Here is a 144,179-nt window from a genome sequence, read left to right as displayed (position 1 = left end):
AACACTTGCAAATTCTACAAAAGGAGTGTTTCAAAAGAGTTCTATCAAAAGGAAAGTTCAAGTCTGTGAGTTGAATGCACTTATCATACCGAAGTTTCCTGGAATGCTTCTGTCTAGTTTTTATGTGAAGACATTTCCTTTTCCAGCATAGGCCTCAAAGCACTCCAAATATCCACTTGCAGATTCTACAAAAACAGTGTTCCAAAACTGCTCTATCAAAAGCAAGCTTCAACACTGTGAGTAGAATGCACTCATCACAAAGAAGTTTCTGAGAATGCTTCTGTCTAGTTTTTATGTGAAGATATTTCCTTTTCCAACATAGGCCTCAAAGCGCTCCAAATAAACACTTGCAGATTCTACAAAAGGAGTGTTTCGAAACTGCTCTTTCAAGAGGAACGTTCAACTCTGTGAGTTGAATGCCCTCATAACACAGAAGTTTCTGAGAATGCTTCTGTCTAGTTTTTATGTGAAGATATTTCCTTTTCCAGCATAGGCCTCAAAACGCTCCAAATATCCTCTTGCAGATAATACAAAAAGAGTGTTTCAAAACTGTTCTATCAAAAGGAAGGTTCAACTCTGTGAGTTGAATGAATGCATCGTGAAGAACTTTCTGAGAATGCTTCTCTGTAGTATTTAGGTGAAGATATTCCAAAACCCAGCACAGGCCTCGAAGTGCTCCAAATAACCACTTGCAGATTTTACCAAAAGAGTGTTTCAAAACTGCTCTTTCTATAGGTAAGTTCAAGACTGTGAGTTGAATGCACTCAACACAAAGAAGTTTCTGAGAATGCTTCTGTTCAGTTTTTATGTGAAGATATTTCCTTTTCCAGCATAGGCCTCAAACGGCTCCAAATATCCACTTGCAGATTCTACAAAAAGAGTGTTTCCAAACTTCTCTATCAATTGGTAGGTTCAACTCTGTGAGTTGAATGAACTCATCAGAAAGAAGTTTCTGAGAATCCTTCTCTCTAGCTTTTATGTGAAGATATTTCCTTTTCCAACATAGGCCTCAAGGTGCTCCGAATAAACACTTGCAGATTCTACAAACTTAATGTTTCAAAACTGTTCTATCAAAAGGAACGTTGAAGTCTGTGAGTTGAATGCACTCATCACAAAGAAGTTTCTCAGAATGCTTCCGTCTAGTTTTTAGGTGAAGAGATTTCATTTCCCAGCATAGGCCTCAAAGCGCTCCAAATATCCACTTGCAGATTCTATAAGAAGAGTGTTCCCAAACTGCTCTTTCAAAAGGAAGCTTCAAGTCTGTGAGTTGAATGCACTCATCACAAAGAAGTTTCTGAGAATGCTTCCGTCTAGTTTCTATATGAAGATATTTCCTTTTCCAACATAGGCCCCAAAGTGCTCCAAATAAACCCTTGCAGATTCTACAAAAGGAGTGTTTCAAAACTGCTCTTTCTATAGGTAAGTTCAAGTCTGTGAGTTGAATGCACTCAACACAAAGAAGTTTCTGAGAATGCTTCTGTTCAGTTTTTATGTGAAGATATTTCCTTTTCCAGCATAGGCCTCAAACGGCTCCAAATATCCACTTGCAGATTCTACAAAAAGAGTGTTTCCAAACTTCTCTATCAATTGGTAGGTTCAACTCTGTGAGTTGAATGAACTCATCACAAAGAAGTTTCTGAGAATCCTTCTCTCTAGTTTTTATGTGAAGATATTTCCTTTTCCAGCATAGGCCTCAAAGCGCTCCAAATAAACACATGCAGATTCTACAAACGGAGTGTTTCAAAACTGTTCTATCAAAGGGAACGTTCAAGTGTGTGAGTTGAATGTACTCATCACACAGATGTTTCTCAGAATGCTTCTGTCTAGTTTTTAGGTGAAGAGATTTCATTTCCCAGCATAGGCCTCAAAACGCTCCAAATATCCACTTGCAGAATCTACGAAAAGAGTGTTTCAAAGCTGCTCTTTCAAAAGCAAGGTTCAAGTCTGTGTGTTGAATGCACTCATCCGAAAGAAGTTTCTGAGAATGCTTCTGTCTAGTTCTTACGTGAAGATATTTCCTTTTCCAGCTTAGGCCTCAAAGCGCTCCAAATAAACACTTGCAAATTCTACAAAAGGAGTGTTTCAAAAGAGTTCTATCAAAAGGAAAGTTCAAGTCTGTGAGTTGAATGCACTTATCATACCGAAGTTTCCTGGAATGCTTCTGTCTAGTTTTTATGTGAAGACATTTCCTTTTCCAGCATAGGCCTCAAAGCACTCCAAATATCCACTTGCAGATTCTGCAAAAAGAGTGTTTCAAAACTGCTCTATCAAAAGCAAGCTTCAACACTGTGAGTAGAATGCACTCATCACAAAGAAGTTTCTGAGAATGCTTCTGTCTAGTTTTTATGTGAAGATATTTCCTTTTCCAACATAGGCCTCAAAGCGCTCCAAATAAACACTTGCAGATTCTACAAAAGGAGTGTTTCGAAACTGCTCTTTCAAGACGAACGTTCAACTCTGTGAGTTGAATGCCCTCATAACACAGAAGTTTCTGAGAATGCTTCTGTCTAGTTTTTATGTGAAGATATTTCCTTTTCCAGCATAGGCCTCAAAACGCTCCAAATATCCTCTTGCAGATAATACAAAAAGAGTGTTTCAAAACTGTTCTATCAAAAGGAAGGTTCAACTCTGTGAGTTGAATGAATGCATCGTGAAGAAGTTTCTGAGAATGCTTCTCTGTAGTTTTTAGGTGAAGATATTCCAAAACCCAGCACAGGTCTCGAAGTGCTCCAAATAACCACTTGCAGATTTTACCAAAAGGGTGTTTCAAAACTGCTCTTTCTATAGGTAAGTTCAATTCTGTGAGTTGAATGCACTCAACACAAAGAAGTTTCTGAGAATGCTTCTGTTCAGTTTTTATGTGAAGATATTTCCTTTTCCAGCATAGGCCTCAAACGGCTCCAAATATCCACTTGCAGATTCTACAAAAAGAGTGTTTCCAAACTTCTCTATCAATTGGTAGGTTCAACTCTGTGAGTTGAATGAACTCATCACAAAGAAGTTTCTGAGAATCCTTCTCTCTAGCTTTTATGTGAAGATATTTCCTTTTCCAACATAGGCCTCAAGGTGCTCCGAATAAACACTTGCAGATTCTACAAACTTAATGTTTCAAAACTGTTCTATCAAAAGGAACGTTGAAGTCTGTGAGTTGAATGCACTCATCACAAAGAAGTTTCTCAGAATGCTTCCGTCTAGTTTTTAGGTGAAGAGATTTCATTTCCCAGCATAGGCCTCAAAGCGCTCCAAATATCCACTTGCAGATTCTATAAGAAGAGTGTTTCCAAACTGCTCTTTCAAAAGGAAGCTTCAAGTCTGTGAGTTGAATGCACTCATCACAAAGAAGTTTCTGAGAATGCTTCCATCTAGTTTCTATATGAAGATATTTCCTTTTCCAACATAGGCCCCAAAGTGCTCCAAATAAACCCTTGCAGATTCTACAAAAGGAGTGTTTCAAAACTGCTCTTTCTATAGGTAAGTTCAAGTCTGTGAGTTGAATGCACTCAACACAAAGAAGTTTCTGAGAATGCTTCTGTTCAGTTTTTATGTGAAGATATCTCCTTTTCCAGCATAGGCCTTAAACGGCTCCAAATATCCACTTGCAGATTCTACAAAAAGAGTGTTTCCAAACTTCTCTATCAATTGGTAGGTTCAACTCTGTGAGTTGAATGAACTCATCACAAAGAAGTTTCTGAGAATCCTTCTCTCTAGTTTTTATGTGAAGATATTTCCTTTTCCAGCATAGGCCTCAAAGCGCTCCAAATAAACACATGCAGATTCTACAAAAGGAGTGTTTCAAAACTGTTCTATCAAAGGGAACGTTCAAGTGTGTGAGTTGAATGTACTCATCACACAGATGTTTCTCAGAATGCTTCTGCCTCGTTTTTAGGTGAAGAGATTTCATTTCCCAGCATAGGCCTCAAAGCGCTCCAAATATCCACTAGCAGAATCTACGAAAAGAGTGTTTCAAAGCTGCTCTTTCAAAAGCAAGGTTCAAGTCTGTGTGTTGAATGCACTCATCCGAAAGAAGTTTCTGAGAATGCTTCTGTCTAGTTCTTACGTGAAGATATTTCCTTTTCCAGCTTAGGCCTCAAAGCGCTCCAAATAAACACTTGCAAATTCTACAAACGGAGTGTTTCAAAAGAGTTCTATCAAAAGGAAAGTTCAAGTCTGTGAGTTGAATGCACTTATCATACCGAAGTTTCCTGGAATGCTTCTGTCTAGTTTTTATGTGAAGACATTTCCTTTTCCAGCGTAGGCCTCAAAGCACTCCAAATATCCACTTGCAGATTCTACAAAAAGAGTGTTTCAAAACTGCTCTATCAAAAGCAAGCTTCAACACTGTGAGTAGAATGCACTCATCACAAAGAAGTTTCTGAGAATGCTTCTGTCTAGTTTTTATGTGAAGAGATTTCCTTTTCCAACATAGGCCTCAAAGCGCTCCAAATAAACACTTGCAGATTCTACAAAAGGAGTGTTTCGAAACTGCTATTTCAAGACGAACGTTCAAGTCTGTGAGTTGAATGCACTCATCACACAGAAGTTTCTGAGAATGCTTCTGTCTAGTTTTTATTTGAAGATATTTCCTTTTCCAGCATAGGCCTCAAAACGCTCCAAATATCCTCTTGCAGATTCTACAAAAAGAGTGTTTCAAAACTGTTCTATCAAAAGGAAGGTTCAACTCTGTGAGTTGAATGAATGCATCGTGAAGAACTTTCTGAGAATGCTTCTCTGTAGTTTTTAGGTGAAGATATTCCAAAACCCAGCACAGGCCTCGAAGTGCTCCAAATAACCACTTGCAGATTTTACCAAAAGAGTGTTTCAAAACTGCTCTTTCTATAGGTAAGTTCAAGTCTGTGAGTTGAATGCACTCAACACAAAGAAGTTTCTGAGAATGCTTCTGTTCAGTTTTTATGTGAAGATATTTCCTTTTCCAGCATAGGCCTCAAACGGCTCCAAATATCCACTTGCAGATTCTACAAAAAGAGTGTTTCCAAACTTCTCTATCAATTGGTAGGTTCAACTCTGTGAGTTGAATGAACTCATCACAAAGAAGTTTCTGAGAATCCTTCTCTCTAGCTTTTATGTGAAGATATTTCCTTTTCCAACATAGGCCTCAAGGTGCTCCGAATAAACACTTGCAGATTCTACAAACTTAATGTTTCAAAACTGTTCTATCAAAAGGAACGTTGAAGTCTGTGAGTTGAATGCACTCATCACAAAGAAGTTTCTCAGAATGCTTCCGTCTAGTTTTTAGGTGAAGAGATTTCATTTCCCAGCATAGGCCTCAAAGCGCTCCAAATATCCACTTGCAGATTCTATAAGAAGAGTGTTTCCAAACTGCTCTTTCAAAAGGAAGCTTCAAGTCTGTGAGTTGAATGCACTCATCACAAAGAAGTTTCTGAGAATGCTTCCGTCTAGTTTCTATATGAAGATATTTCCTTTTCCAACATAGGCCCCAAAGTGCTCCAAATAAACCCTTGCAGATTCTACAAAAGGAGTGTTTCAAAACTGCTCTTTCTATAGGTAAGTTCAAGTCTGTGAGTTGAATGCACTCAACACAAAGAAGTTTCTGAGAATGCTTCTGTTCAGTTTTTATGTGAAGATATTTCCTTTTCCAGCATAGGCCTCAAACGGCTCCAAATATCCACTTGCAGATTCTACAAAAACAGTGTTTCCAAACTTCTCTATCAATTGGTAGGTTCAACTCTGTGAGTTGAATGAACTCATCACAAAGAAGTTTCTGAGAATCCTTCTCTCTAGTTTTTATGTGAAGATATTTCCTTTTCCAACATAGGCCTCAAAGCGCTCCAAATAAACACATGCAGATTCTACAAACGGAGTGTTTCAAAACTGTTCTATCAAAGGGAACGTTCAAGTCTGTGAGTTGAATGTACTCATCACACAGATGTTTCTCAGAATGCTTCTGTCTAGTTTTTAGGTGAAGAGATTTCATTCCCAGCATAGGCCTCAAAGCGCTCCAAATATCCACTTGCAGAATCTACGAAAAGAGTGTTTCAAAGCTGCTCTTTCAAAAGCAAGGTTCAAGTCTGTGTGTTGAATGCACTCATCTGAAAGAAGTTTCTGAGAATGCTTCTGTCTAGTTCTTACGTGAAGATATTTCCTTTTCCAGCTTAGGCCTCAAAGCGCTCCAAATAAACACTTGCAAATTCTACAAAAGGAGTGTTTCAAAAGAGTTCTATCAAAAGGAACGTTCAAGTCTGTGAGTTGAATGCACTTATCATACCGAAGTTTCCTGGAATGCTTCTGTCTAGTTTTTATGTGAAGACATTTCCTTTTCCAGCATAGGCCTCAAAGCACTCCAAATATCCACTTGCAGATTCTACAAAAAGAGTGTTTCAAAACTGCTTTATCAAAAGCAAGCTTCAACACTGTGAGTAGAATGCACTCATCACAAAGAAGTTTCTGAGAATGCTTCTGTCTAGTTTTTATGTGAAGAGATTTCCTTTTTCAACATAGGCCTCAAAGCGCTCCAAATAAACACTTGCAGATTCTACAAAAGGAGTGTTTCGAAACTGCTCTTTCAAGACGAACGTTCAAGTCTGTGAGTTGAATGCACTCATCACACAGAAGTTTCTGAGAATGCTTCTGTCTAGTTTTTATGTGAAGATATTTCCTTTTCCAGCATAGGCCTCAAAACGCTCCAAATATCCTCTTGCAGATTCTACAAAAAGAGTGTTTCAAAACTGTTCTATCAAAAGGAAGGTTCAACTCTGTGAGTTGAATGAATGCATCGTGAAGAACTTTCTGAGAATGCTTCTCTGTAGTTTTTAGGTGAAGATATTCCAAAACCCAGCACAGGCCTCGAAGTGCTCCAAATAACCACTTGCAGATTTTACCAAAAGAGTGTTTCAAAACTGCTCTTTCTATAGGTAAGTTCAATTCTGTGAGTTGAATGCACTCAACACAAAGAAGTTTCTGAGAATGCTTCTGTTCAGTTTTTATGTGAAGATATTTCCTTTTCCAGCATAGGCCTCAAACGGCTCCAAATATCCACTTGCAGATTCTACAAAAAGAGTGTTTCCAAACTTCTCTATCAATTGGTAGGTTCAACTCTGTGAGTTGAATGAACTCATCACAAAGAAGTTTCTGAGAATCCTTCTCTCTAGCTTTTATGTGAAGATATTTCCTTTTCCAACATAGGCCTCAAGGTGCTCCGAATAAACACTTGCAGATTCTACAAACTTAATGTTTCAAAACTGTTCTATCAAAAGGAACGTTGAAGTCTGTGAGTTGAATGCACTCATCACAAAGGAGTTTCTCAGAATGCTTCCGTCTAGTTTTTAGGTGAAGAGATTTCATTTCCCAGCATAGGCCTCAAAGCGCTCCAAATATCCACTTGCAGATTCTATAAGAAGAGTGTTTCCAAACTGCTCTTTCAAAAGGAAGCTTCAAGTCTGTGAGTTGAATGCACTCATCACAAAGAAGTTTCTGAGAATGCTTCCGTCTAGTTTCTATATGAAGATATTTCCTTTTCCAACATAGGCCCCAAAGTGCTCCAAATAAACCCTTGCAGATTCTACAAAAGGAGTGTTTCAAAACTGCTCTTTCTATAGGTAAGTTCAAGTCTGTGAGTTGAATGCACTCAACACAAAGAAGTTTCTGAGAATGCTTCTGTTCAGTTTTTATGTGAAGATATCTCCTTTTCCAGCATAGGCCTTAAACGGCTCCAAATATCCACTTGCAGATTCTACAAAAAGAGTGTTTCCAAACTTCTCTATCAATTGGTAGGTTCAACTCTGTGAGTTGAATGAACTCATCACAAAGAAGTTTCTGAGAATCCTTCTCTCTAGTTTTTATGTGAAGATATTTCCTTTTCCAGCATAGGCCTCAAAGCGCTCCAAATAAACACATGCAGATTCTACAAAAGGAGTGTTTCAAAACTGTTCTATCAAAGGGAACGTTCAAGTGTGTGAGTTGAATGTACTCATCACACAGATGTTTCTCAGAATGCTTCTGCCTCGTTTTTAGGTGAAGAGATTTCATTTCCCAGCATAGGCCTCAAAGCGCTCCAAATATCCACTTGCAGAATCTACGAAAAGAGTGTTTCAAAGCTGCTCTTTCAAAAGCAAGGTTCAAGTCTGTGTGTTGAATGCACTCATCCGAAAGAAGTTTCTGAGAATGCTTCTGTCTAGTTCTTACGTGAAGATATTTCCTTTTCCAGCTTAGGCCTCAAAGCGCTCCAAATAAACACTTGCAAATTCTACAAACGGAGTGTTTCAAAAGAGTTCTATCAAAAGGAAAGTTCAAGTCTGTGAGTTGAATGCACTTATCATACCGAAGTTTCCTGGAATGCTTCTGTCTAGTTTTTATGTGAAGACATTTCCTTTTCCAGCGTAGGCCTCAAAGCACTCCAAATATCCACTTGCAGATTCTACAAAAAGAGTGTTTCAAAACTGCTCTATCAAAAGCAAGCTTCAACACTGTGAGTAGAATGCACTCATCACAAAGAAGTTTCTGAGAATGCTTCTGTCTAGTTTTTATGTGAAGAGATTTCCTTTTCCAACATAGGCCTCAAAGCGCTCCAAATAAACACTTGCAGATTCTACAAAAGGAGTGTTTCGAAACTGCTATTTCAAGACGAACGTTCAAGTCTGTGAGTTGAATGCACTCATCACACAGAAGTTTCTGAGAATGCTTCTGTCTAGTTTTTATTTGAAGATATTTCCTTTTCCAGCATAGGCCTCAAAACGCTCCAAATATCCTCTTGCAGATTCTACAAAAAGAGTGTTTCAAAACTGTTCTATCAAAAGGAAGGTTCAACTCTGTGAGTTGAATGAATGCATCGTGAAGAACTTTCTGAGAATGCTTCTCTGTAGTTTTTAGGTGAAGATATTCCAAAACCCAGCACAGGCCTCGAAGTGCTCCAAATAACCACTTGCAGATTTTACCAAAAGAGTGTTTCAAAACTGCTCTTTCTATAGGTAAGTTCAAGTCTGTGAGTTGAATGCACTCAACACAAAGAAGTTTCTGAGAATGCTTCTGTTCAGTTTTTATGTGAAGATATTTCCTTTTCCAGCATAGGCCTCAAACGGCTCCAAATATCCACTTGCAGATTCTACAAAAAGAGTGTTTCCAAACTTCTCTATCAATTGGTAGGTTCAACTCTGTGAGTTGAATGAACTCATCACAAAGAAGTTTCTGAGAATCCTTCTCTCTAGCTTTTATGTGAAGATATTTCCTTTTCCAACATAGGCCTCAAGGTGCTCCGAATAAACACTTGCAGATTCTACAAACTTAATGTTTCAAAACTGTTCTATCAAAAGGAACGTTGAAGTCTGTGAGTTGAATGCACTCATCACAAAGAAGTTTCTCAGAATGCTTCCGTCTAGTTTTTAGGTGAAGAGATTTCATTTCCCAGCATAGGCCTCAAAGCGCTCCAAATATCCACTTGCAGATTCTATAAGAAGAGTGTTTCCAAACTGCTCTTTCAAAAGGAAGCTTCAAGTCTGTGAGTTGAATGCACTCATCACAAAGAAGTTTCTGAGAATGCTTCCGTCTAGTTTCTATATGAAGATATTTCCTTTTCCAACATAGGCCCCAAAGTGCTCCAAATAAACCCTTGCAGATTCTACAAAAGGAGTGTTTCAAAACTGCTCTTTCTATAGGTAAGTTCAAGTCTGTGAGTTGAATGCACTCAACACAAAGAAGTTTCTGAGAATGCTTCTGTTCAGTTTTTATGTGAAGATATTTCCTTTTCCAGCATAGGCCTCAAACGGCTCCAAATATCCACTTGCAGATTCTACAAAAACAGTGTTTCCAAACTTCTCTATCAATTGGTAGGTTCAACTCTGTGAGTTGAATGAACTCATCACAAAGAAGTTTCTGAGAATCCTTCTCTCTAGTTTTTATGTGAAGATATTTCCTTTTCCAACATAGGCCTCAAAGCGCTCCAAATAAACACATGCAGATTCTACAAACGGAGTGTTTCAAAACTGTTCTATCAAAGGGAACGTTCAAGTCTGTGAGTTGAATGTACTCATCACACAGATGTTTCTCAGAATGCTTCTGTCTAGTTTTTAGGTGAAGAGATTTCATTCCCAGCATAGGCCTCAAAGCGCTCCAAATATCCACTTGCAGAATCTACGAAAAGAGTGTTTCAAAGCTGCTCTTTCAAAAGCAAGGTTCAAGTCTGTGTGTTGAATGCACTCATCTGAAAGAAGTTTCTGAGAATGCTTCTGTCTAGTTCTTACGTGAAGATATTTCCTTTTCCAGCTTAGGCCTCAAAGCGCTCCAAATAAACACTTGCAAATTCTACAAAAGGAGTGTTTCAAAAGAGTTCTATCAAAAGGAACGTTCAAGTCTGTGAGTTGAATGCACTTATCATACCGAAGTTTCCTGGAATGCTTCTGTCTAGTTTTTATGTGAAGACATTTCCTTTTCCAGCATAGGCCTCAAAGCACTCCAAATATCCACTTGCAGATTCTACAAAAAGAGTGTTTCAAAACTGCTTTATCAAAAGCAAGCTTCAACACTGTGAGTAGAATGCACTCATCACAAAGAAGTTTCTGAGAATGCTTCTGTCTAGTTTTTATGTGAAGAGATTTCCTTTTTCAACATAGGCCTCAAAGCGCTCCAAATAAACACTTGCAGATTCTACAAAAGGAGTGTTTCGAAACTGCTCTTTCAAGACGAACGTTCAAGTCTGTGAGTTGAATGCACTCATCACACAGAAGTTTCTGAGAATGCTTCTGTCTAGTTTTTATGTGAAGATATTTCCTTTTCCAGCATAGGCCTCAAAACGCTCCAAATATCCTCTTGCAGATTCTACAAAAAGAGTGTTTCAAAACTGTTCTATCAAAAGGAAGGTTCAACTCTGTGAGTTGAATGAATGCATCGTGAAGAACTTTCTGAGAATGCTTCTCTGTAGTTTTTAGGTGAAGATATTCCAAAACCCAGCACAGGCCTCGAAGTGCTCCAAATAACCACTTGCAGATTTTACCAAAAGAGTGTTTCAAAACTGCTCTTTCTATAGGTAAGTTCAATTCTGTGAGTTGAATGCACTCAACACAAAGAAGTTTCTGAGAATGCTTCTGTTCAGTTTTTATGTGAAGATATTTCCTTTTCCAGCATAGGCCTCAAACGGCTCCAAATATCCACTTGCAGATTCTACAAAAAGAGTGTTTCCAAACTTCTCTATCAATTGGTAGGTTCAACTCTGTGAGTTGAATGAACTCATCACAAAGAAGTTTCTGAGAATCCTTCTCTCTAGCTTTTATGTGAAGATATTTCCTTTTCCAAAATAGGCCTCAAGGTGCTCCGAATAAACACTTGCAGATTCTACAAACTTAATGTTTCAAAACTGTTCTATCAAAAGGAACGTTGAAGTCTGTGAGTTGAATGCACTCATCACAAAGGAGTTTCTCAGAATGCTTCCGTCTAGTTTTTAGGTGAAGAGATTTCATTTCCCAGCATAGGCCTCAAAGCGCTCCAAATATCCACTTGCAGATTCTATAAGAAGAGTGTTTCCAAACTGCTCTTTCAAAAGGAAGCTTCAAGTCTGTGAGTTGAATGCACTCATCACAAAGAAGTTTCTGAGAATGCTTCCGTCTAGTTTCTATATGAAGATATTTCCTTTTCCAACATAGGCCCCAAAGTGCTCCAAATAAACCCTTGCAGATTCTACAAAAGGAGTGTTTCAAAACTGCTCTTTCTATAGGTAAGTTCAAGTCTGTGAGTTGAATGCACTCAACACAAAGAAGTTTCTGAGAATGCTTCTGTTCAGTTTTTATGTGAAGATATCTCCTTTTCCAGCATAGGCCTTAAACGGCTCCAAATATCCACTTGCAGATTCTACAAAAAGAGTGTTTCCAAACTTCTCTATCAATTGGTAGGTTCAACTCTGTGAGTTGAATGAACTCATCACAAAGAAGTTTCTGAGAATCCTTCTCTCTAGTTTTTATGTGAAGATATTTCCTTTTCCAGCATAGGCCTCAAAGCGCTCCAAATAAACACATGCAGATTCTACAAAAGGAGTGTTTCAAAACTGTTCTATCAAAGGGAACGTTCAAGTGTGTGAGTTGAATGTACTCATCACACAGATGTTTCTCAGAATGCTTCTGCCTCGTTTTTAGGTGAAGAGATTTCATTTCCCAGCATAGGCCTCAAAGCGCTCCAAATATCCACTTGCAGAATCTACGAAAAGAGTGTTTCAAAGCTGCTCTTTCAAAAGCAAGGTTCAAGTCTGTGTGTTGAATGCACTCATCCGAAAGAAGTTTCTGAGAATGCTTCTGTCTAGTTCTTACGTGAAGATATTTCCTTTTCCAGCTTAGGCCTCAAAGCGCTCCAAATAAACACTTGCAAATTCTACAAAAGGAGTGTTTCAAAAGAGTTCTATCAAAAGGAAAGTTCAAGTCTGTGAGTTGAATGCACTTATCATACCGAAGTTTCCTGGAATGCTTCTGTCTAGTTTTTATGTGAAGACATTTCCTTTTCCAGCGTAGGCCTCAAAGCACTCCAAATATCCACTTGCAGATTCTACAAAAAGAGTGTTTCAAAACTGCTCTATCAAAAGCAAGCTTCAACACTGTGAGTAGAATGCACTCATCACAAAGAAGTTTCTGAGAATGCTTCTGTCTAGTTTTTATGTGAAGAGATTTCCTTTTCCAACATAGGCCTCGAAGCGCTCCAAATAAACACTTGCAGATTCTACAAAAGGAGTGTTTCGAAACTGCTCTTTCAAGACGAACGTTCAAGTCTGTGAGTTGAATGCACTCATCACACAGAAGTTTCTGAGAATGCTTCTGTCTAGTTTTTATGTGAAGATATTTCCTTTTCCAGCATAGGCCTCAAAACGCTCCAAATATCCTCTTGCAGATTCTACAAAAAGAGAGTTTTAAAACTGTTCTATCAAAAGGAAGGTTCAACTCTGTGAGTTGAATGAATGCATCGTGAAGAACTTTCTGAGAATGCTTCTCTGTAGTTTTTAGGTGAAGATATTCCAAAACCCAGCACAGGCCTCGAAGTGCTCCAAATAACCACTTGCAGATTTTACCAAAAGAGTGTTTCAAAACTGCTCTTTCTATAGGTAAGTTCAAGTCTGTGAGTTGAATGCACTCAACACAAAGAAGTTTCTGAGAATGCTTCTGTTCAGTTTTTATGTGAAGATATTTCCTTTTCCAGCATAGGCCTCAAACGGCTCCAAATATCCACTTGCAGATTCTACAAAAAGAGTGTTTCCAAACTTCTCTATCAATTGGTAGGTTCAACTCTGTGAGTTGAATGAACTCATCACAAAGAAGTTTCTGAGAATCCTTCTCTCTAGCTTTTATGTGAAGATATTTCCTTTTCCAACATAGGCCTCAAGGTGCTCCGAATAAACACTTGCAGATTCTACAAACTTAATGTTTCAAAACTGTTCTATCAAAAGGAACGTTGAAGTCTGTGAGTTGAATGCACTCATCACAAAGAAGTTTCTCAGAATGCTTCCGTCTAGTTTTTAGGTGAAGAGATTTCATTTCCCAGCATAGGGCTCAAAGCGCTCCAAATATCCACTTGCAGATTCTATAAGAAGAGTGTTTCCAAACTGCTCTTTCAAAAGGAAGCTTCAAGTCTGTGAGTTGAATGCACTCATCACAAAGAAGTTTCTGAGAATGCTTCCGTCTAGTTTCTATATGAAGATATTTCCTTTTCCAACATAGGCCCCAAAGTGCTCCAAATAAACCCTTGCAGATTCTACAAAAGGAGTGTTTCAAAACTGCTCTTTCTATAGGTAAGTTCAAGTCTGTGAGTTGAATGCACTCAACACAAAGAAGTTTCTGAGAATGCTTCTGTTCAGTTTTTATGTGAAGATATTTCCTTTTCCAGCATAGGCCTCAAACGGCTCCAAATATCCACCTGCAGATTCTACAAAAACAGTGTTTCCAAACTTCTCTATCAATTGGTAGGTTCAACTCTGTGAGTTGAATGAACTCATCACAAAGAAGTTTCTGAGAATCCTTCTCTCTAGTTTTTATGTGAAGATATTTCCTTTTCCAGCATAGGCCTCAAAGCGCTCCAAATAAACACATGCAGATTCTACAAAAGGAGTGTTTCAAAACTGTTCTATCAAAGGGAACGTTCAAGTGTGTGAGTTGAATGTACTCATCACACAGATGTTTCTCAGAATGCTTCTGTCTAGTTTTTAGGTGAAGAGATTTCATTTCCCAGCATAGGCCTCAAAGCGCTCCAAATATCCACTTGCAGAATCTACGAAAAGAGTGTTTCAAAGCTGCTCTTTCAAAAGCAAGGTTCAAGTCTGTGTGTTGAATGCACTCATCTGAAAGAAGTTTCTGAGAATGCTTCTGTCTAGTTCTTACGTGAAGATATTTCCTTTTCCAGCTTAGGCCTCAAAGCGCTCCAAATAAACACTTGCAAATTCTACAAAAGGAGTGTTTCAAAAGAGTTCTATCAAAAGGAACATTCAAGTCTGTGAGTTGAATGCACTTATCATACCGAAGTTTCCTGGAATGCTTCTGTCTAGTTTTTATGTGAAGACATTTCCTTTTCCAGCATAGGCCTCAAAGCACTCCAAATATCCACTTGCAGATTCTACAAAAAGAGTGTTTCAAAACTGCTCTATCAAAAGCAAGCTTCAACACTGTGAGTAGAATGCACTCATCACAAAGAAGTTTCTGAGAATGCTTCTGTCTAGTTTTTATGTGAAGAGATTTCCTTTTCCAACATAGGCCTCAAAGCGCTCCAAATAAACACTTGCAGATTCTACAAAAGGAGTGTTTAGAAACTGATCTTTCAAGACGAACGTTCAAGTCTGTGAGTTGAATGCACTCATCACACAGAAGTTTCTGAGAATGCTTCTGTCTAGTTTTTATGTGAAGATATTTCCTTTTCCAGCATAGGCCTCAAAACGCTCCAAATATCCTCTTGCAGATTCTACAAAAAGAGAGTTTCAAAACTGTTCTATCAAAAGGAAGGTTCAACTCTGTGAGTTGAATGAATGCATCATGAAGAACTTTCTGAGAATGCTTCTCTGTAGTTTTTAGGTGAAGATATTCCAAAACCCAGCACAGGCCTCGAAGTGCTCCAAATAACCACTTGCAGATTTTACCAAAAGAGTGTTTCAAAACTGCTCTTTCTATAGGTAAGTTCAAGCCTGTGAGTTGAATGCACTCAACACAAAGAAGTTTCTGAGAATGCTTCTGTTCAGTTTTTATGTGAAGATATTTCCTTTTCCAGCATAGGCCTCAAACGGCTCCAAATATCCACTTGCAGATTCTACAAAAAGAGTGTTTCCAAACTTCTCTATCAATTGGTAGGTTCAACTCTGTGAGTTGAATGAACTCATCACAAAGAAGTTTCTGAGAATCCTTCTCTCTAGCTTTTATGTGAAGATATTTCCTTTTCCAACATAGGCCTCAAGGTGCTCCGAATAAACACTTGCAGATTCTACAAACTTAATGTTTCAAAACTGTTCTATCAAAAGGAACGTTGAAGTCTGTGAGTTGAATGCACTCATCACAAAGAAGTTTCTCAGAATGCTTCCGTCTAGTTTTTAGGTGAAGAGATTTCATTTCCCAGCATAGGCCTCAAAGCGCTCCAAATATCCACTTGCAGATTCTATAAGAAGAGTGTTACCAAACTGCTCTTTCAAAAGGAAGCTTCAAGTCTGTGAGTTGAATGCACTCATCACAAAGAAGTTTCTGAGAATGCTTCCGACTAGTTTCTATATGAAGATATTTCCTTTTCCAACATAGGCCCCAAAGTGCTCCAAATAAACCCTTGCAGATTCTACAAAAGGAGTGTTTCAAAACTGCTCTTTCTATAGGTAAGTTCAAGTCTGTGAGTTGAATGCACTCAACACAAAGAAGTTTCTGAGAATGCTTCTGTTCAGTTTTTATGTGAAGATATTTCCTTTTCCAGCATAGGCCTCAAACGGCTCCAAATATCCACCTGCAGATTCTACAAAAAGAGTGTTTCCAAACTTCTCTATCAATTGGTAGGTTCAACTCTGTCAGTTGAATGAACTCATCACAAAGAAGTTTCTGAGAATCCTTCTCTCTATTTTTTATGTGAAGATATTTCCTTTTCCAGCATAGGCCTCAAAGCGCTCCAAATAAACACATGCAGATTCTACAAAAGGAGTGTTTCAAAACTGTTCTATCAAAGGGAACGTTCAAGTGTGTGAGTTGAATGTACTCATCACACAGATGTTTCTCAGAATGCTTCTGTCTAGTTTTTAGGTGAAGAGATTTCATTTCCCAGCATAGGCCTCAAAACGCTCCAAATATCCACTTGCAGAATCTACGAAAAGAGTGTTTCAAAGCTGCTCTTTCAAAAGCAAGGTTCAAGTCTGTGTGTTGAATGCACTCATCCGAAAGAAGTTTCTGAGAATGCTTCTGTCTAGTTCTTACGTGAAGATATTTCCTTTTCCAGCTTAGGCCTCAAAGCGCTCCAAATAAACACTTGCAAATTCTACAAAAGGAGTGTTTCAAAAGAGTTCTATCAAAAGGAACGTTCAAGTCTGTGAATTGAATGCACTTATCATACTGAAGTTTCCTGGAATGCTTCTGTCTAGTTTTTATGTGAAGACATTTCCTTTTCCAGCATAGGCCTCAAAGGACTCCAAATATCCACTTGCAGATTCTACAAAAACAGTGCTTCAAAACTGCTCTATCAAAAGCAAGCTTCAACACTGTGAGTAGAATGCACTCAACACAAAGAAGTTTCTGAGAATGCTTCTGTCTAGTTTTTATGTGAAGATATTTCCTTTTCCAACATAGGCCTCAAAGCACTCCAAATAAACACTTGCAGATTCTACAAAAGGAGTGTTTCAAAACTGCTCTTTCAAGACGAACGTTCAAGTCTGTGAGTTGAATGCACTCATCACAAAGAAGTTTCTGAGAATCCTTCTCTCTAGTTTTTATGCGAAGATATTTCCTTTTCCAACATAGGCCTCAAAGCGCTCCAAATAAACACATGCAGATTCTACAAACGGAGTGTTTCAAAACTGTTCTATCAAAGGGAACGTTCAAGTCTGTGAGTTGAATGTACTCATCACACAGATGTTTCTCAGAATGCTTCTGTCTAGTTTTTAGGTGAAGAGATTTCATTCCCAGCATAGGCCTCAAAGCGCTCCAAATATCCACTTGCAGAATCTACGAAAAGAGTGTTTCAAAGCTGCTCTTTCAAAAGCAAGGTTCAAGTCTGTGTGTTGAATGCACTCATCTGAAAGAAGTTTCTGAGAATGCTTCTGTCTAGTTCTTACGTGAAGATATTTCCTTTTCCAGCTTAGGCCTCAAAGCGCTCCAAATAAACACTTGCAAATTCTACAAAAGGAGTGTTTCAAAAGAGTTCTATCAAAAGGAACGTTCAAGTCTGTGAGTTGAATGCACTTATCATACCGAAGTTTCCTGGAATGCTTCTGTCTAGTTTTTATGTGAAGACATTTCCTTTTCCAGCATAGGCCTCAAAGCACTCCAAATATCCACTTGCAGATTCTACAAAAAGAGTGTTTCAAAACTGCTCTATCAAAAGCAAGCTTCAACACTGTGAGTAGAATGCACTCATCACAAAGAAGTTTCTGAGAATGCTTCTGTCTAGTTTTTATGTGAAGAGATTTCCTTTTCCAACATAGGCCTCAAAGCGCTCCAAATAAACACTTGCAGATTCTACAAAAGGAGTGTTTTGAAACTGCTCTTTCAAGACGAACGTTCAAGTCTGTGAGTTGAATGCACTCATCACACAGAAGTTTCTGAGAATGCTTCTGTCTAGTTTTTATGTGAAGATATTTCCTTTTCCAGCATAGGCCTCAAAACGCTCCAAATATCCTCTTGCAGATTCTACAAAAAGAGTGTTTCAAAACTGTTCTATCAAAAGGAAGGTTCAACTCTGTGAGTTGAATGAATGCATCGTGAAGAACTTTCTGAGAATGCTTCTCTGTAGTTTTTAGGTGAAGATATTCCAAAACCCAGCACAGGCCTCGAAGTGCTCCAAATAACCACTTGCAGATTTTACCAAAAGAGTGTTTCAAAACTGCTCTTTCTATAGGTAAGTTCAAGTCTGTGAGTTGAATGCACTCAACACAAAGAAGTTTCTGAGAATGCTTCTGTTCAGTTTTTATGTGAAGATATTTCCTTTTCCAGCATAGGCCTCAAACGGCCCCAAATATCCACTTGCAGATTCTACAAAAAGAGTGTTTCCAAACTTCTCTATCAATTGGTAGGTTCAACTCTGTGAGTTGAATGAACTCATCACAAAGAAGTTTCTGAGAATCCTTCTCTCTAGCTTTTATGTGAAGATATTTCCTTTTCCAACATAGGCCTCAAGGTGCTCCGAATAAACACTTGCAGATTCTACAAACTTAATGTTTCAAAACTGTTCTATCAAAAGGAACGTTGAAGTCTGTGAGTTGAATGCACTCATCACAAAGAAGTTTCTCAGAATGCTTCCGTCTAGTTTTTAGGTGAAGAGATTTCATTTCCCAGCATAGGCCTCAAAGCGCTCCAAATATCCACTTGCAGATTCTATAAGAAGAGTGTTTCCAAACTGCTCTTTCAAAAGGAAGCTTCAAGTCTGTGAGTTGAATGCACTCATCACAAAGAAGTTTCTGAGAATGCTTCCGTCTAGTTTCTATATGAAGATATTTCCTTTTCCAACATAGGCCCCAAAGTGCTCCAAATAAACCCTTGCAGATTCTACAAAAGGAGTGTTTCAAAACTGCTCTTTCTATAGGTAAGTTCAAGTCTGTGAGTTGAATGCACTCAACACAAAGAAGTTTCTGAGAATGCTTCTGTTCAGTTTTTATGTGAAGATATTTCCTTTTCCAGCATAGGCCTCAAACGGCTCCAAATATCCACCTGCAGATTCTACAAAAAGAGTGTTTCCAAACTTCTCTATCAATTGGTAGGTTCAACTCTGTGAGTTGAATGAACTCATCACAAAGAAGTTTCTGAGAATCCTTCTCTCTAGTTTTTATGTGAAGATATTTCCTTTTCCAGCATAGGCCTCAAAGCGCTCCAAATAAACACATGCAGATTCTACAAAAGGAGTGTTTCAAAACTGTTCTATCAAAGGGAACGTTCAAGTGTGTGAGTTGAATGTACTCATCACACAGATGTTTCTCAGAATGCTTCTGTCTAGTTTTTAGGTGAAGAGATTTCATTTCCCAGCATAGGCCTCAAAGCGCTCCAAATATCCACTTGCAGAATCTACGAAAAGAGTGTTTCAAAGCTGCTCTTTCAAAAGCAAGGTTCAAGTCTGTGTGTTGAATGCACTCATCTGAAAGAAGTTTCTGAGAATGCTTCTGTCTAGTTCTTACGTGAAGATATTTCCTTTTCCAGCTTAGGCCTCAAAGCGCTCCAAATAAACACTTGCAAATTCTACAAAAGGAGTGTTTCAAAAGAGTTCTATCAAAAGGAACATTCAAGTCTGTGAGTTGAATGCACTTATCATACCGAAGTTTCCTGGAATGCTTCTGTCTAGTTTTTATGTGAAGACATTTCCTTTTCCAGCATAGGCCTCAAAGCACTCCAAATATCCACTTGCAGATTCTACAAAAAGAGTGTTTCAAAACTGCTCTATCAAAAGCAAGCTTCAACACTGTGAGTAGAATGCACTCATCACAAAGAAGTTTCTGAGAATGCTTCTGTCTAGTTTTTATGTGAAGAGATTTCCTTTTCCAACATAGGCCTCAAAGCGCTCCAAATAAACACTTGCAGATTCTACAAAAGGAGTGTTTAGAAACTGATCTTTCAAGACGAACGTTCAAGTCTGTGAGTTGAATGCACTCATCACACAGAAGTTTCTGACAATGCTTCTGTCTAGTTTTTATGTGAAGATATTTCCTTTTCCAGCATAGGCCTCAAAACGCTCCAAATATCCTCTTGCAGATTCTACAAAAAGAGAGTTTCAAAACTGTTCTATCAAAAGGAAGGTTCAACTCTGTGAGTTGAATGAATGCATCATGAAGAACTTTCTGAGAATGCTTCTCTGTAGTTTTTAGGTGAAGATATTCCAAAACCCAGCACAGGCCTCGAAGTGCTCCAAATAACCACTTGCAGATTTTACCAAAAGAGTGTTTCAAAACTGCTCTTTCTATAGGTAAGTTCAAGCCTGTGAGTTGAATGCACTCAACACAAAGAAGTTTCTGAGAATGCTTCTGTTCAGTTTTTATGTGAAGATATTTCCTTTTCCAGCATAGGCCTCAAACGGCTCCAAATATCCACTTGCAGATTCTACAAAAAGAGTGTTTCCAAACTTCTCTATCAATTGGTAGGTTCAACTCTGTGAGTTGAATGAACTCATCACAAAGAAGTTTCTGAGAATCCTTCTCTCTAGCTTTTATGTGAAGATATTTCCTTTTCCAACATAGGCCTCAAGGTGCTCCGAATAAACACTTGCAGATTCTACAAACTTAATGTTTCAAAACTGTTCTATCAAAAGGAACGTTGAAGTCTGTGAGTTGAATGCACTCATCACAAAGAAGTTTCTCAGAATGCTTCCGTCTAGTTTTTAGGTGAAGAGATTTCATTTCCCAGCATAGGCCTCAAAGCGCTCCAAATATCCACTTGCAGATTCTATAAGAAGAGTGTTACCAAACTGCTCTTTCAAAAGGAAGCTTCAAGTCTGTGAGTTGAATGCACTCATCACAAAGAAGTTTCTGAGAATGCTTCCGACTAGTTTCTATATGAAGATATTTCCTTTTCCAACATAGGCCCCAAAGTGCTCCAAATAAACCCTTGCAGATTCTACAAAAGGAGTGTTTCAAAACTGCTCTTTCTATAGGTAAGTTCAAGTCTGTGAGTTGAATGCACTCAACACAAAGAAGTTTCTGAGAATGCTTCTGTTCAGTTTTTATGTGAAGATATTTCCTTTTCCAGCATAGGCCTCAAACGGCTCCAAATATCCACCTGCAGATTCTACAAAAAGAGTGTTTCCAAACTTCTCTATCAATTGGTAGGTTCAACTCTGTCAGTTGAATGAACTCATCACAAAGAAGTTTCTGAGAATCCTTCTCTCTATTTTTTATGTGAAGATATTTCCTTTTCCAGCATAGGCCTCAAAGCGCTCCAAATAAACACATGCAGATTCTACAAAAGGAGTGTTTCAAAACTGTTCTATCAAAGGGAACGTTCAAGTGTGTGAGTTGAATGTACTCATCACACAGATGTTTCTCAGAATGCTTCTGTCTAGTTTTTAGGTGAAGAGATTTCATTTCCCAGCATAGGCCTCAAAACGCTCCAAATATCCACTTGCAGAATCTACGAAAAGAGTGTTTCAAAGCTGCTCTTTCAAAAGCAAGGTTCAAGTCTGTGTGTTGAATGCACTCATCCGAAAGAAGTTTCTGAGAATGCTTCTGTCTAGTTCTTACGTGAAGATATTTCCTTTTCCAGCTTAGGCCTCAAAGCGCTCCAAATAAACACTTGCAAATTCTACAAAAGGAGTGTTTCAAAAGAGTTCTATCAAAAGGAACGTTCAAGTCTGTGAATTGAATGCACTTATCATACTGAAGTTTCCTGGAATGCTTCTGTCTAGTTTTTATGTGAAGACATTTCCTTTTCCAGCATAGGCCTCAAAGGACTCCAAATATCCACTTGCAGATTCTACAAAAACAGTGCTTCAAAACTGCTCTATCAAAAGCAAGCTTCAACACTGTGAGTAGAATGCACTCAACACAAAGAAGTTTCTGAGAATGCTTCTGTCTAGTTTTTATGTGAAGATATTTCCTTTTCCAACATAGGCCTCAAAGCACTCCAAATAAACACTTGCAGATTCTACAAAAGGAGTGTTTCAAAACTGCTCTTTCAAGACGAACGTTCAAGTCTGTGAGTTGAATGCACTCATCACAAAGAAGTTTCTGAGAATCCTTCTCTCTAGTTTTTATGCGAAGATATTTCCTTTTCCAACATAGGCCTCAAAGCGCTCCAAATAAACACATGCAGATTCTACAAACGGAGTGTTTCAAAACTGTTCTATCAAAGGGAACGTTCAAGTCTGTGAGTTGAATGTACTCATCACACAGATGTTTCTCAGAATGCTTCTGTCTAGTTTTTAGGTGAAGAGATTTCATTCCCAGCATAGGCCTCAAAGCGCTCCAAATATCCACTTGCAGAATCTACGAAAAGAGTGTTTCAAAGCTGCTCTTTCAAAAGCAAGGTTCAAGTCTGTGTGTTGAATGCACTCATCTGAAAGAAGTTTCTGAGAATGCTTCTGTCTAGTTCTTACGTGAAGATATTTCCTTTTCCAGCTTAGGCCTCAAAGCGCTCCAAATAAACACTTGCAAATTCTACAAAAGGAGTGTTTCAAAAGAGTTCTATCAAAAGGAACGTTCAAGTCTGTGAGTTGAATGCACTTATCATACCGAAGTTTCCTGGAATGCTTCTGTCTAGTTTTTATGTGAAGACATTTCCTTTTCCAGCATAGGCCTCAAAGCACTCCAAATATCCACTTGCAGATTCTACAAAAAGAGTGTTTCAAAACTGCTCTATCAAAAGCAAGCTTCAACACTGTGAGTAGAATGCACTCATCACAAAGAAGTTTCTGAGAATGCTTCTGTCTAGTTTTTATGTGAAGAGATTTCCTTTTCCAACATAGGCCTCAAAGCGCTCCAAATAAACACTTGCAGATTCTACAAAAGGAGTGTTTTGAAACTGCTCTTTCAAGACGAACGTTCAAGTCTGTGAGTTGAATGCACTCATCACACAGAAGTTTCTGAGAATGCTTCTGTCTAGTTTTTATGTGAAGATATTTCCTTTTCCAGCATAGGCCTCAAAACGCTCCAAATATCCTCTTGCAGATTCTACAAAAAGAGTGTTTCAAAACTGTTCTATCAAAAGGAAGGTTCAACTCTGTGAGTTGAATGAATGCATCGTGAAGAACTTTCTGAGAATGCTTCTCTGTAGTTTTTAGGTGAAGATATTCCAAAACCCAGCACAGGCCTCGAAGTGCTCCAAATAACCACTTGCAGATTTTACCAAAAGAGTGTTTCAAAACTGCTCTTTCTATAGGTAAGTTCAAGTCTGTGAGTTGAATGCACTCAACACAAAGAAGTTTCTGAGAATGCTTCTGTTCAGTTTTTATGTGAAGATATTTCCTTTTCCAGCATAGGCCTCAAACGGCCCCAAATATCCACTTGCAGATTCTACAAAAAGACTGTTTCCAAACTTCTCTATCAATTGGTAGGTTCAACTCTGTGAGTTGAATGAACTCATCACAAAGAAGTTTCTGAGAATCCTTCTCTCTAGCTTTTATGTGAAGATATTTCCTTTTCCAACATAGGCCTCAAGGTGCTCCGAATAAACACTTGCAGATTCTACAAACTTAATGTTTCAAAACTGTTCTATCAAAAGGAACGTTGAAGTCTGTGAGTTGAATGCACTCATCACAAAGAAGTTTCTCAGAATGCTTCCGTCTAGTTTTTAGGTGAAGAGATTTCATTTCCCAGCATAGGCCTCAAAGCGCTCCAAATATCCACTTGCAGATTCTATAAGAAGAGTGTTTCCAAACTGCTCTTTCAAAAGGAAGCTTCAAGTCTGTGAGTTGAATGCACTCATCACAAAGAAGTTTCTGAGAATGCTTCCGTCTAGTTTCTATATGAAGATATTTCCTTTTCCAACATAGGCCCCAAAGTGCTCCAAATAAACCCTTGCAGATTCTACAAAAGGAGTGTTTCAAAACTGCTCTTTCTATAGGTAAGTTCAAGTCTGTGAGTTGAATGCACTCAACACAAAGAAGTTTCTGAGAATGCTTCTGTTCAGTTTTTATGTGAAGATATTTCCTTTTCCAGCATAGGCCTCAAACGGCTCCAAATATCCACTTGCAGATTCTACAAAAAGAGTGTTTCCAAACTTCTCTATCAATTGGTAGGTTCAACTCTGTGAGTTGAATGAACTCATCACAAAGAAGTTTCTGAGAATCCTTCTCTCTAGTTTTTATGTGAAGATATTTCCTTTTCCAGCATAGGCCTCAAAGCGCTCCAAATAAACACATGCAGATTCTACAAAAGGAGTGTTTCAAAACTGTTCTATCAAAGGGAACGTTCAAGTGTGTGAGTTGAATGTACTCATCACACAGATGTTTCTCAGAATGCTTCTGTCTAGTTTTTAGGTGAAGAGATTTCATTTCCCAGCATAGGCCTCAAAACGCTCCAAATATCCACTTGCAGAATCTACGAAAAGAGTGTTTCAAAGCTGCTCTTTCAAAAGCAAGGTTCAAGTCTGTGTGTTGAATGCACTCATCCGAAAGAAGTTTCTGAGAATGCTTCTGTCTAGTTCTTACGTGAAGATATTTCCTTTTCCAGCTTAGGCCTCAAAGCGCTCCAAATAAACACTTGCAAATTCTACAAAAGGAGTGTTTCAAAAGAGTTCTATCAAAAGGAAAGTTCAAGTCTGTGAGTTGAATGCACTTATCATACCGAAGTTTCCTGGAATGCTTCTGTCTAGTTTTTATGTGAAGACATTTCCTTTTCCAGCATAGGCCTCAAAGCACTCCAAATATCCACTTGCAGATTCTGCAAAAAGAGTGTTTCAAAACTGCTCTATCAAAAGCAAGCTTCAACACTGTGAGTAGAATGCACTCATCACAAAGAAGTTTCTGAGAATGCTTCTGTCTAGTTTTTATGTGAAGATATTTCCTTTTCCAACATAGGCCTCAAAGCGCTCCAAATAAACACTTGCAGATTCTACAAAAGGAGTGTTTCGAAACTGCTCTTTCAAGACGAACGTTCAACTCTGTCAGTTGAATGCCCTCATCACACAGAAGTTTCTGAGAATGCTTCTGTCTAGTTTTTATGTGAAGATATTTCCTTTTCCAGCATAGGCCTCAAAACGCTCCAAATATCCTCTTGCAGATAATACAAAAAGAGTGTTTCAAAACTGTTCTATCAAAAGGAAGGTTCAACTCTGTGAGTTGAATGAATGCATCGTGAAGAAGTTTCTGAGAATGCTTCTCTGTAGTTTTTAGGTGAAGATATTCCAAAACCCAGCACAGGTCTCGAAGTGCTCCAAATAACCACTTGCAGATTTTACCAAAAGAGTGTTTCAAAACTGCTCTTTCTATAGGTAAGTTCAATTCTGTGAGTTGAATGCACTCAACACAAAGAAGTTTCTGAGAATGCTTCTGTTCAGTTTTTATGTGAAGATATTTCCTTTTCCAGCATAGGCCTCAAACGGCTCCAAATATCCACTTGCAGATTCTACAAAAAGAGTGTTTCCAAACTTCTCTATCAATTGGTAGGTTCAACTCTGTGAGTTGAATGAACTCATCACAAAGAAGTTTCTGAGAATCCTTCTCTCTAGCTTTTATGTGAAGATATTTCCTTTTCCAACATAGGCCTCAAGGTGCTCCGAATAAACACTTGCAGATTCTACAAACTTAATGTTTCAAAACTGTTCTATCAAAAGGAACGTTGAAGTCTGTGAGTTGAATGCACTCATCACAAAGAAGTTTCTCAGAATGCTTCCGTCTAGTTTTTAGGTGAAGAGATTTCATTTCCCAGCATAGGCCTCAAAGCGCTCCAAATATCCACTTGCAGATTCTATAAGAAGAGTGTTTCCAAACTGCTCTTTCAAAAGGAAGCTTCAAGTCTGTGAGTTGAATGCACTCATCACAAAGAAGTTTCTGAGAATGCTTCCGTCTAGTTTCTATATGAAGATATTTCCTTTTCCAACATAGGCCCCAAAGTGCTCCAAATAAACCCTTGCAGATTCTACAAAAGGAGTGTTTCAAAACTGCTCTTTCTATAGGTAAGTTCAAGTCTGTGAGTTGAATGCACTCAACACAAAGAAGTTTCTGAGAATGCTTCTGTTCAGTTTTTATGTGAAGATATCTCCTTTTCCAGCATAGGCCTTAAACGGCTCCAAATATCCACTTGCAGATTCTACAAAAAGAGTGTTTCCAAACTTCTCTATCAATTGGTAGGTTCAACTCTGTGAGTTGAATGAACTCATCACAAAGAAGTTTCTGAGAATCCTTCTCTCTAGTTTTTATGTGAAGATATTTCCTTTTCCAGCATAGGCCTCAAAGCGCTCCAAATAAACACATGCAGATTCTACAAAAGGAGTGTTTCAAAACTGTTCTATCAAAGGGAACGTTCAAGTGTGTGAGTTGAATGTACTCATCACACAGATGTTTCTCAGAATGCTTCTGCCTCGTTTTTAGGTGAAGAGATTTCATTTCCCAGCATAGGCCTCAAAGCGCTCCAAATATCCACTTGCAGAATCTACGAAAAGAGTGTTTCAAAGCTGCTCTTTCAAAAGCAAGGTTCAAGTCTGTGTGTTGAATGCACTCATCCGAAAGAAGTTTCTGAGAATGCTTCTGTCTAGTTCTTACGTGAAGATATTTCCTTTTCCAGCTTAGGCCTCAAAGCGCTCCAAATAAACACTTGCAAATTCTACAAAAGGAGTGTTTCAAAAGAGTTCTATCAAAAGGAAAGTTCAAGTCTGTGAGTTGAATGCACTTATCATACCGAAGTTTCCTGGAATGCTTCTGTCTAGTTTTTATGTGAAGACATTTCCTTTTCCAGCGTAGGCCTCAAAGCACTCCAAATATCCACTTGCAGATTCTACAAAAAGAGTGTTTCAAAACTGCTCTATCAAAAGCAAGCTTCAACACTGTGAGTAGAATGCACTCATCACAAAGAAGTTTCTGAGAATGCTTCTGTCTAGTTTTTATGTGAAGAGATTTCCTTTTCCAACATAGGCCTCAAAGCGCTCCAAATAAACACTTGCAGATTCTACAAAAGGAGTGTTTCGAAACTGCTCTTTCAAGACGAACGTTCAAGTCTGTGAGTTGAATGCACTCATCACACAGAAGTTTCTGAGAATGCTTCTGTCTAGTTTTTATGTGAAGATATTTCCTTTTCCAGCATAGGCCTCAAAACGCTCCAAATATCCTCTTGCAGATTCTACAAAAAGAGAGTTTCAAAACTGTTCTATCAAAAGGAAGGTTCAACTCTGTGAGTTGAATGAATGCATCGTGAAGAACTTTCTGAGAATGCTTCTCTGTAGTTTTTAGGTGAAGATATTCCAAAACCCAGCACAGGCCTCGAAGTGCTCCAAATAACCACTTGCAGATTTTACCAAAAGAGTGTTTCAAAACTGCTCTTTCTATAGGTAAGTTCAAGTCTGTGAGTTGAATGCACTCAACACAAAGAAGTTTCTGAGAATGCTTCTGTTCAGTTTTTATGTGAAGATATTTCCTTTTCCAGCATAGGCCTCAAACGGCTCCAAATATCCACTTGCAGATTCTACAAAAAGAGTGTTTCCAAACTTCTCTATCAATTGGTAGGTTCAACTCTGTGAGTTGAATGAACTCATCACAAAGAAGTTTCTGAGAATCCTTCTCTCTAGCTTTTATGTGAAGATATTTCCTTTTCCAACATAGGCCTCAAGGTGCTCCGAATAAACACTTGCAGATTCTACAAACTTAATGTTTCAAAACTGTTCTATCAAAAGGAACGTTGAAGTCTGTGAGTTGAATGCACTCATCACAAAGAAGTTTCTCAGAATGCTTCCGTCTAGTTTTTAGGTGAAGAGATTTCATTTCCCAGCATAGGGCTCAAAGCGCTCCAAATATCCACTTGCAGATTCTATAAGAAGAGTGTTTCCAAACTGCTCTTTCAAAAGGAAGCTTCAAGTCTGTGAGTTGAATGCACTCATCACAAAGAAGTTTCTGAGAATGCTTCCGTCTAGTTTCTATATGAAGATATTTCCTTTTCCAACATAGGCCCCAAAGTGCTCCAAATAAACCCTTGCAGATTCTACAAAAGGAGTGTTTCAAAACTGCTCTTTCTATAGGTAAGTTCAAGTCTGTGAGTTGAATGCACTCAACACAAAGAAGTTTCTGAGAATGCTTCTGTTCAGTTTTTATGTGAAGATATTTCCTTTTCCAGCATAGGCCTCAAACGGCTCCAAATATCCACTTGCAGATTCTACAAAAAGAGTGTTTCCAAACTTCTCTATCAATTGGTAGGTTCAACTCTGTGAGTTGAATGAACTCATCACAAAGAAGTTTCTGAGAATCCTTCTCTCTAGTTTTTATGTGAAGATATTTCCTTTTCCAAAATAGGCCTCAAAGCGCTCCAAATAAACACATGCAGATTCTACAAACGGAGTGTTTCAAAACTGTTCTATCAAAGGGAACGTTCAAGTCTGTGAGTTGAATGTACTCATCACACAGATGTTTCTCAGAATGCTTCTGTCTAGTTTTTAGGTGAAGAGATTTCATTCCCAGCATAGGCCTCAAAGCGCTCCAAATATCCACTTGCAGAATCTACGAAAAGAGTGTTTCAAAGCCGCTGTTTCAAAAGCAAGGTTCAAGTCTGTGTGTTGAATGCACTCATCTGAAAGAAGTTTCTGAGAATGCTTCTGTCTAGTTCTTACGTGAAGATATTTCCTTTTCCAGCTTAGGCCTCAAAGCGCTCCAAATAAACACTTGCAAATTCTACAAAAGGAGTGTTTCAAAAGAGTTCTATCAAAAGGAAAGTTCAAGTCTGTGAGTTGAATGCACTTATCATACCGAAGTTTCCTGGAATGCTTCTGTCTAGTTTTTATGTGAAGACATTTCCTTTTCCAGCGTAGGCCTCAAAGCACTCCAAATATCCACTTGCAGATTCTACAAAAAGAGTGTTTCAAAACTGCTCTATCAAAAGCAAGCTTCAACACTGTGAGTAGAATGCACTCATCACAAAGAAGTTTCTGAGAATGCTTCTGTCTAGTTTTTATGTGAAGAGATTTCCTTTTCCAACATAGGCCTCAAAGCGCTCCAAATAAACACTTGCAGATTCTACAAAAGGAGTGTTTCGAAACTGCTCTTTCAAGACGAACGTTCAAGTCTGTGAGTTGAATGCACTCATCACACAGAAGTTTCTGAGAATGCTTCTGTCTAGTTTTTATGTGAAGATATTTCCTTTTCCAGCATAGGCCTCAAAACGCTCCAAATATCCTCTTGCAGATTCTACAAAAAGAGAGTTTCAAAACTGTTCTATCAAAAGGAAGGTTCAACTCTGTGAGTTGAATGAATGCATCGTGAAGAACTTTCTGAGAATGCTTCTCTGTAGTTTTTAGGTGAAGATATTCCAAAACCCAGCACAGGCCTCGAAGTGCTCCAAATAACCACTTGCAGATTTTACCAAAAGAGTGTTTCAAAACTGCTCTTTCTATAGGTAAGTTCAAGTCTGTGAGTTGAATGCACTCAACACAAAGAAGTTTCTGAGAATGCTTCTGTTCAGTTTTTATGTGAAGATATTTCCTTTTCCAGCATAGGCCTCAAACGGCTCCAAATATCCACTTGCAGATTCTACAAAAAGAGTGTTTCCAAACTTCTCTATCAATTGGTAGGTTCAACTCTGTGAGTTGAATGAACTCATCACAAAGAAGTTTCTGAGAATCCTTCTCTCTAGCTTTTATGTGAAGATATTTCCTTTTCCAACATAGGCCTCAAGGTGCTCCGAATAAACACTTGCAGATTCTACAAACTTAATGTTTCCAAACTGTTCTATCAAAAGGAACGTTGAAGTCTGTGAGTTGAATGCACTCATCACAAAGAAGTTTCTCAGAATGCTTCCGTCTAGTTTTTAGGTGAAGAGATTTCATTTCCCAGCATAGGGCTCAAAGCGCTCCAAATATCCACTTGCAGATTCTATAAGAAGAGTGTTTCCAAACTGCTCTTTCAAAAGGAAGCTTCAAGTCTGTGAGTTGAATGCACTCATCACAAAGAAGTTTCTGAGAATGCTTCCGTCTAGTTTCTATATGAAGATATTTCCTTTTCCAACATAGGCCCCAAAGTGCTCCAAATAAACCCTTGCAGATTCTACAAAAGGAGTGTTTCAAAACTGCTCTTTCTATAGGTAAGTTCAAGTCTGTGAGTTGAATGCACTCAACACAAAGAAGTTTCTGAGAATGCTTCTGTTCAGTTTTTATGTGAAGATATTTCCTTTTCCAGCATAGGCCTCAAACGGCTCCAAATATCCACCTGCAGATTCTACAAAAACAGTGTTTCCAAACTTCTCTATCAATTGGTAGGTTCAACTCTGTGAGTTGAATGAACTCATCACAAAGAAGTTTCTGAGAATCCTTCTCTCTAGTTTTTATGTGAAGATATTTCCTTTTCCAGCATAGGCCTCAAAGCGCTCCAAATAAACACATGCAGATTCTACAAAAGGAGTGTTTCAAAACTGTTCTATCAAAGGGAACGTTCAAGTGTGTGAGTTGAATGTACTCATCACACAGATGTTTCTCAGAATGCTTCTGTCTAGTTTTTAGGTGAAGAGATTTCATTTCCCAGCATAGGCCTCAAAGCGCTCCAAATATCCACTTGCAGAATCTACGAAAAGAGTGTTTCAAAGCTGCTCTTTCAAAAGCAAGTTTCAAGTCTGTGTGTTGAATGCACTCATCTGAAAGAAGTTTCTGAGAATGCTTCTGTCTAGTTCTTACGTGAAGATATTTCCTTTTCCAGCTTAGGCCTCAAAGCGCTCCAAATAAACACTTGCAAATTCTACAAAAGGAGTGTTTCAAAAGAGTTCTATCAAAAGGAACATTCAAGTCTGTGAGTTGAATGCACTTATCATACCGAAGTTTCCTGGAATGCTTCTGTCTAGTTTTTATGTGAAGACATTTCCTTTTCCAGCATAGGCCTCAAAGCACTCCAAATATCCACTTGCAGATTCTACAAAAAGAGTGTTTCAAAACTGCTCTATCAAAAGCAAGCTTCAACACTGTGAGTAGAATGCACTCATCACAAAGAAGTTTCTGAGAATGCTTCTGTCTAGTTTTTATGTGAAGAGATTTCCTTTTCCAACATAGGCCTCAAAGCGCTCCAAATAAACACTTGCAGATTCTACAAAAGGAGTGTTTCGAAACTGCTCTTTCAAGAGGAACGTTCAAGTCTGTGAGTTGAATGCACTCATCACACAGAAGTTTCTGAGAATGCTTCTGTCTAGTTTTTATGTGAAGATATTTCCTTTTCCAGCATAGGCCTCAAAACGCTCCAAATATCCTCTTGCAGATTCTACAAAAAGAGTGTTTCAAAACTGTTCTATCAAAAGGAAGGTTCAACTCTGTGAGTTGAATGAATGCATAGTGAAGAACTTTCTGAGAATGCTTCTCTGTAGTTTTTAGGTGAAGATATTCCAAAACCCAGCACAGGCCTCGAAGTGCTCCAAATAACCACTTGCAGATTTTACCAAAAGAGTGTTTCAAAACTGCTCTTTCTATAGGTAAGTTCAAGTCTGTGAGTTGAATGCACTCAACACAAAGAAGTTTCTGAGAATGCTTCTGTTCAGTTTTTATGTGAAGATATTTCCTTTTCCAGCATAGGCCTCAAACGGCTCCAAATATCCACTTGCAGATTCTACAAAAAGAGTGTTTCCAAACTTCTCTATCAATTGGTAGGTTCAACTCTGTGAGTTGAATGAACTCATCACAAAGAAGTTTCTGAGAATCCTTCTCTCTAGCTTTTATGTGAAGATATTTCCTTTTCCAACATAGGCCTCAAGGTGCTCCAAATAAACACTTGCAGATTCTACAAACTTAATGTTTCAAAACTGTTCTATCAAAAGGAACGTTGAAGTCTGTGAGTTGAATGCACTCATCACAAAGAAGTTTCTCAGAATGCTTCCGTCTAGTTTTTAGGTGAAGAGATTTCATTTCCCAGCATAGGCCTCAAAGCGCTCCAAATATCCACTTGCAGATTCTATAAGAAGAGTGTTTCCAAACTGCTCTTTCAAAAGGAAGCTTCAAGTCTGTGAGTTGAATGCACTCATCACAAAGAAGTTTCTGAGAATGCTTCCGTCTAGTTTCTATATGAAGATATTTCCTTTTCCAACATAGGCCCCAAAGTGCTCCAAATAAACCCTTGCAGATTCTACAAAAGGAGTGTTTCAAAACTGCTCTTTCTATAGGTAAGTTCAAGTCTGTGAGTTGAATGCACTCAACACAAAGAAGTTTCTGAGAATGCTTCTGTTCAGTTTTTATGTGAAGATATTTCCTTTTCCAGCATAGGCCTCAAACGGCTCCAAATATCCACCTGCAGATTCTACAAAAACAGTGTTTCCAAACTTCTCTATCAATTGGTAGGTTCAACTCTGTGAGTTGAATGAACTCATCACAAAGAAGTTTCTGAGAATCCTTCTCTCTAGTTTTTATGTGAAGATATTTCCTTTTCCAGCATAGGCCTCAAAGCGCTCCAAATAAACACATGCAGATTCTACAAAAGGAGTGTTTCAAAACTGTTCTATCAAAGGGAACGTTCAAGTGTGTGAGTTGAATGTACTCATCACACAGATGTTTCTCAGAATGCTTCTGTCTAGTTTTTAGGTGAAGAGATTTCATTTCCCAGCATAGGCCTCAAAGCGCTCCAAATATCCACTTGCAGAATCTACGAAAAGAGTGTTTCAAAGCTGCTCTTTCAAAAGCAAGGTTCAAGTCTGTGTGTTGAATGCACTCATCTGAAAGAAGTTTCTGAGAATGCTTCTGTCTAGTTCTTACGTGAAGATATTTCCTCTTCCAGCTTAGGCCTCAAAGCGCTCCAAATAAACACTTGCAAATTCTACAAAAGGAGTGTTTCAAAAGAGTTCTATCAAAAGGAACATTCAAGTCTGTGAGTTGAATGCACTTATCATACCGAAGTTTCCTGGAATGCTTCTGTCTAGTTTTTATGTGAAGACATTTCCTTTTCCAGCATAGGCCTCAAAGCACTCCAAATATCCACTTGCAGATTCTACAAAAAGAGTGTTTCAAAACTGCTCTATCAAAAGCAAGCTTCAACACTGTGAGTAGAATGCACTCATCACAAAGAAGTTTCTGAGAATGCTTCTGTCTAGTTTTTATGTGAAGAGATTTCCTTTTCCAACATAGGCCTCAAAGCGCTCCAAATAAACACTTGCAGATTCTACAAAAGGAGTGTTTCGAAACTGCTCTTTCAAGAGGAACGTTCAAGTCTGTGAGTTGAATGCACTCATCACACAGAAGTTTCTGAGAATGCTTCTGTCTAGTTTTTATGTGAAGATATTTCCTTTTCCAGCATAGGCCTCAAAACGCTCCAAATATCCTCTTGCAGATTCTACAAAAAGAGAGTTTCAAAACTGTTCTATCAAAAGGAAGGCTCAACTCTGTGAGTTGAATGAATGCATCGTGAAGAACTTTCTGAGAATGCTTCTCTGTAGTTTTTAGGTGAAGATATTCCAAAACCCAGCACAGGCCTCGAAGTGCTCCAAATAACCACTTGCAGATTTTACCAAAAGAGTGTTTCAAAACTGCTCTTTCTATAGGTAAGTTCAAGTCTGTGAGTTGAATTCACTCAACACAAAGAAGTTTCTGAGAATGCTTCTGTTCAGTTTTTATGTGAAGATATTTCCTTTTCCAGCATAGGCCTCAAACGGCTCCAAATATCCACTTGCAGATTCTACAAAAAGAGTGTTTCCAAACTTCTCTATCAATTGGTAGGTTCAACTCTGTGAGTTGAATGAACTCATCACAAAGAAGTTTCTGAGAATCCTTCTCTCTAGCTTTTATGTGAAGATATTTCCTTTTCCAACATAGGCCTCAAGGTGCTCCGAATAAACACTTGCAGATTCTACAAACTTAATGTTTCAAAACTGTTCTATCAAAAGGAACGTTGAAGTCTGTGAGTTGAATGCACTCATCACAAAGAAGTTTCTCAGAATGCTTCCGTCTAGTTTTTAGGTGAAGAGATTTCATTTCCCAGCATAGGCCTCAAAGCGCTCCAAATATCCACTTGCAGATTCTATAAGAAGAGTGTTTCCAAACTGCTCTTTCAAAAGGAAGCTTCAAGTCTGTGAGTTGAATGCACTCATCACAAAGAAGTTTCTGAGAATGCTTCCGTCTAGTTTCTATATGAAGATATTTCCTTTTCCAACATAGGCCCCAAAGTGCTCCAAATAAACCCTTGCAGATTCTACAAAAGGAGTGTTTCAAAACTGCTCTTTCTATAGGTAAGTTCAAGTCTGTGAGTTGAATGCACTCAACACAAAGAAGTTTCTGAGAATGCTTCTGTTCAGTTTTTATGTGAAGATATTTCCTTTTCCAGCATAGGCCTCAAACGGCTCCAAATATCCACCTGCAGATTCTACAAAAAGAGTGTTTCCAAACTTCTCTATCAATTGGTAGGTTCAACTCTGTGAGTTGAATGAACTCATCACAAAGAAGTTTCTGAGAATCCTTCTCTCTAGTTTTTATGTGAAGATATTTCCTTTTCCAGCATAGGCCTCAAAGCGCTCCAAATAAACACATGCAGATTCTACAAAAGGAGTGTTTCAAAACTGTTCTATCAAAGGGAACGTTCAAGTGTGTGAGGTGAATGTACTCATCACACAGATGTTTCTCAGAATGCTTCTGCCTAGTTTTTAGGTGAAGAGATTTCATTTCCCAGCATAGGCCTCAAAACGCTCCAAATATCCACTTGCAGAATCTACGAAAAGAGTGTTTCAAAGCTGCTCTTTCAAAAGCAAGGTTCAAGTCTGTGTGTTGAATGCACTCATCCGAAAGAAGTTTCTGAGAATGCTTCTGTCTAGTTCTTACGTGAAGATATTTCCTTTTCCAGCTTAGGCCTCAAAGCGCTCCAAATAAACACTTGCAAATTCTACAAAAGGAGTGTTTCAAAAGAGTTCTATCAAAAGGAACGTTCAAGTCTGTGAGTTGAATGCACTTATCATACTGAAGTTTCCTGGAATGCTTCTGTCTAGTTTTTATGTGAAGACATTTCCTTTTCCAGCATAGGCCTCAAAGCACTCCAAATATCCACTTGCAGATTCTACAAAAAGAGTGTTTCAAAACTGCTCTATCAAAAGCAAGCTTCAACACTGTGAGTAGAATGCACTCATCACAAAGAAGTTTCTGAGAATGCTTCTGTCTAGTTTTTATGTGAAGAGATTTCCTTTTCCAACATAGGCCTCAAAGCGCTCCAAATAAACACTTGCAGATTCTACAAAAGGAGTGTTTCGAAACTGCTCTTTCAAGAGGAACGTTCAAGTCTGTGAGTTGAATGCACTCATCACACAGAAGTTTCTGAGAATGCTTCTGTCTAGTTTTTATGTGAAGATATTTCCTTTTCCAGCATAGGCCTCAAAACGCTCCAAATATCCTCTTGCAGATTCTACAAAAAGAGTGTTTCAAAACTGTTCTATGAAAAGGAAGGTTCAACTCTGTGAGTTGAATGAGTGCACCGTGAAGAACTTTCTGAGAATGCTTCTCTGTAGTTTTTAGGTGAAGATATTCCAAAACCCAGCACAGGTCTCGAAGTGCTCCAAATAACCACTTGCAGATTTTACCAAAAGAGTGTTTCAAAACTGCTCTTTCTATAGGTAAGTTCAAGTCTGTGAGTTCAATGCACTCAACACACAGAAGTTTCTGAGAATGCTTCTGTTCAGTTTTTATGTGAAGATATTTCCTTTTCCAGCATAGGCCTCAAACGGCTCCAAATATCCACTTGCAGATTCTACAAAAAGAGTGTTTCCAAACTTCTCTATCAATTGGTAGGTTCAACTCTGTGAGTTGAATGAACTCATCACAAAGAAGTTTCTGAGAATCCTTCTCTCTAGCTTTTATGTGAAGATATTTCCTTTTCCAACATAGGCCTCAAGGTGCTCCGAATAAACACTTGCAGATTCTACAAACTTAATGTTTCAAAACTGTTCTATCAAAAGGAACGTTGAAGTCTGTGAGTTGAATGCACTCATCACAAAGAAGTTTCTCAGAATGCTTCCGTCTAGTTTTTAGGTGAAGAGATTTCATTTCCCAGCATAGGCCTCAAAGCGCTCCAAATATCCACTTGCAGATTCTATAAGAAGAGTGTTTCCAAACTGCTCTTTCAAAAGGAAGCTTCAAGTCTGTGAGTTGAATGCACTCATCACAAAGAAGTTTCTGAGAATGCTTCCGTCTAGTTTCTATATGAAGATATTTCCTTTTCCAACATAGGCCCCAAAGTGCTCCAAATAAACCCTTGCAGAGTCTACAAAAGGAGTGTTTCAAAACTGCTCTTTCTATAGGTAAGTTCAAGTCTGTGAGTTGAATGCACTCAACACAAAGAAGTTTCTGAGAATGCTTCTGTTCAGTTTTTATGTGAAGATATTTCCTTTTCCAGCATAGGCCTCAAACGGCTCCAAATATCCACTTGCAGATTCTACAAAAAGACTGTTTCCAAACTTCTCTATCAATTGGTAGGTTCAACTCTGTGAGTTGAATGAACTCATCACAAAGAAGTTTCTGAGAATCCTTCTCTCTAGTTTTTATGTGAAGATATTTCCTTTTCCAGCATAGGCCTCAAAGCGCTCCAAATAAACACATGCAGATTCTACAAAAGGAGTGTTTCAAAACTGTTCTATCACAGGGAACGTTCAAGTGTGTGAGTTGAATGTACTCATCACACAGATGTTTCTCAGAATGCTTCTGTCTAGTTTTTAGGTGAAGAGATTTCATTTCCCAGCATAGGCCTCAAAACGCTCCAAATATCCACTTGCAGAATCTACGAAAAGAGTGTTTCAAAGCTGCTCTTTCAAAAGCAAGGTTCAAGTCTGTGTGTTGAATGCACTCATCCGAAAGAAGTTTCTGAGAATGCTTCTGTCTAGTTCTTACGTGAAGGTATTTCCTTTTCCAGCTTAGGCCTCAAAGCGCTCCAAATAAACACTTGCAAATTCTACAAAAGGAGTGTTTCAAAAGAGTTCTATCAAAAGGAACGTTCAAGTCTGTGAGTTGAATGCACTTATCATACCGAAGTTTCCTGGAATGCTTCTGTCTAGTTTTTATGTGAAGACATTTCCTTTTCCAGCATAGGCCTCAAAGCACTCCAAATATCCACTTGCAGATTCTACAAAAAGAGTGTTTCAAAACTGCTCTATCAAAAGCAAGCTTCAACACTGTGAGTAGAATGCACTCATCACAAAGAAGTTTCTGAGAATGCTTCTGTCTAGTTTTTATGTGAAGATATTTCCTTTTCCAACATAGGCCTCAAAACGCTCCAAATAAACACTTGCAGATTCTACAAAAGGAGTGTTTCGAAACTGCTCTTTCAAGAGGAACGTTCAAGTCTGTGAGTTGAATGCACTCATCACACAGAAGTTTCTGAGAATGCTTCTGTCTAGTTTTTATGTGAAGATATTTCCTTTTCCAGCATAGGCCTCAAAACGCTCCAAATATCCTCTTGCAGATTCTACAAAAAGAGTGTTTCAAAACTGTTCTATCAAAAGGAAGGTTCAACTCTGTGAGTTGAATGAATGCATCGTGAAGAACTTTCTGAGAATGCTTCTCTGTAGTTTTTAGGTGAAGATATTCCAAAACCCAGCACAGGCCTCGAAGGGCTCCAAATAACCACTTGCAAATTTTACCAAAAGAGTGTTTCAAAACTGCTCTTTCTATAGGTAAGTTCAAGTCTGTGAGTTGAATGCACTCAACACACAGAAGTTTCTGAGAATGCTTCTGTTCAGTTTTTATGTGAAGATATTTCCTTTTCCAGCATAGGCCTCAAACGGCTCCAAATATCCACTTGCAGATTCTACAAAAAGAGTGTTTCCAAACTTCTCTATCAATTGGTAGGTTCAACTCTGTGAGTTGAATGAACTCATCACAAAGAAGTTTCTGAGAATCCTTCTCTCTAGCTTTTATGTGAAGATATTTCCTTTTCCAACATAGGCCTCAAGGTGCTCCGAATAAACACTTGGAGATTCTACAAACTTAATGTTTCAAAACTGTTCTATCAAAAGGAACGTTGAAGTCTGTGAGTTGAATGCACTCATCACAAAGAAGTTTTTCAGAATGCTTCCGTCTAGTTTTTAGGTGAAGAGATTTCATTTCCCAGCATAGGCCTCAAAGCGCTCCAAATATCCACTTGCAGATTCTATAAGAAGAGTGTTTCCAAACTGCTCTTTCAAAAGGAAGCTTCAAGTCTGTGAGTTGAATGCACTCATCACAAAGAAGTTTCTGAGAATGCTTCCGTCTAGTTTCTATATGAAGATATTTCCTTTTCCAACATAGGCCCCAAAGTGCTCCAAATAAACCCTTGCAGATTCTACAAAAGGAGTGTTTCAAAACTGCTCTTTCTATAGGTAAGTTCAAGTCTGTGAGTTGAATGCACTCAACACAAAGAAGTTTCTGAGAATGCTTCTGTTCAGTTTTTATGTGAAGATATCTCCTTTTCCAGCATAGGCCTCAAACGGCTCCAAATATCCACTTGCAGATTCTACAAAAACAGTGTTTCCAAACTTCTCTATCAATTGGTAGGTTCAACTCTGTGAGTTGAATGAACTCATCACAAAGAAGTTTCTGAGAATCCTTCTCTCTAGTTTTTATGTGAAGATATTTCCTTTTCCAACATAGGCCTCAAAGCGCTCCAAATAAACACATGCAGATTCTACAAACGGAGTGTTTCAAAACTGTTCTATCAAAGGGAACGTTCAAGTCTGTGAGTTGAATGTACTCATCACACAGATGTTTCTCAGAATGCTTCTGTCTAGTTTTTAGGTGAAGAGATTTCATTCCCAGCATAGGCCTCAAAGCGCTCCAAATATCCACTTGCAGAATCTACGAAAAGAGTGTTTCAAAGCTGCTCTTTCAAAAGCAAGGTTCAAGTCTGTGTGTTGAATGCACTCATCTGAAAGACGTTTCTGAGAATGCTTCTGTCTAGTTCTTACGTGAAGATATTTCCTTTTCCAGCTTAGGCCTCAAAGCGCTCCAAATAAACACTTGCAAATTCTACAAAAGGAGTGTTTCAAAAGAGTTCTATCAAAAGGAAAGTTCAAGTCTGTGAGTTGAATGCACTTATCATACCGAAGTTTCCTGGAATGCTTCTGTCTAGTTTTTATGTGAAGACATTTCCTTTTCCAGCATAGGCCTCAAAGCACTCCAAATATCCACTTTCAGATTCTACAAAAACAGTGTTTCAAAACTGCTCTATCAAAAGCAAGCTTCAACACTGTGAGTAGAATGCACTCATCACAAAGAAGTTTCTGAGAATGCTTCTGTCTAGTTTTTATGTGAAGAGATTTCCTTTTCCAACGTAGGCCTCAAAGCGCTCCAAATAAACACTTGCAGATTCTACAAAAGGAGTGTTTCGAAACTGCTCTTTCAAGAGGAACGTTGAAGTCTGTGAGTTGAATGCCCTCATAACACAGAAGTTTCTGAGAATGCTTCTGTCTAGTTTTTATGTGAAGATATTTCCTTTTCCAGCATAGGCCTCAAAACGCTCCAAATATCCTCTTGCAGATAATACAAAAAGAGTGTTTCAAAACTGTTCTATCAAAAGGAAGGTTCAACTCTGTGAGTTGAATGAATGCATCGTGAAGAACTTTCTGAGAATGCTTCTCTGTAGTATTTAGGTGAAGATATTCCAAAACCCAGCACAGGCCTCGAAGGGCTCCAAATAACCACTTGCAGATTTTACCAAAAGAGTGTTTCAAAACTGCTCTTTCTATAGGTAAGTTCAAGTCTGTGAGTTGAATGCACTCAACACAAAGAAGTTTCTGAGAATGCTTCTGTTCAGTTTTTATGTGAAGATATTTCCTTTTCCAGCATAGGCCTCAAACGGCTCCAAATATCCACTTGCAGATTCTACAAAAAGAGTGTTTCCAAACTTCTCTATCAATTGGTAGGTTCAACTCTGTGAGTTGAATGAACTCATCACAAAGAAGTTTCTGAGAATCCTTCTCTCTAGCTTTTATGTGAAGATATTTCCTTTTCCAACATAGGCCTCAAGGTGCTCCGAATAAACACTTGCAGATTCTACAAACTTAATGTTTCAAAACTGTTCTATCAAAAGGAACGTTGAAGTCTGTGAGTTGAATGCACTCATCACAAAGAAGTTTCTCAGAATGCTTCCGTCTAGTTTTTAGGTGAAGAGATTTCATTTCCCAGCATAGGCCTCAAAGCGCTCCAAATATCCACTTGCAGATTCTATAAGAAGAGTGTTCCCAAACTGCTCTTTCAAAAGGAAGCTTCAAGTCTGTGAGTTGAATGCACTCATCACAAAGAAGTTTCTGAGAATGCTTCCGTCTAGTTTCTATATGAAGATATTTCCTTTTCCAACATAGGCCCCAAAGTGCTCCAAATAAACCCTTGCAGATTCTACAAAAGGAGTGTTTCAAAACTGCTCTTTCTATAGGTAAGTTCAAGTCTGTGAGTTGAATGCACTCAACACAAAGAAGTTTCTGAGAATGCTTCTGTTCAGTTTTTATGTGAAGATATTTCCTTTTCCAGCATAGGCCTCAAACGGCTCCAAATATCCACCTGCAGATTCTACAAAAAGAGTGTTTCCAAACTTCTCTATCAATTGGTAGGTTCAACTCTGTGAGTTGAATGAACTCATCACAAAGAAGTTTCTGAGAATCCTTCTCTCTAGTTTTTATGTGAAGATATTTCCTTTTCCAGCATAGGCCTCAAAGCGCTCCAAATAAACACATGCAGATTCTACAAAAGGAGTGTTTCAAAACTGTTCTATCAAAGGGAACGTTCAAGTGTGTGAGGTGAATGTACTCATCACACAGATGTTTCTCAGAATGCTTCTGCCTAGTTTTTAGGTGAAGAGATTTCATTTCCCAGCATAGGCCTCAAAACGCTCCAAATATCCACTTGCAGAATCTACGAAAAGAGTGTTTCAAAGCTGCTCTTTCAAAAGCAAGGTTCAAGTCTGTGTGTTGAATGCACTCATCCGAAAGAAGTTTCTGAGAATGCTTCTGTCTAGTTCTTACGTGAAGATATTTCCTTTTCCAGCTTAGGCCTCAAAGCGCTCCAAATAAACACTTGCAAATTCTACAAAAGGAGTGTTTCAAAAGAGTTCTATCAAAAGGAACGTTCAAGTCTGTGAGTTGAATGCACTTATCATACTGAAGTTTCCTGGAATGCTTCTGTCTAGTTTTTATGTGAAGACATTTCCTTTTCCAGCATAGGCCTCAAAGCACTCCAAATATCCACTTGCAGATTCTACAAAAAGAGTGTTTCAAAACTGCTCTATCAAAAGCAAGCTTCAACACTGTGAGTAGAATGCACTCATCACAAAGAAGTTTCTGAGAATGCTTCTGTCTAGTTTTTATGTGAAGAGATTTCCTTTTCCAACATAGGCCTCAAAGCGCTCCAAATAAACACTTGCAGATTCTACAAAAGGAGTGTTTCGAAACTGCTCTTTCAAGAGGAACGTTCAAGTCTGTGAGTTGAATGCACTCATCACACAGAAGTTTCTGAGAATGCTTCTGTCTAGTTTTTATGTGAAGATATTTCCTTTTCCAGCATAGGCCTCAAAACGCTCCAAATATCCTCTTGCAGATTCTACAAAAAGAGTGTTTCAAAACTGTTCTATCAAAAGGAAGGTTCAACTCTGTGAGTTGAATGAATGCATCGTGAAGAACTTTCTGAGAATGCTTCTCTGTAGTTTTTAGGTGAAGATATTCCAAAACCCAGCACAGGCCTCGAAGTGCTCCAAATAACCACTTGCAGATTTTACCAAAAGAGTGTTTCAAAACTGCTCTTTCTATAGGTAAGTTCAAGTCTGTGAGTTGAATGCACTCAACACAAAGAAGTTTCTGAGAATGCTTCTGTTCAGTTTTTATGTGAAGATATTTCCTTTTCCAGCATAGGCCTCAAACGGCTCCAAATATCCACTTGCAGATTCTACAAAAAGAGTGTTTCCAAACTTCTCTATCAATTGGTAGGTTCAACTCTGTGAGTTGAATGAACTCATCACAAAGAAGTTTCTGAGAATCCTTCTCTCTAGCTTTTATATGAAGATATTTCCTTTTCCAACATAGGCCTCAAGGTGCTCCGAATAAACACTTGCAGATTCTACAAACTTAATGTTTCAAAACTGTTCTATCAAAAGGAACGTTGAAGTCTGTGAGTTGAATGCACTCATCACAAAGAAGTTTCTCAGAATGCTTCCGTCTAGTTTTTAGGTGAAGAGATTTCATTTCCCAGCATAGGCCTCAAAGCGCTCCAAATATCCACTTGCAGATTCTATAAGAAGAGTGTTTCCAAACTGCTCTTTCAAAAGGAAGCTTCAAGTCTGTGAGTTGAATGCACTCATCACAAAGAAGTTTCTGAGAATGCTTCCGTCTAGTTTCTATATGAAGATATTTCCTTTTCCAACATAGGCCCCAAAGTGCTCCAAATAAACCCTTGCAGATTCTACAAAAGGAGTGTTTCAAAACTGCTCTTTCTATAGGTAAGTTCAAGTCTGTGAGTTGAATGCACTCAACACAAAGAAGTTTCTGAGAATGCTTCTGTTCAGTTTTTATGTGAAGATATCTCCTTTTCCAGCATAGGCCTTAAACGGCACCAAATATCCACTTGCAGATTCTACAAAAAGAGTGTTTCCAAACTTTTCTATCAATTGGTAGGTTCAACTCTGTGAGTTGAATGAACTCATCACAAAGAAGTTTCTGAGAATCCTTCTCTCTAGTTTTTATGTGAAGATATTTCCTTTTCCAGCATAGGCCTCAAAGCGCTCCAAATAAACACATGCAGATTCTACAAAAGGAGTGTTTCAAAACTGTTCTATCAAAGGGAACGTTCAAGTGTGTGAGTTGAATGTACTCATCACACAGATGTTTCTCAGAATGCTTCTGCCTAGTTTTTAGGTGAAGAGATTTCATTTCCCAGCATAGGCGTCAAAGCGCTCCAAATATCCACTTGCAGAATCTACGAAAAGAGTGTTTCAAAGCTGCTCTTTCAAAAGCAAGGTTCAAGTCTGTGTGTTGAATACACTCATCGAAAGAAGTTTCTGAGAATGCTTCTGTCTAGTTCTTACGTGAAGATATTTCCTTTTCCAGCTTAGGCCTCAAAGCGCTCCAAATAAACACTTGCAAATTCTACAAAAGGAGTGTTTCAAAAGAGTTCTATCAAAAGGAAAGTTCAAGTCTGTGAGTTGAATGCACTTATCATACCGAAGTTTCCTGGAATGCTTCTGTCTAGTTTTTATGTGAAGACATTTCCTTTTCCAGCATAGGCCTCAAAGCACTCCAAATATCCACTTGCAGATTCTACAAAAAGAGTGTTTCAAAACTGCTCTATCAAAAGCAAGCTTCAACACTGTGAGTAGAATGCACTCATCACAAAGAAGTTTCTGAGAATGCTTCTGTCTAGTTTTTATGTGAAGATATTTCCTTTTCCAACATAGGCCTCAAAACGCTCCAAATAAACACTTGCAGATTCTACAAAAGGAGTGTTTCGAAACTGCTCTTTCAAGAGGAACGTTCAAGTGTGTGAGTTGAATGCACTCATCACACAGAAGTTTCTGAGAATGCTTCTGTCTAGTTTTTATGTGAAGATATTTCCTTTTCCAGCATAGGCCTCAAAACGCTAAAAATATCCTCTTGCAGATTCTACAAAAAGAGTGTTTCAAAACTGTTCTATCAAAAGGAAGGTTCAACTCTGTGAGTTGAATGAATGCATCGTGAAGAACTTTCTGAGAATGCTTCTCTGTAGTTTTTAGGTGAAGATATTCCAAAACCCAGCACAGGCCTCGAAGTGCTCCAAATAACCACTTGCAGATTTTACCAAAAGAGTGTTTCAAAACTGCTCTTTCTATAGGTAAGTTCAAGTCTGTGAGTTGAATGCACTCAACACAAAGAAGTTTCTGAGAATGCTTCTGTTCAGTTTTTATGTGAAGATATTTCCTTTTCCAGCATAGGCCTCAAACGGCTCCAAATATCCACTTGCAGATTCTACAAAAAGAGTGTTTCCAAACTTCTCTATCAATTGGTAGGTTCAACTCTGTGAGTTGAATGAACTCATCACAAAGAAGTTTCTGAGAATCCTTCTCTCTAGCTTTTATGTGAAGATATTTCCTTTTCCAACAGAGGCCTCAAGGTGCTCCGAATAAACACTTGCAGATTCTACAAACTTAATGTTTCAAAACTGTTCTATCAAAAGGAACGTTGAAGTCTGTGAGTTGAATGCACTCATCACAAAGAAGTTTCTCAGAATGCTTCCGTCTAGTTTTTAGGTGAAGAGATTTCATTTCCCAGCATAGGCCTCAAAGCGCTCCAAATATCCACTTGCAGATTCTATAAGAAGAGTGTTTCCAAACTGCTCTTTCAAAAGGAAGCTTCAAGTCTGTGAGTTGAATGCACTCATCACAAAGAAGTTTCTGAGAATGCTTCCGTCTAGTTTCTATATGAAGATATTTCCTTTTCCAACATAGGCCCCAAAGTGCTCCAAATAAACCCTTGCAGATTCTACAAAAGGAGTGTTTCAAAACTGCTCTTTCTATAGGTAAGTTCAAGTCTGTGAGTTGAATGCACTCAACACAAAGAAGTTTCTGAGAATGCTTCTGTTCAGTTTTTATGTGAAGATATCTCCTTTTCCAGCATAGGCCTCAAACGGCTCCAAATATCCACTTGCAGATTCTACAAAAACAGTGTTTCCAAACTTCTCTATCAATTGGTAGGTTCAACTCTGTGAGTTGAATGAACTCATCACAAAGAAGTTTCTGAGAATCCTTCTCTCTAGTTTTTATGTGAAGATATTTCCTTTTCCAGCATTGGCCTCAAAGCGCTCCAAATACACACATGCAGATTCTACAAAAGGAGTGTTTCAAAACTGTTCTATCAAAGGGAACGTTCAAGTGTGTGAGTTGAATGTACTCATCACACAGATGTTTCTCAGAATGCTTCTGTCTAGTTTTTAGGTGAAGAGGTTTCATTCCCAGCATAGGCCTCAAAGCGCTCCAAATATCCACTTGCAGAATCTACGAAAAGAGTGTTTCAAAGCCGCTCTTTCAAAAGCAAGGTTCAAGTCTGTGTGTTGAATGCACTCATCTGAAAGAAGTTTCTGAGTATGCTTCTGTCTAGTTCTTACGTGAAGATATTTCCTTTTCCAGCTTAGGCCTCAAAGCGCTCCAAATAAACACTTGCAAATTCTACAAAAGGAGTGTTTCAAAAGAGTTCTATCAAAAGGAACGTTCAAGACTGTGAGTTGAATGCACTTATCATACCGAAGTTTCCTGGAATGCTTCTGTCTAGTTTTTATGTGAAGACATTTCCTTTTACAGCATAGGCCTCAAAGCACTCCAAATATCCACTTGCAGATTCTACAAAAAGAGTGTTTCAAAACTGCTCTATCAAAAGCAAGCTTCAACACTGTGAGTAGAATGCACTCATCACAAAGAAGTTTCTGAGAATGCTTCTGTCTAGTTTTTATGTGAAGAGATTTCCTTTTCCAACATAGGCCTCAAAGCGCTCCAAATAAACACTTGCAGATTCTACAAAAGGAGTGTTTCGAAACTGCTCTTTCAAGACGAATGTTCAAGTCTGTGAGTTGAATGCACTCATCACACAGAAGTTTCTGAGAATGCTTCTGTCTAGTTTTTATGTGAAGATATTTCCTTTTCCAGCATAGGCCTCAAAACGCTCCAAATATCCTCTTGCAGATTCTACAAAAAGAGTGTTTCAAAACTGTTCTATCAAAAGGAAGGTTCAACTCTGTGAGTTGAATGAATGCATCATGAAGAACTTTCTGAGAATGCTTCTCTGTAGTTTTTAGGTGAAGATATTCCAAAACCCAGCACAGGCCTCGAAGTGCTCCAAATAACCACTTGCAGATTTTACCAAAAGAGTGTTTCAAAACTGCTCTTTCTATAGGTAAGTTCAAGTCTGTGAGTTGAATGCACTCAACACAAAGAAGTTTCTGAGAATGCTTCTGTTCAGTTTTTATGTGAAGATATTTCCTTTTCCAGCATAGGCCTCAAACGGCTCCAAATATCCACTTGCAGATTCTACAAAAAGAGTGTTTCCAAACTTCTCTATCAATTGGTAGGTTCAACTCTGTGAGTTGAATGAACTCATCACAAAGAAGTTTCTGAGAATCCTTCTCTCTAGCTTTTATGTGAAGATATTTCCTTTTCCAACATAGGCCTCAAGGTGCTCCGAATAAACACTTGCAGATTCTACAAACTTAATGTTTCAAAACTGTTCTATCAAAAGGAACGTTGAAGTCTGTGAGTTGAATGCACTCATCACAAAGAAGTTTCTCAGAATGCTTCCGTCTAGTTTTTAGGTGAAGAGATTTCATTTCCCAGCATAGGCCTCAAAGCGCTCCAAATATCCACTTGCAGATTCTATAAGAAGAGTGTTTCCAAACTGCTCTTTCAAAAGGAAGCTTCAAGTCTGTGAGTTGAATGCACTCATCACAAAGAAGTTTCTGAGAATGCTTCCGTCTAGTTTCTATATGAAGATATTTCCTTTTCCAACATAGGCCCCAAAGTGCTCCAAATAAACCCTTGCAGATTCTACAAAAGGAGTGTTTCAAAACTGCTCTTTCTATAGGTAAGTTCAAGTCTGTGAGTTGAATGCACTCAACACAAAGAAGTTTCTGAGAATGCTTCTGTTCAGTTTTTATGTGAAGATATTTCCTTTTCCAGCATAGGCCTCAAACGGCTCCAAATATCCACTTGCAGATTCTAAAAAAACAGTGTTTCCAAACTTCTCTATCAATTGGTAGGTTCAACTCTGTGAGTTGAATGAACTCATCACAAAGAAGTTTCTGAGAATCCTTCTCTCTAGTTTTTATGTGAAGATATTTCCTTTTCCAACATAGGCCTCAAAGCGCTCCAAATACACACATGCAGATTCTACAAACGGAGTGTTTCAAAACTGTTCTATCAAAGGGAACGTTCAAGTCTGTGAGTTGAATGTACTCATCACACAGATGTTTCTCAGAATGCTTCTGTCTAGTTTTTAGGTGAAGAGATTTCATTCCCAGCATAGGCCTCAAAGCGCTCCAAATATCCACTTGCAGAATCTACGAAAAGAGTGTTTCAAAGCTGCTCTTTCAAAAGCAAGGTTCAAGTCTGTGTGTTGAATGCACTCATCTGAAAGAAGTTGCTGAGAATGCTTCTGTCTAGTTCTTACGTGAAGATATTTCCTTTTCCAGCTTAGGCCTCAAAGCGCTCCAAATAAACACTTGCAAATTCTACAAAAGGAGTGTTTCAAAAGAGTTCTATCAAAAGGAACGTTCAAGTCTGTGAGTTGAATGCACTTATCATACCGAAGTTTCCTGGAATGCTTCTGTCTAGTTTTTATGTGAAGACATTTCCTTTTCCAGCATAGGCCTCAAAGCACTCCAAATATCCACTTGCAGATTCTACAAAAAGAGTGTTTCAAAACTGCTCTATCAAAAGCAAGCTTCAACACTGTGAGTAGAATGCACTCATCACAAAGAAGTTTCTGAGAATGCTTCTGTCTAGTTTTTATGTGAAGAGATTTCCTTTTCCAACATAGGCCTCAAAGCGCTCCAAATAAACACTTGCAGATTCTACAAAAGGAGTGTTTCGAAACTGCTCTTTCAAGAGGAACGTTCAAGTCTGTGAGTTGAATGCCCTCATAACACAGAAGTTTCTGAGAATGCTTCTGTCTAGTTTTTATGTGAAGATATTTCCTTTTCCAGCATAGGCCTCAAAACGCTCCAAATATCCTCTTGCAGATTCTACAAAAAGAGTGTTTCAAAACTGTTCTATCAAAAGGAAGGTTCAACTCTGTGAGTTGAATGAATGCATCGTGAAGAACTTTCTGAGAATGCTTCTCTGTAGTTTTTAGGTGAAGATATTCCAAAACCCAGCACAGGCCTCGAAGTGCTCCAAATAACCACTTGCAGATTTTACCAAAAGAGTGTTTCAAAACTGCTCTTTCTATAGGTAAGTTCAAGTCTGTGAGTTGAATGCACTCAACACAAAGAAGTTTCTGAGAATGCTTCTGTTCAGTTTTTATGTGAAGATATTTCCTTTTCCAGCATAGGCCTCAAACGGCTCCAAATATCCACTTGCAGATTCTACAAAAAGAGTGTTTCCAAACTTCTCTATCAATTGGTAGGTTCAACTCTATGAGTTGAATGAACTCATCACAAAGAAGTTTCTGAGAATCCTTCTCTCTAGCTTTTATGTGAAGATATTTCCTTTTCCAACATAGGCCTCAAGGTGCTCCGAATAAACACTTGCAGATTCTACAAACTTAATGTTTCAAAACTGTTCTATCAAAAGGAACGTTGAAGTCTGTGAGTTGAATGCACTCATCACAAAGAAGTTTCTCAGAATGCTTCCGTCTAGTTTTTAGGTGAAGAGATTTCATTTCCCAGCATAGGCCTCAAAGCGCTCCAAATATCCACTTGCAGATTCTATAAGAAGAGTGTTTCCAAACTGCTCTTTCAAAAGGAAGCTTCAAGTCTGTGAGTTGAATGCACTCATCACAAAGAAGTTTCTGAGAATGCTTCCGTCTAGTTTCTATATGAAGATATTTCCTTTTCCAACATAGGCCCCAAAGTGCTCCAAATAAACCCTTGCAGATTCTACAAAAGGAGTGTTTCAAAACTGCTCTTTCTATAGGTAAGTTCAAGTCTGTGAGTTGAATGCACTCAACACAAAGAAGTTTCTGAGAATGCTTCTGTTCAGTTTTTATGTGAAGATATCTCCTTTTCCAGCATAGGCCTTAAACGGCTCCAAATATCCACTTGCAGATTCTACAAAAAGAGTGTTTCCAAACTTCTCTATCAATTGATAGGTTCAACTCTCTGAGTTGAATGAACTCATCACAAAGAAGTTTCTGAGAATCCTTCTCTCTAGTTTTTATGTGAAGATATTTCCTTTTCCAGCATAGGCCTCAAAGCGCTCCAAATAAACACATGCAGATTCTACAAAAGGAGTGTTTCAAAACTGTTCTATCAAAGGGAACGTTCAAGTGTGTGAGTTGAATGTACTCATCACACAGATGTTTCTCAGAATGCTTCTGCCTAGTTTTTAGGTGAAGAGATTTCATTTCCCAGCATAGGCGTCAAAGCGCTCCAAATATCCACTTGCAGAATCTACGAAAAGAGTGTTTCAAAGCTGCTCTTTCAAAAGCAAGGTTCAAGTCTGTGTGTTGAATGCACTCATCGAAAGAAGTTTCTGAGAATGCTTCTGTCTAGTTCTTACGTGAAGATATTTCCTTTTCCAGCTTAGGCCTCAAAGCGCTCCGAATAAACACTTGCAAATTCTACAAAAGGAGTGTTTCAAAAGAGTTCTATCAAAAGGAAAGTTCAAGTCTGTGAGTTGAATGCACTTATCATACCGAAGTTTCCTGGAATGCTTCTGTCTAGTTTTTATGTGAAGACATTTCCTTTTCCAGCATAGGCCTCAAAGCACTCCAAATATCCACTTGCAGATTCTACAAAAAGAGTGTTTCAAAACTGCTCTATCAAAAGCAAGCTTCAACACTGTGAGTAGAATGCACTCATCACAAAGAAGTTTCTGAGAATGCTTCTGTCTAGTTTTTATGTGAAGATATTTCCTTTTCCAACATAGGCCTCAAAACGCTCCAAATAAACACTTGCAGATTCTACAAAAGGAGTGTTTCGAAACTGCTCTTTCAAGAGGAACGTTCAAGTCTGTGAGTTGAATGCACTCATCACACAGAAGTTTCTGAGAATGCTTCTGTCTAGTTTTTATGTGAAGATATTTCCTTTTCCAGCATAGGCCTCAAAACGCTCCAAATATCCTCTTGCAGATTCTACAAAAAGAGTGTTTCAAAACTGTTCTATCAAAAGGAAGGTTCAACTCTGTGAGTTGAATGAATGCATCGTGAAGAACTTTCTGAGAATGCTTCTCTGTAGTTTTTAGGTGAAGATATTCCAAAACCCAGCACAGGCCTCGAAGTGCTCCAAATAACCACTTGCAGATTTTACCAAAAGAGTGTTTCAAAACTGCTCTTTCTATAGGTAAGTTCAAGTCTGTGAGTTGAATGCACTCAACACAAAGAAGTTTCTGAGAATGCTTCTGTTCAGTTTTTATGTGAAGATATTTCCTTTTCCAGCATAGGCCTCAAACGGCTCCAAATATCCACTTGCAGATTCTACAAAAAGAGTGTTTCCAAACTTCTCTATCAATTGGTAGGTTCAACTCTGTGAGTTGAAAGAACTCATCACAAAGAAGTTTCTGAGAATCCTTCTCTCTAGCTTTTATGTGAAGATATTTCCTTTTCCAACATAGGCCTCAAGGTGCTCCGAATAAACACTTGCAGATTCTACAAACTTAATGTTTCAAAACTGTTCTATCAAAAGGAACGTTGAAGTCTGTGAGTTGAATGCACTCATCACAAAGAAGTTTCTCAGAATGCTTCCGTCTAGTTTTTAGGTGAAGAGATTTCATTTCCCAGCATAGGCCTCAAAGCGCTCCAAATATCCACTTGCAGATTCTATAAGAAGAGTGTTTCCAAACTGCTCTTTCAAAAGGAAGCTTCAAGTCTGTGAGTTGAATGCACTCATCACAAAGAAGTTTCTGAGAATGCTTCCGTCTAGTTTCTATATGAAGATATTTCCTTTTCCAACATAGGCCCCAAAGTGCTCCAAATAAACCCTTGCAGATTCTACAAAAGGAGTGTTTCAAAACTGCTCTTTCTATAGGTAAGTTCAAGTCTGTGAGTTGAATGCACTCAACACAAAGAAGTTTCTGAGAATGCTTCTGTTCAGTTTTTATGTGAAGATATCTCCTTTTCCAGCATAGGCCTCAAACGGCTCCAAATATCCACTTGCAGATTCTACAAAAACAGTGTTTCCAAACTTCTCTATCAATTGGTAGGTTCAACTCTGTGAGTTGAATGAACTCATCACAAAGAAGTTTCTGAGAATCCTTCTCTCTAGTTTTTATGTGAAGATATTTCCTTTTCCAGCATAGGCCTCAAAGCGCTCCAAATAAACACATGCAGATTCTACAAACGGAGTGTTTCAAAACTGTTCTATCAAAGGGAACGTTCAAGTCTGTGAGTTGAATGTACTCATCACACAGATGTTTCTCAGAATGCTTCTGTCTAGTTTTTAGGTGAAGAGATTTCATTCCCAGCATAGGCCTCAAAGCGCTCCAAATATCCACTTGCAGAATCTACGAAAAGAGTGTTTCAAAGCTGCTCTTTCAAAAGCAAGGTTCAAGTCTGTGTGTTGAATGCACTCATCCGAAAGAAGTTTCTGAGAATGCTTCTGTCTAGTTCTTACGTGAAGATATTTCCTTTTCCAGCTTAGGCCTCAAAGCGCTCCAAATAAACACTTGCAAATTCTACAAAAGGAGTGTTTCAAAAGAGTTCTATCAAAAGGAAAGTTCAAGTCTGTGAGTTGAATGCACTTATCATACCGAAGTTTCCTGGAATGCTTCTGTCTAGTTTTTATGTGAAGACATTTCCTTTTCCAGCATAGGCCTCAAAGCACTCCAAATATCCACTTGCAGATTCTACAAAAACAGTGTTTCAAAACTGCTCTATCAAAAGCAAGCTTCAACACTGTGAGTAGAATGCACTCATCACAAAGAAGTTTCTGAGAATGCTTCTGTCTAGTTTTTATGTGAAGATATTTCCTTTTCCAACATAGGCCTCAAAGCGCTCCAAATAAACACTTGCAGATTCTACAAAAGGAGTGTTTCGAAACTGCTCTTTCAAGAGGAACGTTCAAGTCTGTGAGTTGAATGCCCTCATAACACAGAAGTTTCTGAGAATGCTTCTGTCTAGTTTTTATGTGAAGATATTTCCTTTTCCAGCATAGGCCTCAAAACGCTCCAAATATCCTCTTGCAGATAATACAAAAAGAGTGTTTCAAAACTGTTCTATCAAAAGGAAGGTTCAACTCTGTGAGTTGAATGAATGCATCGTGAAGAACTTTCTGAGAATGCTTCTCTGTAGTATTTAGGTGAAGATATTCCAAAACCCAGCACAGGCCTCGAAGGGCTCCAAATAACCACTTGCAGATTTTACCAAAAGAGTGTTTCAAAACTGCTCTTTCTATAGGTAAGTTCAAGTCTGTGAGTTGAATGCACTCAACACAAAGAAGTTTCTGAGAATGCTTCTGTTCAGTTTTTATGTGAAGATATTTCCTTTTCCAGCATAGGCCTCAAACGGCTCCAAATATCCACTTGCAGATTCTACAAAAAGAGTGTTTCCAAACTTCTCTATCAATTGGTAGGTTCAACTCTGTGAGTTGAATGAACTCATCACAAAGAAGTTTCTGAGAATCCTTCTCTCTAGCTTTTATGTGAAGATATTTCCTTTTCCAACATAGGCCTCAAGGTGCTCCGAATAAACACTTGCAGATTCTACAAACTTAATGTTTCAAAACTGTTCTATCAAAAGGAACGTTGAAGTCTGTAAGTTGAATGCACTCATCACAAAGAAGTTTCTCAGAATGCTTCCGTCTAGTTTTTAGGTGAAGAGATTTCATTTCCCAGCATAGGCCTCAAAGCGCTCCAAATATCCACTTGCAGATTCTATAAGAAGAGTGTTCCCAAACTGCTCTTTCAAAAGGAAGCTTCAAGTCTGTGAGTTGAATGCACTCATCACAAAGAAGTTTCTGAGAATGCTTCCGTCTAGTTTCTATATGAAGATATTTCCTTTTCCAACATAGGCCCCAAAGTGCTCCAAATAAACCCTTGCAGATTCTACAAAAGGAGTGTTTCAAAACTGCTCTTTCTATAGGTAAGTTCAAGTCTGTGAGTTGAATGCACTCAACACAAAGAAGTTTCTGAGAATGCTTCTGTTCAGTTTTTATGTGGAGATATTTCCTTTTCCAGCATAGGCCTCAAACGGCTCCAAATATCCACTTGCAGATTCTACAAAAAGAGTGTTTCCAAACTTCTCTATCAATTGGTAGGTTCAACTCTGTGAGTTGAATGAACTCATCACAAAGAAGTTTCTGAGAATCCTTCTCTCTAGTTTTTATGTGAAGATATTTCCTTTTCCAACATAGGCCTCAAAGCGCTCCAAATAAACACATGCAGATTCTACAAAAGGAGTGTTTCAAAACTGTTCTATCAAAGGGAACGTTCAAGTCTGTGAGTTGAATGTACTCATCACACAGATGATTCTCAGAATGCTTCTGTCTAGTTTTTAGGTGAAGAGATTTCATTTCCCAGCATAGGCCTCAAAACGCTCCAAATATCCTCTTGCAGATTCTACAAAAAGAGTGTTTCAAAACTGTTCTATCAAAAGGAAGGTTCAACTCTGTGAGTTGAATGAATGCATCGTGAAGAACTTTCTGAGAATGCTTCTCTGTAGTTTTTAGGTGAAGATATTCCAAAACCCAGCACAGGCCTCGAAGTGCTCCAAATAACCACTTGCAGATTTTACCAAAAGAGTGTTTCAAAACTGCTCTTTCTATAGGTAAGTTCAAGTCTGTGAGTTGAATGCACTCAACACAAAGAAGTTTCTGAGAATGCTTCTGTTCAGTTTTTATGTGAAGATATTTCCTTTTCCAGCATAGGCCTCAAACGGCTCCAAATATCCACTTGCAGATTCTACAAAAAGAGTGTTTCCAAACTTCTCTATCAATTGGTAGGTTCAACTCTATGAGTTGAATGAACTCATCACAAAGAAGTTTCTGAGAATCCTTCTCTCTAGCTTTTATGTGAAGATATTTCCTTTTCCAACATAGGCCTCAAGGTGCTCCGAATAAACACTTGCAGATTCTACAAACTTAATGTTTCAAAACTGTTCTATCAAAAGGAACGTTGAAGTCTGTGAGTTGAATGCACTCATCACAAAGAAGTTTCTCAGAATGCTTCCGTCTAGTTTTTAGGTGAAGAGATTTCATTTCCCAGCATAGGCCTCAAAGCGCTCCAAATATCCACTTGCAGATTCTATAAGAAGAGTGTTTCCAAACTGCTCTTTCAAAAGGAAGCTTCAAGTCTGTGAGTTGAATGCACTCATCACAAAGAAGTTTCTGAGAATGCTTCCGTCTAGTTTCTATATGAAGATATTTCCTTTTCCAACATAGGCCCCAAAGTGCTCCAAATAAACCCTTGCAGATTCTACAAAAGGAGTGTTTCAAAACTGCTCTTTCTATAGGTAAGTTCAAGTCTGTGAGTTGAATGCACTCAACACAAAGAAGTTTCTGAGAATGCTTCTGTTCAGTTTTTATGTGAAGATATCTCCTTTTCCAGCATAGGCCTTAAACGGCTCCAAATATCCACTTGCAGATTCTACAAAAAGAGTGTTTCCAAACTTCTCTATCAATTGATAGGTTCAACTCTCTGAGTTGAATGAACTCATCACAAAGAAGTTTCTGAGAATCCTTCTCTCTAGTTTTTATGTGAAGATATTTCCTTTTCCAGCATAGGCCTCAAAGCGCTCCAAATAAACACATGCAGATTCTACAAAAGGAGTGTTTCAAAACTGTTCTATCAAAGGGAACGTTCAAGTGTGTGAGTTGAATGTACTCATCACACAGATGTTTCTCAGAATGCTTCTGCCTAGTTTTTAGGTGAAGAGATTTCATTTCCCAGCATAGGCGTCAAAGCGCTCCAAATATCCACTTGCAGAATCTACGAAAAGAGTGTTTCAAAGCTGCTCTTTCAAAAGCAAGGTTCAAGTCTGTGTGTTGAATGCACTCATCGAAAGAAGTTTCTGAGAATGCTTCTGTCTAGTTCTTACGTGAAGATATTTCCTTTTCCAGCTTAGGCCTCAAAGCGCTCCGAATAAACACTTGCAAATTCTACAAAAGGAGTGTTTCAAAAGAGTTCTATCAAAAGGAAAGTTCAAGTCTGTGAGTTGAATGCACTTATCATACCGAAGTTTCCTGGAATGCTTCTGTCTAGTTTTTATGTGAAGACATTTCCTTTTCCAGCATAGGCCTCAAAGCACTCCAAATATCCACTTGCAGATTCTACAAAAAGAGTGTTTCAAAACTGCTCTATCAAAAGCAAGCTTCAACACTGTGAGTAGAATGCACTCATCACAAAGAAGTTTCTGAGAATGCTTCTGTCTAGTTTTTATGTGAAGATATTTCCTTTTCCAACATAGGCCTCAAAACGCTCCAAATAAACACTTGCAGATTCTACAAAAGGAGTGTTTCGAAACTGCTCTTTCAAGAGGAACGTTCAAGTCTGTGAGTTGAATGCACTCATCACACAGAAGTTTCTGAGAATGCTTCTGTCTAGTTTTTATGTGAAGATATTTCCTTTTCCAGCATAGGCCTCAAAACGCTCCAAATATCCTCTTGCAGATTCTACAAAAAGAGTGTTTCAAAACTGTTCTATCAAAAGGAAGGTTCAACTCTGTGAGTTGAATGAATGCATCGTGAAGAACTTTCTGAGAATGCTTCTCTGTAGTTTTTAGGTGAAGATATTCCAAAACCCAGCACAGGCCTCGAAGTGCTCCAAATAACCACTTGCAGATTTTACCAAAAGAGTGTTTCAAAACTGCTCTTTCTATAGGTAAGTTCAAGTCTGTGAGTTGAATGCACTCAACACAAAGAAGTTTCTGAGAATGCTTCTGTTCAGTTTTTATGTGAAGATATTTCCTTTTCCAGCATAGGCCTCAAACGGCTCCAAATATCCACTTGCAGATTCTACAAAAAGAGTGTTTCCAAACTTCTCTATCAATTGGTAGGTTCAACTCTGTGAGTTGAATGAACTCATCACAAAGAAGTTTCTGAGAATCCTTCTCTCTAGCTTTTATGTGAAGATATTTCCTTTTCCAACATAGGCCTCAAGGTGCTCCGAATAAACACTTGCAGATTCTACAAACTTAATGTTTCAAAACTGTTCTATCAAAAGGAACGTTGAAGTCTGTGAGTTGAATGCACTCATCACAAAGAAGTTTCTCAGAATGCTTCCGTCTAGTTTTTAGGTGAAGAGATTTCATTTCCCAGCATAGGCCTCAAAGCGCTCCAAATATCCACTTGCAGATTCTATAAGAAGAGTGTTTCCAAACTGCTCTTTCAAAAGGAAGCTTCAAGTCTGTGAGTTGAATGCACTCATCACAAAGAAGTTTCTGAGAATGCTTCCGTCTAGTTTCTATATGAAGATATTTCCTTTTCCAACATAGGCCCCAAAGTGCTCCAAATAAACCCTTGCAGATTCTACAAAAGGAGTGTTTCAAAACTGCTCTTTCTATAGGTAAGTTCAAGTCTGTGAGTTGAATGCACTCAACACAAAGAAGTTTCTGAGAATGCTTCTGTTCAGTTTTTATGTGAAGATATCTCCTTTTCCAGCATAGGCCTCAAACGGCTCCAAATATCCACTTGCAGATTCTACAAAAACAGTGTTTCCAAACTTCTCTATCAATTGGTAGGTTCAACTCTGTGAGTTGAATGAACTCATCACAAAGAAGTTTCTGAGAATCCTTCTCTCTAGTTTTTATGTGAAGATATTTCCTTTTCCAGCATAGGCCTCAAAGCGCTCCAAATAAACACATGCAGATTCTACAAACGGAGTGTTTCAAAACTGTTCTATCAAAGGGAACGTTCAAGTCTGTGAGTTGAATGTACTCATCACACAGATGTTTCTCAGAATGCTTCTGTCTAGTTTTTAGGTGAAGAGATTTCATTCCCAGCATAGGCCTCAAAGCGCTCCAAATATCCACTTGCAGAATCTACGAAAAGAGTGTTTCAAAGCTGCTCTTTCAAAAGCAAGGTTCAAGTCTGTGTGTTGAATGCACTCATCCGAAAGAAGTTTCTGAGAATGCTTCTGTCTAGTTCTTACGTGAAGATATTTCCTTTTCCAGCTTAGGCCTCAAAGCGCTCCAAATAAACACTTGCAAATTCTACAAAAGGAGTGTTTCAAAAGAGTTCTATCAAAAGGAAAGTTCAAGTCTGTGAGTTGAATGCACTTATCATACCGAAGTTTCCTGGAATGCTTCTGTCTAGTTTTTATGTGAAGACATTTCCTTTTCCAGCATAGGCCTCAAAGCACTCCAAATATCCACTTGCAGATTCTACAAAAACAGTGTTTCAAAACTGCTCTATCAAAAGCAAGCTTCAACACTGTGAGTAGAATGCACTCATCACAAAGAAGTTTCTGAGAATGCTTCTGTCTAGTTTTTATGTGAAGATATTTCCTTTTCCAACATAGGCCTCAAAGCGCTCCAAATAAACACTTGCAGATTCTACAAAAGGAGTGTTTCGAAACTGCTCTTTCAAGAGGAACGTTCAAGTCTGTGAGTTGAATGCCCTCATAACACAGAAGTTTCTGAGAATGCTTCTGTCTAGTTTTTATGTGAAGATATTTCCTTTTCCAGCATAGGCCTCAAAACGCTCCAAATATCCTCTTGCAGATAATACAAAAAGAGTGTTTCAAAACTGTTCTATCAAAAGGAAGGTTCAACTCTGTGAGTTGAATGAATGCATCGTGAAGAACTTTCTGAGAATGCTTCTCTGTAGTATTTAGGTGAAGATATTCCAAAACCCAGCACAGGCCTCGAAGGGCTCCAAATAACCACTTGCAGATTTTACCAAAAGAGTGTTTCAAAACTGCTCTTTCTATAGGTAAGTTCAAGTCTGTGAGTTGAATGCACTCAACACAAAGAAGTTTCTGAGAATGCTTCTGTTCAGTTTTTATGTGAAGATATTTCCTTTTCCAGCATAGGCCTCAAACGGCTCCAAATATCCACTTGCAGATTCTACAAAAAGAGTGTTTCCAAACTTCTCTATCAATTGGTAGGTTCAACTCTGTGAGTTGAATGAACTCATCACAAAGAAGTTTCTGAGAATCCTTCTCTCTAGCTTTTATGTGAAGATATTTCCTTTTCCAACATAGGCCTCAAGGTGCTCCGAATAAACACTTGCAGATTCTACAAACTTAATGTTTCAAAACTGTTCTATCAAAAGGAACGTTGAAGTCTGTAAGTTGAATGCACTCATCACAAAGAAGTTTCTCAGAATGCTTCCGTCTAGTTTTTAGGTGAAGAGATTTCATTTCCCAGCATAGGCCTCAAAGCGCTCCAAATATCCACTTGCAGATTCTATAAGAAGAGTGTTCCCAAACTGCTCTTTCAAAAGGAAGCTTCAAGTCTGTGAGTTGAATGCACTCATCACAAAGAAGTTTCTGAGAATGCTTCCGTCTAGTTTCTATATGAAGATATTTCCTTTTCCAACATAGGCCCCAAAGTGCTCCAAATAAACCCTTGCAGATTCTACAAAAGGAGTGTTTCAAAACTGCTCTTTCTATAGGTAAGTTCAAGTCTGTGAGTTGAATGCACTCAACACAAAGAAGTTTCTGAGAATGCTTCTGTTCAGTTTTTATGTGGAGATATTTCCTTTTCCAGCATAGGCCTCAAACGGCTCCAAATATCCACTTGCAGATTCTACAAAAAGAGTGTTTCCAAACTTCTCTATCAATTGGTAGGTTCAACTCTGTGAGTTGAATGAACTCATCACAAAGAAGTTTCTGAGAATCCTTCTCTCTAGTTTTTATGTGAAGATATTTCCTTTTCCAACATAGGCCTCAAAGCGCTCCAAATAAACACATGCAGATTCTACAAAAGGAGTGTTTCAAAACTGTTCTATCAAAGGGAACGTTCAAGTCTGTGAGTTGAATGTACTCATCACACAGATGATTCTCAGAATGCTTCTGTCTAGTTTTTAGGTGAAGAGATTTCATTTCCCAGCATAGGCCTCAAAACGCTCCAAATATCCTCTTGCAGATTCTACAAAAAGAGTGTTTCAAAACTGTTCTATCAAAAGGAAGGTTCAACTCTGTGAGTTGAATGAATGCATCGTGAAGAACTTTCTGAGAATGCTTCTCTGTAGTTTTTAGGTGAAGATATTCCAAAACCCAGCACAGGCCTCGAAGTGCTCCAAATAACCACTTGCAGATTTTACCAAAAGAGTGTTTCAAAACTGCTCTTTCTATAGGTAAGTTCAAGTCTGTGAGTTGAATGCACTCAACACAAAGAAGTTTCTGAGAATGCTTCTGTTCAGTTTTTATGTGAAGATATTTCCTTTTCCAGCATAGGCCTCAAACGGCTCCAAATATCCACTTGCAGATTCTACAAAAAGAGTGTTTCCAAACTTCTCTATCAATTGGTAGGTTCAACTCTATGAGTTGAATGAACTCATCACAAAGAAGTTTCTGAGAATCCTTCTCTCTAGCTTTTATGTGAAGATATTTCCTTTTCCAACATAGGCCTCAAGGTGCTCCGAATAAACACTTGCAGATTCTACAAACTTAATGTTTCAAAACTGTTCTATCAAAAGGAACGTTGAAGTCTGTGAGTTGAATGCACTCATCACAAAGAAGTTTCTCAGAATGCTTCCGTCTAGTTTTTAGGTGAAGAGATTTCATTTCCCAGCATAGGCCTCAAAGCGCTCCAAATATCCACTTGCAGATTCTATAAGAAGAGTGTTTCCAAACTGCTCTTTCAAAAGGAAGCTTCAAGTCTGTGAGTTGAATGCACTCATCACAAAGAAGTTTCTGAGAATGCTTCCGTCTAGTTTCTATATGAAGATATTTCCTTTTCCAACATAGGCCCCAAAGTGCTCCAAATAAACCCTTGCAGATTCTACAAAAGGAGTGTTTCAAAACTGCTCTTTCTATAGGTAAGTTCAAGTCTGTGAGTTGAATGCACTCAACACAAAGAAGTTTCTGAGAATGCTTCTGTTCAGTTTTTATGTGAAGATATCTCCTTTTCCAGCATAGGCCTTAAACGGCTCCAAATATCCACTTGCAGATTCTACAAAAAGAGTGTTTCCAAACTTCTCTATCAATTGATAGGTTCAACTCTCTGAGTTGAATGAACTCATCACAAAGAAGTTTCTGAGAATCCTTCTCTCTAGTTTTTATGTGAAGATATTTCCTTTTCCAGCATAGGCCTCAAAGCGCTCCAAATAAACACATGCAGATTCTACAAAAGGAGTGTTTCAAAACTGTTCTATCAAAGGGAACGTTCAAGTGTGTGAGTTGAATGTACTCATCACACAGATGTTTCTCAGAATGCTTCTGCCTAGTTTTTAGGTGAAGAGATTTCATTTCCCAGCATAGGCGTCAAAGCGCTCCAAATATCCACTTGCAGAATCTACGAAAAGAGTGTTTCAAAGCTGCTCTTTCAAAAGCAAGGTTCAAGTCTGTGTGTTGAATGCACTCATCGAAAGAAGTTTCTGAGAATGCTTCTGTCTAGTTCTTACGTGAAGATATTTCCTTTTCCAGCTTAGGCCTCAAAGCGCTCCGAATAAACACTTGCAAATTCTACAAAAGGAGTGTTTCAAAAGAGTTCTATCAAAAGGAAAGTTCAAGTCTGTGAGTTGAATGCACTTATCATACCGAAGTTTCCTGGAATGCTTCTGTCTAGTTTTTATGTGAAGACATTTCCTTTTCCAGCATAGGCCTCAAAGCACTCCAAATATCCACTTGCAGATTCTACAAAAAGAGTGTTTCAAAACTGCTCTATCAAAAGCAAGCTTCAACACTGTGAGTAGAATGCACTCATCACAAAGAAGTTTCTGAGAATGCTTCTGTCTAGTTTTTATGTGAAGATATTTCCTTTTCCAACATAGGCCTCAAAACGCTCCAAATAAACACTTGCAGATTCTACAAAAGGAGTGTTTCGAAACTGCTCTTTCAAGAGGAACGTTCAAGTCTGTGAGTTGAATGCACTCATCACACAGAAGTTTCTGAGAATGCTTCTGTCTAGTTTTTATGTGAAGATATTTCCTTTTCCAGCATAGGCCTCAAAACGCTCCAAATATCCTCTTGCAGATTCTACAAAAAGAGTGTTTCAAAACTGTTCTATCAAAAGGAAGGTTCAACTCTGTGAGTTGAATGAATGCATCGTGAAGAACTTTCTGAGAATGCTTCTCTGTAGTTTTTAGGTGAAGATATTCCAAAACCCAGCACAGGCCTCGAAGTGCTCCAAATAACCACTTGCAGATTTTACCAAAAGAGTGTTTCAAAACTGCTCTTTCTATAGGTAAGTTCAAGTCTGTGAGTTGAATGCACTCAACACAAAGAAGTTTCTGAGAATGCTTCTGTTCAGTTTTTATGTGAAGATATTTCCTTTTCCAGCATAGGCCTCAAACGGCTCCAAATATCCACTTGCAGATTCTACAAAAAGAGTGTTTCCAAACTTCTCTATCAATTGGTAGGTTCAACTCTGTGAGTTGAATGAACTCATCACAAAGAAGTTTCTGAGAATCCTTCTCTCTAGCTTTTATGTGAAGATATTTCCTTTTCCAACATAGGCCTCAAGGTGCTCCGAATAAACACTTGCAGATTCTACAAACTTAATGTTTCAAAACTGTTCTATCAAAAGGAACGTTGAAGTCTGTGAGTTGAATGCACTCATCACAAAGAAGTTTCTCAGAATGCTTCCGTCTAGTTTTTAGGTGAAGAGATTTCATTTCCCAGCATAGGCCTCAAAGCGCTCCAAATATCCACTTGCAGATTCTATAAGAAGAGTGTTTCCAAACTGCTCTTTCAAAAGGAAGCTTCAAGTCTGTGAGTTGAATGCACTCATCACAAAGAAGTTTCTGAGAATGCTTCCGTCTAGTTTCTATATGAAGATATTTCCTTTTCCAACATAGGCCCCAAAGTGCTCCAAATAAACCCTTGCAGATTCTACAAAAGGAGTGTTTCAAAACTGCTCTTTCTATAGGTAAGTTCAAGTCTGTGAGTTGAATGCACTCAACACAAAGAAGTTTCTGAGAATGCTTCTGTTCAGTTTTTATGTGAAGATATCTCCTTTTCCAGCATAGGCCTCAAACGGCTCCAAATATCCACTTGCAGATTCTACAAAAACAGTGTTTCCAAACTTCTCTATCAATTGGTAGGTTCAACTCTGTGAGTTGAATGAACTCATCACAAAGAAGTTTCTGAGAATCCTTCTCTCTAGTTTTTATGTGAAGATATTTCCTTTTCCAACATAGGCCTCAAAGCGCTCCAAATAAACACATGCAGATTCTACAAACGGAGTGTTTCAAAACTGTTCTATCAAAGGGAACGTTCAAGTCTGTGAGTTGAATGTACTCATCACACAGATGTTTCTCAGAATGCTTCTGTCTAGTTTTTAGGTGAAGAGATTTCATTCCCAGCATAGGCCTCAAAGCGCTCCAAATATCCACTTGCAGAATCTACGAAAAGAGTGTTTCAAAGCTGCTCTTTCAAAAGCAAGGTTCAAGTCTGTGTGTTGAATGCACTCATCCGAAAGAAGTTTCTGAGAATGCTTCTGTCTAGTTCTTACGTGAAGATATTTCCTTTTCCAGCTTAGGCCTCAAAGCGCTCCAAATAAACACTTGCAAATTCTACAAAAGGAGTGTTTCAAAAGAGTTCTATCAAAAGGAAAGTTCAAGTCTGTGAGTTGAATGCACTTATCATACCGAAGTTTCCTGGAATGCTTCTGTCTAGTTTTTATGTGAAGACATTTCCTTTTCCAGCATAGGCCTCAAAGCACTCCAAATATCCACTTGCAGATTCTACAAAAAGAGTGTTTCAAAACTGCTCTATCAAAAGCAAGCTTCAACACTGTGAGTAGAATGCACTCATCACAAAGAAGTTTCTGAGAATGCTTCTGTCTAGTTTTTATGTGAAGAGATTTCCTTTTCCAACATAGGCCTCAAAGCGCTCCAAATAAACACTTGCAGATTCTACAAAAGGAGTGTTTCGAAACTGCTCTTTCAAGAGGAACGTTCAAGTCTGTGAGTTGAATGCCCTCATAACACAGAAGTTTCTGAGAATGCTTCTGTCTAGTTTTTATGTGAAGATATTTCCTTTTAAAGCATAGGCCTCAAAACGCTCCAAATATCCTCTTGCAGATAATACAAAAAGAGTGTTTCAAAACTGTTCTATCAAAAGGAAGGTTCAACTCTGTGAGTTGAATGAATGCATCGTGAAGAACTTTCTGAGAATGCTTCTCTGTAGTATTTAGGTGAAGATATTCCAAAACCCAGCACAGGCCTCGAAGGGCTCCAAATAACCACTTGCAGATTTTACCAAAAGAGTGTTTCAAAACTGCTCTTTCTATAGGTAAGTTCAAGTCTGTGAGTTGAATGCACTCAACACAAAGAAGTTTCTGAGAATGCTTCTGTTCAGTTTTTATGTGAAGATATTTCCTTTTCCAGCATAGGCCTCAAACGGCTCCAAATATCCACTTGCAGATTCTACAAAAAGAGTGTTTCCAAACTTCTCTATCAATTGGTAGGTTCAACTCTGTGAGTTGAATGAACTCATCACAAAGAAGTTTCTGAGAATCCTTCTCTCTAGCTTTTATGTGAAGATATTTCCTTTTCCAACATAGGCCTCAAGGTGCTCCGAATAAACACTTGCAGATTCTACAAACTTAATGTTTCAAAACTGTTCTATCAAAAGGAACGTTGAAGTCTGTGAGTTGAATGCACTCATCACAAAGAAGTTTCTCAGAATGCTTCCGTCTAGTTTTTAGGTGAAGAGATTTCATTTCCCAGCATAGGCCTCAAAGCGCTCCAAATATCCACTTGCAGATTCTATAAGAAGAGTGTTTCCAAACTGCTCTTTCAAAAGGAAGCTTCAAGTCTGTGAGTTGAATGCACTCATCACAAAGAAGTTTCTGAGAATGCTTCCGTCTAGTTTCTATATGAAGATATTTCCTTTTCCAACATAGGCCCCAAAGTGCTCCAAATAAACCCTTGCAGATTCTACAAAAGGAGTGTTTCAAAACTGCTCTTTCTATAGGTAAGTTCAAGTCTGTGAGTTGAATGCACTCAACACAAAGAAGTTTCTGAGAATGCTTCTGTTCAGTTTTTATGTGAAGATATCTCCTTTTCCAGCATAGGCCTCAAACGGCTCCAAATATCCACTTGCAGATTCTACAAAAACAGTGTTTCCAAACTTCTCTATCAATTGGTAGGTTCAACTCTGTGAGTTGAATGAACTCATCACAAAGAAGTTTCTGAGAATCCTTCTCTCTAGTTTTTATGTGAAGATATTTCCTTTTCCAACATAGGCCTCAAAGCGCTCCAAATAAACACATGCAGATTCTACAAACGGAGTGTTTCAAAACTGTTCTATCAAAGGGAACGTTCAAGTCTGTGAGTTGAATGTACTCATCACACAGATGTTTCTCAGAATGCTTCTGTCTAGTTTTTAGGTGAAGAGATTTCATTCCCAGCCTAGGCCTCAAAGCGCTCCAAATATCCACTTGCAGAATCTACGAAAAGAGTGTTTCAAAGCTGCTCTTTCAAAAGCAAGGTTCAAGTCTGTGTGTTGAATGCACTCATCCGAAAGAAGTTTCTGAGAATGCTTCTGTCTAGTTCTTACGTGAAGATATTTCCTTTTCCAGCTTAGGCCTCAAAGCGCTCCAAATAAACACTTGCAAATTCTACAAAAGGAGTGTTTCAAAAGAGTTCTATCAAAAGGAAAGTTCAAGTCTGTGAGTTGAATGCACTTATCATACCGAAGTTTCCTGGAATGCTTCTGTCTAGTTTTTATGTGAAGACATTTCCTTTTCCAGCATAGGCCTCAAAGCACTCCAAATATCCACTTGCAGATTCTACAAAAACAGTGTTTCAAAACTGCTCTATCAAAAGCAAGCTTCAACACTGTGAGTAGAATGCACTCATCACAAAGAAGTTTCTGAGAATGCTTCTGTCTAGTTTTTATGTGAAGAGATTTCCTTTTCCAACATAGGCCTCAAAGCGCTCCAAATAATCACTTGCAGATTCTACAAAAGGAGTGTTTCGAAACTGCTCTTTCAAGAGGAACGTTCAAGTCTGTGAGTTGAATGCCCTCATAACACAGAAGTTTCTGAGAATGCTTCTGTCTAGTTTTTATGTGAAGATATTTCCTTTTCCAGCATAGGCCTCAAAACGCTCCAAATATCCTCTTGCAGATAATACAAAAAGAGTGTTTCAAAACTGTTCTATCAAAAGGAAGGTTCAACTCTGTGAGTTGAATGAATGCATCGTGAAGAACTTTCTGAGAATGCTTCTCTGTAGTATTTAGGTGAAGATATTCCAAAACCCAGCACAGGCCTCGAAGTGCTCCAAATAACCACTTGCAGATTTTACCAAAAGAGTGTTTCAAAACTGCTCTTTCTATAGGTAAGTTCAAGACTGTGAGTTGAATGCACTCAACACAAAGAAGTTTCTGAGAATGCTTCTGTTCAGTTTTTATGTGAAGATATTTCCTTTTCCAGCATAGGCCTCAAACGGCTCCAAATATCCACTTGCAGATTCTACAAAAAGAGTGTTTCCAAACTTCTCTATCAATTGGTAGGTTCAACTCTGTGAGTTGAATGAACTCATCACAAAGAAGTTTCTGAGAATCCTTCTCTCTAGCTTTTATGTGAAGATATTTCCTTTTCCAACATAGGCCTCAAGGTGCTCCGAATAAACACTTGCAGATTCTACAAACTTAATATTTCAAAACTGTTCTATCAAAAGGAACGTTGAAGTCTGTGAGTTGAATGCACTCATCACAAAGAAGTTTCTCAGAATGCTTCCGTCTAGTTTTTAGGTGAAGAGATTTCATTTCCCAGCATAGGCCTCAAAGCGCTCCAAATATCCACTTGCAGATTCTATAAGAAGAGTGTTCCCAAACTGCTCTTTCAAAAGGAAGCTTCAAGTCTGTGAGTTGAATGCACTCATCACAAAGAAGTTTCTGAGAATGCTTCCGTCTAGTTTCTATATGAAGATATTTCCTTTTCCAACATAGGCCCCAAAGTGCTCCAAATAAACCCTTGCAGATTCTACAAAAGGAGTGTTTCAAAACTGCTCTTTCTATAGGTAAGTTCAAGTCTGTGAGTTGAATGCACTCAACACAAAGAAGTTTCTGAGAATGCTTCTGTTCAGTTTTTATGTGAAGATATTTCCTTTTCCAGCATAGGCCTCAAACGGCTCCAAATATCCACTTGCAGATTCTACAAAAAGAGTGTTTCCAAACTTCTCTATCAATTGGTAGGTTCAACTCTGTGAGTTGAATGAACTCATCACAAAGAAGTTTCTGAGAATCCTTCTCTCTAGTTTTTATGTGAAGATATTTCCTTTTCCAGCTTAGGCCTCAAAGCGCTCCAAATAAACACTTGCAAATTCTACAAAAGGAGTGTTTCAAAAGAGTTCTATCAAAAGGAAAGTTCAAGTCTGTGAGTTGAATGCACTTATCATACCGAAGTTTCCTGGAATGCTTCTGTCTAGTTTTTATGTGAAGACATTTCCTTTTCCAGCATAGGCCTCAAAGCACTCCAAATATCCACTTGCAGATTCTACAAAAACAGTGTTTCAAAACTGCTCTATCAAAAGCAAGCTTCAACACTGTGAGTAGAATGCACTCATCACAAAGAAGTTTCTGAGAATGCTTCTGTCTAGTTTTTATGTGAAGAGATTTCCTTTTCCAACATAGGCCTCAAAGCGCTCCAAATAAACACTTGCAGATTCTACAAAAGGAGTGTTTCGAAACTGCTCTTTCAAGAGGAACGTTCAAGTCTGTGAGTTGAATGCCCTCATAACACAGAAGTTTCTGAGAATGCTTCTGTCTAGTTTTTATGTGAAGATATTTCCTTTTCCAGCATAGGCCTCAAAACGCTCCAAATATCCTCTTGCAGATAATACAAAAAGAGTGTTTCAAAACTGTTCTATCAAAAGGAAGGTTCAACTCTGTGAGTTGAATGAATGCATCGTGAAGAACTTTCTGAGAATGCTTCTCTGTAGTATTTAGGTGAAGATATTCCAAAACCCAGCACAGGCCTCGAAGTGCTCCAAATAACCACTTGCAGATTTTACCAAAAGAGTGTTTCAAAACTGCTCTTTCTATAGGTAAGTTCAATACTGTGAGTTGAATGCACTCAACACAAAGAAGTTTCTGAGAATGCTTCTGTTCAGTTTTTATGTGAAGATATTTCCTTTTCCAGCATAGGCCTCAAACGGCTCCAAATATCCACTTCCAGATTCTACAAAAAGAGTGTTTCCAAACTTCTCTATCAATTGGTAGGTTCAACTCTGTGAGTTGAATGAACTCATCACAAAGAAGTTTCTGAGAATCCTTCTCTCTAGCTTTTATGTGAAGATATTTCCTTTTCCAACATAGGCCTCAAGGTGCTCCGAATAAACACTTGCAGATTCTACAAACTTAATGTTTCAAAACTGTTCTATCAAAAGGAACGTTGAAGTCTGTGAGTTGAATGCACTCATCACAAAGAAGTTTCTCAGAATGCTTCCGTGTAGTTTTTAGGTGAAGAGATTTCATTTCCCAGCATAGGCCTCAAAGCGCTCCAAATATCCACTTGCAGATTCTATAAGAAGAGTGTTCCCAAACTGCTCTTTCAAAAGGAAGCTTCAAGTCTGTGAGTTGAATGCACTCATCACAAAGAAGTTTCTGAGAATGCTTCCGTCTAGTTTCTATATGAAGATATTTCCTTTTCCAACATAGGCCCCAAAGTGCTCCAAATAAACCCTTGCAGATTCTACAAAAGGAGTGTTTCAAAACTGCTCTTTCTATAGGTAAGTTCAAGTCTGTGAGTTGAATGCACTCAACACAAAGAAGTTTCTGAGAATGCTTCTGTTCAGTTTTTATGTGAAGGTATTTCCTTTTCCAGCATAGGCCTCAAACGGCTCCAAATATCCACTTGCAGATTCTACAAAAAGAGTGTTTCCAAACTTCTCTATCAATTGGTAGGTTCAACTCTGTGAGTTGAATGAACTCATCACAAAGAAGTTTCTGAGAATCCTTCTCTCTAGTTTTTATGTGAAGATATTTCCTTTTCCAACATAGGCCTCAAAGCGCTCCAAATAAACACATGCAGATTCTACAAAAGGAGTGTTTCAAAACTGTTCTATCAAAGGGAACGTTCAAGTCTGTGAGTTGAATGTACGCATCACACAGATGATTCTCAGAATGCTTCTGTCTAGTTTTTAGGTGAAGAGATTTCATTTCCCAGCATAGGCCTCAAAACGCTCCAAATATCCACTTGCAGATTCTACAAAAAGAGTGTTTCAAAACTGTTCTATCAAAAGGAAGGTTCAACTCTGTGAGTTGAATGAATGCATCGTGAAGAACTTTCTGAGAATGCTTCTCTGTAGTTTTTAGGTGAAGATATTCCAAAACCCAGCACAGGCCTCGAAGTGCTCCAAATAACCACTTGCAGATTTTACCAAAAGAGTGTTTCAAAACTGCTCTTTCTATAGGTAAGTTCAAGTCTGTGAGTTGAATGCACTCAACACAAAGAAGTTTCTGAGAATGCTTCTGTTCAGTTTTTATGTGAAAATATTTCCTTTTCCAGCATAGGCCTCAAACGGCTCCAAATATCCACTTGCAGATTCTACAAAAAGAGTGTTTCCAAACTTCTCTATCAATTGGTAGGTTCAACTCTGTGAGTTGAATGAACTCATCACAAAGAAGTTTCTGAGAATCCTTCTCTCTAGCTTTTATGTGAAGATATTTCCTTTTCCAACATAGGCCTCAAGGTGCTCCGAATAAACACTTGCAGATTCTACAAACTTAATGTTTCAAAACTGTTCTATCAAAAGGAACGTTGAAGTCTGTGAGTTGAATGCACTCATCACAAAGAAGTTTCTCAGAATGCTTCCGTCTAGTTTTTAGGTGAAGAGATTTCATTTCCCAGCATAGGCCTCAAAGCGCTCCAAATATCCACTTGCAGATTCTATAAGAAGAGTGTTTCCAAACTGCTCTTTCAAAAGGAAGCTTCAAGTCTGTGAGTTGAATGCACTCATCACAAAGAAGTTTCTGAGAATGCTTCCGTCTAGTTTCTATATGAAGATATTTCCTTTTCCAACATAGGCCCCAAGGTGTTCCAAATAAACCCTTGCAGATTCTACAAAAGGAGTGTTTCAAAACTGCTCTTTCTATAGGTAAGTTCAAGTCTGTGAGTTGAATGCACTCAACACAAAGAAGTTTCTGAGAATGCTTCTGTTCAGTTTTTATGTGAAGATATCTCCTTTTCCAGCATAGGCCTCAAACGGCTCCAAATATCCACTTGCAGATTCTACAAAAACAGTGTTTCCAAACTTCTCTATCAATTGGTAGGTTCAACTCTGTGAGTTGAATGAACTCATCACAAAGAAGTTTCTGAGAATCTTTCTCTCTAGTTTTTATGTGAAGATATTTCCTTTTCCAACATAGGCCTCAAAGCGCTCCAAATAAACACATGCAGATTCTACAAACGGAGTGTTTCAAAACTGTTCTATCAAAGGGAACGTTCAAGTCTGTGAGTTGAATGTACTCACCACACAGATGTTTCTCAGAATGCTTCTTTCTAGTTTTTAGGTGAAGAGATTTCATTCCCAGCATAGGCCTCAAAGCGCTCCAAATATCCACTTGCAGAATCTACGAAAAGAGTGTTTCAAAGCTGCTCTTTCAAAAGCAAGGTTCAAGTCTGTGTGTTGAATGCACTCATCCGAAAGAAGTTTCTGAGAATGCTTCTGTCTAGTTCTTACGTGAAGATATTTCCTTTTCCAGCTTAGGCCTCAAAGCGCTCCAAATAAACACTTGCAAATTCTACAAAAGGAGTGTTTCAAAAGAGTTCTATCAAAAGGAAAGTTCAAGTCTGTGAGTTGAATGCACTTATCATACCGAAGTTTCCTGGAATGCTTCTGTCTAGTTTTTATGTGAAGACATTTCCTTTTCCAGCATAGGCCTCAAAGCACTCCAAATATCCACTTGCAGATTCTACAAAAACAGTGTTTCAAAACTGCTCTATCAAAAGCAAGCTTCAACACTGTGAGTAGAATGCACTCATCACAAAGAAGTTTCTGAGAATGCTTCTGTCTAGTTTTTATGTGAAGAGATTTCCTTTTCCAACATAGGCCTCAAAGCGCTCCAAATAAACACTTGCAGATTCTACAAAAGGAGTGTTTCGAAACTGCTCTTTCAAGAGGAACGTTCAAGTCTGTGAGTTGAATGCCCTCATAACACAGAAGTTTCTGAGAATGCTTCTGTCTAGTTTTTATGTGAAGATATTTCCTTTTCCAGCATAGGCCTCAAAACGCTCCAAATATCCTCTTGCAGATAATACAAAAAGAGTGTTTCAAAACTGTTCTATCAAAAGGAAGGTTCAACTCTGTGAGTTGAATGAATGCATCGTGAAGAACTTTCTGAGAATGCTTCTCTGTAGTATTTAGGTGAAGATATTCCAAAACCCAGCACAGGCCTCGAAGGGCTCCAAATAACCACTTGCAGATTTTACCAAAAGAGTGTTTCAAAACTGCTCTTTCTATAGGTAAGTTCAAGTCTGTGAGTTGAATGCACTCAACACAAAGAAGTTTCTGAGAATGCTTCTGTTCAGTTTTTATGTGAAGATATTTCCTTTTCCAGCATAGGCCTCAAACGGCTCCAAATATCCACTTGCAGATTCTACAAAAAGAGTGTTTCCAAACTTCTCTATCAATTGGTAGGTTCAACTCTGTGAGTTGAATGAACTCATCACAAAGAAGTTTCTGAGAATCCTTCTCTCTAGCTTTTATGTGAAGATATTTCCTTTTCCAACATAGGCCTCAAGGTGCTCCGAATAAACACTTGCAGATTCTACAAACTTAATGTTTCAAAACTGTTCTATCAAAAGGAACGTTGAAGTCTGTGAGTTGAATGCACTCATCACAAAGAAGTTTCTCAGAATGCTTCCGTCTAGTTTTTAGGTGAAGAGATTTCATTTCCCAGCATAGGCCTCAAAGCGCTCCAAATATCCACTTGCAGATTCTATAAGAAGAGTGTTTCCAAACTGCTCTTTCAAAAGGAAGCTTCAAGTCTGTGAGTTGAATGCACTCATCACAAAGAAGTTTCTGAGAATGCTTCCGTCTAGTTTCTATATGAAGATATTTCCTTTTCCAACATAGGCCCCAAAGTGCTCCAAATAAACCCTTGCAGATTCTACAAAAGGAGTGTTTCAAAACTGCTCTTTCTATAGGTAAGTTCAAGTCTGTGAGTTGAATGCACTCAACACAAAGAAGTTTCTGAGAATGCTTCTGTTCAGTTTTTATGTGAAGATATTTCCTTTTCCAGCATAGGCCTCAAACGGCTCCAAATATCCACTTGCAGATTCTACAAAAAGAGTGTTTCCAAACTTCTCTATCAATTGGTAGGTTCAACTCTGTGAGTTGAATGAACTCATCACAAAGAAGTTTCTGAGAATCCTTCTCTCTAGCTTTTATGTGAAGATATTTCCTTTTCCAACATAGGCCTCAAGGTGCTCCGAATAAACACTTGCAGATTCTACAAACTTAATGTTTCAAAACTGTTCTATCAAAAGGAACGTTGAAGTCTGTGAGTTGAATGCACTCATCACAAAGAAGTTTCTCAGAATGCTTCCGTCTAGTTTTTAGGTGAAGAGATTTCATTTCCCAGCATAGGCCTCAAAGCGCTCCAAATATCCACTTGCAGATTCTATAAGAAGAGTGTTTCCAAACTGCTCTTTCAAAAGGAAGCTTCAAGTCTGTGAGTTGAATGCACTCATCACAAAGAAGTTTCTGAGAATGCTTCCGTCTAGTTTCTATATGAAGATATTTCCTTTTCCAAATTAGGCCCCAAAGTGCTCCAAATAAACCCTTGCAGATTCTACAAAAGGAGTGTTTCAAAACTGCTCTTTCTATAGGTAAGTTCAAGTCTGTGAGTTGAATGCACTCAACACAAAGAAGTTTCTGAGAATGCTTCTGTTCAGTTTTTATGTGAAGATATCTCCTTTTCCAGCATAGGCCTCAAACGGCTCCAAATATCCACTTGCAGATTCTACAAAAACAGTGTTTCCAAACTTCTCTATCAATTGGTAGGTTCAACTCTGTGAGTTGAATGAACTCATCACAAAGAAGTTTCTGAGAATCCTTCTCTCTAGTTTTTATGTGAAGATATTTCCTTTTCCAACATAGGCCTCAAAGCGCTCCAAATAAACACATGCAGATTCTACAAAAGGAGTGTTTCAAAACTGTTCTATCAAAGGGAACGTTCAAGTGTGTGAGTTGAATGTACTCATCACACAGATGTTTCTCAGAATGCTTCTGTCTAGTTTTTAGGTGAAGAGATTTCATTCCCAGCATAGGCCTCAAAGCGCTCCAAATATCCACTTGCAGAATCTACGAAAAGAGTGTTTCAAAGCTGCTCTTTCAAAAGCAAGGTTCAAGTCTGTGTGTTGAATGCACTCATCCGAAAGAAGTTTCTGAGAATGCTTCTGTCTAGTTCTTACGTGAAGATATTTCCTTTTCCAGCTTAGGCCTCAAAGCGCTCCAAATAAACACTTGCAAATTCTACAAAAGGAGTGTTTCAAAAGAGTTCTATCAAAAGGAACGTTCAAGTCTGTGAGTTGAATGTACTCATCACACAGATGTTTCTCAGAATGCCTCTGTTTGGTTTTTAGGTGAAGAGATTTCATTTCCCTGCATAGGCCTCAAAGCACTCCAAATATCCACTTGCAGATTCTACAAAAAGAGTGTTTCAAAACTGCTCTATCAAAAGCAAGCTTCAACACTGTGAGTAGAATGCACTCATCACAAAGAAGTTTCTGAGAATGCTTCTGTCTAGTTTTTATGTGAAGAGATTTCCTTTTCCAACATAGGCCTCAAAACGCTCCAAATAAACACTTGCAGATTCTACAAAAGGAGTGTTTCGAAACTGCTCTTTCAAGACAAACATTCAAGTCTGTGAGTTGAATGCCCTCATAACACAGAAGTTTCTGAGAATGCTTCTGTCTAGTTTTTATGTGAAGATATTTCCTTTTCCAGCATAGGCCTCAAAACGCTCCAAATATCCTCTTGCAGATAATACAAAAAGAGTGTTTCAAAACTGTTCTATCAAAAGGAAGGTTCAACTCTGTGAGTTGAATGAATGCATCGTGAAGAACTTTCTGAGAATGCTTCTCTGTAGTATTTAGGTGAAGATATTCCAAAACCCAGCACAGGCCTCGAAGGGCTCCAAATAACCACTTGCAGATTTTACCAAAAGAGTGTTTCAAAACTGCTCTTTCTATAGGTAAGTTCAAGTCTGTGAGTTGAATGCACTCAACACAAAGAAGTTTCTGAGAATGCTTCTGTTCAGTTTTTATGTGAAGATATTTCCTTTTCCAGCATAGGCCTCAAACGGCTCCAAATATCCACTTGCAGATTCTACAAAAAGAGTGTTTCCAAACTTCTCTATCAATTGGTAGGTTCAACTCTGTGAGTTGAATGAACTCATCACAAAGAAGTTTCTGAGAATCCTTCTCTCTAGCTTTTATGTGAAGATATTTCCTTTTCCAACATAGGCCTCAAGGTGCTCCGAATAAACACTTGCAGATTCTACAAACTTAATGTTTCAAAACTGTTCTATCAAAAGGAACGTTGAAGTCTGTGAGTTGAATGCACTCATCACAAAGAAGTTTCTCAGAATGCTTCCGTCTAGTTTTTAGGTGAAGAGATTTCATTTCCCAGCATAGGCCTCAAAGCGCTCCAAATATCCACTTGCAGATTCTATAAGAAGAGTGTTCCCAAACTGCTCTTTCAAAAGGAAGCTTCAAGTCTGTGAGTTGAATGCACTCATCACAAAGAAGTTTCTGAGAATGCTTCCGTCTAGTTTCTATATGAAGATATTTCCTTTTCCAACATAGGCCCCAAAGTGCTCCAAATAAACCCTTGCAGATTCTACAAAAGGAGTGTTTCAAAACTGCTCTTTCTATAGGTAAGTTCAAGTCTGTGAGTTGAATGCACTCAACACAAAGAAGTTTCTGAGAATGCTTCTGTTCAGTTTTTATGTGAAGATATTTCCTTTTCCAGCATAGGCCTCAAACGGCTCCAAATATCCACCTGCAGATTCTACAAAAAGAGTGTTTCCAAACTTCTCTATCAATTGGTAGGTTCAACTCTGTGAGTTGAATGAACTCATCACAAAGAAGTTTCTGAGAATCCTTCTCTCTAGTTTTTATGTGAAGATATTTCCTTTTCCAGCATAGGCCTCAAAGCGCTCCAAATAAACACATGCAGATTCTACAAAAGGAGTGTTTCAAAACTGTTCTATCAAAGGGAACGTTCAAGTGTGTGAGGTGAATGTACTCATCACACAGATGTTTCTCAGAATGCTTCTGCCTAGTTTTTAGGTGAAGAGATTTCATTTCCCAGCATAGGCCTCAAAACGCTCCAAATATCCACTTGCAGAATCTACGAAAAGAGTGTTTCAAAGCTGCTCTTTCAAAAGCAAGGTTCAAGTCTGTGTGTTGAATGCACTCATCCGAAAGAAGTTTCTGAGAATGCTTCTGTCTAGTTCTTACGTGAAGATATTTCCTTTTCCAGCTTAGGCCTCAAAGCGCTCCAAATAAACACTTGCAAATTCTACAAAAGGAGTGTTTCAAAAGAGTTCTATCAAAAGGAACGTTCAAGTCTGTGAGTTGAATGCACTTATCATACTGAAGTTTCCTGGAATGCTTCTGTCTAGTTTTTATGTGAAGACATTTCCTTTTCCAGCATAGGCCTCAAAGCACTCCAAATATCCACTTGCAGATTCTACAAAAAGAGTGTTTCAAAACTGCTCTATCAAAAGCAAGCTTCAACACTGTGAGTAGAATGCACTCATCACAAAGAAGTTTCTGAGAATGCTTCTGTCTAGTTTTTATGTGAAGAGATTTCCTTTTCCAACATAGGCCTCAAAGCGCTCCAAATAAACACTTGCAGATTCTACAAAAGGAGTGTTTCGAAACTGCTCTTTCAAGAGGAACGTTCAAGTCTGTGAGTTGAATGCACTCATCACACAGAAGTTTCTGAGAATGCTTCTGTCTAGTTTTTATGTGAAGATATTTCCTTTTCCAGCATAGGCCTCAAAACGCTCCAAATATCCTCTTGCAGATTCTACAAAAAGAGTGTTTCAAAACTGTTCTATCAAAAGGAAGGTTCAACTCTGTGAGTTGAATGAATGCATCGTGAAGAACTTTCTGAGAATGCTTCTCTGTAGTTTTTAGGTGAAGATATTCCAAAACCCAGCACAGGCCTCGAAGTGCTCCAAATAACCACTTGCAGATTTTACCAAAAGAGTGTTTCAAAACTGCTCTTTCTATAGGTAAGTTCAAGTCTGTGAGTTGAATGCACTCAACACAAAGAAGTTTCTGAGAATGCTTCTGTTCAGTTTTTATGTGAAGATATTTCCTTTTCCAGCATAGGCCTCAAACGGCTCCAAATATCCACTTGCAGATTCTACAAAAAGAGTGTTTCCAAACTTCTCTATCAATTGGTAGGTTCAACTCTGTGAGTTGAATGAACTCATCACAAAGAAGTTTCTGAGAATCCTTCTCTCTAGCTTTTATATGAAGATATTTCCTTTTCCAACATAGGCCTCAAGGTGCTCCGAATAAACACTTGCAGATTCTACAAACTTAATGTTTCAAAACTGTTCTATCAAAAGGAACGTTGAAGTCTGTGAGTTGAATGCACTCATCACAAAGAAGTTTCTCAGAATGCTTCCGTCTAGTTTTTAGGTGAAGAGATTTCATTTCCCAGCATAGGCCTCAAAGCGCTCCAAATATCCACTTGCAGATTCTATAAGAAGAGTGTTTCCAAACTGCTCTTTCAAAAGGAAGCTTCAAGTCTGTGAGTTGAATGCACTCATCACAAAGAAGTTTCTGAGAATGCTTCCGTCTAGTTTCTATATGAAGATATTTCCTTTTCCAACATAGGCCCCAAAGTGCTCCAAATAAACCCTTGCAGATTCTACAAAAGGAGTGTTTCAAAACTGCTCTTTCTATAGGTAAGTTCAAGTCTGTGAGTTGAATGCACTCAACACAAAGAAGTTTCTGAGAATGCTTCTGTTCAGTTTTTATGTGAAGATATCTCCTTTTCCAGCATAGGCCTTAAACGGCACCAAATATCCACTTGCAGATTCTACAAAAAGAGTGTTTCCAAACTTTTCTATCAATTGGTAGGTTCAACTCTGTGAGTTGAATGAACTCATCACAAAGAAGTTTCTGAGAATCCTTCTCTCTAGTTTTTATGTGAAGATATTTCCTTTTCCAGCATAGGCCTCAAAGCGCTCCAAATAAACACATGCAGATTCTACAAAAGGAGTGTTTCAAAACTGTTCTATCAAAGGGAACGTTCAAGTGTGTGAGTTGAATGTACTCATCACACAGATGTTTCTCAGAATGCTTCTGCCTAGTTTTTAGGTGAAGAGATTTCATTTCCCAGCATAGGCGTCAAAGCGCTCCAAATATCCACTTGCAGAATCTACGAAAAGAGTGTTTCAAAGCTGCTCTTTCAAAAGCAAGGTTCAAGTCTGTGTGTTGAATACACTCATCGAAAGAAGTTTCTGAGAATGCTTCTGTCTAGTTCTTACGTGAAGATATTTCCTTTTCCAGCTTAGGCCTCAAAGCGCTCCAAATAAACACTTGCAAATTCTACAAAAGGAGTGTTTCAAAAGAGTTCTATCAAAAGGAAAGTTCAAGTCTGTGAGTTGAATGCACTTATCATACCGAAGTTTCCTGGAATGCTTCTGTCTAGTTTTTATGTGAAGACATTTCCTTTTCCAGCATAGGCCTCAAAGCACTCCAAATATCCACTTGCAGATTCTACAAAAAGAGTGTTTCAAAACTGCTCTATCAAAAGCAAGCTTCAACACTGTGAGTAGAATGCACTCATCACAAAGAAGTTTCTGAGAATGCTTCTGTCTAGTTTTTATGTGAAGATATTTCCTTTTCCAACATAGGCCTCAAAACGCTCCAAATAAACACTTGCAGATTCTACAAAAGGAGTGTTTCGAAACTGCTCTTTCAAGAGGAACGTTCAAGTGTGTGAGTTGAATGCACTCATCACACAGAAGTTTCTGAGAATGCTTCTGTCTAGTTTTTATGTGAAGATATTTCCTTTTCCAGCATAGGCCTCAAAACGCTAAAAATATCCTCTTGCAGATTCTACAAAAAGAGTGTTTCAAAACTGTTCTATCAAAAGGAAGGTTCAACTCTGTGAGTTGAATGAATGCATCGTGAAGAACTTTCTGAGAATGCTTCTCTGTAGTTTTTAGGTGAAGATATTCCAAAACCCAGCACAGGCCTCGAAGTGCTCCAAATAACCACTTGCAGATTTTACCAAAAGAGTGTTTCAAAACTGCTCTTTCTATAGGTAAGTTCAAGTCTGTGAGTTGAATGCACTCAACACAAAGAAGTTTCTGAGAATGCTTCTGTTCAGTTTTTATGTGAAGATATTTCCTTTTCCAGCATAGGCCTCAAACGGCTCCAAATATCCACTTGCAGATTCTACAAAAAGAGTGTTTCCAAACTTCTCTATCAATTGGTAGGTTCAACTCTGTGAGTTGAATGAACTCATCACAAAGAAGTTTCTGAGAATCCTTCTCTCTAGCTTTTATGTGAAGATATTTCCTTTTCCAACAGAGGCCTCAAGGTGCTCCGAATAAACACTTGCAGATTCTACAAACTTAATGTTTCAAAACTGTTCTATCAAAAGGAACGTTGAAGTCTGTGAGTTGAATGCACTCATCACAAAGAAGTTTCTCAGAATGCTTCCGTCTAGTTTTTAGGTGAAGAGATTTCATTTCCCAGCATAGGCCTCAAAGCGCTCCAAATATCCACTTGCAGATTCTATAAGAAGAGTGTTTCCAAACTGCTCTTTCAAAAGGAAGCTTCAAGTCTGTGAGTTGAATGCACTCATCACAAAGAAGTTTCTGAGAATGCTTCCGTCTAGTTTCTATATGAAGATATTTCCTTTTCCAACATAGGCCCCAAAGTGCTCCAAATAAACCCTTGCAGATTCTACAAAAGGAGTGTTTCAAAACTGCTCTTTCTATAGGTAAGTTCAAGTCTGTGAGTTGAATGCACTCAACACAAAGAAGTTTCTGAGAATGCTTCTGTTCAGTTTTTATGTGAAGATATCTCCTTTTCCAGCATAGGCCTCAAACGGCTCCAAATATCCACTTGCAGATTCTACAAAAACAGTGTTTCCAAACTTCTCTATCAATTGGTAGGTTCAACTCTGTGAGTTGAATGAACTCATCACAAAGAAGTTTCTGAGAATCCTTCTCTCTAGTTTTTATGTGAAGATATTTCCTTTTCCAGCATTGGCCTCAAAGCGCTCCAAATACACACATGCAGATTCTACAAAAGGAGTGTTTCAAAACTGTTCTATCAAAGGGAACGTTCAAGTGTGTGAGTTGAATGTACTCATCACACAGATGTTTCTCAGAATGCTTCTGTCTAGTTTTTAGGTGAAGAGGTTTCATTCCCAGCATAGGCCTCAAAGCGCTCCAAATATCCACTTGCAGAATCTACGAAAAGAGTGTTTCAAAGCCGCTCTTTCAAAAGCAAGGTTCAAGTCTGTGTGTTGAATGCACTCATCTGAAAGAAGTTTCTGAGTATGCTTCTGTCTAGTTCTTACGTGAAGATATTTCCTTTTCCAGCTTAGGCCTCAAAGCGCTCCAAATAAACACTTGCAAATTCTACAAAAGGAGTGTTTCAAAAGAGTTCTATCAAAAGGAACGTTCAAGACTGTGAGTTGAATGCACTTATCATACCGAAGTTTCCTGGAATGCTTCTGTCTAGTTTTTATGTGAAGACATTTCCTTTTACAGCATAGGCCTCAAAGCACTCCAAATATCCACTTGCAGATTCTACAAAAAGAGTGTTTCAAAACTGCTCTATCAAAAGCAAGCTTCAACACTGTGAGTAGAATGCACTCATCACAAAGAAGTTTCTGAGAATGCTTCTGTCTAGTTTTTATGTGAAGAGATTTCCTTTTCCAACATAGGCCTCAAAGCGCTCCAAATAAACACTTGCAGATTCTACAAAAGGAGTGTTTCGAAACTGCTCTTTCAAGACGAATGTTCAAGTCTGTGAGTTGAATGCACTCATCACACAGAAGTTTCTGAGAATGCTTCTGTCTAGTTTTTATGTGAAGATATTTCCTTTTCCAGCATAGGCCTCAAAACGCTCCAAATATCCTCTTGCAGATTCTACAAAAAGAGTGTTTCAAAACTGTTCTATCAAAAGGAAGGTTCAACTCTGTGAGTTGAATGAATGCATCATGAAGAACTTTCTGAGAATGCTTCTCTGTAGTTTTTAGGTGAAGATATTCCAAAACCCAGCACAGGCCTCGAAGTGCTCCAAATAACCACTTGCAGATTTTACCAAAAGAGTGTTTCAAAACTGCTCTTTCTATAGGTAAGTTCAAGTCTGTGAGTTGAATGCACTCAACACAAAGAAGTTTCTGAGAATGCTTCTGTTCAGTTTTTATGTGAAGATATTTCCTTTTCCAGCATAGGCCTCAAACGGCTCCAAATATCCACTTGCAGATTCTACAAAAAGAGTGTTTCCAAACTTCTCTATCAATTGGTAGGTTCAACTCTGTGAGTTGAATGAACTCATCACAAAGAAGTTTCTGAGAATCCTTCTCTCTAGCTTTTATGTGAAGATATTTCCTTTTCCAACATAGGCCTCAAGGTGCTCCGAATAAACACTTGCAGATTCTACAAACTTAATGTTTCAAAACTGTTCTATCAAAAGGAACGTTGAAGTCTGTGAGTTGAATGCACTCATCACAAAGAAGTTTCTCAGAATGCTTCCGTCTAGTTTTTAGGTGAAGAGATTTCATTTCCCAGCATAGGCCTCAAAGCGCTCCAAATATCCACTTGCAGATTCTATAAGAAGAGTGTTTCCAAACTGCTCTTTCAAAAGGAAGCTTCAAGTCTGTGAGTTGAATGCACTCATCACAAAGAAGTTTCTGAGAATGCTTCCGTCTAGTTTCTATATGAAGATATTTCCTTTTCCAACATAGGCCCCAAAGTGCTCCAAATAAACCCTTGCAGATTCTACAAAAGGAGTGTTTCAAAACTGCTCTTTCTATAGGTAAGTTCAAGTCTGTGAGTTGAATGCACTCAACACAAAGAAGTTTCTGAGAATGCTTCTGTTCAGTTTTTATGTGAAGATATTTCCTTTTCCAGCATAGGCCTCAAACGGCTCCAAATATCCACTTGCAGATTCTAAAAAAACAGTGTTTCCAAACTTCTCTATCAATTGGTAGGTTCAACTCTGTGAGTTGAATGAACTCATCACAAAGAAGTTTCTGAGAATCCTTCTCTCTAGTTTTTATGTGAAGATATTTCCTTTTCCAACATAGGCCTCAAAGCGCTCCAAATACACACATGCAGATTCTACAAACGGAGTGTTTCAAAACTGTTCTATCAAAGGGAACGTTCAAGTCTGTGAGTTGAATGTACTCATCACACAGATGTTTCTCAGAATGCTTCTGTCTAGTTTTTAGGTGAAGAGATTTCATTCCCAGCATAGGCCTCAAAGCGCTCCAAATATCCACTTGCAGAATCTACGAAAAGAGTGTTTCAAAGCTGCTCTTTCAAAAGCAAGGTTCAAGTCTGTGTGTTGAATGCACTCATCTGAAAGAAGTTGCTGAGAATGCTTCTGTCTAGTTCTTACGTGAAGATATTTCCTTTTCCAGCTTAGGCCTCAAAGCGCTCCAAATAAACACTTGCAAATTCTACAAAAGGAGTGTTTCAAAAGAGTTCTATCAAAAGGAACGTTCAAGTCTGTGAGTTGAATGCACTTATCATACCGAAGTTTCCTGGAATGCTTCTGTCTAGTTTTTATGTGAAGACATTTCCTTTTCCAGCATAGGCCTCAAAGCACTCCAAATATCCACTTGCAGATTCTACAAAAAGAGTGTTTCAAAACTGCTCTATCAAAAGCAAGCTTCAACACTGTGAGTAGAATGCACTCATCACAAAGAAGTTTCTGAGAATGCTTCTGTCTAGTTTTTATGTGAAGAGATTTCCTTTTCCAACATAGGCCTCAAAGCGCTCCAAATAAACACTTGCAGATTCTACAAAAGGAGTGTTTCGAAACTGCTCTTTCAAGAGGAACGTTCAAGTCTGTGAGTTGAATGCCCTCATAACACAGAAGTTTCTGAGAATGCTTCTGTCTAGTTTTTATGTGAAGATATTTCCTTTTCCAGCATAGGCCTCAAAACGCTCCAAATATCCTCTTGCAGATTCTACAAAAAGAGTGTTTCAAAACTGTTCTATCAAAAGGAAGGTTCAACTCTGTGAGTTGAATGAATGCATCGTGAAGAACTTTCTGAGAATGCTTCTCTGTAGTTTTTAGGTGAAGATATTCCAAAACCCAGCACAGGCCTCGAAGTGCTCCAAATAACCACTTGCAGATTTTACCAAAAGAGTGTTTCAAAACTGCTCTTTCTATAGGTAAGTTCAAGTCTGTGAGTTGAATGCACTCAACACAAAGAAGTTTCTGAGAATGCTTCTGTTCAGTTTTTATGTGAAGATATTTCCTTTTCCAGCATAGGCCTCAAACGGCTCCAAATATCCACTTGCAGATTCTACAAAAAGAGTGTTTCCAAACTTCTCTATCAATTGGTAGGTTCAACTCTGTGAGTTGAAAGAACTCATCACAAAGAAGTTTCTGAGAATCCTTCTCTCTAGCTTTTATGTGAAGATATTTCCTTTTCCAACATAGGCCTCAAGGTGCTCCGAATAAACACTTGCAGATTCTACAAACTTAATGTTTCAAAACTGTTCTATCAAAAGGAACGTTGAAGTCTGTGAGTTGAATGCACTCATCACAAAGAAGTTTCTCAGAATGCTTCCGTCTAGTTTTTAGGTGAAGAGATTTCATTTCCCAGCATAGGCCTCAAAGCGCTCCAAATATCCACTTGCAGATTCTATAAGAAGAGTGTTTCCAAACTGCTCTTTCAAAAGGAAGCTTCAAGTCTGTGAGTTGAATGCACTCATCACAAAGAAGTTTCTGAGAATGCTTCCGTCTAGTTTCTATATGAAGATATTTCCTTTTCCAACATAGGCCCCAAAGTGCTCCAAATAAACCCTTGCAGATTCTACAAAAGGAGTGTTTCAAAACTGCTCTTTCTATAGGTAAGTTCAAGTCTGTGAGTTGAATGCACTCAACACAAAGAAGTTTCTGAGAATGCTTCTGTTCAGTTTTTATGTGAAGATATTTCCTTTTCCAGCATAGGCCTCAAACGGCTCCAAATATCCTCTTGCAGATTCTACAAAAAGACTGTTTCCAAACTTCTCTATCAATTGGTAGGTTCAACTCTGTGAGTTGAATGAACTCATCCCAAAGAAGTTTCTGAGAATCCTTCTCTCTAATTTTTATGTGAAGATATTTCCTTTTCCAGCATAGGCCTCAAAGCGCTCCAAATAAACACATGCAGATTCTACAAAAGGAGTGTTTCAAAACTGTTCTATCACAGGGAACGTTCAAGTGTGTGAGTTGAATGTACTCATCACACAGATGTTTCTCAGAATGCTTCTGTCTAGTTTTTAGCTGAAGAGATTTCATTTCCCAGCATAGGCCTCAAAACGCTCCAAATATCCACTTGCAGAATCTACGAAAAGAGTGTTTCAAAGCTGCTCTTTCAAAAGCAAGGTTCAAGTCTGTGTGTTGAATGCACTCATGTGAAAGAAGTTTCTGAGAATGCTTCTGTCTAGTTCTTACGTGAAGGTATTTCCTTTTCCAGCTTAGGCCTCAAAGCGCTCCAAATAAACACTTGCAAATTCTACAAAAGGAGTGTTTCAAAAGAGTTCTATCAAAAGGAACGTTCAAGTCTGTGAGTTGAATGCACTTATCATACCGAAGTTTCCTGGAATGCTTCTGTCTAGTTTTTATGTGAAGACATTTCCTTTTCCAGCATTGGCCTCAAAGCACTCCAAATATCCACTTGCAGATTCTACAAAAACAGTGTTTCAAAACTGCTCTATCAAAAGCAAGCTTCAACACTGTGAGTAGAATGCACTCATCACAAAGAAGTTTCTGAGAATGCTTCTGTCTAGTTTTTATGTGAAGATATTTCCTTTTGCAACATAGGCCTCAAAGCGCTCCAAATAAACACTTGCAGATTCTACAAAAGGAGTGTTTCGAAACTGCTCTTTCAAGAGGAACGTTCAAGTCTGTGAGTTGAATGCCCTCATAACACAGAAGTTTCTGAGAATGCTTCTGTCTAGTTTTTATGTGAAGATATTTCCTTTTCCAGCATAGGCCTCAAAACGCTCCAAATATCCTCTTGCAGATTCTACAAAAAGAGTGTTTCAAAACTGTTCTATCAAAAGGAAGGTTCAACTCTGTGAGTTGAATGAATGCATCGTGAAGAACTTTCTGAGAATGCTTCTCTGTAGTTTTTAGGTGAAGATATTCCAAAACCCAGCACAGGCCTCGAAGTGCTCCAAATAACCACTTGCAGATTTTACCAAAAGAGTGTTTCAAAACTGCTCTTTCTATAGGTAAGTTCAAGTCTGTGAGTTGAATGCACTCAACACAAAGAAGTTTCTGAGAATGCTTCTGTTCAGTTTTTATGTGAAGATATTTCCTTTTCCAGCATAGGCCTCAAACGGCTCCAAATATCCACTTGCAGATTCTACAAAAAGAGTGTTTCCAAACTTCTCTATCAATTGGTAGGTTCAACTCTGTGAGTTGAAAGAACTCATCACAAAGAAGTTTCTGAGAATCCTTCTCTCTAGCTTTTATGTGAAGATATTTCCTTTTCCAACATAGGCCTCAAGGTGCTCCGAATAAACACTTGCAGATTCTACAAACTTAATGTTTCAAAACTGTTCTATCAAAAGGAACGTTGAAGTCTGTGAGTTGAATGCACTCATCACAAAGAAGTTTCTCAGAATGCTTCCGTCTAGTTTTTAGGTGAAGAGATTTCATTTCCCAGCATAGGCCTCAAAGCGCTCCAAATATCCACTTGCAGATTCTATAAGAAGAGTGTTTCCAAACTGCTCTTTCAAAAGGAAGCTTCAAGTCTGTGAGTTGAATGCACTCATCACAAAGAAGTTTCTGAGAATGCTTCCGTCTAGTTTCTATATGAAGATATTTCCTTTTCCAACATAGGCCCCAAAGTGCTCCAAATAAACCCTTGCAGATTCTACAAAAGGAGTGTTTCAAAACTGCTCTTTCTATAGGTAAGTTCAAGTCTGTGAGTTGAATGCACTCAACACAAAGAAGTTTCTGAGAATGCTTCTGTTCAGTTTTTATGTGAAGATATCTCCTTTTCCAGCATAGGCCTTAAACGGCTCCAAATATCCACTTGCAGATTCTACAAAAAGAGTGCTTCCAAACTTCTATATCAATTGGTAGGTTCAACTCTGTGAGTTGAATGAACTCATCACAAAGAAGTTTCTGAGAATCCTTCTCTCTAGTTTTTATGTGAAGATATTTCCTTTTCCAGCATAGGCCTCAAAGCGCTCCAAATAAACACATGCAGATTCTACAAACGGAGTGTTTCAAAACTGTTCTATCAAAGGGAACGTTCAAGTCTGTGAGTTGAATGTACTCATCACACAGATGTTTCTCAGAATGCTTCTGTCTAGTTTTTAGGTGAAGAGATTTCATTCCCAGCATAGGCCTCAAAGCGCTCCAAATATCCACTTGCAGAATCTACGAAAAGAGTGTTTCAAAGCTGCTCTTTCAAAAGCAAGGTTCAAGTCTGTGTGTTGAATGCACTCATCCGAAAGAAGTTTCTGAGAATGCTTCTGTCTAGTTCTTACGTGAAGATATTTCCTTTTCCAGCTTAGGCCTCAAAGCGCTCCAAATAAACACTTGCAAATTCTACAAAAGGAGTGTTTCAAAAGAGTTCTATCAAAAGGAAAGTTCAAGTCTGTGAGTTGAATGCACTTATCATACCGAAGTTTCCTGGAATGCTTCTGTCTAGTTTTTATGTGAAGACATTTCCTTTTCCAGCATAGGCCTCAAAGCACTCCAAATATCCACTTGCAGATTCTACAAAAACAGTGTTTCAAAACTGCTCTATCAAAAGCAAGCTTCAACACTGTGAGTAGAATGCACTCATCACAAAGAAGTTTCTGAGAATGCTTCTGTCTAGTTTTTATGTGAAGATATTTCCTTTTCCAACATAGGCCTCAAAGCGCTCCAAATAAACACTTGCAGATTCTACAAAAGGAGTGTTTCGAAACTGCTCTTTCAAGAGGAACGTTCAAGTCTGTGAGTTGAATGCCCTCATAACACAGAAGTTTCTGAGAATGCTTCTGTCTAGTTTTTATGTGAAGATATTTCCTTTTCCAGCATAGGCCTCAAAACGCTCCAAATATCCTCTTGCAGATAATACAAAAAGAGTGTTTCAAAACTGTTCTATCAAAAGGAAGGTTCAACTCTGTGAGTTGAATGAATGCATCGTGAAGAACTTTCTGAGAATGCTTCTCTGTAGTATTTAGGTGAAGATATTCCAAAACCCAGCACAGGCCTCGAAGGGCTCCAAATAACCACTTGCAGATTTTACCAAAAGAGTGTTTCAAAACTGCTCTTTCTATAGGTAAGTTCAAGTCTGTGAGTTGAATGCACTCAACACAAAGAAGTTTCTGAGAATGCTTCTGTTCAGTTTTTATGTGAAGATATTTCCTTTTCCAGCATAGGCCTCAAACGGCTCCAAATATCCACTTGCAGATTCTACAAAAAGAGTGTTTCCAAACTTCTCTATCAATTGGTAGGTTCAACTCTGTGAGTTGAATGAACTCATCACAAAGAAGTTTCTGAGAATCCTTCTCTCTAGCTTTTATGTGAAGATATTTCCTTTTCCAACATAGGCCTCAAGGTGCTCCGAATAAACACTTGCAGATTCTACAAACTTAATGTTTCAAAACTGTTCTATCAAAAGGAACGTTGAAGTCTGTAAGTTGAATGCACTCATCACAAAGAAGTTTCTCAGAATGCTTCCGTCTAGTTTTTAGGTGAAGAGATTTCATTTCCCAGCATAGGCCTCAAAGCGCTCCAAATATCCACTTGCAGATTCTATAAGAAGAGTGTTCCCAAACTGCTCTTTCAAAAGGAAGCTTCAAGTCTGTGAGTTGAATGCACTCATCACAAAGAAGTTTCTGAGAATGCTTCCGTCTAGTTTCTATATGAAGATATTTCCTTTTCCAACATAGGCCCCAAAGTGCTCCAAATAAACCCTTGCAGATTCTACAAAAGGAGTGTTTCAAAACTGCTCTTTCTATAGGTAAGTTCAAGTCTGTGAGTTGAATGCACTCAACACAAAGAAGTTTCTGAGAATGCTTCTGTTCAGTTTTTATGTGGAGATATTTCCTTTTCCAGCATAGGCCTCAAACGGCTCCAAATATCCACTTGCAGATTCTACAAAAAGAGTGTTTCCAAACTTCTCTATCAATTGGTAGGTTCAACTCTGTGAGTTGAATGAACTCATCACAAAGAAGTTTCTGAGAATCCTTCTCTCTAGTTTTTATGTGAAGATATTTCCTTTTCCAACATAGGCCTCAAAGCGCTCCAAATAAACACATGCAGATTCTACAAAAGGAGTGTTTCAAAACTGTTCTATCAAAGGGAACGTTCAAGTCTGTGAGTTGAATGTACTCATCACACAGATGATTCTCAGAATGCTTCTGTCTAGTTTTTAGGTGAAGAGATTTCATTTCCCAGCATAGGCCTCAAAACGCTCCAAATATCCTCTTGCAGATTCTACAAAAAGAGTGTTTCAAAACTGTTCTATCAAAAGGAAGGTTCAACTCTGTGAGTTGAATGAATGCATCGTGAAGAACTTTCTGAGAATGCTTCTCTGTAGTTTTTAGGTGAAGATATTCCAAAACCCAGCACAGGCCTCGAAGTGCTCCAAATAACCACTTGCAGATTTTACCAAAAGAGTGTTTCAAAACTGCTCTTTCTATAGGTAAGTTCAAGTCTGTGAGTTGAATGCACTCAACACAAAGAAGTTTCTGAGAATGCTTCTGTTCAGTTTTTATGTGAAGATATTTCCTTTTCCAGCATAGGCCTCAAACGGCTCCAAATATCCACTTGCAGATTCTACAAAAAGAGTGTTTCCAAACTTCTCTATCAATTGGTAGGTTCAACTCTATGAGTTGAATGAACTCATCACAAAGAAGTTTCTGAGAATCCTTCTCTCTAGCTTTTATGTGAAGATATTTCCTTTTCCAACATAGGCCTCAAGGTGCTCCGAATAAACACTTGCAGATTCTACAAACTTAATGTTTCAAAACTGTTCTATCAAAAGGAACGTTGAAGTCTGTGAGTTGAATGCACTCATCACAAAGAAGTTTCTCAGAATGCTTCCGTCTAGTTTTTAGGTGAAGAGATTTCATTTCCCAGCATAGGCCTCAAAGCGCTCCAAATATCCACTTGCAGATTCTATAAGAAGAGTGTTTCCAAACTGCTCTTTCAAAAGGAAGCTTCAAGTCTGTGAGTTGAATGCACTCATCACAAAGAAGTTTCTGAGAATGCTTCCGTCTAGTTTCTATATGAAGATATTTCCTTTTCCAACATAGGCCCCAAAGTGCTCCAAATAAACCCTTGCAGATTCTACAAAAGGAGTGTTTCAAAACTGCTCTTTCTATAGGTAAGTTCAAGTCTGTGAGTTGAATGCACTCAACACAAAGAAGTTTCTGAGAATGCTTCTGTTCAGTTTTTATGTGAAGATATCTCCTTTTCCAGCATAGGCCTTAAACGGCTCCAAATATCCACTTGCAGATTCTACAAAAAGAGTGTTTCCAAACTTCTCTATCAATTGATAGGTTCAACTCTCTGAGTTGAATGAACTCATCACAAAGAAGTTTCTGAGAATCCTTCTCTCTAGTTTTTATGTGAAGATATTTCCTTTTCCAGCATAGGCCTCAAAGCGCTCCAAATAAACACATGCAGATTCTACAAAAGGAGTGTTTCAAAACTGTTCTATCAAAGGGAACGTTCAAGTGTGTGAGTTGAATGTACTCATCACACAGATGTTTCTCAGAATGCTTCTGCCTAGTTTTTAGGTGAAGAGATTTCATTTCCCAGCATAGGCGTCAAAGCGCTCCAAATATCCACTTGCAGAATCTACGAAAAGAGTGTTTCAAAGCTGCTCTTTCAAAAGCAAGGTTCAAGTCTGTGTGTTGAATGCACTCATCGAAAGAAGTTTCTGAGAATGCTTCTGTCTAGTTCTTACGTGAAGATATTTCCTTTTCCAGCTTAGGCCTCAAAGCGCTCCGAATAAACACTTGCAAATTCTACAAAAGGAGTGTTTCAAAAGAGTTCTATCAAAAGGAAAGTTCAAGTCTGTGAGTTGAATGCACTTATCATACCGAAGTTTCCTGGAATGCTTCTGTCTAGTTTTTATGTGAAGACATTTCCTTTTCCAGCATAGGCCTCAAAGCACTCCAAATATCCACTTGCAGATTCTACAAAAAGAGTGTTTCAAAACTGCTCTATCAAAAGCAAGCTTCAACACTGTGAGTAGAATGCACTCATCACAAAGAAGTTTCTGAGAATGCTTCTGTCTAGTTTTTATGTGAAGATATTTCCTTTTCCAACATAGGCCTCAAAACGCTCCAAATAAACACTTGCAGATTCTACAAAAGGAGTGTTTCGAAACTGCTCTTTCAAGAGGAACGTTCAAGTCTGTGAGTTGAATGCACTCATCACACAGAAGTTTCTGAGAATGCTTCTGTCTAGTTTTTATGTGAAGATATTTCCTTTTCCAGCATAGGCCTCAAAACGCTCCAAATATCCTCTTGCAGATTCTACAAAAAGAGTGTTTCAAAACTGTTCTATCAAAAGGAAGGTTCAACTCTGTGAGTTGAATGAATGCATCGTGAAGAACTTTCTGAGAATGCTTCTCTGTAGTTTTTAGGTGAAGATATTCCAAAACCCAGCACAGGCCTCGAAGTGCTCCAAATAACCACTTGCAGATTTTACCAAAAGAGTGTTTCAAAACTGCTCTTTCTATAGGTAAGTTCAAGTCTGTGAGTTGAATGCACTCAACACAAAGAAGTTTCTGAGAATGCTTCTGTTCAGTTTTTATGTGAAGATATTTCCTTTTCCAGCATAGGCCTCAAACGGCTCCAAATATCCACTTGCAGATTCTACAAAAAGAGTGTTTCCAAACTTCTCTATCAATTGGTAGGTTCAACTCTGTGAGTTGAATGAACTCATCACAAAGAAGTTTCTGAGAATCCTTCTCTCTAGCTTTTATGTGAAGATATTTCCTTTTCCAACATAGGCCTCAAGGTGCTCCGAATAAACACTTGCAGATTCTACAAACTTAATGTTTCAAAACTGTTCTATCAAAAGGAACGTTGAAGTCTGTGAGTTGAATGCACTCATCACAAAGAAGTTTCTCAGAATGCTTCCGTCTAGTTTTTAGGTGAAGAGATTTCATTTCCCAGCATAGGCCTCAAAGCGCTCCAAATATCCACTTGCAGATTCTATAAGAAGAGTGTTTCCAAACTGCTCTTTCAAAAGGAAGCTTCAAGTCTGTGAGTTGAATGCACTCATCACAAAGAAGTTTCTGAGAATGCTTCCGTCTAGTTTCTATATGAAGATATTTCCTTTTCCAACATAGGCCCCAAAGTGCTCCAAATAAACCCTTGCAGATTCTACAAAAGGAGTGTTTCAAAACTGCTCTTTCTATAGGTAAGTTCAAGTCTGTGAGTTGAATGCACTCAACACAAAGAAGTTTCTGAGAATGCTTCTGTTCAGTTTTTATGTGAAGATATCTCCTTTTCCAGCATAGGCCTCAAACGGCTCCAAATATCCACTTGCAGATTCTACAAAAACAGTGTTTCCAAACTTCTCTATCAATTGGTAGGTTCAACTCTGTGAGTTGAATGAACTCATCACAAAGAAGTTTCTGAGAATCCTTCTCTCTAGTTTTTATGTGAAGATATTTCCTTTTCCAACATAGGCCTCAAAGCGCTCCAAATAAACACATGCAGATTCTACAAACGGAGTGTTTCAAAACTGTTCTATCAAAGGGAACGTTCAAGTCTGTGAGTTGAATGTACTCATCACACAGATGTTTCTCAGAATGCTTCTGTCTAGTTTTTAGGTGAAGAGATTTCATTCCCAGCATAGGCCTCAAAGCGCTCCAAATATCCACTTGCAGAATCTACGAAAAGAGTGTTTCAAAGCTGCTCTTTCAAAAGCAAGGTTCAAGTCTGTGTGTTGAATGCACTCATCCGAAAGAAGTTTCTGAGAATGCTTCTGTCTAGTTCTTACGTGAAGATATTTCCTTTTCCAGCTTAGGCCTCAAAGCGCTCCAAATAAACACTTGCAAATTCTACAAAAGGAGTGTTTCAAAAGAGTTCTATCAAAAGGAAAGTTCAAGTCTGTGAGTTGAATGCACTTATCATACCGAAGTTTCCTGGAATGCTTCTGTCTAGTTTTTATGTGAAGACATTTCCTTTTCCAGCATAGGCCTCAAAGCACTCCAAATATCCACTTGCAGATTCTACAAAAAGAGTGTTTCAAAACTGCTCTATCAAAAGCAAGCTTCAACACTGTGAGTAGAATGCACTCATCACAAAGAAGTTTCTGAGAATGCTTCTGTCTAGTTTTTATGTGAAGAGATTTCCTTTTCCAACATAGGCCTCAAAGCGCTCCAAATAAACACTTGCAGATTCTACAAAAGGAGTGTTTCGAAACTGCTCTTTCAAGAGGAACGTTCAAGTCTGTGAGTTGAATGCCCTCATAACACAGAAGTTTCTGAGAATGCTTCTGTCTAGTTTTTATGTGAAGATATTTCCTTTTAAAGCATAGGCCTCAAAACGCTCCAAATATCCTCTTGCAGATAATACAAAAAGAGTGTTTCAAAACTGTTCTATCAAAAGGAAGGTTCAACTCTGTGAGTTGAATGAATGCATCGTGAAGAACTTTCTGAGAATGCTTCTCTGTAGTATTTAGGTGAAGATATTCCAAAACCCAGCACAGGCCTCGAAGGGCTCCAAATAACCACTTGCAGATTTTACCAAAAGAGTGTTTCAAAACTGCTCTTTCTATAGGTAAGTTCAAGTCTGTGAGTTGAATGCACTCAACACAAAGAAGTTTCTGAGAATGCTTCTGTTCAGTTTTTATGTGAAGATATTTCCTTTTCCAGCATAGGCCTCAAACGGCTCCAAATATCCACTTGCAGATTCTACAAAAAGAGTGTTTCCAAACTTCTCTATCAATTGGTAGGTTCAACTCTGTGAGTTGAATGAACTCATCACAAAGAAGTTTCTGAGAATCCTTCTCTCTAGCTTTTATGTGAAGATATTTCCTTTTCCAACATAGGCCTCAAGGTGCTCCGAATAAACACTTGCAGATTCTACAAACTTAATGTTTCAAAACTGTTCTATCAAAAGGAACGTTGAAGTCTGTGAGTTGAATGCACTCATCACAAAGAAGTTTCTCAGAATGCTTCCGTCTAGTTTTTAGGTGAAGAGATTTCATTTCCCAGCATAGGCCTCAAAGCGCTCCAAATATCCACTTGCAGATTCTATAAGAAGAGTGTTTCCAAACTGCTCTTTCAAAAGGAAGCTTCAAGTCTGTGAGTTGAATGCACTCATCACAAAGAAGTTTCTGAGAATGCTTCCGTCTAGTTTCTATATGAAGATATTTCCTTTTCCAACATAGGCCCCAAAGTGCTCCAAATAAACCCTTGCAGATTCTACAAAAGGAGTGTTTCAAAACTGCTCTTTCTATAGGTAAGTTCAAGTCTGTGAGTTGAATGCACTCAACACAAAGAAGTTTCTGAGAATGCTTCTGTTCAGTTTTTATGTGAAGATATCTCCTTTTCCAGCATAGGCCTCAAACGGCTCCAAATATCCACTTGCAGATTCTACAAAAACAGTGTTTCCAAACTTCTCTATCAATTGGTAGGTTCAACTCTGTGAGTTGAATGAACTCATCACAAAGAAGTTTCTGAGAATCCTTCTCTCTAGTTTTTATGTGAAGATATTTCCTTTTCCAACATAGGCCTCAAAGCGCTCCAAATAAACACATGCAGATTCTACAAACGGAGTGTTTCAAAACTGTTCTATCAAAGGGAACGTTCAAGTCTGTGAGTTGAATGTACTCATCACACAGATGTTTCTCAGAATGCTTCTGTCTAGTTTTTAGGTGAAGAGATTTCATTCCCAGCCTAGGCCTCAAAGCGCTCCAAATATCCACTTGCAGAATCTACGAAAAGAGTGTTTCAAAGCTGCTCTTTCAAAAGCAAGGTTCAAGTCTGTGTGTTGAATGCACTCATCCGAAAGAAGTTTCTGAGAATGCTTCTGTCTAGTTCTTACGTGAAGATATTTCCTTTTCCAGCTTAGGCCTCAAAGCGCTCCAAATAAACACTTGCAAATTCTACAAAAGGAGTGTTTCAAAAGAGTTCTATCAAAAGGAAAGTTCAAGTCTGTGAGTTGAATGCACTTATCATACCGAAGTTTCCTGGAATGCTTCTGTCTAGTTTTTATGTGAAGACATTTCCTTTTCCAGCATAGGCCTCAAAGCACTCCAAATATCCACTTGCAGATTCTACAAAAACAGTGTTTCAAAACTGCTCTATCAAAAGCAAGCTTCAACACTGTGAGTAGAATGCACTCATCACAAAGAAGTTTCTGAGAATGCTTCTGTCTAGTTTTTATGTGAAGAGATTTCCTTTTCCAACATAGGCCTCAAAGCGCTCCAAATAATCACTTGCAGATTCTACAAAAGGAGTGTTTCGAAACTGCTCTTTCAAGAGGAACGTTCAAGTCTGTGAGTTGAATGCCCTCATAACACAGAAGTTTCTGAGAATGCTTCTGTCTAGTTTTTATGTGAAGATATTTCCTTTTCCAGCATAGGCCTCAAAACGCTCCAAATATCCTCTTGCAGATAATACAAAAAGAGTGTTTCAAAACTGTTCTATCAAAAGGAAGGTTCAACTCTGTGAGTTGAATGAATGCATCGTGAAGAACTTTCTGAGAATGCTTCTCTGTAGTATTTAGGTGAAGATATTCCAAAACCCAGCACAGGCCTCGAAGTGCTCCAAATAACCACTTGCAGATTTTACCAAAAGAGTGTTTCAAAACTGCTCTTTCTATAGGTAAGTTCAAGACTGTGAGTTGAATGCACTCAACACAAAGAAGTTTCTGAGAATGCTTCTGTTCAGTTTTTATGTGAAGATATTTCCTTTTCCAGCATAGGCCTCAAACGGCTCCAAATATCCACTTGCAGATTCTACAAAAAGAGTGTTTCCAAACTTCTCTATCAATTGGTAGGTTCAACTCTGTGAGTTGAATGAACTCATCACAAAGAAGTTTCTGAGAATCCTTCTCTCTAGCTTTTATGTGAAGATATTTCCTTTTCCAACATAGGCCTCAAGGTGCTCCGAATAAACACTTGCAGATTCTACAAACTTAATATTTCAAAACTGTTCTATCAAAAGGAACGTTGAAGTCTGTGAGTTGAATGCACTCATCACAAAGAAGTTTCTCAGAATGCTTCCGTCTAGTTTTTAGGTGAAGAGATTTCATTTCCCAGCATAGGCCTCAAAGCGCTCCAAATATCCACTTGCAGATTCTATAAGAAGAGTGTTCCCAAACTGCTCTTTCAAAAGGAAGCTTCAAGTCTGTGAGTTGAATGCACTCATCACAAAGAAGTTTCTGAGAATGCTTCCGTCTAGTTTCTATATGAAGATATTTCCTTTTCCAACATAGGCCCCAAAGTGCTCCAAATAAACCCTTGCAGATTCTACAAAAGGAGTGTTTCAAAACTGCTCTTTCTATAGGTAAGTTCAAGTCTGTGAGTTGAATGCACTCAACACAAAGAAGTTTCTGAGAATGCTTCTGTTCAGTTTTTATGTGAAGATATTTCCTTTTCCAGCATAGGCCTCAAACGGCTCCAAATATCCACTTGCAGATTCTACAAAAAGAGTGTTTCCAAACTTCTCTATCAATTGGTAGGTTCAACTCTGTGAGTTGAATGAACTCATCACAAAGAAGTTTCTGAGAATCCTTCTCTCTAGTTTTTATGTGAAGATATTTCCTTTTCCAGCTTAGGCCTCAAAGCGCTCCAAATAAACACTTGCAAATTCTACAAAAGGAGTGTTTCAAAAGAGTTCTATCAAAAGGAAAGTTCAAGTCTGTGAGTTGAATGCACTTATCATACCGAAGTTTCCTGGAATGCTTCTGTCTAGTTTTTATGTGAAGACATTTCCTTTTCCAGCATAGGCCTCAAAGCACTCCAAATATCCACTTGCAGATTCTACAAAAACAGTGTTTCAAAACTGCTCTATCAAAAGCAAGCTTCAACACTGTGAGTAGAATGCACTCATCACAAAGAAGTTTCTGAGAATGCTTCTGTCTAGTTTTTATGTGAAGAGATTTCCTTTTCCAACATAGGCCTCAAAGCGCTCCAAATAAACACTTGCAGATTCTACAAAAGGAGTGTTTCGAAACTGCTCTTTCAAGAGGAACGTTCAAGTCTGTGAGTTGAATGCCCTCATAACACAGAAGTTTCTGAGAATGCTTCTGTCTAGTTTTTATGTGAAGATATTTCCTTTTCCAGCATAGGCCTCAAAACGCTCCAAATATCCTCTTGCAGATAATACAAAAAGAGTGTTTCAAAACTGTTCTATCAAAAGGAAGGTTCAACTCTGTGAGTTGAATGAATGCATCGTGAAGAACTTTCTGAGAATGCTTCTCTGTAGTATTTAGGTGAAGATATTCCAAAACCCAGCACAGGCCTCGAAGTGCTCCAAATAACCACTTGCAGATTTTACCAAAAGAGTGTTTCAAAACTGCTCTTTCTATAGGTAAGTTCAATACTGTGAGTTGAATGCACTCAACACAAAGAAGTTTCTGAGAATGCTTCTGTTCAGTTTTTATGTGAAGATATTTCCTTTTCCAGCATAGGCCTCAAACGGCTCCAAATATCCACTTCCAGATTCTACAAAAAGAGTGTTTCCAAACTTCTCTATCAATTGGTAGGTTCAACTCTGTGAGTTGAATGAACTCATCACAAAGAAGTTTCTGAGAATCCTTCTCTCTAGCTTTTATGTGAAGATATTTCCTTTTCCAACATAGGCCTCAAGGTGCTCCGAATAAACACTTGCAGATTCTACAAACTTAATGTTTCAAAACTGTTCTATCAAAAGGAACGTTGAAGTCTGTGAGTTGAATGCACTCATCACAAAGAAGTTTCTCAGAATGCTTCCGTGTAGTTTTTAGGTGAAGAGATTTCATTTCCCAGCATAGGCCTCAAAGCGCTCCAAATATCCACTTGCAGATTCTATAAGAAGAGTGTTCCCAAACTGCTCTTTCAAAAGGAAGCTTCAAGTCTGTGAGTTGAATGCACTCATCACAAAGAAGTTTCTGAGAATGCTTCCGTCTAGTTTCTATATGAAGATATTTCCTTTTCCAACATAGGCCCCAAAGTGCTCCAAATAAACCCTTGCAGATTCTACAAAAGGAGTGTTTCAAAACTGCTCTTTCTATAGGTAAGTTCAAGTCTGTGAGTTGAATGCACTCAACACAAAGAAGTTTCTGAGAATGCTTCTGTTCAGTTTTTATGTGAAGGTATTTCCTTTTCCAGCATAGGCCTCAAACGGCTCCAAATATCCACTTGCAGATTCTACAAAAAGAGTGTTTCCAAACTTCTCTATCAATTGGTAGGTTCAACTCTGTGAGTTGAATGAACTCATCACAAAGAAGTTTCTGAGAATCCTTCTCTCTAGTTTTTATGTGAAGATATTTCCTTTTCCAACATAGGCCTCAAAGCGCTCCAAATAAACACATGCAGATTCTACAAAAGGAGTGTTTCAAAACTGTTCTATCAAAGGGAACGTTCAAGTCTGTGAGTTGAATGTACGCATCACACAGATGATTCTCAGAATGCTTCTGTCTAGTTTTTAGGTGAAGAGATTTCATTTCCCAGCATAGGCCTCAAAACGCTCCAAATATCCACTTGCAGATTCTACAAAAAGAGTGTTTCAAAACTGTTCTATCAAAAGGAAGGTTCAACTCTGTGAGTTGAATGAATGCATCGTGAAGAACTTTCTGAGAATGCTTCTCTGTAGTTTTTAGGTGAAGATATTCCAAAACCCAGCACAGGCCTCGAAGTGCTCCAAATAACCACTTGCAGATTTTACCAAAAGAGTGTTTCAAAACTGCTCTTTCTATAGGTAAGTTCAAGTCTGTGAGTTGAATGCACTCAACACAAAGAAGTTTCTGAGAATGCTTCTGTTCAGTTTTTATGTGAAAATATTTCCTTTTCCAGCATAGGCCTCAAACGGCTCCAAATATCCACTTGCAGATTCTACAAAAAGAGTGTTTCCAAACTTCTCTATCAATTGGTAGGTTCAACTCTGTGAGTTGAATGAACTCATCACAAAGAAGTTTCTGAGAATCCTTCTCTCTAGCTTTTATGTGAAGATATTTCCTTTTCCAACATAGGCCTCAAGGTGCTCCGAATAAACACTTGCAGATTCTACAAACTTAATGTTTCAAAACTGTTCTATCAAAAGGAACGTTGAAGTCTGTGAGTTGAATGCACTCATCACAAAGAAGTTTCTCAGAATGCTTCCGTCTAGTTTTTAGGTGAAGAGATTTCATTTCCCAGCATAGGCCTCAAAGCGCTCCAAATATCCACTTGCAGATTCTATAAGAAGAGTGTTTCCAAACTGCTCTTTCAAAAGGAAGCTTCAAGTCTGTGAGTTGAATGCACTCATCACAAAGAAGTTTCTGAGAATGCTTCCGTCTAGTTTCTATATGAAGATATTTCCTTTTCCAACATAGGCCCCAAGGTGTTCCAAATAAACCCTTGCAGATTCTACAAAAGGAGTGTTTCAAAACTGCTCTTTCTATAGGTAAGTTCAAGTCTGTGAGTTGAATGCACTCAACACAAAGAAGTTTCTGAGAATGCTTCTGTTCAGTTTTTATGTGAAGATATCTCCTTTTCCAGCATAGGCCTCAAACGGCTCCAAATATCCACTTGCAGATTCTACAAAAACAGTGTTTCCAAACTTCTCTATCAATTGGTAGGTTCAACTCTGTGAGTTGAATGAACTCATCACAAAGAAGTTTCTGAGAATCTTTCTCTCTAGTTTTTATGTGAAGATATTTCCTTTTCCAACATAGGCCTCAAAGCGCTCCAAATAAACACATGCAGATTCTACAAACGGAGTGTTTCAAAACTGTTCTATCAAAGGGAACGTTCAAGTCTGTGAGTTGAATGTACTCACCACACAGATGTTTCTCAGAATGCTTCTTTCTAGTTTTTAGGTGAAGAGATTTCATTCCCAGCATAGGCCTCAAAGCGCTCCAAATATCCACTTGCAGAATCTACGAAAAGAGTGTTTCAAAGCTGCTCTTTCAAAAGCAAGGTTCAAGTCTGTGTGTTGAATGCACTCATCCGAAAGAAGTTTCTGAGAATGCTTCTGTCTAGTTCTTACGTGAAGATATTTCCTTTTCCAGCTTAGGCCTCAAAGCGCTCCAAATAAACACTTGCAAATTCTACAAAAGGAGTGTTTCAAAAGAGTTCTATCAAAAGGAAAGTTCAAGTCTGTGAGTTGAATGCACTTATCATACCGAAGTTTCCTGGAATGCTTCTGTCTAGTTTTTATGTGAAGACATTTCCTTTTCCAGCATAGGCCTCAAAGCACTCCAAATATCCACTTGCAGATTCTACAAAAACAGTGTTTCAAAACTGCTCTATCAAAAGCAAGCTTCAACACTGTGAGTAGAATGCACTCATCACAAAGAAGTTTCTGAGAATGCTTCTGTCTAGTTTTTATGTGAAGAGATTTCCTTTTCCAACATAGGCCTCAAAGCGCTCCAAATAAACACTTGCAGATTCTACAAAAGGAGTGTTTCGAAACTGCTCTTTCAAGAGGAACGTTCAAGTCTGTGAGTTGAATGCCCTCATAACACAGAAGTTTCTGAGAATGCTTCTGTCTAGTTTTTATGTGAAGATATTTCCTTTTCCAGCATAGGCCTCAAAACGCTCCAAATATCCTCTTGCAGATAATACAAAAAGAGTGTTTCAAAACTGTTCTATCAAAAGGAAGGTTCAACTCTGTGAGTTGAATGAATGCATCGTGAAGAACTTTCTGAGAATGCTTCTCTGTAGTTTTTAGGTGAAGATATTCCAAAACCCAGCACAGGCCTCGAAGTGCTCCAAATAACCACTTGCAGATTTTACCAAAAGAGTGTTTCAAAACTGCTCTTTCTATAGGTAAGTTCAAGTCTGTGAGTTGAATGCACTCAACACAAAGAAGTTTCTGAGAATGCTTCTGTTCAGTTTTTATGTGAAGATATTTCCTTTTCCAGCATAGGCCTCAAACGGCTCCAAATATCCACTTGCAGATTCTACAAAAAGAGTGTTTCCAAACTTCTCTATCAATTGGTAGGTTCAACTCTGTGAGTTGAATGAACTCATCACAAAGAAGTTTCTGAGAATCCTTCTCTCTAGCTTTTATGTGAAGATATTTCCTTTTCCAACATAGGCCTCAAGGTGCTCCGAATAAACACTTGCAGATTCTACAAACTTAATGTTTCAAAACTGTTCTATCAAAAGGAACGTTGAAGTCTGTGAGTTGAATGCACTCATCACAAAGAAGTTTCTCAGAATGCTTCCGTCTAGTTTTTAGGTGAAGAGATTTCATTTCCCAGCATAGGCCTCAAAGCGCTCCAAATATCCACTTGCAGATTCTATAAGAAGAGTGTTTCCAAACTGCTCTTTCAAAAGGAAGCTTCAAGTCTGTGAGTTGAATGCACTCATCACAAAGAAGTTTCTGAGAATGCTTCCGTCTAGTTTCTATATGAAGATATTTCCTTTTCCAACATAGGCCCCAAAGTGCTCCAAATAAACCCTTGCAGATTCTACAAAAGGAGTGTTTCAAAACTGCTCTTTCTATAGGTAAGTTCAAGTCTGTGAGTTGAATGCACTCAACACAAAGAAGTTTCTGAGAATGCTTCTGTTCAGTTTTTATGTGAAGATATCTCCTTTTCCAGCATAGGCCTCAAACGGCTCCAAATATCCACTTGCAGATTCTACAAAAACAGTGTTTCCAAACTTCTCTATCAATTGGTAGGTTCAACTCTGTGAGTTGAATGAACTCATCACAAAGAAGTTTCTGAGAATCCTTCTCTCTAGTTTTTATGTGAAGATATTTCCTTTTCCAACATAGGCCTCAAAGCGCTCCAAATAAACACATGCAGATTCTACAAACGGAGTGTTTCAAAACTGTTCTATCAAAGGGAACGTTCAAGTCTGTGAGTTGAATGTACTCATCACACAGATGTTTCTCAGAATGCTTCTGTCTAGTTTTTAGGTGAAGAGATTTCATTCCCAGCATAGGCCTCAAAGCGCTCCAAATATCCACTTGCAGAATCTACGAAAAGAGTGTTTCAAAGCTGCTCTTTCAAAAGCAAGGTTCAAGTCTGTGTGTTGAATGCACTCATCCGAAAGAAGTTTCTGAGAATGCTTCTGTCTAGTTCTTACGTGAAGATATTTCCTTTTCCAGCTTAGGCCTCAAAGCGCTCCAAATAAACACTTGCAAATTCTACAAAAGGAGTGTTTCAAAAGAGTTCTATCAAAAGGAAAGTTCAAGTCTGTGAGTTGAATGCACTTATCATACCGAAGTTTCCTGGAATGCTTCTGTCTAGTTTTTATGTGAAGACATTTCCTTTTCCAGCATAGGCCTCAAAGCACTCCAAATATCCACTTGCAGATTCTACAAAAAGAGTGTTTCAAAACTGCTCTATCAAAAGCAAGCTTCAACACTGTGAGTAGAATGCACTCATCACAAAGAAGTTTCTGAGAATGCTTCTGTCTAGTTTTTATGTGAAGAGATTTCCTTTTCCAACATAGGCCTCAAAGCGCTCCAAATAAACACTTGCAGATTCTACAAAAGGAGTGTTTCGAAACTGCTCTTTCAAGAGGAACGTTCAAGTCTGTGAGTTGAATGCCCTCATAACACAGAAGTTTCTGAGAATGCTTCTGTCTAGTTTTTATGTGAAGATATTTCCTTTTAAAGCATAGGCCTCAAAACGCTCCAAATATCCTCTTGCAGATAATACAAAAAGAGTGTTTCAAAACTGTTCTATCAAAAGGAAGGTTCAACTCTGTGAGTTGAATGAATGCATCGTGAAGAACTTTCTGAGAATGCTTCTCTGTAGTATTTAGGTGAAGATATTCCAAAACCCAGCACAGGCCTCGAAGGGCTCCAAATAACCACTTGCAGATTTTACCAAAAGAGTGTTTCAAAACTGCTCTTTCTATAGGTAAGTTCAAGTCTGTGAGTTGAATGCACTCAACACAAAGAAGTTTCTGAGAATGCTTCTGTTCAGTTTTTATGTGAAGATATTTCCTTTTCCAGCATAGGCCTCAAACGGCTCCAAATATCCACTTGCAGATTCTACAAAAAGAGTGTTTCCAAACTTCTCTATCAATTGGTAGGTTCAACTCTGTGAGTTGAATGAACTCATCACAAAGAAGTTTCTGAGAATCCTTCTCTCTAGCTTTTATGTGAAGATATTTCCTTTTCCAACATAGGCCTCAAGGTGCTCCGAATAAACACTTGCAGATTCTACAAACTTAATGTTTCAAAACTGTTCTATCAAAAGGAACGTTGAAGTCTGTGAGTTGAATGCACTCATCACAAAGAAGTTTCTCAGAATGCTTCCGTCTAGTTTTTAGGTGAAGAGATTTCATTTCCCAGCATAGGCCTCAAAGCGCTCCAAATATCCACTTGCAGATTCTATAAGAAGAGTGTTTCCAAACTGCTCTTTCAAAAGGAAGCTTCAAGTCTGTGAGTTGAATGCACTCATCACAAAGAAGTTTCTGAGAATGCTTCCGTCTAGTTTCTATATGAAGATATTTCCTTTTCCAACATAGGCCCCAAAGTGCTCCAAATAAACCCTTGCAGATTCTACAAAAGGAGTGTTTCAAAACTGCTCTTTCTATAGGTAAGTTCAAGTCTGTGAGTTGAATGCACTCAACACAAAGAAGTTTCTGAGAATGCTTCTGTTCAGTTTTTATGTGAAGATATCTCCTTTTCCAGCATAGGCCTCAAACGGCTCCAAATATCCACTTGCAGATTCTACAAAAACAGTGTTTCCAAACTTCTCTATCAATTGGTAGGTTCAACTCTGTGAGTTGAATGAACTCATCACAAAGAAGTTTCTGAGAATCCTTCTCTCTAGTTTTTATGTGAAGATATTTCCTTTTCCAACATAGGCCTCAAAGCGCTCCAAATAAACACATGCAGATTCTACAAACGGAGTGTTTCAAAACTGTTCTATCAAAGGGAACGTTCAAGTCTGTGAGTTGAATGTACTCATCACACAGATGTTTCTCAGAATGCTTCTGTCTAGTTTTTAGGTGAAGAGATTTCATTCCCAGCCTAGGCCTCAAAGCGCTCCAAATATCCACTTGCAGAATCTACGAAAAGAGTGTTTCAAAGCTGCTCTTTCAAAAGCAAGGTTCAAGTCTGTGTGTTGAATGCACTCATCCGAAAGAAGTTTCTGAGAATGCTTCTGTCTAGTTCTTACGTGAAGATATTTCCTTTTCCAGCTTAGGCCTCAAAGCGCTCCAAATAAACACTTGCAAATTCTACAAAAGGAGTGTTTCAAAAGAGTTCTATCAAAAGGAAAGTTCAAGTCTGTGAGTTGAATGCACTTATCATACCGAAGTTTCCTGGAATGCTTCTGTCTAGTTTTTATGTGAAGACATTTCCTTTTCCAGCATAGGCCTCAAAGCACTCCAAATATCCACTTGCAGATTCTACAAAAACAGTGTTTCAAAACTGCTCTATCAAAAGCAAGCTTCAACACTGTGAGTAGAATGCACTCATCACAAAGAAGTTTCTGAGAATGCTTCTGTCTAGTTTTTATGTGAAGAGATTTCCTTTTCCAACATAGGCCTCAAAGCGCTCCAAATAATCACTTGCAGATTCTACAAAAGGAGTGTTTCGAAACTGCTCTTTCAAGAGGAACGTTCAAGTCTGTGAGTTGAATGCCCTCATAACACAGAAGTTTCTGAGAATGCTTCTGTCTAGTTTTTATGTGAAGATATTTCCTTTTCCAGCATAGGCCTCAAAACGCTCCAAATATCCTCTTGCAGATAATACAAAAAGAGTGTTTCAAAACTGTTCTATCAAAAGGAAGGTTCAACTCTGTGAGTTGAATGAATGCATCGTGAAGAACTTTCTGAGAATGCTTCTCTGTAGTATTTAGGTGAAGATATTCCAAAACCCAGCACAGGCCTCGAAGTGCTCCAAATAACCACTTGCAGATTTTACCAAAAGAGTGTTTCAAAACTGCTCTTTCTATAGGTAAGTTCAAGACTGTGAGTTGAATGCACTCAACACAAAGAAGTTTCTGAGAATGCTTCTGTTCAGTTTTTATGTGAAGATATTTCCTTTTCCAGCATAGGCCTCAAACGGCTCCAAATATCCACTTGCAGATTCTACAAAAAGAGTGTTTCCAAACTTCTCTATCAATTGGTAGGTTCAACTCTGTGAGTTGAATGAACTCATCACAAAGAAGTTTCTGAGAATCCTTCTCTCTAGCTTTTATGTGAAGATATTTCCTTTTCCAACATAGGCCTCAAGGTGCTCCGAATAAACACTTGCAGATTCTACAAACTTAATATTTCAAAACTGTTCTATCAAAAGGAACGTTGAAGTCTGTGAGTTGAATGCACTCATCACAAAGAAGTTTCTCAGAATGCTTCCGTCTAGTTTTTAGGTGAAGAGATTTCATTTCCCAGCATAGGCCTCAAAGCGCTCCAAATATCCACTTGCAGATTCTATAAGAAGAGTGTTCCCAAACTGCTCTTTCAAAAGGAAGCTTCAAGTCTGTGAGTTGAATGCACTCATCACAAAGAAGTTTCTGAGAATGCTTCCGTCTAGTTTCTATATGAAGATATTTCCTTTTCCAACATAGGCCCCAAAGTGCTCCAAATAAACCCTTGCAGATTCTACAAAAGGAGTGTTTCAAAACTGCTCTTTCTATAGGTAAGTTCAAGTCTGTGAGTTGAATGCACTCAACACAAAGAAGTTTCTGAGAATGCTTCTGTTCAGTTTTTATGTGAAGATATTTCCTTTTCCAGCATAGGCCTCAAACGGCTCCAAATATCCACTTGCAGATTCTACAAAAAGAGTGTTTCCAAACTTCTCTATCAATTGGTAGGTTCAACTCTGTGAGTTGAATGAACTCATCACAAAGAAGTTTCTGAGAATCCTTCTCTCTAGTTTTTATGTGAAGATATTTCCTTTTCCAGCTTAGGCCTCAAAGCGCTCCAAATAAACACTTGCAAATTCTACAAAAGGAGTGTTTCAAAAGAGTTCTATCAAAAGGAAAGTTCAAGTCTGTGAGTTGAATGCACTTATCATACCGAAGTTTCCTGGAATGCTTCTGTCTAGTTTTTATGTGAAGACATTTCCTTTTCCAGCATAGGCCTCAAAGCACTCCAAATATCCACTTGCAGATTCTACAAAAACAGTGTTTCAAAACTGCTCTATCAAAAGCAAGCTTCAACACTGTGAGTAGAATGCACTCATCACAAAGAAGTTTCTGAGAATGCTTCTGTCTAGTTTTTATGTGAAGAGATTTCCTTTTCCAACATAGGCCTCAAAGCGCTCCAAATAAACACTTGCAGATTCTACAAAAGGAGTGTTTCGAAACTGCTCTTTCAAGAGGAACGTTCAAGTCTGTGAGTTGAATGCCCTCATAACACAGAAGTTTCTGAGAATGCTTCTGTCTAGTTTTTATGTGAAGATATTTCCTTTTCCAGCATAGGCCTCAAAACGCTCCAAATATCCTCTTGCAGATAATACAAAAAGAGTGTTTCAAAACTGTTCTATCAAAAGGAAGGTTCAACTCTGTGAGTTGAATGAATGCATCGTGAAGAACTTTCTGAGAATGCTTCTCTGTAGTATTTAGGTGAAGATATTCCAAAACCCAGCACAGGCCTCGAAGTGCTCCAAATAACCACTTGCAGATTTTACCAAAAGAGTGTTTCAAAACTGCTCTTTCTATAGGTAAGTTCAATACTGTGAGTTGAATGCACTCAACACAAAGAAGTTTCTGAGAATGCTTCTGTTCAGTTTTTATGTGAAGATATTTCCTTTTCCAGCATAGGCCTCAAACGGCTCCAAATATCCACTTCCAGATTCTACAAAAAGAGTGTTTCCAAACTTCTCTATCAATTGGTAGGTTCAACTCTGTGAGTTGAATGAACTCATCACAAAGAAGTTTCTGAGAATCCTTCTCTCTAGCTTTTATGTGAAGATATTTCCTTTTCCAACATAGGCCTCAAGGTGCTCCGAATAAACACTTGCAGATTCTACAAACTTAATGTTTCAAAACTGTTCTATCAAAAGGAACGTTGAAGTCTGTGAGTTGAATGCACTCATCACAAAGAAGTTTCTCAGAATGCTTCCGTGTAGTTTTTAGGTGAAGAGATTTCATTTCCCAGCATAGGCCTCAAAGCGCTCCAAATATCCACTTGCAGATTCTATAAGAAGAGTGTTCCCAAACTGCTCTTTCAAAAGGAAGCTTCAAGTCTGTGAGTTGAATGCACTCATCACAAAGAAGTTTCTGAGAATGCTTCCGTCTAGTTTCTATATGAAGATATTTCCTTTTCCAACATAGGCCCCAAAGTGCTCCAAATAAACCCTTGCAGATTCTACAAAAGGAGTGTTTCAAAACTGCTCTTTCTATAGGTAAGTTCAAGTCTGTGAGTTGAATGCACTCAACACAAAGAAGTTTCTGAGAATGCTTCTGTTCAGTTTTTATGTGAAGGTATTTCCTTTTCCAGCATAGGCCTCAAACGGCTCCAAATATCCACTTGCAGATTCTACAAAAAGAGTGTTTCCAAACTTCTCTATCAATTGGTAGGTTCAACTCTGTGAGTTGAATGAACTCATCACAAAGAAGTTTCTGAGAATCCTTCTCTCTAGTTTTTATGTGAAGATATTTCCTTTTCCAACATAGGCCTCAAAGCGCTCCAAATAAACACATGCAGATTCTACAAAAGGAGTGTTTCAAAACTGTTCTATCAAAGGGAACGTTCAAGTCTGTGAGTTGAATGTACGCATCACACAGATGATTCTCAGAATGCTTCTGTCTAGTTTTTAGGTGAAGAGATTTCATTTCCCAGCATAGGCCTCAAAACGCTCCAAATATCCACTTGCAGATTCTACAAAAAGAGTGTTTCAAAACTGTTCTATCAAAAGGAAGGTTCAACTCTGTGAGTTGAATGAATGCATCGTGAAGAACTTTCTGAGAATGCTTCTCTGTAGTTTTTAGGTGAAGATATTCCAAAACCCAGCACAGGCCTCGAAGTGCTCCAAATAACCACTTGCAGATTTTACCAAAAGAGTGTTTCAAAACTGCTCTTTCTATAGGTAAGTTCAAGTCTGTGAGTTGAATGCACTCAACACAAAGAAGTTTCTGAGAATGCTTCTGTTCAGTTTTTATGTGAAAATATTTCCTTTTCCAGCATAGGCCTCAAACGGCTCCAAATATCCACTTGCAGATTCTACAAAAAGAGTGTTTCCAAACTTCTCTATCAATTGGTAGGTTCAACTCTGTGAGTTGAATGAACTCATCACAAAGAAGTTTCTGAGAATCCTTCTCTCTAGCTTTTATGTGAAGATATTTCCTTTTCCAACATAGGCCTCAAGGTGCTCCGAATAAACACTTGCAGATTCTACAAACTTAATGTTTCAAAACTGTTCTATCAAAAGGAACGTTGAAGTCTGTGAGTTGAATGCACTCATCACAAAGAAGTTTCTCAGAATGCTTCCGTCTAGTTTTTAGGTGAAGAGATTTCATTTCCCAGCATAGGCCTCAAAGCGCTCCAAATATCCACTTGCAGATTCTATAAGAAGAGTGTTTCCAAACTGCTCTTTCAAAAGGAAGCTTCAAGTCTGTGAGTTGAATGCACTCATCACAAAGAAGTTTCTGAGAATGCTTCCGTCTAGTTTCTATATGAAGATATTTCCTTTTCCAACATAGGCCCCAAGGTGTTCCAAATAAACCCTTGCAGATTCTACAAAAGGAGTGTTTCAAAACTGCTCTTTCTATAGGTAAGTTCAAGTCTGTGAGTTGAATGCACTCAACACAAAGAAGTTTCTGAGAATGCTTCTGTTCAGTTTTTATGTGAAGATATCTCCTTTTCCAGCATAGGCCTCAAACGGCTCCAAATATCCACTTGCAGATTCTACAAAAACAGTGTTTCCAAACTTCTCTATCAATTGGTAGGTTCAACTCTGTGAGTTGAATGAACTCATCACAAAGAAGTTTCTGAGAATCTTTCTCTCTAGTTTTTATGTGAAGATATTTCCTTTTCCAACATAGGCCTCAAAGCGCTCCAAATAAACACATGCAGATTCTACAAACGGAGTGTTTCAAAACTGTTCTATCAAAGGGAACGTTCAAGTCTGTGAGTTGAATGTACTCACCACACAGATGTTTCTCAGAATGCTTCTTTCTAGTTTTTAGGTGAAGAGATTTCATTCCCAGCATAGGCCTCAAAGCGCTCCAAATATCCACTTGCAGAATCTACGAAAAGAGTGTTTCAAAGCTGCTCTTTCAAAAGCAAGGTTCAAGTCTGTGTGTTGAATGCACTCATCCGAAAGAAGTTTCTGAGAATGCTTCTGTCTAGTTCTTACGTGAAGATATTTCCTTTTCCAGCTTAGGCCTCAAAGCGCTCCAAATAAACACTTGCAAATTCTACAAAAGGAGTGTTTCAAAAGAGTTCTATCAAAAGGAAAGTTCAAGTCTGTGAGTTGAATGCACTTATCATACCGAAGTTTCCTGGAATGCTTCTGTCTAGTTTTTATGTGAAGACATTTCCTTTTCCAGCATAGGCCTCAAAGCACTCCAAATATCCACTTGCAGATTCTACAAAAACAGTGTTTCAAAACTGCTCTATCAAAAGCAAGCTTCAACACTGTGAGTAGAATGCACTCATCACAAAGAAGTTTCTGAGAATGCTTCTGTCTAGTTTTTATGTGAAGAGATTTCCTTTTCCAACATAGGCCTCAAAGCGCTCCAAATAAACACTTGCAGATTCTACAAAAGGAGTGTTTCGAAACTGCTCTTTCAAGAGGAACGTTCAAGTCTGTGAGTTGAATGCCCTCATAACACAGAAGTTTCTGAGAATGCTTCTGTCTAGTTTTTATGTGAAGATATTTCCTTTTCCAGCATAGGCCTCAAAACGCTCCAAATATCCTCTTGCAGATAATACAAAAAGAGTGTTTCAAAACTGTTCTATCAAAAGGAAGGTTCAACTCTGTGAGTTGAATGAATGCATCGTGAAGAACTTTCTGAGAATGCTTCTCTGTAGTATTTAGGTGAAGATATTCCAAAACCCAGCACAGGCCTCGAAGGGCTCCAAATAACCACTTGCAGATTTTACCAAAAGAGTGTTTCAAAACTGCTCTTTCTATAGGTAAGTTCAAGTCTGTGAGTTGAATGCACTCAACACAAAGAAGTTTCTGAGAATGCTTCTGTTCAGTTTTTATGTGAAGATATTTCCTTTTCCAGCATAGGCCTCAAACGGCTCCAAATATCCACTTGCAGATTCTACAAAAAGAGTGTTTCCAAACTTCTCTATCAATTGGTAGGTTCAACTCTGTGAGTTGAATGAACTCATCACAAAGAAGTTTCTGAGAATCCTTCTCTCTAGCTTTTATGTGAAGATATTTCCTTTTCCAACATAGGCCTCAAGGTGCTCCGAATAAACACTTGCAGATTCTACAAACTTAATGTTTCAAAACTGTTCTATCAAAAGGAACGTTGAAGTCTGTGAGTTGAATGCACTCATCACAAAGAAGTTTCTCAGAATGCTTCCGTCTAGTTTTTAGGTGAAGAGATTTCATTTCCCAGCATAGGCCTCAAAGCGCTCCAAATATCCACTTGCAGATTCTATAAGAAGAGTGTTTCCAAACTGCTCTTTCAAAAGGAAGCTTCAAGTCTGTGAGTTGAATGCACTCATCACAAAGAAGTTTCTGAGAATGCTTCCGTCTAGTTTCTATATGAAGATATTTCCTTTTCCAACATAGGCCCCAAAGTGCTCCAAATAAACCCTTGCAGATTCTACAAAAGGAGTGTTTCAAAACTGCTCTTTCTATAGGTAAGTTCAAGTCTGTGAGTTGAATGCACTCAACACAAAGAAGTTTCTGAGAATGCTTCTGTTCAGTTTTTATGTGAAGATATTTCCTTTTCCAGCATAGGCCTCAAACGGCTCCAAATATCCACTTGCAGATTCTACAAAAAGAGTGTTTCCAAACTTCTCTATCAATTGGTAGGTTCAACTCTGTGAGTTGAATGAACTCATCACAAAGAAGTTTCTGAGAATCCTTCTCTCTAGCTTTTATGTGAAGATATTTCCTTTTCCAACATAGGCCTCAAGGTGCTCCGAATAAACACTTGCAGATTCTACAAACTTAATGTTTCAAAACTGTTCTATCAAAAGGAACGTTGAAGTCTGTGAGTTGAATGCACTCATCACAAAGAAGTTTCTCAGAATGCTTCCGTCTAGTTTTTAGGTGAAGAGATTTCATTTCCCAGCATAGGCCTCAAAGCGCTCCAAATATCCACTTGCAGATTCTATAAGAAGAGTGTTTCCAAACTGCTCTTTCAAAAGGAAGCTTCAAGTCTGTGAGTTGAATGCACTCATCACAAAGAAGTTTCTGAGAATGCTTCCGTCTAGTTTCTATATGAAGATATTTCCTTTTCCAAATTAGGCCCCAAAGTGCTCCAAATAAACCCTTGCAGATTCTACAAAAGGAGTGTTTCAAAACTGCTCTTTCTATAGGTAAGTTCAAGTCTGTGAGTTGAATGCACTCAACACAAAGAAGTTTCTGAGAATGCTTCTGTTCAGTTTTTATGTGAAGATATCTCCTTTTCCAGCATAGGCCTCAAACGGCTCCAAATATCCACTTGCAGATTCTACAAAAACAGTGTTTCCAAACTTCTCTATCAATTGGTAGGTTCAACTCTGTGAGTTGAATGAACTCATCACAAAGAAGTTTCTGAGAATCCTTCTCTCTAGTTTTTATGTGAAGATATTTCCTTTTCCAACATAGGCCTCAAAGCGCTCCAAATAAACACATGCAGATTCTACAAAAGGAGTGTTTCAAAACTGTTCTATCAAAGGGAACGTTCAAGTGTGTGAGTTGAATGTACTCATCACACAGATGTTTCTCAGAATGCTTCTGTCTAGTTTTTAGGTGAAGAGATTTCATTCCCAGCATAGGCCTCAAAGCGCTCCAAATATCCACTTGCAGAATCTACGAAAAGAGTGTTTCAAAGCTGCTCTTTCAAAAGCAAGGTTCAAGTCTGTGTGTTGAATGCACTCATCCGAAAGAAGTTTCTGAGAATGCTTCTGTCTAGTTCTTACGTGAAGATATTTCCTTTTCCAGCTTAGGCCTCAAAGCGCTCCAAATAAACACTTGCAAATTCTACAAAAGGAGTGTTTCAAAAGAGTTCTATCAAAAGGAACGTTCAAGTCTGTGAGTTGAATGTACTCATCACACAGATGTTTCTCAGAATGCCTCTGTTTGGTTTTTAGGTGAAGAGATTTCATTTCCCTGCATAGGCCTCAAAGCACTCCAAATATCCACTTGCAGATTCTACAAAAAGAGTGTTTCAAAACTGCTCTATCAAAAGCAAGCTTCAACACTGTGAGTAGAATGCACTCATCACAAAGAAGTTTCTGAGAATGCTTCTGTCTAGTTTTTATGTGAAGAGATTTCCTTTTCCAACATAGGCCTCAAAACGCTCCAAATAAACACTTGCAGATTCTACAAAAGGAGTGTTTCGAAACTGCTCTTTCAAGACAAACATTCAAGTCTGTGAGTTGAATGCACTCATCACACAGAAGTTTCTGAGAATGCTTCTGTCTAGTTTTTATGTGAAGATATTTCCTTTTCCAGCATAGGCCTCAAAACGCTCCAAATATCCTCTTGCAGATTCTACAAAAAGAGTGTTTCAAAACTGTTCTATCAAAAGGAAGGTTCAACTCTGTGAGTTGAATGAGTGCATCGTGAAGAACTTTCTGAGAATGCTTCTCTGTAGTTTTTAGGTGAAGATATTCCAAAACCCAGCACAGGCCTCGAAGTGCTCCAAATAACCACTTGCAGATTTTACCAAAAGAGTGTTTCAAAACTGCTCTTTCTATAGGTAAGTTCAAGTCTGTGAGTTGAATGCACTCAACACAAAGAAGTTTCTGAGAATGCTTCTGTTCAGTTTTTATGTGAAGATATTTCCTTTTCCAGCATAGGCCTCAAACGGCTCCAAATATCCACTTGCAGATTCTACAAAAAGAGTGTTTCCAAACTTCTCTATCAATTGGTAGGTTCAACTCTGTGAGTTGAATGAACTCATCACAAAGAAGTTTCTGAGAATCCTTCTCTCTAGTTTTTATGAGAAGATATTTCCTTTTCCAGCATAGGCCTCAAGGTGCTCCGAATAAACACTTGCAGATTCTACAAACTTAATGTTTCAAAACTGTTCTATCAAAAGGAACGTTGAAGTCTGTGAGTTGAATGCACTCATCACAAAGAAGTTTCTCAGAATGCTTCCGTCTAGTTTTTAGGTGAAGAGATTTCATTTCCCAGCATAGGCCTCAAAGCGCTCCAAATATCCACTTGCAGATCCTATAAGAAGAGTGTTTCCAAACTGCTCTTTCAAAAGGAAGCTTCAAGTCTGTGAGTTGAATGCACTCATCACAAAGAAGTTTCTGAGAATGCTTCCGTCTAGTTTCTATATGAAGATATTTCCTTTTCCAAAATAGGCCCCAAAGTGCTCCAAATAAACCCTTGCAGATTCTACAAAAGGAGTGTTTCAAAACTGCTCTTTCTATAGGTAAGTTCAAGTTTGTGAGTTGAATGCACTCAACACAAAGTAGTTTCTGAGAATGCTTCTGTTCAGTTTTTATGTGAAGATATTTCCTTTTCCAGCACAGGCCTCAAACGGCTCCAAATATCCACTTGCAGATTCTACAAAAACAGTGTTTCCAAACTTCTCTATCAATTGGTAGGTTCAACTCTGTGAGTTGAATGAACTCATCACAAAGAAGTTTCTGAGAATCCTTCTCTCTAGTTTTTATGTGAAGATATTTCCTTTTCCAACATAGGCCTCAAAGCGCTCCAAATAAACACATGCAGATTCTACAAACGGAGTGTTTCAAAACTGTTCTATCAAAGGGAACGTTCAAGTCTGTGAGTTGAATGTACTCATCACACAGATGTTTCTCAGAATGCTTCTGTCTAGTTTTTAGGTGAAGAGATTTCATTTCCCAGCATAGGCCTCAAAGCGCTCCAAATATCCACTTGCAGAATCTACGAAAAGAGTGTTTCAAAGCTGCTCTTTCAAAAGCAAGGTTCAAGTCTGTGTGTTGAATGCACTCATCCGAAAGAAGTTTCTGAGAATGCTTCTGTCTAGTTCTTACGTGAAGATATTTCCTTTTCCAGCTTAGGCCTCAAAGCGCTCCAAATAAACACTTGCAAATTCTACAAAAGGAGTGTTTCAAAAGAGTTCTATCAAAAGGAACGTTCAAGTCTGTGAGTTGAATGCACTTATCATACCGAAGTTTCCTGGAATGCTTCTGTCTAGTTTTTATGTGAAGACATTTCCTTTTCCAGCATAGGCCTCAAAGCACTCCAAATATCCACTTGCAGATTCTACAAAAAGAGTGTTTCAAAACTGCTCTATCAAATGCAAGCTTCAACACTGTGAGTAGAATGCACTCATCACAAAGAAGTTTCTGAGAATGCTTCTGTCTAGTTTTTATGTGAAGAGATTTCCTTTTCCAACATAGGCCTCAAAGCGCTTCAAATAAACACTTGCAGATTCTACAAAAGGAGTGTTTCGAAACTGCTCTTTCAAGAGGAATGTTCAAGTCTGTGAGTTGAATGCACTCATCACACAGAAGTTTCTGAGAATGCTTCTGTCTAGTTTTTATGTGAAGATATTTCCTTTTCCAGCATAGGCCTCAAAACGCTCCAAATATCCTCTTGCAGATTCTACAAAAAGAGTGTTTCAAAACTGTTCTATCAAAAGGAAGGTTCAACTCTGTGAGTTGAATGAATGCATCGTGAAGAACTTTCTGAGAATGCTTCTCTGTAGTTTTTAGGTGAAGATATTCCAAAACCCAGCACAGGCCTCGAAGTGCTCCAAATAACCACCTGCAGATTTTACCAAAAGAGTGTTTCAAAACTGCTCTTTCTATAGGTAAGTTCAAGTCTGTGAGTTGAATGCACTCAACACAAAGAAGTTTCTGAGAATGCTTCTGTTCAGTTTTTATGTGAAGATATTTCCTTTTCCAGCATAGGCCTCAAACGGCTCCAAATATCCACTTGCAGATTCTACAAAAAGAGTGTTTCCAAACTTCTCTATCAATTGGTAGGTTCAACTCTGTGAGTTGAATGAACTCATCACAAAGAAGTTTCTGAGAATCCTTCTCTCTAGCTTTTATGTGAAGATATTTCCTTTTCCAACATAGGCCTCAAGGTGCTCCGAATAAACACTTGCAGATTCTACAAACTTAATGTTTCAAAACTGTTCTATCAAAAGGAACGTTGAAGTCTGTGAGTTGAATGCACTCATCACAAAGAAGTTTCTCAGAATGCTTCCGTCTAGTTTTTAGGTGAAGAGATTTCATTTCCCAGCATAGGCCTCAAAGCGCTCCAAATATCCACTTGCAGATTCTATAAGAAGAGTGTTTCCAAACTGCTCTTTCAAAAGGAAGCTTCAAGTCTGTGAGTTGAATGCACTCATCACAAAGAAGTTTCTGAGAATGCTTCCGTCTAGTTTCTATATGAAGATATTTCCTTTTCCAACATAGGCCCCAAAGTGCTCCAAATAAACCCTTGCAGATTCTACAAAAGGAGTGTTTCAAAACTGCTCTTTCTATAGGTAAGTTCAAGTCTGTGAGTTGAATGCACTCAACACAAAGAAGTTTCTGAGAATGCTTCTGTTCAGTTTTTATGTGAAGATATTTCCTTTTCCAGCATAGGCCTCAAACGGCTCCAAATATCCACTTGCAGATTCTACAAAAACAGTGTTTCCAAACTTCTCTATCAATTGGTAGGTTCAACTCTGTGAGTTGAATGAACTCATCACAAAGAAGTTTCTGAGAATCCTTCTCTCTAGTTTTTATGTGAAGATATTTCCTTTTCCAACATAGGCCTCAAAGCGCTCCAAATAAACACATGCAGATTCTACAAACGGAGTGTTTCAAAACTGTTCTATCAAAGGGAACGTTCAAGTCTGTGAGTTGAATGTACTCATCACACAGATGTTTCTCAGAATGCTTCTGTCTAGTTTTTAGGTGAAGAGATTTCATTCCCAGCATAGGCCTCAAAGCGCTCCAAATATCCACTTGCAGAATCTACGAAAAGAGTGTTTCAAAGCTGCTCTTTCAAAAGCAAGGTTCAAGTCTGTGTGTTGAATGCACTCATCTGAAAGAAGTTTCTGAGAATGCTTCTGTCTAGTTCTTACGTGAAGATATTTCCTTTTCCAGCTTAGGCCTCAAAGCGCTCCAAATAAACACTTGCAAATTCTACAAAAGGAGTGTTTCAAAAGAGTTCTATCAAAAGGAACGTTCAAGTCTGTGAGTTGAATGTACTCATCACACAGATGTTTCTCAGAATGCCTCTGTTTGGTTTTTAGGTGAAGAGATTTCATTTCCCAGCATAGGCCTCAAAGCACTCCAAATATCCACTTGCAGATTCTACAAAAAGAGTGTTTCAAAACTGCTCTATCAAAAGCAAGCTTCAACACTGTGAGTAGAATGCACTCATCACAAAGAAGTTTCTGAGAATGCTTCTGTCTAGTTTTTATGTGAAGAGATTTCCTTTTCCAACATAGGCCTCAAAACGCTCCAAATAAACACTTGCAGATTCTACAAAAGGAGTGTTTCGAAACTGCTCTTTCAAGACAAACGTTCAAGTCTGTGAGTTGCATGCACTCATCACACAGAAGTTTCTGAGAATGCTTCTGTCTAGTTTTTATGTGAAGATATTTCCTTTTCCAGCATAGGCCTCAAAACGCTCCAAATATCCTCTTGCAGATTCTACAAAAAGAGTGTTTCAAAACTGTTCTATCAAAAGGAAGGTTCAACTCTGTGAGTTGAATGAGTGCATCGTGAAGAACTTTCTGAGAATGCTTCTCTGTAGTTTTTAGGTGAAGATATTCCAAAACCCAGCACAGGCCTCGAAGTGCTCCAAATAACCACTTGCAGATTTTACCAAAAGAGTGTTTCAAAACTGCTCTTTCTATAGGTAAGTTCAAGTCTGTGAGTTGAATGCACTCAACACAAAGAAGTTTCTGAGAATGCTTCTGTTCAGTTTTTATGTGAAGATATTTCCTTTTCCAGCATAGGCCTCAAACGGCTCCAAATATCCACTTGCAGATTCTACAAAAAGAGTGTTTCCAAACTTCTCTATCAATTGGTAGGTTCAACTCTGTGAGTTGAATGAACTCATCACAAAGAAGTTTCTGAGAATCCTTCTCTCTAGTTTTTATGAGAAGATATTTCCTTTTCCAGCATAGGCCTCAAGGTGATTCGAATAAACACTTGCAGATTCTACAAACTTAATGTTTCAAAACTGTTCTATCAAAAGGAACGTTGAAGTCTGTGAGTTGAATGCACTCATCACAAAGAAGTTTCTCAGAATGCTTCCGTCTAGTTTTTAGGTGAAGAGATTTCATTTCCCAGCATAGGCCTCAAAGCGCTCCAAATATCCACTTGCAGATCCTATAAGAAGAGTGTTTCCAAACTGCTCTTTCAAAAGGAAGCTTCAAGTCTGTGAGTTGAATGCACTCATCACAAAGAAGTTTCTGAGAATGCTTCCGTCTAGTTTCTATATGAAGATATTTCCTTTTCCAAAATAGGCCCCAAAGTGCTCCAAATAAACCCTTGCAGATTCTACAAAAGGAGTGTTTCAAAACTGCTCTTTCTATAGGTAAGTTCAAGTCTGTGAGTTGAATGCACTCAACACAAAGTAGTTTCTGAGAATGCTTCTGTTCAGTTTTTATGTGAAGATATTTCCTTTTCCAGAACAGGCCTCAAACGGCTCCAAATATCCACTTGCAGATTCTACAAAAACAGTGTTTCCAAACTTCTCTATCAATTGGTAGGTTCAACTCTGTGAGTTGAATGAACTCATCACAAAGAAGTTTCTGAGAATCCTTCTCTCTAGTTTTTATGTGAAGATATTTCCTTTTCCAACATAGGCCTCAAAGCGCTCCAAATAAACACATGCAGATTCTACAAACGGAGTGTTTCAAAACTGTTCTATCAAAGGGAACGTTCAAGTCTGTGAGTTGAATGTACTCATCACACAGATGTTTCTCAGAATGCTTCTGTCTAGTTTTTAGGTGAAGAGATTTCATTTCCCAGCATAGGCCTCAAAGCGCTCCAAATATCCACTTGCAGAATCTACGAAAAGAGTGTTTCAAAGCTGCTCTTTCAAAAGCAAGGTTCAAGTCTGTGTGTTGAATGCACTCATCCGAAAGAAGTTTCTGAGAATGCTTCTGTCTAGTTCTTACGTGAAGATATTTCCTTTTCCAGCTTAGGCCTCAAAGCGCTCCAAATAAACACTTGCAAATTCTACAAAAGGAGTGTTTCAAAAGAGTTCTATCAAAAGGAACGTTCAAGTCTGTGAGTTGAATGCACTTATCATACCGAAGTTTCCTGGAATGCTTCTGTCTAGTTTTTATGTGAAGACATTTCCTTTTCCAGCATAGGCCTCAAAGCACTCCAAATATCCACTTGCAGATTCTACAAAAAGAGTGTTTCAAAACTGCTCTATCAAAAGCAAGCTTCAACACTGTGAGTAGAATGCACTCATCACAAAGAAGTTTCTGAGAATGCTTCTGTCTAGTTTTTATGTGAAGAGATTTCCTTTTCCAACATAGGCCTCAAAGCGCTCCAAATAAACACTTGCAGATTCTACAAAAGGAGTGTTTCGAAACTGCTCTTTCAAGAGGAACGTTCAAGTCTGTGAGTTGAATGCACTCATCACACAGAAGTTTCTGAGAATGCTTCTGTCTAGTTTTTATGTGAAGATATTTCCTTTTCCAGCATAGGCCTCAAAACGCTCCAAATATCCTCTTGCAGATTCTACAAAAAGAGTGTTTCAAAACTGTTCTATCAAAAGGAAGGTTCAACTCTGTGAGTTGAATGAATGCATCGTGAAGAACTTTCTGAGAATGCTTCTCTGTAGTTTTTAGGTGAAGATATTCCAAAACCCAGCACAGGCCTCGAAGTGCTCCAAATAACCACTTGCAGATTTTACCAAAAGAGTGTTTCAAAACTGCTCTTTCTATAGGTAAGTTCAAGTCTGTGAGTTGAATGCACTCAACACAAAGAAGTTTCTGAGAATGCTTCTGTTCAGTTTTTATGTGAAGATATTTCCTTTTCCAGCATAGGCCTCAAACGGCTCCAAATATCCACTTGCAGATTCTACAAAAAGAGTGTTTCCTAACTTCTCTATCAATTGGTAGGTTCAACTCTGTGAGTTGAATGAACTCATCACAAAGAAGTTTCTGAGAATCCTTCTCTCTAGCTTTTATGTGAAGATATTTCCTTTTCCAACATAGGCCTCAAGGTGCTCCGAATAAACACTTGCAGATTCTACAAACTTAATGTTTCAAAACTGTTCTATCAAAAGGAACGTTGAAGTCTGTGAGTTGAATGCACTCATCACAAAGAAGTTTCTCAGAATGCTTCCGTCTAGTTTTTAGGTGAAGAGATTTCATTTCCCAGCATAGGCCTCAAAGCGCTCCAAATATCCACTTGCAGATTCTATAAGAAGAGTGTTTCCAAACTGCTCTTTCAAAAGGAAGCTTCAAGTCAGTGAGTTGAATGCACTCATCACAAAGAAGTTTCTGAGAATGCTTCCGTCTAGTTTCTATATGAAGATATTTCCTTTTCCAACATAGGCCCCAAAGTGCTCCAAATAAACCCTTGCAGATTCTACAAAAGGAGTGTTTCAAAACTGCTCTTTCTATAGGTAAGTTCAAGTCTGTGAGTTGAATGCACTCAACACAAAGAAGTTTCTGAGAATGCTTCTGTTCAGTTTTTATGTGAAGATATTTCCTTTTCCAGCATAGGCCTCAAACGGCTCCAAATATCCACTTGCAGATTCTACAAAAAGAGTGTTTCCAAACTTCTCTATCAATTGGTAGGTTCAACTCTGTGAGTTGAATGAACTCATCACAAAGAAGTTTCTGAGAATCCTTCTCTCTAGCTTTTATGTGAAGATATTTCCTTTTCCAACATAGGCCTCAAGGTGCTCCGAATAAACACTTGCAGATTCTACAAACTTAATGTTTCAAAACTGTTCTATCAAAAGGAACGTTGAAGTCTGTGAGTTGAATGCACTCATCACAAAGAAGTTTCTCAGAATGCTTCCGTCTAGTTTTTAGGTGAAGAGATTTCATTTCCCAGCATAGGCCTCAAAGCGCTCCAAATATCCACTTGCAGATTCTATAAGAAGAGTGTTTCCAAACTGCTCTTTCAAAAGGAAGCTTCAAGTCTGTGAGTTGAATGCACTCATCACAAAGAAGTTTCTGAGAATGCTTCCGTCTAGTTTCTATATGAAGATATTTCCTTTTCCAACATAGGCCCCAAAGTGCTCCAAATAAACCCTTGCAGATTCTACAAAAGGAGTGTTTCAAAACTGCTCTTTCTATAGGTAAGTTCAAGTCTGTGAGTTGAATGCACTCAACACAAAGAAGTTTCTGAGAATGCTTCTGTTCAGTTTTTATGTGAAGATATCTCCTTTTCCAGCATAGGCCTCAAACGGCTCCAAATATCCACTTGCAGATTCTACAAAAACAGTGTTTCCAAACTTCTCTATCAATTGGTAGGTTCAACTCTGTGAGTTGAATGAACTCATCACAAAGAAGTTTCTGAGAATCCTTCTCTCTAGTTTTTATGTGAAGATATTTCCTTTTCCAACATAGGCCTCAAAGCGCTCCAAATAAACACATGCAGATTCTACAAACGGAGTGTTTCAAAACTGTTCTATCAAAGGGAACGTTCAAGTCTGTGAGTTGAATGTACTCATCACACAGATGTTTCTCAGAATGCTTCTGTCTAGTTTTTAGGTGAAGAGATTTCATTCCCAGCCTAGGCCTCAAAGCGCTCCAAATATCCACTTGCAGAATCTACGAAAAGAGTGTTTCAAAGCTGCTCTTTCAAAAGCAAGGTTCAAGTCTGTGTGTTGAATGCACTCATCCGAAAGAAGTTTCTGAGAATGCTTCTGTCTAGTTCTTACGTGAAGATATTTCCTTTTCCAGCTTAGGCCTCAAAGCGCTCCAAATAAACACTTGCAAATTCTACAAAAGGAGTGTTTCAAAAGAGTTCTATCAAAAGGAAAGTTCAAGTCTGTGAGTTGAATGCACTTATCATACCGAAGTTTCCTGGAATGCTTCTGTCTAGTTTTTATGTGAAGACATTTCCTTTTCCAGCATAGGCCTCAAAGCACTCCAAATATCCACTTGCAGATTCTACAAAAACAGTGTTTCAAAACTGCTCTATCAAAAGCAAGCTTCAACACTGTGAGTAGAATGCACTCATCACAAAGAAGTTTCTGAGAATGCTTCTGTCTAGTTTTTATGTGAAGAGATTTCCTTTTCCAACATAGGCCTCAAAGCGCTCCAAATAATCACTTGCAGATTCTACAAAAGGAGTGTTTCGAAACTGCTCTTTCAAGAGGAACGTTCAAGTCTGTGAGTTGAATGCCCTCATAACACAGAAGTTTCTGAGAATGCTTCTGTCTAGTTTTTATGTGAAGATATTTCCTTTTCCAGCATAGGCCTCAAAACGCTCCAAATATCCTCTTGCAGATAATACAAAAAGAGTGTTTCAAAACTGTTCTATCAAAAGGAAGGTTCAACTCTGTGAGTTGAATGAATGCATCGTGAAGAACTTTCTGAGAATGCTTCTCTGTAGTATTTAGGTGAAGATATTCCAAAACCCAGCACAGGCCTCGAAGTGCTCCAAATAACCACTTGCAGATTTTACCAAAAGAGTGTTTCAAAACTGCTCTTTCTATAGGTAAGTTCAAGACTGTGAGTTGAATGCACTCAACACAAAGAAGTTTCTGAGAATGCTTCTGTTCAGTTTTTATGTGAAGATATTTCCTTTTCCAGCATAGGCCTCAAACGGCTCCAAATATCCACTTGCAGATTCTACAAAAAGAGTGTTTCCAAACTTCTCTATCAATTGGTAGGTTCAACTCTGTGAGTTGAATGAACTCATCACAAAGAAGTTTCTGAGAATCCTTCTCTCTAGCTTTTATGTGAAGATATTTCCTTTTCCAACATAGGCCTCAAGGTGCTCCGAATAAACACTTGCAGATTCTACAAACTTAATATTTCAAAACTGTTCTATCAAAAGGAACGTTGAAGTCTGTGAGTTGAATGCACTCATCACAAAGAAGTTTCTCAGAATGCTTCCGTCTAGTTTTTAGGTGAAGAGATTTCATTTCCCAGCATAGGCCTCAAAGCGCTCCAAATATCCACTTGCAGATTCTATAAGAAGAGTGTTCCCAAACTGCTCTTTCAAAAGGAAGCTTCAAGTCTGTGAGTTGAATGCACTCATCACAAAGAAGTTTCTGAGAATGCTTCCGTCTAGTTTCTATATGAAGATATTTCCTTTTCCAACATAGGCCCCAAAGTGCTCCAAATAAACCCTTGCAGATTCTACAAAAGGAGTGTTTCAAAACTGCTCTTTCTATAGGTAAGTTCAAGTCTGTGAGTTGAATGCACTCAACACAAAGAAGTTTCTGAGAATGCTTCTGTTCAGTTTTTATGTGAAGATATTTCCTTTTCCAGCATAGGCCTCAAACGGCTCCAAATATCCACTTGCAGATTCTACAAAAAGAGTGTTTCCAAACTTCTCTATCAATTGGTAGGTTCAACTCTGTGAGTTGAATGAACTCATCACAAAGAAGTTTCTGAGAATCCTTCTCTCTAGTTTTTATGTGAAGATATTTCCTTTTCCAGCTTAGGCCTCAAAGCGCTCCAAATAAACACTTGCAAATTCTACAAAAGGAGTGTTTCAAAAGAGTTCTATCAAAAGGAAAGTTCAAGTCTGTGAGTTGAATGCACTTATCATACCGAAGTTTCCTGGAATGCTTCTGTCTAGTTTTTATGTGAAGACATTTCCTTTTCCAGCATAGGCCTCAAAGCACTCCAAATATCCACTTGCAGATTCTACAAAAACAGTGTTTCAAAACTGCTCTATCAAAAGCAAGCTTCAACACTGTGAGTAGAATGCACTCATCACAAAGAAGTTTCTGAGAATGCTTCTGTCTAGTTTTTATGTGAAGAGATTTCCTTTTCCAACATAGGCCTCAAAGCGCTCCAAATAAACACTTGCAGATTCTACAAAAGGAGTGTTTCGAAACTGCTCTTTCAAGAGGAACGTTCAAGTCTGTGAGTTGAATGCCCTCATAACACAGAAGTTTCTGAGAATGCTTCTGTCTAGTTTTTATGTGAAGATATTTCCTTTTCCAGCATAGGCCTCAAAACGCTCCAAATATCCTCTTGCAGATAATACAAAAAGAGTGTTTCAAAACTGTTCTATCAAAAGGAAGGTTCAACTCTGTGAGTTGAATGAATGCATCGTGAAGAACTTTCTGAGAATGCTTCTCTGTAGTATTTAGGTGAAGATATTCCAAAACCCAGCACAGGCCTCGAAGTGCTCCAAATAACCACTTGCAGATTTTACCAAAAGAGTGTTTCAAAACTGCTCTTTCTATAGGTAAGTTCAATACTGTGAGTTGAATGCACTCAACACAAAGAAGTTTCTGAGAATGCTTCTGTTCAGTTTTTATGTGAAGATATTTCCTTTTGCAGCATAGGCCTCAAACGGCTCCAAATATCCACTTCCAGATTCTACAAAAAGAGTGTTTCCAAACTTCTCTATCAATTGGTAGGTTCAACTCTGTGAGTTGAATGAACTCATCACAAAGAAGTTTCTGAGAATCCTTCTCTCTAGCTTTTATGTGAAGATATTTCCTTTTCCAACATAGGCCTCAAGGTGCTCCGAATAAACACTTGCAGATTCTACAAACTTAATGTTTCAAAACTGTTCTATCAAAAGGAACGTTGAAGTCTGTGAGTTGAATGCACTCATCACAAAGAAGTTTCTCAGAATGCTTCCGTGTAGTTTTTAGGTGAAGAGATTTCATTTCCCAGCATAGGCCTCAAAGCGCTCCAAATATCCACTTGCAGATTCTATAAGAAGAGTGTTCCCAAACTGCTCTTTCAAAAGGAAGCTTCAAGTCTGTGAGTTGAATGCACTCATCACAAAGAAGTTTCTGAGAATGCTTCCGTCTAGTTTCTATATGAAGATATTTCCTTTTCCAACATAGGCCCCAAAGTGCTCCAAATAAACCCTTGCAGATTCTACAAAAGGAGTGTTTCAAAACTGCTCTTTCTATAGGTAAGTTCAAGTCTGTGAGTTGAATGCACTCAACACAAAGAAGTTTCTGAGAATGCTTCTGTTCAGTTTTTATGTGAAGGTATTTCCTTTTCCAGCATAGGCCTCAAACGGCTCCAAATATCCACTTGCAGATTCTACAAAAAGAGTGTTTCCAAACTTCTCTATCAATTGGTAGGTTCAACTCTGTGAGTTGAATGAACTCATCACAAAGAAGTTTCTGAGAATCCTTCTCTCTAGTTTTTATGTGAAGATATTTCCTTTTCCAACATAGGCCTCAAAGCGCTCCAAATAAACACATGCAGATTCTACAAAAGGAGTGTTTCAAAACTGTTCTATCAAAGGGAACGTTCAAGTCTGTGAGTTGAATGTACGCATCACACAGATGATTCTCAGAATGCTTCTGTCTAGTTTTTAGGTGAAGAGATTTCATTTCCCAGCATAGGCCTCAAAACGCTCCAAATATCCACTTGCAGATTCTACAAAAAGAGTGTTTCAAAACTGTTCTATCAAAAGGAAGGTTCAACTCTGTGAGTTGAATGAATGCATCGTGAAGAACTTTCTGAGAATGCTTCTCTGTAGTTTTTAGGTGAAGATATTCCAAAACCCAGCACAGGCCTCGAAGTGCTCCAAATAACCACTTGCAGATTTTACCAAAAGAGTGTTTCAAAACTGCTCTTTCTATAGGTAAGTTCAAGTCTGTGAGTTGAATGCACTCAACACAAAGAAGTTTCTGAGAATGCTTCTGTTCAGTTTTTATGTGAAAATATTTCCTTTTCCAGCATAGGCCTCAAACGGCTCCAAATATCCACTTGCAGATTCTACAAAAAGAGTGTTTCCAAACTTCTCTATCAATTGGTAGGTTCAACTCTGTGAGTTGAATGAACTCATCACAAAGAAGTTTCTGAGAATCCTTCTCTCTAGCTTTTATGTGAAGATATTTCCTTTTCCAACATAGGCCTCAAGGTGCTCCGAATAAACACTTGCAGATTCTACAAACTTAATGTTTCAAAACTGTTCTATCAAAAGGAACGTTGAAGTCTGTGAGTTGAATGCACTCATCACAAAGAAGTTTCTCAGAATGCTTCCGTCTAGTTTTTAGGTGAAGAGATTTCATTTCCCAGCATAGGCCTCAAAGCGCTCCAAATATCCACTTGCAGATTCTATAAGAAGAGTGTTTCCAAACTGCTCTTTCAAAAGGAAGCTTCAAGTCTGTGAGTTGAATGCACTCATCACAAAGAAGTTTCTGAGAATGCTTCCGTCTAGTTTCTATATGAAGATATTTCCTTTTCCAACATAGGCCCCAAGGTGTTCCAAATAAACCCTTGCAGATTCTACAAAAGGAGTGTTTCAAAACTGCTCTTTCTATAGGTAAGTTCAAGTCTGTGAGTTGAATGCACTCAACACAAAGAAGTTTCTGAGAATGCTTCTGTTCAGTTTTTATGTGAAGATATCTCCTTTTCCAGCATAGGCCTCAAACGGCTCCAAATATCCACTTGCAGATTCTACAAAAACAGTGTTTCCAAACTTCTCTATCAATTGGTAGGTTCAACTCTGTGAGTTGAATGAACTCATCACAAAGAAGTTTCTGAGAATCTTTCTCTCTAGTTTTTATGTGAAGATATTTCCTTTTCCAACATAGGCCTCAAAGCGCTCCAAATAAACACATGCAGATTCTACAAACGGAGTGTTTCAAAACTGTTCTATCAAAGGGAACGTTCAAGTCTGTGAGTTGAATGTACTCACCACACAGATGTTTCTCAGAATGCTTCTTTCTAGTTTTTAGGTGAAGAGATTTCATTCCCAGCATAGGCCTCAAAGCGCTCCAAATATCCACTTGCAGAATCTACGAAAAGAGTGTTTCAAAGCTGCTCTTTCAAAAGCAAGGTTCAAGTCTGTGTGTTGAATGCACTCATCCGAAAGAAGTTTCTGAGAATGCTTCTGTCTAGTTCTTACGTGAAGATATTTCCTTTTCCAGCTTAGGCCTCAAAGCGCTCCAAATAAACACTTGCAAATTCTACAAAAGGAGTGTTTCAAAAGAGTTCTATCAAAAGGAAAGTTCAAGTCTGTGAGTTGAATGCACTTATCATACCGAAGTTTCCTGGAATGCTTCTGTCTAGTTTTTATGTGAAGACATTTCCTTTTCCAGCATAGGCCTCAAAGCACTCCAAATATCCACTTGCAGATTCTACAAAAACAGTGTTTCAAAACTGCTCTATCAAAAGCAAGCTTCAACACTGTGAGTAGAATGCACTCATCACAAAGAAGTTTCTGAGAATGCTTCTGTCTAGTTTTTATGTGAAGAGATTTCCTTTTCCAACATAGGCCTCAAAGCGCTCCAAATAAACACTTGCAGATTCTACAAAAGGAGTGTTTCGAAACTGCTCTTTCAAGAGGAACGTTCAAGTCTGTGAGTTGAATGCCCTCATAACACAGAAGTTTCTGAGAATGCTTCTGTCTAGTTTTTATGTGAAGATATTTCCTTTTCCAGCATAGGCCTCAAAACGCTCCAAATATCCTCTTGCAGATAATACAAAAAGAGTGTTTCAAAACTGTTCTATCAAAAGGAAGGTTCAACTCTGTGAGTTGAATGAATGCATCGTGAAGAACTTTCTGAGAATGCTTCTCTGTAGTATTTAGGTGAAGATATTCCAAAACCCAGCACAGGCCTCGAAGGGCTCCAAATAACCACTTGCAGATTTTACCAAAAGAGTGTTTCAAAACTGCTCTTTCTATAGGTAAGTTCAAGTCTGTGAGTTGAATGCACTCAACACAAAGAAGTTTCTGAGAATGCTTCTGTTCAGTTTTTATGTGAAGATATTTCCTTTTCCAGCATAGGCCTCAAACGGCTCCAAATATCCACTTGCAGATTCTACAAAAAGAGTGTTTCCAAACTTCTCTATCAATTGGTAGGTTCAACTCTGTGAGTTGAATGAACTCATCACAAAGAAGTTTCTGAGAATCCTTCTCTCTAGCTTTTATGTGAAGATATTTCCTTTTCCAACATAGGCCTCAAGGTGCTCCGAATAAACACTTGCAGATTCTACAAACTTAATGTTTCAAAACTGTTCTATCAAAAGGAACGTTGAAGTCTGTGAGTTGAATGCACTCATCACAAAGAAGTTTCTCAGAATGCTTCCGTCTAGTTTTTAGGTGAAGAGATTTCATTTCCCAGCATAGGCCTCAAAGCGCTCCAAATATCCACTTGCAGATTCTATAAGAAGAGTGTTTCCAAACTGCTCTTTCAAAAGGAAGCTTCAAGTCTGTGAGTTGAATGCACTCATCACAAAGAAGTTTCTGAGAATGCTTCCGTCTAGTTTCTATATGAAGATATTTCCTTTTCCAACATAGGCCCCAAAGTGCTCCAAATAAACCCTTGCAGATTCTACAAAAGGAGTGTTTCAAAACTGCTCTTTCTATAGGTAAGTTCAAGTCTGTGAGTTGAATGCACTCAACACAAAGAAGTTTCTGAGAATGCTTCTGTTCAGTTTTTATGTGAAGATATTTCCTTTTCCAGCATAGGCCTCAAACGGCTCCAAATATCCACTTGCAGATTCTACAAAAAGAGTGTTTCCAAACTTCTCTATCAATTGGTAGGTTCAACTCTGTGAGTTGAATGAACTCATCACAAAGAAGTTTCTGAGAATCCTTCTCTCTAGCTTTTATGTGAAGATATTTCCTTTTCCAACATAGGCCTCAAGGTGCTCCGAATAAACACTTGCAGATTCTACAAACTTAATGTTTCAAAACTGTTCTATCAAAAGGAACGTTGAAGTCTGTGAGTTGAATGCACTCATCACAAAGAAGTTTCTCAGAATGCTTCCGTCTAGTTTTTAGGTGAAGAGATTTCATTTCCCAGCATAGGCCTCAAAGCGCTCCAAATATCCACTTGCAGATTCTATAAGAAGAGTGTTTCCAAACTGCTCTTTCAAAAGGAAGCTTCAAGTCTGTGAGTTGAATGCACTCATCACAAAGAAGTTTCTGAGAATGCTTCCGTCTAGTTTCTATATGAAGATATTTCCTTTTCCAAATTAGGCCCCAAAGTGCTCCAAATAAACCCTTGCAGATTCTACAAAAGGAGTGTTTCAAAACTGCTCTTTCTATAGGTAAGTTCAAGTCTGTGAGTTGAATGCACTCAACACAAAGAAGTTTCTGAGAATGCTTCTGTTCAGTTTTTATGTGAAGATATCTCCTTTTCCAGCATAGGCCTCAAACGGCTCCAAATATCCACTTGCAGATTCTACAAAAACAGTGTTTCCAAACTTCTCTATCAATTGGTAGGTTCAACTCTGTGAGTTGAATGAACTCATCACAAAGAAGTTTCTGAGAATCCTTCTCTCTAGTTTTTATGTGAAGATATTTCCTTTTCCAACATAGGCCTCAAAGCGCTCCAAATAAACACATGCAGATTCTACAAAAGGAGTGTTTCAAAACTGTTCTATCAAAGGGAACGTTCAAGTGTGTGAGTTGAATGTACTCATCACACAGATGTTTCTCAGAATGCTTCTGTCTAGTTTTTAGGTGAAGAGATTTCATTCCCAGCATAGGCCTCAAAGCGCTCCAAATATCCACTTGCAGAATCTACGAAAAGAGTGTTTCAAAGCTGCTCTTTCAAAAGCAAGGTTCAAGTCTGTGTGTTGAATGCACTCATCCGAAAGAAGTTTCTGAGAATGCTTCTGTCTAGTTCTTACGTGAAGATATTTCCTTTTCCAGCTTAGGCCTCAAAGCGCTCCAAATAAACACTTGCAAATTCTACAAAAGGAGTGTTTCAAAAGAGTTCTATCAAAAGGAACGTTCAAGTCTGTGAGTTGAATGTACTCATCACACAGATGTTTCTCAGAATGCCTCTGTTTGGTTTTTAGGTGAAGAGATTTCATTTCCCTGCATAGGCCTCAAAGCACTCCAAATATCCACTTGCAGATTCTACAAAAAGAGTGTTTCAAAACTGCTCTATCAAAAGCAAGCTTCAACACTGTGAGTAGAATGCACTCATCACAAAGAAGTTTCTGAGAATGCTTCTGTCTAGTTTTTATGTGAAGAGATTTCCTTTTCCAACATAGGCCTCAAAACGCTCCAAATAAACACTTGCAGATTCTACAAAAGGAGTGTTTCGAAACTGCTCTTTCAAGACAAACATTCAAGTCTGTGAGTTGAATGCACTCATCACACAGAAGTTTCTGAGAATGCTTCTGTCTAGTTTTTATGTGAAGATATTTCCTTTTCCAGCATAGGCCTCAAAACGCTCCAAATATCCTCTTGCAGATTCTACAAAAAGAGTGTTTCAAAACTGTTCTATCAAAAGGAAGGTTCAACTCTGTGAGTTGAATGAGTGCATCGTGAAGAACTTTCTGAGAATGCTTCTCTGTAGTTTTTAGGTGAAGATATTCCAAAACCCAGCACAGGCCTCGAAGTGCTCCAAATAACCACTTGCAGATTTTACCAAAAGAGTGTTTCAAAACTGCTCTTTCTATAGGTAAGTTCAAGTCTGTGAGTTGAATGCACTCAACACAAAGAAGTTTCTGAGAATGCTTCTGTTCAGTTTTTATGTGAAGATATTTCCTTTTCCAGCATAGGCCTCAAACGGCTCCAAATATCCACTTGCAGATTCTACAAAAAGAGTGTTTCCAAACTTCTCTATCAATTGGTAGGTTCAACTCTGTGAGTTGAATGAACTCATCACAAAGAAGTTTCTGAGAATCCTTCTCTCTAGTTTTTATGAGAAGATATTTCCTTTTCCAGCATAGGCCTCAAGGTGCTCCGAATAAACACTTGCAGATTCTACAAACTTAATGTTTCAAAACTGTTCTATCAAAAGGAACGTTGAAGTCTGTGAGTTGAATGCACTCATCACAAAGAAGTTTCTCAGAATGCTTCCGTCTAGTTTTTAGGTGAAGAGATTTCATTTCCCAGCATAGGCCTCAAAGCGCTCCAAATATCCACTTGCAGATCCTATAAGAAGAGTGTTTCCAAACTGCTCTTTCAAAAGGAAGCTTCAAGTCTGTGAGTTGAATGCACTCATCACAAAGAAGTTTCTGAGAATGCTTCCGTCTAGTTTCTATATGAAGATATTTCCTTTTCCAAAATAGGCCCCAAAGTGCTCCAAATAAACCCTTGCAGATTCTACAAAAGGAGTGTTTCAAAACTGCTCTTTCTATAGGTAAGTTCAAGTTTGTGAGTTGAATGCACTCAACACAAAGTAGTTTCTGAGAATGCTTCTGTTCAGTTTTTATGTGAAGATATTTCCTTTTCCAGCACAGGCCTCAAACGGCTCCAAATATCCACTTGCAGATTCTACAAAAACAGTGTTTCCAAACTTCTCTATCAATTGGTAGGTTCAACTCTGTGAGTTGAATGAACTCATCACAAAGAAGTTTCTGAGAATCCTTCTCTCTAGTTTTTATGTGAAGATATTTCCTTTTCCAACATAGGCCTCAAAGCGCTCCAAATAAACACATGCAGATTCTACAAACGGAGTGTTTCAAAACTGTTCTATCAAAGGGAACGTTCAAGTCTGTGAGTTGAATGTACTCATCACACAGATGTTTCTCAGAATGCTTCTGTCTAGTTTTTAGGTGAAGAGATTTCATTTCCCAGCATAGGCCTCAAAGCGCTCCAAATATCCACTTGCAGAATCTACGAAAAGAGTGTTTCAAAGCTGCTCTTTCAAAAGCAAGGTTCAAGTCTGTGTGTTGAATGCACTCATCCGAAAGAAGTTTCTGAGAATGCTTCTGTCTAGTTCTTACGTGAAGATATTTCCTTTTCCAGCTTAGGCCTCAAAGCGCTCCAAATAAACACTTGCAAATTCTACAAAAGGAGTGTTTCAAAAGAGTTCTATCAAAAGGAACGTTCAAGTCTGTGAGTTGAATGCACTTATCATACCGAAGTTTCCTGGAATGCTTCTGTCTAGTTTTTATGTGAAGACATTTCCTTTTCCAGCATAGGCCTCAAAGCACTCCAAATATCCACTTGCAGATTCTACAAAAAGAGTGTTTCAAAACTGCTCTATCAAATGCAAGCTTCAACACTGTGAGTAGAATGCACTCATCACAAAGAAGTTTCTGAGAATGCTTCTGTCTAGTTTTTATGTGAAGAGATTTCCTTTTCCAACATAGGCCTCAAAGCGCTTCAAATAAACACTTGCAGATTCTACAAAAGGAGTGTTTCGAAACTGCTCTTTCAAGAGGAACGTTCAAGTCTGTGAGTTGAATGCACTCATCACACAGAAGTTTCTGAGAATGCTTCTGTCTAGTTTTTATGTGAAGATATTTCCTTTTCCAGCATAGGCCTCAAAACGCTCCAAATATCCTCTTGCAGATTCTACAAAAAGAGTGTTTCAAAACTGTTCTATCAAAAGGAAGGTTCAACTCTGTGAGTTGAATGAATGCATCGTGAAGAACTTTCTGAGAATGCTTCTCTGTAGTTTTTAGGTGAAGATATTCCAAAACCCAGCACAGGCCTCGAAGTGCTCCAAATAACCACCTGCAGATTTTACCAAAAGAGTGTTTCAAAACTGCTCTTTCTATAGGTAAGTTCAAGTCTGTGAGTTGAATGCACTCAACACAAAGAAGTTTCTGAGAATGCTTCTGTTCAGTTTTTATGTGAAGATATTTCCTTTTCCAGCATAGGCCTCAAACGGCTCCAAATATCCACTTGCAGATTCTACAAAAAGAGTGTTTCCAAACTTCTCTATCAATTGGTAGGTTCAACTCTGTGAGTTGAATGAACTCATCACAAAGAAGTTTCTGAGAATCCTTCTCTCTAGCTTTTATGTGAAGATATTTCCTTTTCCAACATAGGCCTCAAGGTGCTCCGAATAAACACTTGCAGATTCTACAAACTTAATGTTTCAAAACTGTTCTATCAAAAGGAACGTTGAAGTCTGTGAGTTGAATGCACTCATCACAAAGAAGTTTCTCAGAATGCTTCCGTCTAGTTTTTAGGTGAAGAGATTTCATTTCCCAGCATAGGCCTCAAAGCGCTCCAAATATCCACTTGCAGATTCTATAAGAAGAGTGTTTCCAAACTGCTCTTTCAAAAGGAAGCTTCAAGTCTGTGAGTTGAATGCACTCATCACAAAGAAGTTTCTGAGAATGCTTCCGTCTAGTTTCTATATGAAGATATTTCCTTTTCCAACATAGGCCCCAAAGTGCTCCAAATAAACCCTTGCAGATTCTACAAAAGGAGTGTTTCAAAACTGCTCTTTCTATAGGTAAGTTCAAGTCTGTGAGTTGAATGCACTCAACACAAAGAAGTTTCTGAGAATGCTTCTGTTCAGTTTTTATGTGAAGATATTTCCTTTTCCAGCATAGGCCTCAAACGGCTCCAAATATCCACTTGCAGATTCTACAAAAACAGTGTTTCCAAACTTCTCTATCAATTGGTAGGTTCAACTCTGTGAGTTGAATGAACTCATCACAAAGAAGTTTCTGAGAATCCTTCTCTCTAGTTTTTATGTGAAGATATTTCCTTTTCCAACATAGGCCTCAAAGCGCTCCAAATAAACACATGCAGATTCTACAAACGGAGTGTTTCAAAACTGTTCTATCAAAGGGAACGTTCAAGTCTGTGAGTTGAATGTACTCATCACACAGATGTTTCTCAGAATGCTTCTGTCTAGTTTTTAGGTGAAGAGATTTCATTCCCAGCATAGGCCTCAAAGCGCTCCAAATATCCACTTGCAGAATCTACGAAAAGAGTGTTTCAAAGCTGCTCTTTCAAAAGCAAGGTTCAAGTCTGTGTGTTGAATGCACTCATCTGAAAGAAGTTTCTGAGAATGCTTCTGTCTAGTTCTTACGTGAAGATATTTCCTTTTCCAGCTTAGGCCTCAAAGCGCTCCAAATAAACACTTGCAAATTCTACAAAAGGAGTGTTTCAAAAGAGTTCTATCAAAAGGAACGTTCAAGTCTGTGAGTTGAATGTACTCATCACACAGATGTTTCTCAGAATGCCTCTGTTTGGTTTTTAGGTGAAGAGATTTCATTTCCCAGCATAGGCCTCAAAGCACTCCAAATATCCACTTGCAGATTCTACAAAAAGAGTGTTTCAAAACTGCTCTATCAAAAGCAAGCTTCAACACTGTGAGTAGAATGCACTCATCACAAAGAAGTTTCTGAGAATGCTTCTGTCTAGTTTTTATGTGAAGAGATTTCCTTTTCCAACATAGGCCTCAAAACGCTCCAAATAAACACTTGCAGATTCTACAAAAGGAGTGTTTCGAAACTGCTCTTTCAAGACAAACGTTCAAGTCTGTGAGTTGCATGCACCCATCACACAGAAGTTTCTGAGAATGCTTCTGTCTAGTTTTTATGTGAAGATATTTCCTTTTCCAGCATAGGCCTCAAAACGCTCCAAATATCCTCTTGCAGATTCTACAAAAAGAGTGTTTCAAAACTGTTCTATCAAAAGGAAGGTTCAACTCTGTGAGTTGAATGAGTGCATCGTGAAGAACTTTCTGAGAATGCTTCTCTGTAGTTTTTAGGTGAAGATATTCCAAAACCCAGCACAGGCCTCGAAGTGCTCCAAATAACCACTTGCAGATTTTACCAAAAGAGTGTTTCAAAACTGCTCTTTCTATAGGTAAGTTCAAGTCTGTGAGTTGAATGCACTCAACACAAAGAAGTTTCTGAGAATGCTTCTGTTCAGTTTTTATGTGAAGATATTTCCTTTTCCAGCATAGGCCTCAAACGGCTCCAAATATCCACTTGCAGATTCTACAAAAAGAGTGTTTCCAAACTTCTCTATCAATTGGTAGGTTCAACTCTGTGAGTTGAATGAACTCATCACAAAGAAGTTTCTGAGAATCCTTCTCTCTAGTTTTTATGAGAAGATATTTCCTTTTCCAGCATAGGCCTCAAGGTGATTCGAATAAACACTTGCAGATTCTACAAACTTAATGTTTCAAAACTGTTCTATCAAAAGGAACGTTGAAGTCTGTGAGTTGAATGCACTCATCACAAAGAAGTTTCTCAGAATGCTTCCGTCTAGTTTTTAGGTGAAGAGATTTCATTTCCCAGCATAGGCCTCAAAGCGCTCCAAATATCCACTTGCAGATCCTATAAGAAGAGTGTTTCCAAACTGCTCTTTCAAAAGGAAGCTTCAAGTCTGTGAGTTGAATGCACTCATCACAAAGAAGTTTCTGAGAATGCTTCCGTCTAGTTTCTATATGAAGATATTTCCTTTTCCAAAATAGGCCCCAAAGTGCTCCAAATAAACCCTTGCAGATTCTACAAAAGGAGTGTTTCAAAACTGCTCTTTCTATAGGTAAGTTCAAGTCTGTGAGTTGAATGCACTCAACACAAAGTAGTTTCTGAGAATGCTTCTGTTCAGTTTTTATGTGAAGATATTTCCTTTTCCAGAACAGGCCTCAAACGGCTCCAAATATCCACTTGCAGATTCTACAAAAACAGTGTTTCCAAACTTCTCTATCAATTGGTAGGTTCAACTCTGTGAGTTGAATGAACTCATCACAAAGAAGTTTCTGAGAATCCTTCTCTCCAGTTTTTATGTGAAGATATTTCCTTTTCCAACATAGGCCTCAAAGCGCTCCAAATAAACACATGCAGATTCTACAAATGGAGTGTTTCAAAACTGTTCTATCAAAGGGAACGTTCAAGTCTGTGAGTTGAATGTACTCATCACACAGATGTTTCTCAGAATGCTTCTGTCTAGTTTTTAGGTGAAGACATTTCATTTCCCAGCATAGGCCTCAAAGCGCTCCAAATATCCACTTGCAGAATCTACGAAAAGAGTGTTTCAAAGCTGCTCTTTCAAAAGCAAGGTTCAAGTCTGTGTGTTGAATGCACTCATCCGAAAGAAGTTTCTGAGAATGCTTCTGTCTAGTTCTTACGTGAAGATATTTCCTTTTCCAGCTTAGGCCTCAAAGCACTCCAAATAAACACTTGCAAATTCTACAAAAGGAGTGTTTCAAAAGAGTTCTATCAAAAGGAACGTTCAAGTCTGTGAGTTGAATGCACTTATCATACCGAAGTTTCCTGGAATGCTTCTGTCTAGTTTTTATGTGAAGACATTTCCTTTTCCAGCATAGGCCTCAAAGCACTCCAAATATCCACTTGCAGATTCTACAAAAAGAGTGTTTCAAAACTGCTCTATCAAAAGCAAGCTTCAACACTGTGAGTAGAATGCACTCATCACAAAGAAGTTTCTGAGAATGCTTCTGTCTAGTTTTTATGTGAAGAGATTTCCTTTTCCAACATAGGCCTCAAAGCGCTCCAAATAAACACTTGCAGATTCTACAAAAGGAGTGTTTCGAAACTGCTCTTTCAAGAGGAACGTTCAAGTCTGTGAGTTGAATGCACTCATCACACAGAAGTTTCTGAGAATGCTTCTGTCTAGTTTTTATGTGAAGATATTTCCTTTTCCAGCATAGGCCTCAAAACGCTCCAAATATCCTCTTGCAGATTCTACAAAAAGAGTGTTTCAAAACTGTTCTATCAAAAGGAAGGTTCAACTCTGTGAGTTGAATGAATGCATCGTGAAGAACTTTCTGAGAATGCTTCTCTGTAGTTTTTAGGTGAAGATATTCCAAAACCCAGCACAGGCCTCGAAGTGCTCCAAATAACCACTTGCAGATTTTACCAAAAGAGTGTTTCAAAACTGCTCTTTCTATAGGTAAGTTCAAGTCTGTGAGTTGAATGCACTCAACACAAAGAAGTTTCTGAGAATGCTTCTGTTCAGTTTTTATGTGAAGATATTTCCTTTTCCAGCATAGGCCTCAAACGGCTCCAAATATCCACTTGCAGATTCTACAAAAAGAGTGTTTCCAAACTTCTCTATCAATTGGTAGGTTCAACTCTGTGAGTTGAATGAACTCATCACAAAGAAGTTTCTGAGAATCCTTCTCTCTAGCTTTTATGTGAAGATATTTCCTTTTCCAACATAGGCCTCAAGGTGCTCCGAATAAACACTTGCAGATTCTACAAACTTAATGTTTCAAAACTGTTCTATCAAAAGGAACGTTGAAGTCTGTGAGTTGAATGCACTCATCACAAAGAAGTTTCTCAGAATGCTTCCGTCTAGTTTTTAGGTGAAGAGATTTCATTTCCCAGCATAGGCCTCAAAGCGCTCCAAATATCCACTTGCAGATTCTATAAGAAGAGTGTTTCCAAACTGCTCTTTCAAAAGGAAGCTTCAAGTCTGTGAGTTGAATGCACTCATCACAAAGAAGTTTCTGAGAATGCTTCCGTCTAGTTTCTATATGAAGATATTTCCTTTTCCAACATAGGCCCCAAAGTGCTCCAAATAAACCCTTGCAGATTCTACAAAAGGAGTGTTTCAAAACTGCTCTTTCTATAGGTAAGTTCAAGTCTGTGAGTTGAATGCACTCAACACAAAGAAGTTTCTGAGAATGCTTCTGTTCAGTTTTTATGTGAAGATATTTCCTTTTCCAGCATAGGCCTCAAACGGCTCCAAATATCCACTTGCAGATTCTACAAAAACAGTGTTTCCAAACTTCTCTATCAATTGGTAGGTTCAACTCTGTGAGTTGAATGAACTCATCACAAAGAAGTTTCTGAGAATCCTTCTCTCTAGCTTTAATGTGAAGATATTTCCTTTTCCAACATAGGCCTCAAGGTGCTCCGAATAAACACTTGCAGATTCTACAAACTTAATGTTTCAAAACTGTTCTATCAAAAGGAACGTTGAAGTCTGTGAGTTGAATGCACTCATCACAAAGAAGTTTCTCAGAATGCTTCCGTCTAGTTTTTAGGTGAAGAGATTTCATTTCCCAGCATAGGCCTCAAAGCGCTCCAAATATCCACTTGCAGATTCTATAAGAAGAGTGTTTCCAAACTGCTCTTTCAAAAGGAAGCTTCAAGTCTGTGAGTTGAATGCACTCATCACAAAGAAGTTTCTGAGAATGCTTCCGTCTAGTTTCTATATGAAGATATTTCCTTTTCCAACATAGGCCCCAAAGTGCTCCAAATAAACCCTTGCAGATTCTACAAAAGGAGTGTTTCAAAACTGCTCTTTCTATAGGTAAGTTCAAGTCTGTGAGTTGAATGCACTCAACACAAAGAAGTTTCTGAGAATGCTTCTGTTCAGTTTTTATGTGAAGATATTTCCTTTTCCAGCATAGGCCTCAAACGGCTCCAAATATCCACTTGCAGATTCTACAAAAACAGTGTTTCCAAACTTCTCTATCAATTGGTAGGTTCAACTCTGTGAGTTGAATGAACTCATCACAAAGAAGTTTCTGAGAATCCTTCTCTCTAGTTTTTATGTGAAGATATTTCCTTTTCCAACATAGGCCTCAAAGCGCTCCAAATAAACACATGCAGATTCTACAAAAGGAGTGTTTCAAAACTGTTCTATCAAAGGGAACGTTCAAGTCTGTGAGTTGAATGTACTCATCACACAGATGTTTCTCAGAATGCTTCTGTCTAGTTTTTAGGTGAAGAGAATTCATTCCCAGCATAGGCCTCAAAGCGCTCCAAATATCCACTTGCAGTATCTACGAAAAGAGTGTTTCAAAGCTGCTCTTTCAAAAGCAAGGTTCAAGTCTGTGTGTTGAATGCACTCATCTGAAAGAAGTTACTGAGAATGCTTCTGTCTAGTTTTTACGTGAAGATATTTCCTTTTCCAGCTTAGGCCTCAAAGCGCTCCAAATAAACACTTGCAAATTCTACAAAAGGAGTGTTTCAAAAGAGTTCTATCAAAAGGAACGTTCAAGTCTGTGAGTTGAATGCACTTATCATACCGAAGTTTCCTGGAATGCTTCTGTCTAGTTTTTATGTGAAGACATTTCCTTTTCCAGCATAGGCCTCAAAGCACTCCAAATATCCACTTGCAGATTCTACAAAAAGAGTGTTTCAAAACTGCTCTATCAAAAGCAAGCTTCAACACTGTGAGTAGAATGCACTCATCACAAAGAAGTTTCTGAGAATGCTTCTGTCTAGTTTTTATGTGAAGATATTTCCTTTTCCAACATAGGCCTCAAAGCGCTCCAAATAAACACTTGCAGATTCTACAAAAGGAGTGTTTCGAAACTGCTCTTTCAAGAGGAACGTTCAAGTCTCTGAGTTGAATGCACTCATCACACAGAAGTTTCTGAGAATGCTTCTGTCTAGTTTTTATGTGAAGATATTTCCTTTTCCAGCATAGGCCTCAAAACGCTCCAAATATCCTCTTGCAGATTCTACAAAAAGAGTGTTTCAAAACTGTTCTATCAAAAGGAAGGTTCAACTCTGTGAGTTGAATGAATGCATCGTGAAGAACTTTCTGAGAATGCTTCTCTGTAGTTTTTAGGTGAAGATATTCCAAAACCCAGCACAGGCCTCGAAGTGCTCCAAATAACCACTTGCAGATTTTACCAAAAGAGTGTTTCAAAACTGCTCTTTCTATAGGTAAGTTCAAGTCTGTGAGTTGAATGCACTCAACACAAAGAAGTTTCTGAGAATGCTTCTGTTCAGTTTTTATGTGAAGATATTTCCTTTTCCAGCATAGGCCTCAAACGGCTCCAAATATCCACTTGCAGATTCTACAAAAAGAGTGTTTCCAAACTTCTCTATCAATTGGTAGGTTCAACTCTGTGAGTTGAATGAACTCATCACAAAGAAGTTTCTGAGAATCCTTCTCTCTAGCTTTTATGTGAAGATATTTCCTTTTCCAACATAGGCCTCAAGGTGCTCCGAATAAACACTTGCAGATTCTACAAACTTAATGTTTCAAAACTGTTCGATCAAAAGGAACGTTGAAGTCTGTGAGTTGAATGCACTCATCACAAAGAAGTTTCTCAGAATGCTTCCGTCTAGTTTTTAGGTGAAGAGATTTCATTTCCCAGCATAGGCCTCAAAGCGCTCCAAATATCCACTTGCAGATTCTATAAGAAGAGTGTTTCCAAACTGCTCTTTCAAAAGGAAGCTTCAAGTCTGTGAGTTGAATGCACTCATCACAAAGAAGTTTCTGAGAATGCTTCCGTCTAGTTTCTATATGAAGATATTTCCTTTTCCAACATAGGCCCCAAAGTGCTCCAAATAAACCCTTGCAGATTCTACAAAAGGAGTGTTTCAAAACTGCTCTTTCTATAGGTAAGTTCAAGTCTGTGAGTTGAATGCACTCAACACAAAGAAGTTTCTGAGAATGCTTCTGTTCAGTTTTTATGTGAAGATATTTCCTTTTCCAGCATAGGCCTCAAACGGCTCCAAATATCCACTTGCAGATTCTACAAAAACAGTGTTTCCAAACTTCTCTATCAATTGGTAGGTTCAACTCTGTGAGTTGAATGAACTCATCACAAAGAAGTTTCTGAGAATCCTTCTCTCTAGTTTTTATGTGAAGATATTTCCTTTTCCAACATAGGCCTCAAAGCGCTCCAAATAAACACATGCAGATTCTACAAACGGAGTGTTTCAAAACTGTTCTATCAAAGGGAACGTTCAAGTCTGTGAGTTGAATGTACTCATCACACAGATGTTTCTCAGAATGCTTCTGTCTAGTTTTTAGGTGAAGAGATTTCATTCCCAGCATAGGCCTCAAAGCGCTCCAAATATCCACTTGCAGAATCTACGAAAAGAGTGTTTCAAAGCTGCTCTTTCAAAAGCAAGGTTCAAGTCTGTGTGTTGAATGCACTCATCTGAAAGAAGTTTCTGAGAATGCTTCTGTCTAGTTCTTACGTGAAGATATTTCCTTTTCCAGCTTAGGCCTCAAAGCGCTCCAAATAAACACTTGCAAATTCTACAAAAGGAGTGTTTCAAAAGAGTTCTATCAAAAGGAACGTTCAAGTCTGTGAGTTGAATGTACTCATCACAAAGATGTTTCTCAGAATGCCTCTGTTTGGTTTTTAGGTGATGAGATTTCATTTCCCAGCATAGGCCTCAAAGCACTCCAAATATCCACTTGCAGATTCTACAAAAAGAGTGTTTCAAAACTGCTCTATCAAAAGCAAGCTTCAACACTGTGAGTAGAATGCACTCATCACAAAGAAGTTTCTGAGAATGCTTCTGTCTAGTTTTTATGTGAAGAGATTTCCTTTTCCAACATAGGCCTCAAAGCGCTCCAAATAAACACTTGCAGATTCTACAAAAGGAGTGTTTCGAAACTGCTCTTTCAAGACAAACGTTCAAGTCTGTGAGTTGAATGCACTCATCACACCGAAGTTTCTGAGAATGCTTCTGTCTAGTTTTTATGTGAAGATATTTCCTTTTCCAGCATAGGCCTCAAAACGCTCCAAATATCCTCTTGCAGATTCTACAAAAAGAGTGTTTCAAAACTGTTCTATCAAAAGGAAGGTTCAACTCTGTGAGTTGAATGAGTGCATCGTGAAGAACTTTCTGAGAATGCTTCTCTGTAGTTTTTAGGTGAAGATATTCCAAAACCCAGCACAGGCCTCGAAGTGCTCCAAATAACCACTTGCAGATTTTACCAAAAGAGTGTTTCAAAACTGCTCTTTCTATAGGTAAGTTCAAGTCTGTGAGTTGAATGCACTCAACACAAAGAAGTTTCTGAGAATGCTTCTGTTCAGTTTTTATGTGAAGATATTTCCTTTTCCAGCATAGGCCTCAAACGGCTCCAAATATCCACTTGCAGATTCTACAAAAAGAGTGTTTCCAAACTTCTCTATCAATTGGTAGGTTCAACTCTGTGAGTTGAATGAACTCATCACAAAGAAGTTTCTGAGAATCCTTCTCTCTAGTTTTTATGAGAAGATATTTCCTTTTCCAGGATAGGCCTCAAGGTGCTCCGAATAAACACTTGCAGATTCTACAAACTTAATGTTTCAAAACTGTTCTATCAAAAGGAACGTTGAAGTCTGTGAGTTGAATGCACTCATCACAAAGAAGTTTCTCAGAATGCTTCCGTCTAGTTTTTAGGTGAAGAGATTTCATTTCCCAGCATAGGCCTCAAAGCGCTCCAAATATCCACTTGCAGATTCTATAAAAAGAGTGTTTCCAAACTGCTCTTTCAAAAGGAAGCTTCAAGTCTGTGAGTTGAATGCACTCATCACAAAGAAGTTTCTGAGAATGCTTCCGTCTAGTTTCTATATGAAGATATTTCCTTTTCCAACATAGGCCCCAAAGTGCTCCAAATAAACCCTTGCAGATTCTACAAAAGGAGTGTTTCAAAACTGCTCTTTCTATAGGTAAGTTCAAGTCTGTGAGTTGAATGCACTCAACACAAAGAAGTTTCTGAGAATGCTTCTGTTCAGTTTTTATGTGAAGATATTTCCTTTTCCAGCATAGGCCTCAAACGGCTCCAAATATCCACTTGCAGATTCTACAAAAAGAGTGTTTCCAAACTTCTCTATCAATTGGTAGGTTCAACTCTGTGAGTTGAATGAACTCATCACAAAGAAGTTTCTGAGAATCCTTCTCTCTAGTTTTTATGTGAAGATATTTCCTTTTCCAACATAGGCCTCAAAGCGCTCCAAATAAACACATGCAGATTCTACAAACGGAGTGTTTCAAAACTGTTCTATCAAAGGGAACGTTCAAGTCTGTGAGTTGAATGTACTCATCACACAGATGTTTCTCAGAATGCTTCTGTCTAGTTTTTAGGTGAAGAGATTTCATTTCCCAGCATAGGCCTCAAAGCGCTCCAAATATCCACTTGCAGAATCTACGAAAAGAGTGTTTCAAAGCTGCTCTTTCAAAAGCAAGGTTCAAGTCTGTGTGTTGAATGCACTCATCCGAAAGAAGTTTCTGAGAATGCTTCTGTCTAGTTCTTACGTGAAGATATTTCCTTTTCCAGCTTAGGCCTCAAAGCGCTCCAAATAAACACTTGCAAATTCTACAAAAGGAGTGTTTCAAAAGAGTTCTATCAAAAGGAACGTTCAAGTCTGTGAGTTGAATGCACTTATCATACCGAAGTTTCCTGGAATGCTTCTGTCTAGTTTTTTGTGAAGGCATTTCCTTTTCCAGCATAGGCCTCAAAGCACTCCAAATATCCACTTGCAGATTCTACAAAAAGAGTGTTTCAAAACTGCTCTATCAAAAGCAAGCTTCAACAGTGTGAGTAGAATGCACTCATCACAAAGAAGTTTCTGAGAATGCTTCTGTCTAGTTTTTATGTGAAGAGATTTCCTTTTCCAACATAGGCCTCAAAGCGCTCCAAATAAACACTTGCAGATTCTACAAAAGGAGTGTTTCGAAACTGCTCTTTCAAGAGGAACGTTCAAGTCTGTGAGTTGAATGCCCTCATCACACAGAAGTTTCTGAGAATGCTTCTGTCTAGTTTTTATGTGAAGATATTTCCTTTTCCAGCATAGGCCTCAAAACGCTCCAAATATCCTCTTGCAAATTCTACAAAAAGAGTGTTTCAAAACTGTTGTATCAAAAGGAAGGTTCAACTCTGTGAGTTGAATGAATGCATCGTGAAGAACTTTCTGAGAATGCTTCTCTGTAGTTTTTAGGTGAAGATATTCCAAAACCCAGCACAGGCCTCGAAGTGCTCCAAATAACCACTTGCAGATTTTACCAAAAGAGTGTTTCAAAACTGCTCTTTCTATAGGTAAGTTCAAGTCTGTGAGTTGAATGCACTCAACACAAAGAAGTTTCTGAGAATGCTTCTGTTCAGTTTTTATGTGAAGATATTTCCTTTTCCAGCATAGGCCTCAAACGGCTCCAAATATCCACTTGCAGATTCTACAAAAAGAGTGTTTCCAAACTTCTCTATCAATTGGTAGGTTCAACTCTGTGAGTTGAATGAACTCATCACAAAGAAGTTTCTGAGAATCCTTCTCTCTAGTTTTTATGAGAAGATATTTCCTTTTCCAGGATAGGCCTCAAGGTGCTCCGAATAAACACTTGCAGATTCTACAAACTTAATGTTTCAAAACTGTTCTATCAAAAGGAACGTTGAAGTCTGTGAGTTGAATGCACTCATCACAAAGAAGTTTCTCAGAATGCTTCCGTCTAGTTTTTAGGTGAAGAGATTTCATTTCCCAGCATAGGCCTCAAAGCGCTCCAAATATCCACTTGCAGATTCTATAAGAAGAGTGTTTCCAAACTGCTCTTTCAAAAGGAAGCTTCAAGTCTGTGAGTTGAATGCACTCATCACAAAGAAGTTTCTGAGAATGCTTCCGTCTAGTTTCTATATGAAGATATTTCCTTTTCCAACATAGGCCCCAAAGTGCTCCAAATAAACCCTTGCAGATTCTACAAAAGGAGTGTTTCAAAACTGCTCTTTCTATAGGTAAGTTCAAGTCTGTGAGTTGAATGCACTCAACACAAAGAAGTTTCTGAGAATGCTTCTGTTCAGTTTTTATGTGAAGATATTTCCTTTTCCAGCATAGGCCTCAAACGGCTCCAAATATCCACTTGCAGATTCTACAAAAAGAGTGTTTCCAAACTTCTCTATCAATTGGTAGGTTCAACTCTGTGAGTTGAATGAACTCATCACAAAGAAGTTTCTGAGAATCCTTCTCTCTAGTTTTTATGTGAAGATATTTCCTTTTCCAACATAGGCCTCAAAGCGCTCCAAATAAACACATGCAGATTCTACAAACGGAGTGTTTCAAAACTGTTCTATCAAAGGGAACGTTCAAGTCTGTGAGTTGAATGTACTCATCACACAGCTGTTTCTCAGAATGCTTCTGTCTAGTTTTTAGGTGAAGAGATTTCATTTCCCAGCATAGGCCTCAAAGCGCTCCAAATATCCACTTGCAGAATCTACGAAAAGAGTGTTTCAAAGCTGCTCTTTCAAAAGCAAGGTTCAAGTCTGTGTGTTGAATGCACTCATCCGAAAGAAGTTTCTGAGAATGCTTCTGTCTAGTTCTTACGTGAAGATATTTCCTTTTCCAGCTTAGGCCTCAAAGCGCTCCAAATAAACACTTGCAAATTCTACAAAAGGAGTGTTTCAAAAGAGTTCTATCAAAAGGAACGTTCAAGTCTGTGAGTTGAATGCACTTATCATACCGAAGTTTCCTGGAATGCTTCTGTCTAGTTTTTTGTGAAGGCATTTCCTTTTCCAGCATAGGCCTCAAAGCACTCCAAATATCCACTTGCAGATTCTACAAAAAGAGTGTTTCAAAACTGCTCTATCAAAAGCAAGCTTCAACAGTGTGAGTAGAATGCACTCATCACAAAGAAGTTTCTGAGAATGCTTCTGTCTAGTTTTTATGTGAAGAGATTTCCTTTTCCAACATAGGCCTCAAAGCGCTCCAAATAAACACTTGCAGATTCTACAAAAGGAGTGTTTCGAAACTGCTCTTTCAAGAGGAACGTTCAAGTCTGTGAGTTGAATGCCCTCATCACACAGAAGTTTCTGAGAATGCTTCTGTCTAGTTTTTATGTGAAGATATTTCCTTTTCCAGCATAGGCCTCAAAACGCTCCAAATATCCTCTTGCAAATTCTACAAAAAGAGTGTTTCAAAACTGTTGTATCAAAAGGAAGGTTCAACTCTGTGAGTTGAATGAATGCATCGTGAAGAACTTTCTGAGAATGCTTCTCTGTAGTTTTTAGGTGAAGATATTCCAAAACCCAGCACAGGCCTCGAAGTGCTCCAAATAACCACTTGCAGATTTTACCAAAAGAGTGTTTCAAAACTGCTCTTTCTATAGGTAAGTTCAAGTCTGTGAGTTGAATGCACTCAACACAAAGAAGTTTCTGAGAATGCTTCTGTTCAGTTTTTATGTGAAGATATTTCCTTTTCCAGCATAGGCCTCAAACGGCTCCAAATATCCACTTGCAGATTCTACAAAAAGAGTGTTTCCAAACTTCTCTATCAATTGGTAGGTTCAACTCTGTGAGTTGAATGAACTCATCACAAAGAAGTTTCTGAGAATCCTTCTCTCTAGCTTTTATGTGAAGATATTTCCTTTTCCAACATAGGCCTCAAGGTGCTCCGAATAAACACTTGCAGATTCTACAAACTTAATGTTTCAAAACTGTTCTATCAAAAGGAACGTTGAAGTCTGTGAGTTGAATGCACTCATCACAAAGAAGTTTCTCAGAATGCTTCCGTCTAGTTTTTAGGTGAAGAGATTTCATTTCCCAGCATAGGCCTCAAAGCGCTCCAAATATCCACTTGCAGATTCTATAAGAAGAGTGTTTCCAAACTGCTCTTTCAAAAGGAAGCTTCAAGTCTGTGAGTTGAATGCACTCATCACAAAGAAGTTTCTGAGAATGCTTCCGTCTAGTTTCTATATGAAGATATTTCCTTTTCCAACATAGGCCCCAAAGTGCTCCAAATAAACCCTTGCAGATTCTACAAAAGGAGTGTTTCAAAACTGCTCTTTCTATAGGTAAGTTCAAGTCTGTGAGTTGAATGCACTCAACACAAAGAAGTTTCTGAGAATGCTTCTGTTCAGTTTTTATGTGAAGATATTTCCTTTTCCAGCATAGGCCTCAAACGGCTCCAAATATCCACTTGCAGATTCTACAAAAACAGTGTTTCCAAACTTCTCTATCAATTGGTAGGTTCAACTCTGTGAGTTGAATGAACTCATCACAAAGAAGTTTCTGAGAATCCTTCTCTCTAGTTTTTATGTGAAGATATTTCCTTTTCCAACATAGGCCTCAAAGCGCTCCAAATAAACACATGCAGATTCTACAAACGGAGTGTTTCAAAACTGTTCTATCAAAGAGAACGTTCAAGTCTGTGAGTTGAATGTACTCATCACACAGATGTTTCTCAGAATGCTTCTGTCTAGTTTTTAGGTGAAGAGATTTCATTCCCAGCATAGGCCTCAAAGCGCTCCAAATATCCACTTGCAGAATCTACGAAAAGAGTGTTTCAAAGCTGCTCTTTCAAAAGCAAGGTTCAAGTCTGTGTGTTGAATGCACTCATCTGAAAGAAGTTTCTGAGAATGCTTCTGTCTAGTTTTTACGTGAAGATATTTCCTTTTCCAGCTTAGGCCTCAAAGCGCTCGAAATAAACACTTGCAAATTCTACAAAAGGAGTGTTTCAAAAGAGTTCTATCAAAAGGAAAGTTCAAGTCTGTGAGTTGAATGCACTTATCATACCGAAGTTTCCTGGAATGCTTCTGTCTAGTTTTTATGTGAAGACATTTCCTTTTCCAGCATAGGCCTCAAAGCACTCCAAATATCCACTTGCAGATTCTACAAAAACAGTGTTTCAAAACTGCTCTATCAAAAGCAAGCTTCAACACTGTGAGTAGAATGCACTCATCACAAAGAAGTTTCTGAGAATGCTTCTGTCTAGTTTTTATGTGAAGAGATTTCCTTTTCCAACATAGGCCTCAAAGCGCTCCAAATAAACACTTGCAGATTCTACAAAAGGAGTGTTTCAAAACTGCTCTTTCAAGAGGAACGTTCAAGTCTGTGAGTTGAATGCACTCATCACACAGAAGTTTCTGAGAATGCTTCTGTCTAGTTTTTATGTGAAGATATTTCCTTTTCCAGCATAGGCTTCAAAACGCTCCAAATATCCTCTTGCAGATTCTACAAAAAGAGTGTTTCAAAACTGTTCTATCAAAAGGAAGGTTCAACTCTGTGAGTTGAATGACTGCATCGTGAAGAACTTTCTGAGAATGCTTCTCTGTAGTTTTTAGGTGAAGATATTCCAAAACCCAGCACAGGCCTCGAAGTGCTCCAAATAACCACTTGCAGATTTTACCAAAAGAGTGTTTCAAAACTGCTCTTTCTATAGGTAAGTTCAAGTCTGTGAGTTGAATGCACTCAACACAAAGAAGTTTCTGAGAATGCTTCTGTTCAGTTTTTATGTGAAGATATTTCCTTTTCCAGCATAGGCCTCAAACGGCTCCAAATATCCACTTGAGGATTCTACAAAAAGAGTGTTTCCAAACTTCTCTATCAATTGGTAGGTTCAACTCTGTGAGTTGAATGAACTCATCACAAAGAAGTTTCTGAGAATCCTTCTCTCTAGCTTTTATGTGAAGATATTTCCTTTTCCAACATAGGCCTCAAGGTGCTCCGAATAAACACTTGCAGATTATACAAACTTAATGTTTCAAAACTGTTCTATCAAAAGGAACGTTGAAGTCTGTGAGTTGAATGCACTCATCACAAAGAAGTTTCTCAGAATGCTTCCGTCTAGTTTTTAGGTGAAGAGATTTCATTTCCCAGCATAGGCCTCAAAGCACTCCAAATATCCACTTGCAGATTCTATAAGAAGAGTGTTCCCAAACTGCTCTTTCAAAAGGAAGCTTCAAGTCTGTGAGTTGAATGCACTCATCACAAAGAAGTTTCTGAGAATGCTTCCGTCTAGTTTCTATATGAAGATATTTCCTTTTCCAACATAGGCCCCAAAGTGCTCCAAATAAACCCTTGCAGATTCTACAAAAGGAGTGTTTCAAAACTGCTCTTTCTATAGGTAAGTTCAAGTCTGTGAGTTTAATGCACTCAACACAAAGAAGTTTCTGAGAATGCTTCTGTTCAGTTTTTATGTGAAGATATTTCCTTTTCCAGCATAGGCCTCAAACGGCTCCAAATATCCACTTGCAGATTCTACAAAAAGAGTGTTTCCAAACTTCTCTATCAATTGGTAGGTTCAACTCTG

Source organism: Pongo abelii, chromosome 17 (genome assembly GCF_028885655.2).
Source record: "Pongo abelii isolate AG06213 chromosome 17, NHGRI_mPonAbe1-v2.0_pri, whole genome shotgun sequence".
Lineage (NCBI taxonomy): Eukaryota > Metazoa > Chordata > Mammalia > Primates > Hominidae > Pongo > Pongo abelii.
Note: the sequence above shows the minus strand (reverse complement) of the source record.